The sequence below is a fragment of the Carassius auratus genome, unplaced genomic scaffold, assembly GCF_003368295.1.
Source record: "Carassius auratus strain Wakin unplaced genomic scaffold, ASM336829v1 scaf_tig00016351, whole genome shotgun sequence".
NCBI lineage: Eukaryota > Metazoa > Chordata > Actinopteri > Cypriniformes > Cyprinidae > Carassius > Carassius auratus.
This window is the reverse complement of record NW_020524667.1, coordinates 38,885-180,000: the sequence shown is the minus strand read 5'-3', so window position 1 is coordinate 180,000 and position 141,116 is coordinate 38,885. Positions and strand designations below refer to the sequence as shown.

The 141,116-nt window shown below is 35.9% G+C and overlaps 9 protein-coding genes, 1 long non-coding RNA gene and 1 pseudogene across 14 annotated transcripts in view; 5 read left to right on the top strand and 6 right to left on the bottom strand.

Moving 5' to 3' along the window:
- Positions 1 to 7,933, top strand: part of LOC113075064 (DNA (cytosine-5)-methyltransferase 3A-like) — a 39,155-nt gene extending 31,222 nt beyond the window's left edge. Inside the window, exons 11-18 of one of the 3 annotated variants that reach the window (XM_026247784.1) lie at positions 739 to 823; positions 2,001 to 2,146; positions 2,235 to 2,325; positions 2,426 to 2,574; positions 3,721 to 3,806; positions 3,941 to 4,010; positions 4,140 to 4,258; positions 5,055 to 7,933. In XM_026247784.1, the coding sequence (XP_026103569.1) occupies positions 739 to 823; positions 2,001 to 2,146; positions 2,235 to 2,325; positions 2,426 to 2,574; positions 3,721 to 3,806; positions 3,941 to 4,010; positions 4,140 to 4,258; positions 5,055 to 5,196 (888 nt within the window). In that variant the 3' untranslated portion in view covers positions 5,197 to 7,933. The remainder of the gene's footprint in view (positions 1 to 738; positions 824 to 2,000; positions 2,147 to 2,234; positions 2,326 to 2,425; positions 2,575 to 3,720; positions 3,807 to 3,940; positions 4,011 to 4,139; positions 4,259 to 5,054) is intronic. The other 2 variants (XM_026247783.1, XM_026247781.1) reach the window with 2 other exon arrangements.
- A 12,641-nt stretch (positions 7,934 to 20,574) lies between these two features.
- Positions 20,575 to 30,222, bottom strand: LOC113075063 (dihydroxyacetone phosphate acyltransferase-like). 2 transcript variants are annotated; one of them, XM_026247779.1, is made up of 16 exons: positions 30,099 to 30,222; positions 28,342 to 28,533; positions 28,084 to 28,260; positions 27,880 to 28,009; positions 27,517 to 27,644; positions 26,661 to 26,736; positions 26,433 to 26,584; positions 26,207 to 26,337; positions 24,139 to 24,362; positions 23,357 to 23,605; positions 22,528 to 22,607; positions 22,319 to 22,459; positions 21,385 to 21,484; positions 21,183 to 21,276; positions 21,023 to 21,084; positions 20,575 to 20,909 (listed from the first exon to the last, which is right to left on the bottom strand). In XM_026247779.1, exons 1-16 carry the CDS (start codon positions 30,108 to 30,110, stop codon positions 20,866 to 20,868), a joined length of 1,992 nt encoding a protein of 663 aa, XP_026103564.1. In that variant the 5' UTR covers positions 30,111 to 30,222; the 3' UTR covers positions 20,575 to 20,865. The 2 variants fall into 2 exon arrangements, with proteins under 2 accessions (XP_026103564.1, XP_026103565.1); XM_026247780.1 differs by lacking the exons at positions 28,342 to 28,533; positions 30,099 to 30,222 and having other exon boundaries at positions 20,576 to 20,909; positions 27,876 to 28,009; positions 28,084 to 28,232.
- Positions 30,223 to 31,038: 816 nt separating this feature from the next.
- Positions 31,039 to 44,691, bottom strand: LOC113075062 (phosphatidate phosphatase LPIN1-like). Its single transcript, XM_026247778.1, has 20 exons — positions 44,585 to 44,691; positions 42,546 to 42,746; positions 42,347 to 42,442; positions 41,275 to 41,489; positions 40,874 to 40,960; positions 40,571 to 40,685; positions 40,170 to 40,437; positions 39,990 to 40,083; positions 38,574 to 38,734; positions 38,341 to 38,434; positions 38,182 to 38,251; positions 36,796 to 36,888; positions 36,645 to 36,700; positions 36,428 to 36,563; positions 34,653 to 34,801; positions 34,488 to 34,574; positions 34,253 to 34,405; positions 33,426 to 33,540; positions 33,197 to 33,300; positions 31,039 to 31,649 (listed from the first exon to the last, which is right to left on the bottom strand). Exons 2-20 carry the CDS (start codon positions 42,735 to 42,737, stop codon positions 31,493 to 31,495), a joined length of 2,442 nt encoding a protein of 813 aa, XP_026103563.1. The 5' UTR covers positions 42,738 to 42,746; positions 44,585 to 44,691; the 3' UTR covers positions 31,039 to 31,492.
- Positions 44,692 to 45,584: 893 nt separating this feature from the next.
- LOC113075061 (G patch domain-containing protein 2-like) lies at positions 45,585 to 55,271 on the top strand. 2 transcript variants are annotated; one of them, XM_026247777.1, is made up of 10 exons: positions 45,585 to 45,619; positions 47,132 to 47,851; positions 48,651 to 48,715; positions 48,801 to 48,974; positions 50,209 to 50,255; positions 50,344 to 50,399; positions 50,728 to 50,761; positions 50,856 to 50,920; positions 51,862 to 51,950; positions 53,238 to 55,271. In XM_026247777.1, the coding sequence occupies exons 2-10, from the start codon at positions 47,148 to 47,150 to the stop codon at positions 53,405 to 53,407; spliced, it is 1,404 nt and encodes a 467-aa protein (XP_026103562.1). In that variant the 5' UTR covers positions 45,585 to 45,619; positions 47,132 to 47,147; the 3' UTR covers positions 53,408 to 55,271. The 2 variants fall into 2 exon arrangements, with proteins under 2 accessions (XP_026103562.1, XP_026103561.1); XM_026247776.1 differs by having other exon boundaries at positions 47,132 to 47,854.
- Positions 55,272 to 58,687: 3,416 nt separating this feature from the next.
- Positions 58,688 to 73,620, top strand: LOC113075060 (estrogen-related receptor gamma-like). The gene is made up of 7 exons (XM_026247775.1): positions 58,688 to 58,842; positions 60,978 to 61,357; positions 62,367 to 62,483; positions 63,054 to 63,158; positions 64,945 to 65,127; positions 70,902 to 71,171; positions 71,715 to 73,620. The coding sequence occupies exons 1-7, from the start codon at positions 58,784 to 58,786 to the stop codon at positions 71,957 to 71,959; spliced, it is 1,359 nt and encodes a 452-aa protein (XP_026103560.1). The 5' UTR covers positions 58,688 to 58,783; the 3' UTR covers positions 71,960 to 73,620.
- Positions 73,621 to 81,429: 7,809 nt separating this feature from the next.
- LOC113075059 (usherin-like) lies at positions 81,430 to 83,155 on the top strand. Its single transcript, XM_026247773.1, has 3 exons — positions 81,430 to 81,545; positions 82,441 to 82,614; positions 82,702 to 83,155. Exons 1-3 carry the CDS (start codon positions 81,534 to 81,536, stop codon positions 82,786 to 82,788), a joined length of 273 nt encoding a protein of 90 aa, XP_026103558.1. The 5' UTR covers positions 81,430 to 81,533; the 3' UTR covers positions 82,789 to 83,155.
- Positions 83,156 to 83,788: 633 nt separating this feature from the next.
- Positions 83,789 to 91,491, bottom strand: LOC113075058 (fasciculation and elongation protein zeta-2-like). The gene is made up of 8 exons (XM_026247772.1): positions 91,216 to 91,491; positions 90,251 to 90,359; positions 90,050 to 90,166; positions 89,752 to 89,893; positions 88,136 to 88,401; positions 87,772 to 87,847; positions 86,102 to 86,167; positions 83,789 to 85,456 (listed from the first exon to the last, which is right to left on the bottom strand). The coding sequence occupies exons 1-8, from the start codon at positions 91,431 to 91,433 to the stop codon at positions 85,440 to 85,442; spliced, it is 1,011 nt and encodes a 336-aa protein (XP_026103557.1). The 5' UTR covers positions 91,434 to 91,491; the 3' UTR covers positions 83,789 to 85,439.
- Positions 91,492 to 92,130: 639 nt separating this feature from the next.
- LOC113075057 (WD repeat-containing protein 26-like) lies at positions 92,131 to 107,587 on the bottom strand. The gene is made up of 14 exons (XM_026247771.1): positions 107,036 to 107,587; positions 105,707 to 105,806; positions 101,774 to 101,830; positions 100,346 to 100,482; positions 100,031 to 100,128; positions 99,007 to 99,163; positions 98,782 to 98,920; positions 98,465 to 98,605; positions 97,109 to 97,228; positions 96,876 to 97,021; positions 96,710 to 96,788; positions 96,072 to 96,201; positions 95,799 to 95,993; positions 92,131 to 94,365 (listed from the first exon to the last, which is right to left on the bottom strand). Exons 1-14 carry the CDS (start codon positions 107,239 to 107,241, stop codon positions 94,340 to 94,342), a joined length of 1,731 nt encoding a protein of 576 aa, XP_026103556.1. The 5' UTR covers positions 107,242 to 107,587; the 3' UTR covers positions 92,131 to 94,339.
- A 393-nt stretch (positions 107,588 to 107,980) lies between these two features.
- LOC113075056 (adenylate cyclase type 3-like) lies at positions 107,981 to 121,588 on the bottom strand (annotated as a pseudogene).
- A 6,081-nt stretch (positions 121,589 to 127,669) lies between these two features.
- Positions 127,670 to 138,171, bottom strand: LOC113075054 (basic leucine zipper transcriptional factor ATF-like). The gene is made up of 3 exons (XM_026247770.1): positions 137,709 to 138,171; positions 135,498 to 135,602; positions 127,670 to 128,594 (listed from the first exon to the last, which is right to left on the bottom strand). The coding sequence occupies exons 1-3, from the start codon at positions 137,772 to 137,774 to the stop codon at positions 128,391 to 128,393; spliced, it is 375 nt and encodes a 124-aa protein (XP_026103555.1). The 5' UTR covers positions 137,775 to 138,171; the 3' UTR covers positions 127,670 to 128,390.
- LOC113075055 (uncharacterized) lies at positions 128,419 to 130,143 on the top strand. The gene is made up of 3 exons (XR_003280881.1): positions 128,419 to 128,535; positions 129,187 to 129,255; positions 129,695 to 130,143. It is a non-coding gene; the product is annotated as an uncharacterized LOC113075055 (long non-coding RNA).
- Positions 138,172 to 141,116: the final 2,945 nt, after the last annotated feature.

Genomic DNA, 141,116 nt, shown 5'->3' with positions numbered 1-141,116 from the left:
TTCGGTTGTAACACAGTGGCTGTTTGTGGTATAATGCCATAAATACAATCTCACATACCACTGTTTTTTTTTTTTTTTTTAATATCAACTTCAAATTTGGAACTTGACATAAGGCTTTAATTTTATAGCAATTTTAGAGTCCAACCTGTTATGAAAAATATTTAATTTACATAAAATAAAATAAAAGTTTTTAAACTTTAAAAGTAATTTAAACTTATATAATTTTTTGATACTTTCATATTTTAAAATGATTTCCACTTCTACAATTAAATGCTGATTGTCTTATTTAAAAAGAGTCCAACCTTAAGTCTGTATTCCAAAGCGTGACACTTAAGGGGTTAAAGTTTTGTCTTTAAATATTCGTCGGTTCCCGCCTCCTTTTTCCAGATCTATGAACATTCTTGTGTTTCATTCTAATATGTCTAATATTTTTGTTTATTATATTGCTGTTTTTCTTTACTTTCTACTATCTTTACTGTAAAGTGTCCTTGAGCACTGGAAATGCACAATATAAATAAAACATATTATTATTATTATTATTATAACAGTCTTACAGCAGACACACCCCTTCTTATAGAGCATCCAAATCAAAGGCTGAATTCATGGTAGAAGTAAATTATGACTTCCATTAAAAAACATACAAGCATTATAAGTGAACCTCAGGAAACAAAATATAATTTAAAAAAATGCATTTCATGACCACTGTAAAAATAAAAATCTGTCCTTTCTCTTCCTCAGGAACCGCTGAAGCTGTATTCACCAGTAGCAGCAGAGAAGAGGCAGCCAATCAGAGTCCTCTCTTTATTTGACGGCATCGCTACAGGTGAGATCACACCTGTTTTATTTTAATATCACTGAGATACTGATATAGTTTTTGTTAATACTTTGAGTTAGATATTTTCTGTATTCTTTTTCATTTTAGCTAAAAGTTTGAGTCATTCTGTTGTGTTTTTTGTCATTTTATTTTTGTATGTCTTCATAGTTTTTTTTAAAATGAATTATTATTAGTTTTAGTTATTTTAGTACGTCTGAAATAAAAAATTTTGAAGGAGTAAATAAATAATCACATAAAGTGAATTGATAAAAAACTATTTTAAAAGTTTTATTAGTAGAAATTAGATATAATAATAGACAAGAACCTATAAATAATTTAGATAGATAGATAGATAGATAGATAGATAGATAGATAGATAGATAGATAGATAGATAGATAGATAGATAGATAGATAGATAGATAGATAGATAGATAGATAGATAGATAGATAGAAATTTAAAGTAAATTGATAGAAAAAAGATAGTAAATAAAAAAAACAATAACTAATAGTTTTTTAGTCACAATCATCTGAAGTGAATTAATGATGACAGTTTGACAGTTTATTTTACTTGTTCCTAAATTGAAGTAAAATAAATACTACTTTAAAACTACAGAAAGCTAAAACTAACTGACAAATAAATAAATAATGATTATGGAGTCATGTGTCTCAATAAAAGTATTGAATTGATAGTGAATTGATGAAAACAAATGTTTTGAAAACATCTAATTGAAATATACTATATATTAAAGTTGATGAAAAATAAGACTACAAGAAACATGCTAACTAATATAAATAAGTAAATAATTCAGTCAGTATTTAGTCATTTTTTTATTGCATGATTATGGAGTAATTTGAGCAAATAAAACAGAAATTTGCAGTAATTCTGAAAATAGTATTAAATGTATAGTTCACCCAAAAATGAAAATTTACTCACCCTCAAACCATCCTAGGTCTATATGACTATATGATTTCATTTTTGGGTGAACTATCCCTTTAAAATAAAAACAACAAATGGAAAATATATATAAATGTATTAATAAAAGATTAATTAAATTGTGATAAACCTTTTTTTTATTTTTTTTTATTTTTTTTTATTTTTAGTGAACTACCGCTTTAATTGAACACACATGGCAGTGTAAATAAGACAGGTGTGTGTGTGTGTGTGTGTATGTGTTTTGCTGTCAGGGCTGCTGGTGCTGAAGGATTTGGGCATTCAGGTGGGGCGGTACGTGGCGTCAGAAGTGTGCGAGGACTCCATCACGGTGGGGATGGTGCGACACGAGGGAATGATCAGTTATGTGGGAGATGTCAGAAACGTCACACGCAAGAACGTGAGTCTGTGTCTTTCTCTGTCCGTCAGTGTCTCTTCTCTTGGACACACTTCTGACGTCTCTCTTTCTGCGTCACGTTTCCCTGCAGATTGAGGATTGGGGGCCGTTTGATCTCGTGATCGGTGGAAGCCCCTGTAACGATCTGTCCATCGTCAACCCTGCCAGGAAAGGCCTGTACGGTACGACGCTCACTCTCCAGCAGCAACAACCATACATTATGTGTGTATTCTGATGCATTAGTTTGTTGTTATAAGTGTTTTTGTGTGTGTGTGTGTGTAGAGGGCACCGGGCGTCTGTTCTTTGAGTTCTACCGGCTGCTTCACGAAACGCTACCCAAAGAAGGAGAGGAACGGCCGTTTTTCTGGCTGTTTGAAAATGTTGTCGCCATGGGAGTCAGTGACAAGAGAGACATCTCACGCTTTCTGGAGGTGTGAACACACACAAGACAAACACACACTCTCATGCACAGAGTGAATCATGCGTGCTGTTATCAGTGCTGCCCTCTTGTGGTTCTACGTGTAACATGTATATTGTATTTCGATACTAAAAAAATTTCTAAATTCGACTCAAATCTGACAAACACAAAGTTATTTTCTTCATCATCAACACAATTATCAATCTATTGTTTTATCATTTAAAACCAGGCTTTTTTGTGAAATGTTTTGCTTTCTGTAGCATAAATGATATTAATGCAACTTATATTGATATTTAATTTATTAGGTGTATTTTAACTTTTCATCAACTCACTTACATTTTTGTATTTATTATATTTATTTAGAATATAATAAATATTTAATGATTATACCGTATGAAAATTATTTTGTCAGACAACAAAAAGGTTTAAAAAAATGTTTTTATGTTAGTATTTATTATTTTGTTAGTTTTGTCTAATGCAGTGACATTCAGGCACTGGCTAAATACAGTTTAGAGTCTCTGCACACTGCATATATATATATATATATATATATATATATATATATATATATATATATATATATATATATATATATACATACACACACACACACACACACACACACACATTTTAAAGGTTAGAGATCACTTTTATTCAGCAACAATGCATCAATTGATCAAAGGTGAAAGTAAAGACATTTTTAATGTTACACTAAATTTCAATTTCAAATAAATGCTGTTCCTTTGAATTTTCTATTCATCAAAGAATCCTGAAAAAATGTATCACGGTTTCTACAAAAATATCATTCAAATATTATAACTGTTTATTAACAGTGATAAAAATTATAAATATATAATAGATGTTTCTTGTTCATCAAATCAACATATCAGAATGATTTCTGAAGGATCATGTGACCCTGAGGACTGGAGAAATGATACTGAAAATACATCTGCGCATCACAGGAATTAATTACATCTTAAAATATTTTCATATAGAAAACAGTTCTTCTAACTTATAATCATATTTCACAATATTTACTGTATTTTTATTAAATAAATGCAGCCTTGATGACTTCTTTCAAAAACATTACAAAATCTTGTCTAATCTTGACTTTGTTCTGCAGTATAATGCTGTATATAATGGTTCTGTCTGTGTTCAGTGTAATCCAGTAATGATCGACGCTAAGGAGGTGTCCGCCGCACACAGAGCTCGATACTTCTGGGGAAACTTACCTGGAATGAACCGGTATGACTGCTTGGAAATCTGCTATTTGAGTGAGATTAGATGTTATAGTTTGAGTTACACTTGAAACAGGCCTGAAGAGTGAACATCAGATTTGAAAAACAAGGGAGCATACTCTCTCTCTGTCTTTCTCTCAGGCCGCTGACTGCCATGGTAAATGATAAACTCGAGCTGCAAGAGTGTCTGGAACATGGACGCACAGCTAAGGTGTGTGGGATCATTTTGGAGGTTTTGTTGTGCATGGAAACGATTTGGGAAAGCTTGTCCTGATGTTTTGTTTCAAAGTTGTTGTTGACTACATCCAGGCTTCAATTCACATGCATCTTTATTTTTCAGTTCTATAAAGTGCGAACCATCACAACTCGCTCAAACTCAATAAAACAGGGCAAAGACCAGCACTTTCCTGTCTACATGAACAATAAAGAGGATATCCTGTGGTGCACGGAGATGGAGAGGTGAGGGCCTGCGAATATTATTTCATGCCAAATTCAGAAGGGAAAAAAATATTTTGCAGAAAATAAAGCATATAATTTTTGGGAGATTTTCAGAGAATGACAAATAATTTTCTTTAAACTTATGCACATTTCTCCTGAATTCTCAATACCATAAAGAAATTTTGAATTCTATAATATTTATAAACAAATAATAAAATGCTTAGCAATTAAACAAACAAATTAAAACCTACTACATGAATTAAAAAAATATATATATTTTTGTATTTTAATAATTTTTTTAATCGCTCTGTTCATTAAAGAATCCTGTAAAAATTATTTAAATATGTGCAATTTTAGTATGGTTGTAGCTTGTTGGACTTGTAAAATGTGCATTTTACAATAATCCAGTAAAAGAAAAAAATACTGTATTACACTTATCATTGAGCATAATGGGAAATATAAAATGTCAATTTAAATGTCAATGTCAATAATTTTAGTAAGTTAAATAATTGAAAAATGTGTAGTTTAATAATAAAATGAATAAAAAGATATCATAATAGTAGTAATAAAAAACTTTAGTTATAAAAAAATTAATCCAGATTTTTTTAAAGAAAATATGCTTTATGTATTTTAATATAATATATAATAATAATAATATAATTAATAATCATAAACATGTAACAATGCAATAAAAATAAAAATGGTAATAGTCCTGAAAATAGGCTTTATTTTATTAGGTTGTTGTGGCTTTCTTTTGAATTCATGAGATACAGCTGTATGTGTTTATATGTAAAATCCACTGCTGTGTGTGTTACAGAGTTTTCGGCTTCCCCGTCCATTACACAGACGTGTCCAACATGAGTCGTCTCGCCAGGCAAAGGCTTCTGGGAAGGTCGTGGAGTGTTCCTGTGATTCGTCACCTCTTCGCTCCGCTGAAGGAATACTTTGCCTGTTACTGAAGCTCCGCCCACCACACAACGTGATGACGTCGTTACTAGGGTTGGGCCGATAGACGATGTCATCATCCATCACCGATGACTGACAGACCTCACAATGTTGAGCCAGAATCGTGATTCACCCCCCACCCACCTTCCCCTCTGCGTGCAGTCCATTTTTTGGGACCACGAAGACGGTCCGTGTATAACAGCGCAGGCACGAGGTGAATGTTGAGACAGAGCGAGTCAAGTAGGTGACACTGCTCATCCGTCCTCGCTCATCAGCAGCTGAGCATACTATAAGAGCTGCGTGGACAGAACAGAACGTGGAAAGTGAAGTATACCTGAGCCTTTAGTGGTCAGCTGCTGCAGAGCATGCCAAAATTTGTGTGCCACCCCACCGAAGTCATCGTCCATCGCAATGTTTCACTGTAGACATCATCTGATGCCAATTTGGTAGACATCGCCCAACCCTAATCGTGACGTCCCTCCTCTTCCTTTCCTGATTAACCCAATAAGCTCCACCTTCTTGAGTTCTTCATTTTTGCTCATGGCCTGTGAACGGCTGGTGCTATCCTAATATTATTATTCAACCCACTAGACAGCCACACTTCAGATATTTATTTTAAAACCTAACTGGCTCCAGATTTTTTGGGGATTTCAGAATTGTTTTTGTCATGTTCCAACTGTGACAACTCTTTCTCTCTCACAGAACTGACTTAGACTAAATGTGTGTGTGTGCAATTCCTCACTTTGCAAGTGTATGTTTGTCCGAGCATGAAAATATAGAGCACAAAGCGCTGGATGACAGGTGTGAAACAGAAGCAGATGCTCTCTGAGTACTCAAAGCAGGCGAATCCCATCCCTTGAACCTAAAACGTGTTACGCCATGAACTAACCAGGTATGATATGGAAACAAGTCATTTTTCTGGTCTCAGTGAACCTGAAATGCTGTGGTGAAGAGCTAAACTCATGAAATCATAGTTCATGTACAAAGAATCTCAAAGAAAATATGTCTAGGTCATATTTTACTCTGATATAAAAGTGAAAAACAAATTATATAAAAGTGTAAAAAAAAGATAAAGATCCTAAAATGGGGAAAAAGGAAATTTATTCTTTGGATGAAATTTGGTTAAGAGTGTATTTTCATGAGACTGATTAAGCAGTGCTACCCATTATTTCTACTATTACACAAATAGAAGTCAGGTTGGGATAAAGTGTCAGATTTACATGGCAGAAATGCAGTTCATCACTTATTGCTTTGTCATGTTGTGCCTGGTTAGTATACGTGTCTGTAACATCTACACAAACATCATTTTCACACATAAACACATATTTCCAGTGAGAGAGAAGATGTGCTTGAAGAATCAACAATACACTGTTTACAGCTTGTGCTCTTAATATGGTACTACTAAACTACTACAACTACTCACTCTCAACTAACTCCACTGTGGTGGTCTCTCAGTCTCCCTGTCTCTCTCTCAGCAATACACACACAGCACACAGTCCCATATGATGCCTTTCTGCTGGAGCCTATCGGGCACATATGAGAGAGCTGAGAGCTGTGTAACACACTCATACACCTGAAGAGGACAGTTCACCCAAAAATTACAATTCTGTCATCATTTACTTACCCTCATGGCATTCCTAACCTGACTTTCCAGCTGCAGTTAATTTTGGTTGTCAGTTCACATTTTAATGCTTAATCCTGTTCTCTACATACACAGTTAAGTCATTAACAACCAAATTAAGTCCTGAAAAATTCAGCCGAATTTACAAAAATTCTATGTAGGGTTGCCAGGTCTTGTAAAACAAAGCCAGCCTGGTCCATTTTTTTCAGCGGGTTTCCTTGCATTGTTGGCAACACTGCTACAGAACCAAACTCAACAACTAGTTGTTCATCAAGTATTTAAACCTGTGTATTTTCTTTATGTGTAATGCAAGAAATCACAGTGAACAAGGTACAATTGGAATCATTAATTTTGCCAGATCTTCCTAGAAAAAACAGCAAATAACAACATAATGAGCTTACATACAAATGCTTGTAAATGCTTGAGTTTAATTCAAATAGACAAACTATTACTTTGTAGTATTACTTTGATGAGGGGGAATAAGTGATGACGTAGGTTTCATTTTTGGGTGGACTACTTACTTATTTGTGAAAGAAGTTTATTTTCTTAATAAGATCATGTTGTTTGCTGTCAACTCTGATGCAACACACACCGATCTTCAGCATGTAGAAATAGAATTACTTGCATCCGATTCTGACAGATTTTTGCTCAACACTTCAGTCCAGCTCCACCACTCTTACTGTATTTTGGGTTTGTGTGTGTTCAGTCTGGTATCAGGGATGTTGTGTTGTTTTTATCCCCTGCATGTGTTTCTACTGTTGGTGCAGAAATTCAATGGTGCCGCATTTACTCCATGGTGCAGCTTCATGGTGCTTGGTTCTCTCTCTCACTCTCTCCTGGCTTGTGTTCTGCTTCCGGTTCAGCTCGGCTACGTTCACACCGCAGTTGCGTGATTATTGGTCCAGATCTGTTTTTTAATGATTTTGATGAAGCGTCATGTTATCATCTTCCATTTGAGGCACTATCATATGAAGTGAATCACGGAAACATGCAGTGGTTCATCCAGTTGTTAACATCACTACTGATCAAACATTTGGGATCAATACAATTTTTTTTTTTTTTTAAGATTAATATGTTCAATCAACAAGAATTAATTAAATTGATTAAATGTGACAACAAAGACATTTATAACGTTACATACGATTTAAACAGTATTTCAAGTAAATGCTGGTCTTAATAAATAATGCAACTTTTTATTCATCAAAAAATCATCACATGAAGCAGCACAACTGTTTTCAACACTGATAACAGTAAGAAATGTTTCTTGGAGGATCATGTGACACTGAAGATTGGAGTAATGCTGGAAATTCAGCTGTGCATCACAGAAATAAATAAAGTTTATTCAAATAGAAAACAGCAATTTAACAATATTTCACATTATTGCTGTTTTTACTGTATTTTTGATAAAGTAAATGCAGCATTAGTAAGCATAAGAGACTTTTAAAATGATTGAAAAATTTGCCCGAACACAAACTTTTAATTGCAATGATTGATTTAACCTTGGTGTAAATTTGAATAATTTTTCAGTTCTATTCTAGACTATGAGGAGATTGTAATTTTTACCTAAAATATGTAGATAAATGAAATATATTCAAATGTCTTTATAGAAAAACTGCTGTCCTAAAGTCAGGGGCCCCACTGAAAATCTGGAATTCAAAGTGTATTTTGAAAATAAGCAGATTTATTTTTAGGATTTTGAAAAAAATTTTTTTTACAAAATTAATTGAAAAATATTTCTGATTCTGGATCAGGCTCTTGCGATGTGAACATGGCCTTTCTCTCTCATGCTGAACAGCGTACGAATCAGCCTACATGCTAATATACAGGCTGACTGATATTGTGTTTCTGCCATTCTGGTTTTTGACAGTCTTGACATATTGAGTGCTCCTCCGCTCAGGATTCTGGGAAAGTGGCCCATCTGTGTGATGTCATAAAACTGGTCACATGGTGCTCCCAGAATCCAGAGTCCTCTTGTGGTGCAAGTGGAGAGTTCACACTTGGGTTACGTGCAAACTGGATTACTGTAAAACTCTACTGTGTGTGCTGTTTTCTAATCCTGTTTTGCATCTGAAATAAACAGGACTCTGGTGCTCACAGAGATGTGCTTCGAAAATCGAGGATTTTTGTACGAATTTGCTAATTCAGTTGGCCCTCGCTGGAGGGAAGAGATTATACAGATCAAATTTCAACCGTGAAAGAAAACTTTTCTGGTTTCTCTCTAACCAAACTAGCACATTTGACTACTTCTTATTTGGGGGTTGCACATTTCTTCGAACTTTTGACTGATGTGTTGAAAGCTGGTCAACCAACTCATTACCTGAATAATGGTTTTATTTGCAGTTTAGATTCAGATCTAAATTGTTATATCACAGTCTATGTTGAAATATGCTTATGGCCCACAGTTTATAACAAACTTCTGCTAAGAAACTGAACTTAAAAGGAAACATCCTGCTATTTAGTCATTTGATTGGAATGTTGTTTGATAGTAATTCACTTTGGGCAAACATGATGCATTATACATTATCGTATTTCAGCCGTTTTTTTATCTAATTTCAGAATACAGTAAGTTTTGAGATCTCTCAGATCCATTTAACAAGTTTAAATGCAAAAAAAAAGGTCAGCGTATTATGTCTAGAAATTACTTTTTTGGTCAAAAATGAAAACACTCTCCAGAAACCTCTCAGACAAACATGCACTTCCAGGACCAGCATGATGTCTTTTTGAGTTTTTTAGACAAATCTACCCTAAACTCAATATTCTTTTAATGCTAACCCAATTATATCAGATATTTCATTTCGCTCCAGTATCATTTAGAGGCAGAACATTCGGCTGATGTTTAAAAGGAACATCTAAAATGCAGGATGTTCTCCTTTTAAGGTTGGCTTGGTAGAATCCGACTCCTTTAGCAGGATCTTCATGGCACTGTGCTGGGTCGAACCGCTCGTAGCCTTAGAGTCTGTTTGTGTTTGTTTGGTGAAGGCTGGTGAATCTCGTAATGCAGCGTGAGGTTTGATTGTTTTTAGTCGAGACTTCAGTGGTAAATTAATTGTACATTGATAAGTTTTTCCTCTTTTTTTAGAAATTTATTGCGTTTTGTGTGCTGGGTGTTTTTAAAATTCATTTAAAGTAATTCTGACGTGATTATTGGCTAGTGTATGATTATATGCATGGCTGTTATAATAAAGGGGATGGGTTGAAGGCGGGGCTGTGAGCTAGTGATGGGCGTGGCCAATTAATGCAATTACCAGAGAATTCTTTTCTATTTATTGGAGAAGATGATTGATTTGTGATCCGCTCAAGAGCCGACCAGTAACCTGTTGTCAGCTTTAAAGGAGGTGGGGTCTTGCGTGAGGTTATTTTATGAATAATATTGGGAATAAGAGAAGGTTGTTTCAAAAAGGTGCTATACAATTTATTCTTAAATGATAAACTAGAAAAGAATGAAATGAAAATATATCATTGAGAAGTGATTTGGTCTAGACAATGACTGTTTTTATGTTGTGTAGTCTTGAAAAAGCATATTATTCTACTCTTTTATGAATATATTAACAGAAGACATTTTAACTTTGTACTTGATGAAAATGTCGAAGTAAAAAAGACAAATACAAATGTACAGATTCATGTGTTTTAGCTTAGACATTACTGTAGTGGGTGCCTCTCAGTAAGAAATATTCATTCATACTGTATTCGCATGTTGCCTTCAGGTCCAACGGAACGATTATAGTTACGAGTCGAGCACTAACCATTGAGAAACTCTGGGTTTTCTTTCATTTTTGGGTTTTGTGTCAGTTTGCCGCTCTAATCGGTCATAATTTGGTTTTCATTGCAATAGCTGACCGGCCGCATAATTTAGTTTGGTGTGAAAGCTAGCGAATCTGAAAATACTAAAGTCACCAGTTAATGGGGGGTGGGACTACATTTCCCATCAATCACTGCAGTAGTGTCAAAAAATTCACCTAATGCACCTCTTCTGCTCTTGATTTTCTGCTGAAACGCTTCTTGTGTTTGTCAGGAAGAGAAATATGAAATACATTTTATTCCAACCACTTTGCATCGACTTTCAAATTCATAAGTAGGAGCTTCCTCAGAGGACTTGAAGGCAGCATTACTGTACACTGTTACGTAACTGCTTGGAAGTGATGGCAAAACTACATTACCCAACATTCCTTTCCACAGACTCCCTCCATGTATTCTTGCTAAGATCAGACTGTAATGTTTTTTTTATGATTGTCGTTGCCTCAATATTTATTGCCCTACAGCCTTGTCCATCTGATCAGTCCACAGGTCTCTCTCTTATACTTTTTCTTCATCCACTGTAACACATTTATCCTCACCCTCTCTCTCTCTCTCGGTGTGGCTGTAGTTCTGTTGTGTTTCGACGGTCTTTGGAGTGTTATAGTAGCAGTTCATCCTTCCGTAATTCTCTCTGTACGCAGTGAAAGGAAAGATGGCCGAACACTGCGGCTACTTTCCTGTGCACTTGTGCTGGGGAACACTTGAATTAAATGTACTGTTTTTTGTGCTAAAATCACTCTTGTCGTGTCTCTCTTTTAAGGTGCGAGTGAAGATCATTAACATCAACTCAATTTTGATTGAATTTGGTCAGGGCTGTAACATTTACCTATTTTGGGTAGACAATGATTTGAAATGCTTTTCGTTAAGTTGATGATAAAATGGGATGTTCCCTTAATGTTCACATAACCAAGGATAAAAAAACAAATCTAAAATATATTAAAGACTTTTTTGAAGATTCAAAGAATCTTCAGGAATATCGCTCTTATAAATGAAGATAAAACGTAGTTATACCAGAATAAACTGGATTGAAACTGGATTAAACATAATTAAAACAAGCCTTATAAACTACACCAAAGTCAACAAAACCTTAAACACTAACAATGTAAAGAGACACATTTTTAAAAGGACTTCACACACTCCGGCCATTGAGACGATGACCTCATCATCACACTGCTCTTTATGTAAGAGATAATGTACTGTGGCGATGTGGTTAAGGTGTGTGTTAAGTTCCACATTCATGTTTGTCTGAGAATGTCAACTTTCAAAATGTGAATTCTGCATTGTGATCATACATTTTTTTGTGGATGGTAAGTATTTTAGAATTTTTTTTTTTTACTTCAGATGGATTTTGAAAGAGCAATAGAATCTATTCAGCAGAGTAAAAAGTTATATATCTTTTTACATTTACTTATATATCCCACAATTGTGACTATTATTTATTTTTACTATCTCATAATTATTTTTATTGTTTACCAGGCAGAGGCGAGGCATCAATAAAAACATAAGGACAAAGATACCTACAGTATTTGTCTGTTTTTGACTTCTTTTCTCTGATTAACAGGAAAAAACTATCAGCAGTGCGCCTGTGTCATGCGGCTCAACACTTGAATCATTTAATTTAAATATGTTTTGACGCTTTTGATACAGCTATCAAATCAATATATTCACGTCACGTCACGTCAATACATTGTACTAATCAAGAGTGCACCAGGTATCTTTTTTGGTGTTTTATAAAAGCCTCTGTTCATTTGCTGGAAGGAGTGTGTTTGCTCTGGGAGTCTCTTTCTCTGATTCTGTCGACTCTGTGTCGCTGTCAGACACGTCCTGCAGGCGGCGCTGTTTCTCATTGTCTCCAAAATAAAATGCTTTCTTAAAGGATTTGGTTGAATGGGAGAAAAAACAGAAGAGAGAGAGAAAGGAATTACAGGAACAAAGAAGACAGGTGGACGAATAAATACTGTTGATCACTTCAGAGGAAAAATAAGGCCTACTACATCCTCTGAAAACATAGTTGACAATTCCTTAAAGGGATATTTTATTCAAAAAATCTCTTTTTGTTATAATTTACCCTCATGACCGCTGTAGATTTAATATCTTATATATTTACTGAAGCTTTCAGAGTAGTCTCTACTTCCAGTGAGCTTTGCCGTTGTGAACCAGTGAATCATTGAGTTGAACTTGAAAATCTGAATCGTAAAGAAATAATTTTTACACTTTGATGAACTGGAACAAGTGATTCTTTGGGGAGGGGGTTGCTTAAGTTCTTGCTGTGTTGGGATATTACTATTTAGTGCGTTGGCAGAATTTCTTTGTTGTTAGTAAGTGCTGTTACCTGTTTTCTATCCTCAAGACTAGCGTTGCGTCTAGAATCGCATAGTACCGAGACATGTCACTTGTATAGTTTTGAAAGGGGAAAAATCCAATGCTCAATATGGTTGCTCTATCGAACGTTAAAGTCAGCATGTCATTGAAGCTGCCATTGCTATTGAGAGTGAGGAGTCACGTTCCAATTTGGGTTGATTTGGGAGGGGTCTGAGCATAGACAGTAAAAGAAATGGACACAGCGACCCCATTGGATTCAACGGAGAAAAATGAAGTCGATTAGAAGCACGCCCTTCTTGGGGGTCGAGCGTACTGCACAGACTCAAACTGAGCTTGATGATGTAGAGGTCACGTGAGCAACCTGTCTGACAATTGTAAGTCTTCTAATCGCTCTTCCAAGAGAAATCTGAATCTTGCAGAGATGGCGAGCGTGAACAGGAGCAAATTTTGGTAAGTATTCTGATTAATTATCTCTCTTGACTTTATTCCTCCACGTCCCCCCGATTGCCTCATAGACAGTAAAAGATTGCCTGCGAGCTCCTCCTCCTGTCCATACTGTAATTTCTCTACTGTGCAACAGAAGCCCCTTTCACACTGCACGTCGGACCCGCAATATTTCTGTAACATTGCCGGGTCGCCTTCTGTGTGAAAGCAACCAAGTCCCGGGATTGATTACCGCATTGAACCCGGGTCGGGGACCTAGTAACATTGTGGGGTTCGACCCGGGACGAGCGCTGTGTGAACAAAAGCCAGATCTAATTCCGTGTCGAAGTGATGACGCACGTTATCACGCGACTCTTTTATCGGCTGTTTTGAATGAAGATCAACGTTCGCGACGAAAACATATGTGCAAACTGTAATGAAGCAGAGATCAATTAGTTCCTCACTTTCCGCGCTGACGCCGAGATCGTTTGCTTGCTTCAGTGAAAGTATAACGTGCCTAGCATTGTCGACTCGTACATTACACGTCACGCGCTGATGTCACGTGTCTTTACGGGATCTTCAAGGGTTGTGTGTGAAAGCACGCACATACTGTATACCAGGTCATCACTGGCAGTGTGAAAGTGCAAAATCTAGCGACCCATGAACAATTGCAGGAACACTTTACCTGTGTATTTGCCGGAATTGCAGTGTGAAAGGGGCTAAAGAGTCGCCGGTTATGACGCAATCATTAGCCTATTTTGACAAAAACTGCTTCTACGGGGCCATAACGTAAGATACAAGGTAATGGAGACTTTTACATTTTCGTGTTTCTTTAGAAATAATTAATGGACAAATGGAGTCTTTAAACGCCTCAGATGTAAAGTTATTCGCTGTCAAAGTGACGCCAAAATGAATAGACAATGGCGGCGCCCAGGGGTGCTTAAAAAAAATATGAAACCCTGCCCCCCTGGGAAAAATGCAATGCTCAATATGGTCGTTCTATCGAACGGAGCCCCGTCTTCTGAGAAAATGAGCCAATCTTTAAAGTCAGCATGTCACTGAAGCTGCTATTGCTATTGAGAGTGAGGAGTCACGTGCCAATTTGGGTTGATTTGGGAGGGGTCTGAGCCGGTCTGCCATGACGGTAGGAGACGCTATCGGTTTCCAGGTGCAACGCCTTCAGAACTTCACAGAGGCGCGACTTAACATTTCAAAGCTCTTTAATTTTGGCGTATTTATTATTTTGGCGGGACAGAGACGGATCTACGAATACAAGAAAGAAAAAGATTAAAGTAAAGCAATGCAAAAAGATAAGGCAGAAGAAAAGGGACCTTACAGGAACAAGCTCACATCAAGTGCAAAACAGCTGTATTTTTTTATATTGGGAAGGTCTGCGAATTTTCATGGCAACATTCCGACCTCTGCCTTTTGCTGAGTGTTGAACGTTGTTTTCTGTACTAAATAATTCACTTTAAAACACACAGTACTACCAAAACACATTGTACCTGTATTACCATAGTAACACTAAGGCCTGGTTCACACGGGACGATTTTAAAATTGTCGGCCGATTTTCCAAACCTGAGAGACCCCACACACGGCGATAAAAAATCACGAGTCTAACAGTTTTGGTCGTTCCGTGTGTGGTGTGCAGCCACATGGCAATATCAACACATCACACACGAACCGATTTGACTCCCGAGCATTCCCAGGTCAGACGCGAAATCTCGCAAAATCCCTCGAGATCAAACGTGACTTCAGAGTAAACAATCATGGCGGACGAAGAGGATGCAGTGGCCATAGTTTGTGCTTTGTTTTTAACGGAAAAAAAACCCTAAGAAAAACAAAAAAAGGCGATGGTCAAAGAGGTGGAGACAACGCGAGCATGGACTATACTTGCTATATCATAATATGGAGATAAGTTGTTGTTTTATCTCATAGAAATGTTGTTACGTACTACACAGTGAAGTGAAGTGAAGTGAAGTGACATTCAGCCAAGTATGGTGACCCATACTCAGAATTTGTGCTCTGCATTTAACCCATCCGAAATGCACACACACAGAGCAGTAAACACACACACACACTGTGAGCACACACCCGGAGCAGTGGGCAGCCATTTATGCTGCGGCGCCCGGGGAGCAGTTGGGGGTTCGATGCCTTGCTCAAGGGCACCTAAGTCGTGGTATTGAAGGTGGAGAGAGAGAACTGTACATGCACTCCCCCCACCCACAATTCCGTCCGGCCCGAGACTAGAACCCACAACCCTTCGATTGGGAGTCCAACCCTCTAACCATTAGGCCACGACTTCCCTAAAATCGGGGATATCCAACATATCCAGATTAATAACCGTTGAAATAAGCGTTCATATATTCGTTTCCATGTACTCTGGTGGACTGCAGTTGTGGATGTATGCCCATCGACTTTATTTGTATTTGTTATATTTGTTATATTATATACGCCGGCTGTTTTGATTTTGTTTCCCGGTACTTCGTCACCACCTCGTCACCTCGCTTTCTGATTGGCTACACGCCACAGTCCACAGGCTGCGTGATTGTTTGTCCTCGAGGGACACCACACACGAGAAGAAATCGGGCCAAATAAATCCAACATGTTGGATATCCCCGATTTGAGATCGGAGCGGTCCCGACATTCTTCCGAGCAGAGGAGAGCAGTCTTAACACACCACACACGGCAGGAATATTTGATCAGATTATTTTACAATAATCGGAGCATCCTAAGATTGTCGGAAGGGGTGAATCGGGCTGAAATCGGCCTAATTATCCTGCCGTGTGAACAGGGGCGATTCTAGGATTTTTTCAACTGGGGGGCACAAGAGGGGCCACGATTAATACAGAGGGGCCAATCTTGTGTTGTTTGAACTGTATATCCAAATCATTTCAAGAGTTCAGTAACCTTTAAAATCAGTAATAAACAGTGTTACCATATTATTAGTTATTCACTGCTCTAAATCAAAACAATCAAATACAATTTGTATTAACTTTTCACTTTACAAAAGTGAAAGAAAAACTGTAATAAATAAATGAATCCAATGTATGAATAGTGTACAACTCACAAATAATAATAATAATATAATATATATAATAGCCTTATTTATATAAATGCAGAATAGCATTAATAATTCATAGAAATAAATACACAATTAATTAATTAATATAACTAATATAAATTTAATATAACAAATTGTTTTTGTTTATTATCCACATCCCATTCAATTTGCATAGCAGCAGTTGCAGTAAATTTGCATTGATGAATAAACAACATCTACTTATGTTAAGGCTAATTAATCTTGAGCATATTGATTTAAAAATATCATATATCCATACTTTGTTAGATAGCTACTTGTTCAAAAAGGTAGCTTTAGTTTAAGTAAAATATGTGGATCCTATAGAAATAATTTAGAATAGCTTGATTAGTCCAGTGTTATTTTAGTATTAGTTATTTATTTTGCTATTTAATCATGCAATAAATATTTATGTATGATTTTTTTTTTCATTTGAGAATGTTTCTGGGTGTCATCAAATGACGTTTTGTCAATAACTTCTGTGAAGGGAGGGGGAGAGAGCTTTCCAGGGTGCAGACAGCAATCGCGGAGCACCATGGTGATTTAGAACACCAACTGAATTTATGAGAAATCTACAGACGCAACTAGACTAAAGGTGTAGAAAAATAAAGACCTATTTGTGTATTTTGGACTTTTTTCACCACAAGTCTGAAAGAAGACATGTTATTGAAGACAAACAGCCCCAAATCTCAAAATTGACCAGTAAAAAAACGATGTTTTTGCATGTGTCTCACCCATAGACTGGAAAAAAGTCTCAAGTGTGCAGCGTTTTTTTTTTTTTCTCAAGTGTGGAGCGTTAGATAAACATCATACGATTTGTTTCGTAACCTCACTTAAGTGAAAAAAAGTCGCTAATCGACTGCATGATTCAATAATGACTTTATTAGAATTGCAATTATACTTTTTTTAAACCATTGCTTTAAATTGCGTTGTTGCCTATATCGGCGCGTTGGGCCGAAAAATAAGTAAATCGTAACGCAGTAAACCCCTTTTACATTCAGCATCAGAGGAGCATAGTAAATATAATGATTAGCATCTTGGTCATCTCGCTAATCGAAAAACATATGCTATATAAAATAGATCAACTTATCGTGTGCTTTTTTTCGTTGGAAAACAGCAGCTCGCTATTCTTGGTCCTCGTTGAGAAGCATCGCGACGCAATCATGAGTTATTTACTAAACTGAGAGATTATGATTTGAATTTGTGAGTGACAGACAAGTAGAAGGGTGGGGGCACACTGGGGGGCCAATCAGTTTTCAGGAGGGGCCAGTGCCCCCATGGCCCCTCCCCTGGCTACGCCACTGCGTGTGAACCAGCCTTAACACACATTGCTTTACTTAATGATGACATCATAACCTTGGCCAGGTGCCACAGCAGATTCCGCCATAATTGCTGCTTGAGTTGCATATGTATGTGTGGGGCGCACCAGACTGTGTAAACATTCGGGGCTTAGCCCAAACCTAGGGGGTCCCGTGGCATACTCCCCAGGGAGATTTTTTTCCCATTTACGTCAGCTAAATACACTATTTTTCAGGATGTTTGAGATAATAGAATGCCTTAAAATGTGTACACTATCTGGGAAAATTATGATAGTTACTCATAAAAAAAAAAAAAAATTCACCCATAGAGCTCACAACCTATTTGGCATTTAATTGTTCTCCAGCTGTAGTGAATCCGAATCTCTCTCCGGCCGGTGAGGTTTACTGTTAGTGTTCCTTTGAAAAATTTTGTTATATCCATAATGTTAAATTTAGCCGGTTAGCCAGGGAGCTCGCTATGACACCAGTGAAATAAAAAAGCCCGCCAGCTCCTGATGACAATGACGAAGAAGAAGATTTATATTCTTCTTCGTTAGTTTTTATTGGCAGTTGGCAAACAAGCTGAGTGATGTTCGATACATTACCGTCCGCCACCACGCACGGTAATGGAGCTTTTTTTGCCGCTCCAGTCTGAAAGAAGTTTGAAGTTATTTAAAAAAAAAAAACTAAACGATTCGGGGCTTTTGACAAAACATAAAAAATATTTTACCTTAATAAAAAAAAATCGGTTTTCATTTTGGATTTTGGTGGTGAGTTGCCCCAGAGCCATATATAGATATAGTATAGTTGCCCTAAAGAAGAAACCGACCTTGCATGCACGAGTGCGGATTTCGGACACCGATACAGTGTGAAAACCAAAAATGCCTATCATAACAATGTTATTATAACATACTATCTCACAACTGCCTCAAAATAATTCGCAGGCCTACTGTGGGAGGATAAACCGCGGAAATGTGGCGTGTCTTGAGTTTCGTTTCTCACGAACTCATTCCATAAACTGTCTCTGTTCCATATTCACGTCTGTCCGAGGATCACAGCCATCGTCAGGATGTGGATTCTGCTGCTTATTTTGATTATTTTTTTCGCAGATGGTAAATATGAAACTTTATATCGTAGTATGGGCTACTGAAAATGGATTTGAAATATCCCTTCATATATTTACACGGCGCTGTCTAGGAAGTAAAAATGTAGGGTTAGAGGTATTTCTCACAAATTAAAAACTATTTCTGATTATTGTCATTTTTAGTTACTTTATTTCACAATTGTGGCTTTTTTTCAAAGCTCTGATCGCAATCAATTAGTTTTCTTTTTTATTTTGTATACTCTTTGGAAACGAGAGAGCAGTAACGTTAGGCTATGTGTACATTTTTAAACATTAACATATGCGTGTTTCATATGCGATTCTTTCTCATTCGCAGGAAAATCTGTTGGCGAGTGTCGTTTGGTTCTTCATGTGTTGACCACAGCCGTGTGTCAGCTGAATCTGGTGCTGTTACACCTGCGTCGTGCTGGTCAACACTTGGCTACAGCTTGGCGTATTCATTTGACCAGTGATTGCATGAATGAAAATTTGTTATGGCATAGTTCTCAGCCCGAGTATATTTCTAAGAGTAGTAGAAAAGCCATTGTTTATTTCCTGGAAGGAGTGTGTTTGCTCTGGGAGTCTCTCTCTCTGTTTCTGGCGGTCGTGTCGACTCTGTGTGTCGCTGTCAGACACGTCCTGCAGGCGGCGCTGTTTCTCATTGCGTCCACGGTGCGCTGGCCGCAGAAGATGCTGCTTTCTAAAGAGGATTTGGATGAATGGGAGAAAGAACAGAAGAAAGACAGAAAGGAATTACAGGAACAAAGAAAACAGGTGGAAGAATACATAAACGCTGTTGAGATCATCCCTTCACTTCACAAGACAAAAAGTGGTTGATTATTACTACCTCTGAAAACAGAACAGTTGACAATTCCTTAAAGGAACAGTTCACCACAAAAAGTAGCTTCTGAAACCACGTGAGCTCTATGAGGAACACACACCTAGTTGAACTTGAGAAAATCATTCTGTTTTGTGAATTAATCAAATAGTTTTGTAATCTAGATCAACCAAATAATTGGGGAAAAAATCTTTATTTTTGGGAACTAATACTTGAAAAGTGCTATATATGATTTAACCATTCTGCTAATAATTTCCTTGCATGTGAATTAGTCACTGCATTAGACCACACTCTTTCTGAAACTGCACTTTTAGATGAACACAAAAAGTACTCTGCTGGTACTTATACCATGGCACTTTTTATTTTTTGTGTTAATGTGTTTATAAGAATTATGGTTGAAGGCTTTCTGTTCTCATCTTGTAAAACTGTTATTTTCATGTTTCTTTACATACAGCAGTAATCAACATATTACAATATCATACAAAAATATATATTTTTGTTAACATTTATGCAATTATAAAATTATTTAAATAATCAGTTATCAAAATTGAAAACCTGATTTTAAACATGCATTTTTACATTAATATATAAAAGATAAGCACACCTTAATATCTTTGTGATTTTTGCTGTTACCAGTAACATTAAAGGGTTAGTTCACCCAAAAATGAAAATTATTTCATTAATGACTCACCCTCATGTCGTTCCAAACCTGTAAGACCTCTGTTCATAAAATCATAGTTTTTGTTATTTTTGGGCCAAAATGTATTTTGCTTCAACAAAAAAAAAAAAAACCTTCTGATGTCACATGGACTACTTTGACAATGTTTTATTACCTTTCTGGACATGGACAGTATACCGTACACACAGCTTCAGGGACTGAGAGCTCTCAGACTAAATCTTAAATATCTTAAACTGTGTTCTGAAGATAAACGGAGGTCTCACGGGTTTGGAACGACATGAGGGTGAGTTATTAATGACTTAATTTTTGGGTGAACTAACCCTTTAATATCTGTATGATTTTCACATAATCTATGAAATTAAATCATCTATACTGCAATAACAGTTGAAAATAAATTATGTTCTACATGTAGAGCAGCTACTGCAGGTTTTTTCTGTGTTTGACACTAAAAACTCATACAGTACTTATACATATTAGCAATTCTACAATAAAAGAATCAAGAGTTGCTGTTGTCCGATTCTTCTCATCACAGTCTGGCGTCTACACTGATCTGACGGGTCCATCCATTACCTGTAATGAAGAAGAATATGTACAGCACATTACTCTACACAATGGAGCATGAATACCCTTTAATTTGCAATAGAAAGCAGTAGATGAGAACAAAAAACAATTGATAATCTTACTCAGCATGTCCCATATTTTCTTCACTGCAGATTTATTGACTCTAAACTCATTCTGGTCATCACTGAAAAACAAAGACGTTATAATTATCTTAATTTCTGTGCTCGTAAATCCATTCCAGTTTCAAATGTAATATCTTAAATGTGTGTTGAAGCTGTTTACACTTTAGTTTTGGCCACAGCATCCATCCTGAGCAAAGCTGAGAGAACATTCTTCTGTAGGTCAGACGATAAACACTCATACGACTGAACTTCACCTGAAAGAGAGACATACTGACAATGATAATCTGTTTTTAACTGATTACATTAACCAGTTACATAATTCACAAGATTATTTCACAGATATTGCTGGAAATGACCCAGACCTGAAATAAGGAGCTTCATGATGAAACTGCGGCTGTTGGTTGAAAACGTCTTCTCTCTCAGTGTCTGTGAACTCTCTTCACACAGGTACCTAAACACCACCTAAACACACACAGCTTCATTTATATTAAAGGAGTAGTTTAGCCAAAAATGAACATTTCGAAAAATGTCAGGCCATCCAAGCTGTATGCAAATGTGTTTCTTCATGGGAACAGATTTGGAGAAATGCAGCATTACATCACTTGCTCACCAATGGATCTTGTGCAGTGAATGGGTGCCGTCAGAATGAGAGTCTAAACAGCTGATGAAAACATCATAATAATCCACAAGCAACCCACACCACTCCAGTCCATCAGTTAATGTCTTAAAAAAGAAGAGTCCACTACCCATAACATTGTTTTCTCCAGTGAAAAAAGTCGTCTTGTCTGAATCAGGAGTGAAATATGGACATGTCAAGCAATGTTTACGAGTGAAAACAAATCTGAACGAAAAGTGTTGGTGGATTTTGATGTGGGAGAACAACAGGGTATGTACATTTTCACTGGAGAACACATTAATATGGATTATGCAATCATATTTAGCTAAAAGCAAAGATTTTAAGTCAAAAATGCTTTAATAATAGATTTTTTTTTATAAACATTACTGATGGACTGGAGTGATTGTGGATTATTATGATGTTTTCATCAGCTTGGACTCTCTTTCTGACGGCACCAATTCATTGCAGAAGATCCACTGGTGAACAAGTGATGCTGCATTTCTCCAAATCCGATAAAGAAGCAAAATCATCTACATCTTGGATGGCCTGAGGGTGAGAACATTTTCAGCAACTTCCATTATTGTGTGAACTATTCCTTTAATTCTGGTGCATTCAAACATCCACACTTGCCACTGAAGATGGTGAACTGCCTGAACAATTGTGTAAACACCAACAATCACCTGGTAGCTCTCAATGAAGGGCTGCAGAATGGCTCTGAGGAAGATGATGGTTTCTTGGCCATTGTCTCTCACATGGATCTCTTCATCAGAGCGGCCGATTACACCAGACTCCTGTAGCAATGAACAGCCCTCCTCAAAGTCCTGAGGGAGAATGGATGTTTAGATGGATGTCATATGTTTAACAGCTTTATTTAAACAGTGTGACTCACCTGAACAGCTTGACCAGGAATTACAACAAACTCATTGGAAAAGAGCTCCAGCAGGAACGCAAAATTATGAAAGATATCATCTAGAAAGCAAATAACAGAGTTACACTGGTTCAAATGTTTGACAATAATAATTAATTCACTTCTTTCTTCTGCAAGAACAAAACTTAAGCACACTCTTTTTACATTTAAAGTGAATGGGGACTGAGGCTGTTGAGTGACACAAAAATGACACAAAAGTACCAAAAGAACAATAGCAAATATTATTTATATGCTTTATCCTAACTGCTCTTGAGTCGAACAACCGCTTTGTGTAAGGATCAAACAGACATTTAAGTAATTTATTCACTGAAAATCTTCTGTTTCAAGTTTGAATATGCATATGCAACATGATTATTGTGCTTTAAAATCAATAAGACTTTCCATGTATGAAAAATAACTTCTTTGAAATTCCTCAAAATATCCCACAAAATAAAAAAATCTGCATCTGGGATATATTTTGGGCCATATGAAACCCATTTAATTTTATTTCCCCAAATTAAATATATTTTATTATATAGATCCATTTTATTATATTCCCCAAATTTTATTTCAGCTTTCTGGATTATGTTTTAATAGTTTATATACATTTTCATTATAAAAAAGAATGTTTAATTGAATTTACAGAACAGTTTGAATCTTTATGGTTTGTTTTTTTAATGATTTAATACAACTGTATTATAAAATTTGCATTATACGATAAATTCAATTTTTGTCTCTGGATTCCAGTATTCTGTCCACATTGCAGATATTATAGGGCCCTATGTAGTTGACTTCCTGTTATACCACTCACCTGTCCTATGGCTTGCAGCTGTTGTCATAGCCACTGCCACCATAGCTGGTCTTGTGAATACATGTACTGCTTGATTCCTGTAGGAGGCGCACATGAGCACAGCAGCAGCTTGTCTGAACACGCCCTCCTCTTGAGTGACAGGCCCCGGCCCTTCCTCCTCCATTAAATAGACACGCCCCCTCTCACAGCGTATGACTGAGTGATGCAGGCTCAAGCTCGATGACATCGCCTCAGAATCTGAAACATTCTCTTCAAATAAAAAAAAAAACACTTTAAAAGTAGAGTTTTTTAAATTTTCTAATGAAAATATGAGTGGTGTCCCATGGAAAGTTCATGAATATTCTGGGGGGGGGGGGGGTAATATTGGGAAAATAGAGAACTAGTTTATTGATCAAGTTTTTTGTTCTTTCTCTGGTATTTAAGTGCGTCAATCAGAAATAACTGCATTTACATGGTCCAAACACACCGTATAAATGCAAATGTGAGATATAATTTGGATTTTAATCATACTAATCCCATGCATTTTTTTTATGATCTTCAGTTTTGGCTAGTATTTTAACGTCTTGCCTTATAAAGGTCTATTGTAAGTACATCAGTACAAATAGGATTTTTAATATTCAAACGGACAAATATAAAACAAATACTTCCTATGCCAGCTGACAGCAAGCAAAAAAAGCAGTCTATATAAAACACTGAACCCACAAGCTGATTGTATTTTTATAGTACTGTGTAATGCGATCCCACTTTTACTTATAGAGCATCATCTCTCCACACGTCTTTACCGGGCCATCTGAGGTGAGCTCCACACCGCAGGGCAAGTCTCCTCAGCCACAGGGTTTTATGGGTCAGCAGGTCCAAATCAATGCCCTGGAGGTTCTGAAGGAGAACCACGGCCATCAGGTTCCACGCACTCAGGACCACATTTCTCTCCTGCAAACGGACGATCATGTGGGCTAGACCAGATACAAACTCCTGCATCTCCTTACTGGGCTTCATAGGCAGGTCTCTGTCAAAGAGACAGAAGCAAAAAGAGTGTGCATACCATTACTTCAGCAGTATGGAGTATGTATACTTTGTGTTTGCATGGAATACCAAAATGCAAAAAAAAAAAAAACAAGATTTTTTTGCATCATGGTTTTTAACTTTCCCCACCACTGATGATATTTTCTATCATTTATTGCACAACACTTCTCCACTATTGACGAGTTATTCTGCCAATCCTTGTTTTCAAAAATCTAATTTTATCTGGCTATACAATATTTCATACAACAGAATAATGTGTCATGAAAGATTTGTGAATATGATCAAAAATGCTATTTAAAATAACAAACATGAAAAGAGTAAAAATCTATTTTGACTCATTATTTGATCAGGCTGGCAAAATCTTTGGAAAACAACATAAACATAAAGCATAATAAAGCTTCAAAAACACTTACAAATTAAACAAATTTATAAGTTAAAATTTTGTTGTTTTTATTTAGTAATATTTAAATACATAAATACTTATAAATACTTATATTGAACTATCTGATTCATAATTAATACCCTAGCTTTACTGCAATTTCACCTAGTATTTTATTTTTAAATAGACAAGTGTGTGAGTGTTATTTTAATATCACAGAGATACTATTATAATTTGTATTCATATTTTCAATTAGTTTTAGTTTTCATTTTTATGTTTTCTGTTTTCATAGTTGTTTTTAAAGGGGACCTATTATGCAAAAATCACTTTCATTAGGTGTTAAAAAAAACAGTTGTATGGCCACAGAGTGTGCAAACAACCAGCCTATAAAGGTAAAAATCCACCCACTCATTCTTTTAGAATCCCAATAAATCATAAAGGTTCCAGATTTCCCCCCTTATTGACATCCATAGACCACTGAGGACACGGCAGTTAAATTTAATTTTCGAAGGAAATGTCCCAGAAAATAAACCCTGAAAAGTCCTATATGTTTTTGCCTATGATTTTACACCTGCCTCACAAACTAGGGTCAATTCAGCGCTTGGGTTGTGTAAAGCTTGCATCTGAAAGAGGGATCGACACCGATGCTTTGTGCACAAACGTCCAGACAAAGTAAGCATCATGCCTCATATTTTGTTTTCCAAAAGAGCTTCTTGGCAATCTGTAAGGCTAATGTTGCTAAAAGCTACCACTGTTTCTGCTTGTTTTAATTGATGCTGCCTTCACGTGCTACCAGAATGATCGTAAATAGGAATGTGGTGGTTAAAAATTGCATTTGGAAGCATATGTGAAGGCGACTTCTTAAATTTGTTGACCTCATAATGTGATAGCACGCGACAGCACCATTAGTCCAGCTATGTCATTATTTTTATCACGGCATGCTTTCCGTCGGTGTAATTCATAAACGTGCATTTATTGCACAGTACAGTCAGATTGTGATATTGTCCTGTTTTGGCAGAGCATGAGCTCTTGAATCTCCGCCCTCTTCTGAAAAGGGAGGTAGGAGCACCAGCTCATTTGCATTTAAAGTGACAAACACAAAAAACTGCACGTTTTTGCTCATACCCTAAAAGTGACAATTTCAACAAGCTATTAAAAATTATTTACCTTGTAAAAAGGGGCATAATAGGTCACCTTTAATGTAGTTTGTTTTGTCATTTTTATTACTTTTTTAATGTTTATTTAGATTGTATTAAGTTTTAGCAATTTTATTACATCCAGTTAAATTTCATAAAAATGAGAAGTGTTGTCTAGGCAAGTAGTTGAAATAAAATATGCTAAAGTTTGTATATTTTATTTCAATTAAAATGTATTTTATTTCAAGTAATGAAAGTAATTTTTATGTTTTTAGGTTTAGTTTAGTTTAGTAACCCTAGAGTGTTTATTACCTGGGCACCAGATTATACTGTCCGAGGTTTATTTTTCCCTTCACCAGGTCTCTGACTGACACAGGGTTGCCAAAGAACACATGCATGCAGCCATAATTCTCCTTTAGCACAGTCCTGGCCTTCAGCAAAGCCTGCAGATGCACAGCAAGAGCTCAGAACCAAGTTCATTCCTATATTTTGAAATGCATTATACTTTGACTCTCTTTGTGTTTTTCACAGACTGTACCCCTGTGGTCTCTTTTGGCTTAGGCACACCCAGCAGCTCATGAGCGAGGAGCGACTCCTCCAACACGCGCTCGTAACTGATGCTGATGGGCACCAGACTGATGTCAAACACCTCTCCTTTAAAAAAAGGCTCTAGGACCATATGCAGCATTCCTGTGAAGATCCAAACACAGCTTGAGAACATGTAGAACCCCGCATTTCCAGATCACCCTCTTAAACACAAGCTTACCTAGTTTTGGTGTGAGAGATTTCAGCGTTCTGCTCCGTAATCCTTCAATATAAAACTCTAATGGAGCATAACCTGTCTGTGGAAAAACAACTACTGTGAATGTCAACATTAATTATATTCTGGGGTCTAAAACATTTGCAGTACAATATACAACAGCTATTTCCAAATACGTATTCAGGAGTATTTACATAATGTGCACTGATTAATTGTACAAATCAGGACTAGGATCATGCAATATTGTTGATGCACCACTACAACTGAAATTAATATTCCACAAGTGTATTTATAATATAAAGTATGAAAATTGATATTAATTTTGAGACTTGTTAAAAATTACATTCAACAGTGTAAAGTTTTAAGTTATAAAATATATAATATTAAATATATTCAATTAATAATGTATTTTTATGTTTAAAAGTGATACTAAATGCATTTCTAATTTTACTAAAAAAGTCTATTGCAAATACATGCTGAACTTTATATTCATCAAAGAATCTTGAAAACAATGTTTCAAGGTTTTCATAAAAATATGAAGCAGCACAACTGTTTTCAACATTGATAATAAGAATAAATCAGAATATTAGATTGATTTCTGAAGGATCATGTGACACTGAAGACTGCAGTAATGATGCTGAAAATGTAACTTTGATCACAGCAATAAGTTACATTTCAAATATAGTCAAATATTGCATTTTAAATTGTAATAATATTGCACAATATTAGTGTTTATCCTGTATTTGTTAACAAAAAATGCAGCCTTTGTAAGCATACCAGACATCTTTTAGTATACAGTGGTAGTGTACAGTAATTTCTAGAATAATAATTTCTAATAATAAAGTATAGACTATTTTCTCACCCGCACAATGGTTCTGACGTACTCAGACAGCACCGCCCAGTACAGCTTGTCTGAGCCAATGGCACGACGGATAAAGAACGCTCCTGACCGCCGAAAGACCTCACCGAACAGCTTCATCCCCATCAGAGCTGTTAGAGAAATAAACATGGACAGATTCGGGAAGTTGTGATGAGAGAAATCATTTACTCCCACAGCTGGAATAAAGTTATTAAATCCACCTTTAATTATATGTTTGTGATTTAGTGGCTTTTCAAATATTTGTCGAATTGCCGCTCAATACTTGGTGCATCCTTAAAACTAAAAAGTACATTCAGAATATGACCTGACCACCTACAATTACATTCAAAATCAGTAGATACTTGCGAATTCCAGCTGCAATGACGGGGATAGAGAGGTCATAAGTGAACATGATGTAAGACAGAACAAGGAAGTCCATGTAGCTCCTGTGATTGGGCAACAGGATGACAGGATACTCCTGAATGGCTTGCTGGAGCTGAATGATGACAGAATTCAGTCAACCATTCCTTTTAAAAGAGAATACATTTTTAAAAGGACAGAAACTCTAACCCGTGTGAGTCCATCCTCATTGATGCGTATAGAGCTGAAGACGCTCTGAAAAACTTTGTTCATTGCGAAGCCCAGCAGACGAATGAATCCCAACTGAAGGTTTTGACTCATCTCATCCAGCAGGGCAGAGGCTTCCTGTAAAAGCGCTTCACGTGGTTCGTCACTCTCAAGCGTGATCTGTGTGTGAGCGAGAAGCGGTGAGAAAAACCTTTTCTGTATGACATCTTCCTTTAATAACCATGGCTCTCTGTCTCTCACCTCCTGTATGATGTAGCTCAGGTTCTGTGATTCAAGCACCATCCTCTTGAGAGTGCTAGCTGAAATGGGCGTGGCTCCATGGTACGGCTGAGGGTTGAAGCTCCGGAGGGCGTAACCTAAGTCACTGCTCCGCCTCCTCTCCTCCAGCATGTCAAAGAAGCCATCGGCTTCAGCACCCAGCGAATCAGTGCTCTAATACACATGTTCAGTAAAGCCAAAATCTAGTAGTCCATGCATAAAAAGTCTCAAACCAGCAAGCACAAAACATATTTTGATTGCTTTTAGGTTTACATACCTGAACAGCCAAAAATGCATATTAATAATTATATCTTAATTTTATACAACCAAAATAAAACATTGTGAAATTATGTAAATAAGTAGATTCAAAGCGACAGTATAACACTTTAATACATACGGGGTAACAATGGAACATAAAGGTCAAAGTTATGTTCCAGTAATGTTAATAGAACATTAATTTATGTTATCTGGTCTTTATTACACAGCGCTGTGGAACACTAGATTCTGATTGGTCAGTCGCAAACATTTCTCGATTACAACAGGTAAAAGCTGATAACACAAGCTCATCCGCAGTGGTGGACGAAGTACATAAATCAAGTAATTGAGTAAAGGTACAGATCCGTATAATAAAATATTACTCCACTAAAAGTAGTCAGTACTTACAAAGATTTTTTATGTACTTATGTAAAAAGTACAGATATTTTAATGTTTATGTTGCACTTTTATGTAGGCTATTTTTTTATCATTTAATTTTATATTAGCATAATAATAATAATAATAATAATAATAATAATCCTACTATAATCCTACCCCCCCCCCAAAAAAAAAAAACAATAAATAATGAATATTATAAGGAAAATATAATTCGATTTTCATAATGATTTTTTTCTTCTCAAACCTTGTCTGATGCCCCCAGAGGCCATCACTTCCCACTTTGATAATAAGTGTAGTTACCATTTTCTTATGTAATATATCTAGGTGGTTGAATAAAAATATTTGGATTTTATTTAAAATAATAATAATAATTAAGTACTTCAATTTAGCACCAGCAAGCTCGTAAGCTAGACAGTTAGCATCAGCTAACAATATTGACTTATTTTCAGCATGCATGAATAAACATTTATATGGCTAACGTAGTTGTTCCAGATACACAGTAACTGTGCTGACAAACAATATAAAAACAGACGTCACATATTATGTCAGCCTTCATGGTTTAAAACAGAAATATTTCCAATATTGCAATATAACAAACCCCGGAGGGAGGCCTAAGACTTGCAAATTATATTTGTATTTGTCAATTTCTCAAACACAAAAAGAACTGATTTTTCTTGTTTCTAATTATAATAAAAATAAAATTATATAATAAATTCAGAAAGGTGAATTATTATGAAAAAACTCATAACTAGTTTCTAAAGGCTAACAGTTAACGTCACTGTTTATTTAACGTAACGGCTTTTTCAATAAAGGAACAAAAAGTGGTACAAAAGCGAAACAAAACCGCTTTTCTCAGCGTGTTCATACTGCCAAGGTACTTTAAATTAGTTACCTATTATAAACACCAAAGCTGTGTAACGTTACACTTCAAAGCATTCTTCGTTTATTATAACAAATGTGTTTACAATGTATAAAAAAAGTTCTGGCGCGTCGCGTTGTGTCGCTCTACTCTTCATTATAATGAGCATACATAACAAAAAATAATAAAAAAAGACAACTAAACAACAGACAGATCATGTTCATACCAGTCGCTCCATGTCCCACACAGAAGCAGCAGGTGTTTTCTCCTGCTCTGAGGTGACTGACTGCGAACCTGCCGACACTCGGACCGATGCTCGTGCACCAATGAGCGCGCGCACCGCGGGAACGCCTCCCGTCGAGTGACCTGTTACCCCCAATGATCTCCAACTTTAACAATGTGTCAAAGATTATCACATTTAACAGAGTTTAATAAAATGTTTTGTACCATTGGTGAGCTTTAAAACTATTTCTTTTGGCAGAGCATAGATTGTGTTTTAAGTCATTCTCAAATTATGGTGAAGAATTTTAGCACCTGTATCGACTGAAAAGTGATAAACATTTTCCACTATGTATAAATTAAATAACTGAAGCGTTAAATGAGAATGACAGTATATTTAATGTTATGTTTTATTGAAGAGCAAAACTGATACATTTCCAACTAAGATTCTGATCTACTGCTCTTTCACTGAAAGAATATTAAAAAAAATCAGAAACCTCCATCAATACAATCATATCATTCTTTAAAACTACTGACTGAAAATCAAAAAAAGGCACACACACACAAAAAAACAACACTAGTTATATCATGGCATTATATCATAAATCATTAAAACCCACTGAAACCCTATTTAGGAATAAATGGAATAAATCCAAATAGGGAAATGATTATTAGTTCATAAGAAAATATGGCCGCATGTATTTCTTCAGTAACGTAAAGTGCAGGAATATCAGAATAAGGCAGTGATATGATAGAAGTAATATTACTTAGTACTCCAACAAAAATGTCCTTGAGAATGAATGAGTAGGCTACATCTCTGAAAAATATATTTTTTGGTAATATTTTGCATAAAGAAAATGAATTGTATTTATGGAAATTTAAACTTAATTTATAATAAATTGTAAAACCTAATTGTAATAAAAATAACAAATAAACGTGTTTGATGGTCAGAAAATTGTAAAATATTGATTCTGTGGTGAAATATGGCCTGGGCATTTTAAATTATGTGAAACATTCAGTTTCAGGACTCTTGATAATTTGTGGAAATCTATATCAACAAACTCACTGTCCTGATATGATGGATTGTTCTTGCAGTAAATGAATATATTAACAGATGCTTTTCACAACAAAAGCTTGTGATCGCCACAAGCAAAACTGAAAACTAAAAAATATATCCAAGATCTGAGCTAATTTTTACAAATCAACTAACAATATACTCTAAATCACAAGTGACATGTGAAGACTTCTTTGAAAGAAAGTGCAATTTTTTTCTGAATTCCAGATGCACACATGTATATTATGTGTGATTTTCATATAATCGCACAGATTTAATTCTGTGTTCAGTTTATGCAAGCATCCGTCCTTCCACACGTGATGTTGTGTGTGGATCAGCGCAGCTGTTCAGTGACTGGTGTTCACTATCTGTCCATCCAAGAGGGGGAGCTGTTCTCTCCAGAAGGTGAACTGGCTGAAGGTGTCACTGCAGGGGAAATCACAAGAACCTCTGCGCTTCAGGAGCGGGAAAACATGATCCACCACCTCACCTAGACGCACGTACCTGCACAGGTAAAGCACAGCTGACACACTCATTCATATCAAGTGTTTACGAACACACAATCAGTAGCAGTGGTAACTGCAAGAGTAACTAACTTAAAGTAGCAACACAACAGACTTGACTACATTTATCAGTAGCATGACGACAGTTCAGCTCTTTTCTAAACAATATAATCTTTTCAGGAATGCTAGTGGTTCAGTGAATGCTACTTATGATATAAAGCATAAGAACAGACTAGATAGATAGATAGATGTTAGGCTGTGTTTACACTTGTAGTATGGCACTTCCAAATATAGCTCTTGAGCGTACCGCCATCTCTCCGTGCGCCCAGAACATGTTTTTAGCGTACCAGTACTTTCATTTGGACATCTGCTTTAATAAAGGTGTTAATCCTTTGCCTGCGCTGCCGATTTTCAGAGCGCCCTTCACACAATGCACGCTTCCTAATTCTTCCTAGTTCGGAGCGGGTTCGCGAATCATTTGAGTCAGTTTGGGGATCGCAAATATATCGCTGTATATAAAACCCCTTCAATATAGTTGTTGTTACCTCAGGGGATGAGGGGAGTCATCAAAAAAAAAAAAAAACAGAAAATATATATATATATTTTGGCTATAATAGAGTACTGGCACCTCTTTTGGGCCACCTAAAGCACTGGAACTTACTAAACATCAAAATCATGTGTGTGCATTCTGGGATAAATGCATTCGCTGTATGTATGGTCATATGGTGGTATTTTTATTTAACAAATTTTATTTACAAAGAAAATGCACCAGAGTTTGATCTAATAGAACCAAATCTGTCAAATGTAAACAGGCTCCTAGTGAGAATTTTATTCTGGAAACTTCATTTAAATGAACCATTTAAAAAACCGTGCCCCTGATTCATTTCCTGTCTTCAGATTTTCTGGCAATGCAATTTGTGCTAGATTCTCTTTATTTACAATCAGACAGAAATCAGAATTGGATTAGTATTTCTCCAAAATAAAAGTTTGAGGGTTTAAAATGTTAAAAGGAATTAAAATGAAGAATCATTAGTACTATAACTTAATGCTATAATTTTCAAATATTATTTTTTTTCTTTTATATTTTAAGTATTATATTTATGTCTTCATTTTTATAGTTATAGTATATACTAATGATAATAATTTCAAAATAAACTAAATATTTTGAAAATAAAAACAAAGAAGAATAGAAAAAACAAACATGTTTTCTTGCATGTCATACAAATATCACAAGAGAACCGTGAATTTGTGATTCAGTGTCATTAAATTATTTAAACATTAGCTTATATCTCAGGGTATTTCAAGTAAATATTTTATTTCTAAGGGGTTTGACTGAAAAATAAACATTTTGAGAGCCCCAATGCTTAGTATATAGTATATATTAAAAGCTTACTAACAAAATTAACAGCTAACAATTTTAATTCTTCTTTTTTTCAGAAAGGTAGCTTGTGTGTAGTTGAACTAGACATTATGAGTAGCTTGTAGCTGGACAAACTACAGTTTCAGAGGCGCTTCCCCAACACTGGTCACTCAGTAGTTCATACTCACGATGAGATGTTGGTCTTTGCATGTTCCTGGATCAGTTCTCCTTTAGGATTGACAGTGAAGATTCTGTTTAAGGGAACACCAACTTCCTTATAGGAAAACACATCCTACAGACGCAACAAACAGGGTGATTACAAAGCTACACATCGCACAGATCACCTCCAGGCATCTTTATTAGGCCAATATTCTACAGCATTTCTTGCAATCTCATCGTCTCTCTGGGTTCACTCACAGTGTTTCTGTTCCCAAACGCTGCGTAGAAGGGTTCAGTGTTTGGGAAGAACAGATTCTTAATGTCTGTCAAACACGCCACCTTAAACTTCTCCGGCCTCTTCTCGATTACCTCCCTGAAAAACAGAAAGAGATGGCGTGTATCTACTTGTTTTACTATATTTACACTTTATAACGTCAGTCAAAGTTGTTATGCATTAAATCCTTTATTTGGGTCCAAATACTAGGGTAACTTTAGAGTTTTTAACATAAAGAATAAAATCAATTCTGTATATCCATGCAGAACATATCTATAGAATCTCAAAAATAAATCATGTAACTCAAATTCTTTTAAATCAGTTTGTGCTATTTTATTTTGAATTGATTACATGAAAATGGAATCTGGGTTAATATAAAATCAATAGAAGGCCACAAGATGCCTTCAGATAAGTAGTGCTGTCAAACGATTAATGGCATCCAAAATAAAAAATGTATTTACATAATTTATTTGTGTGTACTGTGTATATTTATTATGTGTATATATAAATAAAAAACACATGCATTTAAATATTTAAGTAAAATGTTATGTTTAATTGATTAATCATTTGACTGCACTAATAGTTAATTAAATCTGTGTGTGTGAGTGCGCACTGCAAGTAGTAAATAAACATTTTACAAGAAACTACTATTTCAGTCTTCCTGCTTGAAAAATTCACATTTAATTCAATGTGTCACTTGATATTTTCTTGTGATTATTTGTGAAATTTATTTGTAATTTATTTAGTATCAAAGAAAATCCTACAGCTACAATCCTTTTTTTTCTCAGCGTGTTTGTGTGAGAGTAATCACCTGTGCAGTGCTGATAGCAGGCTGCTGGGACTCAGTAAAACGGGTCCCTGGGGTAACATGGTTCCTCTCTCATTTACCCAGTGCAGGTAACCCCGCGTCATGTCAGCCATACCGATCGCCCTCGCCGAGCAATACAGAAACTTATAACCATTCCTATGAAACATACACAGGTGCATTTCACTCCTCATCCTACTGACCTATCAGAGAATCAGAGAAAGCGTGTGTGGCCTCTTACTGGCTGATGCTGTGATACAGACTTGCGATGCCCTGATGGGTCCAGTCTTTACCCAGCGTGGGCAGAATGTGCCCCAGCTTATCTGACCTGTGAAAGAAGATCAACAACGTTAAACGAAAAGATAAATTATTGCTTAAGGTTACGATTATGTTTGCGATGATGTACCTGGTGATTGTGCCGTCGATGTCTGATATAATGATTTTATCATCCCAGTTCCACAGGTAGATGATTCCCTCACAGCGACACGTGCCCTGATACTGAGTCGTCACACTAAACACCACATCATTAGGACCGTCCTTTAGCTGCAGACTGACCTACAGCAGACAAACAATCAGAGACACTTCTCTCACAGGTAGTTTTGGAAACTGAATCATTCTAGTGAACTGGTGGACTACAAGCATCTTTTGCAGCTATATACACTGCCATTCAAAATTCTCTAATGTTTACCAAAGTTGCATTTATTTGATCAAAAATACAGTAATATTCAGAAATATTATTACCATTTCAAATAACTATTTTCTATTTGAATATATTTTAAAAAGTAATTTATTCCTGTGATGCAATGCTGAATTTTCAGCATCATTACTCCAGTCTTCAGTGTCACATAATCCTTCAGAAATCATTCTAATATACTGAATATTTGCTGTTCAAGAAACTATCTTAGTACTATCTTACTGTGACTGTTGAAAACAGTTGTGCTGCTTAGTATTTTTGTACACACAAATTCAGGATTGATGAATATAAAATTCAAAAGACCAGAATTTATTTAAAATAGAAATCTTTAGTAATATTATAAATGTCTTTACTGTCACCAGTGCTTTAAGTGGCCCAAAAGAGGTGCCGGTACTCTATTATAGCCAAAAAAAAAAAAAATTCTGTTTTTTTTTTTTTGATGACTCCCCTCATCCCCTGAGGTAACAACAACTATATTGAAGGGTTTTATATACAGCAGTCAACAAGCGACCTTAATTATAAATCCTTTTATTAGTTTGTGGATTTGCTTGAGCTAGAAAGAACTACTGAACATAAATAAAATGTGCAAAAGGATTTTGAAAAAATACTGTTAGAAAGCGCTACTGCATTCAAACTGACTCAAATGATTTGCGAACCCGCTCCTAACTCCCGAACTGATTTAAATGATTCGCGATCCCCAAACTGACTCACATGATTCGCGAACCCGCTACGAACTCCCGAACTGATTCAAATGATTCGCGATCCCGCTCCGAACTCCCGAACTGATTCAAATGATTCGCGATCCCCAAACTGACTCAAATGATTCGCGAACCCGCTCCAAACTCCCGAACTGACTCAAATGATTCGCGATCCCGCTCCGAACTCCCAAACTGACTCAAATGATTCGCGAACCCGCTCCGAACTGCCGAACTGGTTCAAATGATTCACGCTCCATACTCCGAACTAGGAAGAATTAGGAAGCGTGCATTGTGAAGGCCGTTCTGAAAAGCAGCAGCACAGGCAAATGATTAAAACCTCTATTAAGGCAGATGTCCAAATGAACGTACCGGTACGCTAAAAGCAAGTTCTGGGCACTCGGAGAGGTGGGCTGTACGCTCAAGAGCTATATTTGGAAGTGCCGGTATTTTTACAGTCTATGGTACCAGTGCGTACCGGCCCACTTAAAGCGCTGACTGTCACTTCTGATTTTGACTTTAATGCATCCTTGCCTCTTCTCGTATGTATTTTTGTACAATCTGAATCATTCTAGTGAGCTGGTTCATTTGAATGAGTCACTGATTCAAGTTCTGTATGGGATTCCAGAGCATTTGTTTTATAATTAAATATTTAGCTAAATATTACTTTTTGGTGTTTTAATTAAATTAGGTTTTACTAGTATGCAGTCTGGCATCAAACCTGTTCCAGGTTTATCTAATAAATTTAAATTAAGATTGTAAATGTTTCTTAATTAAATTCAATATTCTTACCAGTTGTTCTGAAGAGAGGCGAAGTGTTTTCTGATAGGACACGCCCCCTCCTGCAGGGGCGGGGTCTGTGTGAACAGGGACAGGGCTTTGTTTTGCAGTTAAGTCTTCATCGCTGGAGGAGGATTCGTCTTTCCGCCTGTAAACACATTTTTGATCAGGCATATGAATGATTACAGACTGCAATAATTCAGATGATATTATTCTGTCAGATATGAACCTGTTCTTGATGGTCTCATCTCCTGCAGGACATGATGAACCGCCTGAGACTAAATCCTGCAAACACAAAGAACTCACACTTAAGGACTTCACATAAAGTCACAAACCCTTGAAATAAAGCCCTTGGTGATGAGGTGTACATGTTTGAGTACCGGTTTAGAGCTGTTTGTTCTTCCTCGCCATGAAAACCACCATCTTCCTTGATTTCTGGGCATTTTCTCCTTCATAAGTCTCTCTATGGTGGCCTGTGAGGGACATGCGCACAGGCGTAATGCTCAACAACTGAAAAACTCTCAGACACCGAAGCCACTAAGAATCAAACAAATGCTGGGCTCTCATGCAGGGAAAAGGATTGATAGAAACTAGTGCAACGAACTGAAGAAGTAAAGAAACGAGGTACGTGACAGAAGACAAACTCCAGCATAGAACACACATGACTGAGCCTTGCAAACTAAAACACACACACACACACACACACAGGGAGGTGATACACAGGACAAGAAAACACATGGGAAAACTTTATCCCAGAGTCATCTTACATATGTGAAGATGTCAAACTACAAACGTCTTGTGTTTGTTTGCCAAGGTTACATTTATTTGATCAAAAACACAATATGAACAGTAAAATTATGAAATACTACAGTTTGTGTTTCCTATTTGAATATATTTTAAAGTGTAATTTATTCCTGTAATCAAAGTTGAATTTTCAGCATCATTACTACAGTCTTCAGTGTCACATGATTTTTTAGAAATCATTCTAATATGCTGATTTAGTGCTCAAGAAACATTTATTATTATTATCAATGTTGAGAACAGTTGTGCTACTTCATATATTTGAGTAAACCTTGAATTTTTTTTTTAGATTATTCGATGAATAGAAAGTTAAAACAAAAGAGCATTTATTTGTAAATAGAAATCTTTTGTAACATTATTATAAATATCTTTACTGTGACTTTTGATCATTTTAAAGGGATACTCCACCGTGTTTTCATATTAAACTATGTTTTTCCCTTACCTAAGACGAGTTGATACATACCTCTCTCGTCTCAGTGCGGTGACACTTTGAAAGCACTTAGCTTAGTCCATTCATTCAATATGGGCCAAGCAGAGAAGCTACCAAACACCTCCACGTTTTCCCTATTTAAATACAGTTACTCGCGTAGTGTAACTCGACCTAGGACGGTAACACAAAACAAAACGTTGCGCTTTTCTAAGCGTGTAAAATGGATAACTATATTGTATGGCGGAATACCATGGCAAGTGCTTGTAAGCACTTCGTCTTGGCGCAGTAATATCTTCACTCGTGAAAAATCCTCTCACCGTCCCACGCTCCCTCTAGTGAAGATATTACTGCGCCAGTTTTGTATAGTTAAATATGAAAACACGGTGGAGTATCCCTTTAATGCATCTTACCAAAATAAAAGTATTTGCTTTAAAAAAAAGAAATCTTACCGACCCCCAAAATGTGAGTGATTCGAATCAGTGAAATAAAATGAAAATGAAAGCACTGATGTGTAAGTGTGTGTGTGTGTGTGTACCTTAGACAATGGTTTCTGGAAGGCTTGCATAGCCAACATAATAGGAGCAGCGGTGCTCCAGTTATAATACCTGCACAGATAAAAGGAAACAAATATAGCAGCTGTTATTTTAGTCCAAGACAAATGAGATGAGAATCGATAACCGTAACATGAACTCACTTAGAGCCGATCTTCACCACCAGATTAGGGTCATCAATGATGGATGGATTATCAGCAAACTGCTGAAATGACACAGATTTCTGATGGAAATGTTCTGAATGATAAATAGAGGGACAGTAAATCAATAATGATGCATAAACAGTGAATGTAACAGACACAAATGCTTAACGAATGCATTTCAAGCATGTAGTCTTGTACATAATTAATGAGCAGAGCTGATTGGGTCTGTGCACCTTTAGTGATCTCCCTCTCTTCTGTTAGTCCTCCACACAGAGAGATGGCCATAGAGGGAATGTCTTCACTGTCCACCCCGCTGTCGGCTCCCGAGCTACACATGGACTGAGGAGACACAGTCTCACAGCGGACGCTTTTCTCATCACAACACTCTGAACCACTGAGAAAACACAAAATATCCTCTTTAAATGTTGCTGATCTAAGCCATTCTAGGATGTTCAACCCTATAAAGCCTGCTGTATCATATTCGATATGCAAACTTCTAAGCCCTCTAAATGATCAATGTGATCAAAACTTTACTGCCTTCTGTTATCTGATTGATAGTTTATACTTTTTAGCAAGTAAACATCCCGCTTAAGGTCATGGTACACATTTTTGCTCTAAATTCTTTACTGATGTACGAATAACTCTTATATATTTAGCAATATTTCAAAATATTCACTTATTGGACTGAAGCAAAATCTTACTGATTTACATTACATACTATAAAAATGTAATCTTAATATTTGATCATGTAAGTATCAGCAACTGCACCAAGCAAATTTTTCCTCAGTGGTGCTCAGAATATAGCCTAATTTATTTAATTTACTCCTCAAGTATGAGCTTCATATTCTTACGATATCATACTATGTAATCCATGAAAGCTTGATGTATCAAATATGATATTTCTACAAATATTTTGTCAGAAGGTTCAAGATACTCAAATAAACATTCCTCAAAAGCCTGATATATAAAATTTGATAACTGCATTTTACTATGATTTTTCTAAAAAATGATTTATGTATATTCAAGTTAACCTAAGTTGCTTCAGTAAGAGTTCGTCTTGAAATTCAATTCAATTTTCAATTCAAGTTTATTTGCATAGCGCTTTTTACAATACAAATCGATACAAAATCAAAGAGGACCTAGGACAGATCCTCATGGCACACCATATTTTACTGATAATAAATTAGATGACTCCCAATTTAAATAAACAAAATGGTAGCGATTGGACAGGTAGGATCTAAACCATCTTAGAGCCTGCCCTTGAATACATGTATAGTTTTGTAATCGATCTATGAGTATGTCATGATTTATGGCGTCGAATGCAGCACTAAGATCAATTAAAACTAGAAGCACTAAGATCAATTAAAACTAGAAGCACTAAGATCAATTAAAACTAGAAATGAGATGCAGCCTTGATCTGATGCAAGAAGCAAGTCATTTGTAATTTTAACAAATGCAGTTTCTGTGCTATGGTGGGGCCTGAAACCTGACTGAAATTCTTCATACAGACCAAATATTAATGTTGATCTTAGATTTACCTCATAAAATAATTCAATTCTGAAAATGAGATTTTTCATACTATTATTTCCTTGTTCATGCTTTACAGAGTTAGGGCAGCTTTAAAGAGAGGTGACATTATGATAACACACCTTTTAGGGAAGTAAAGTGCCGCCACTTCTGGCTCCAGATCTTTTATATCATCCAAGTACACGCCATCAGAACCCAGATGGTGGCTTTTCTTATCTGCAAGAGAACACATACATCACTATGAATTACATAATGCACAAAAACAAGCTGAATTTTTAACCCAAAAAACAATGCACAATAACCTTTTCTTTTAGAAGGGGAATCAGTCTTGTTTTGTGGGCGGGGTCCAGCCTTTGCTCCGCCCTCCTCAACCTCTGACATCACCCAAGCCGCTGGTGTCACATCCTGCTCTTTGGCTCTGTTTGATTGGCCATCAGAATCTAATGTCCGGTTTCTGTGGTGGCCACGGGTGGCCATCTCAGGGATGACTCTGAAATGTGTGTTGTCAGAGACCGGGATTGACAGTGGACACGCAGGCATGACATCTGGTTTCGTTGACAGAAACGATGGCTGTAAATACATAATTTTGTTATGGAGTAAGTATGAGTTTAATATATGAGGGGTATTTCGAATCACATGGATGTTATAGTTGCTGTTAGATGGATTAATGTGTCAGTGAGTTGTTTTTTAGGATAACTCTGACCGTGGCAGCTTGCGGTAACTCCCCCCAGGACCACAACATTGCCGAATCCTCCAGCTGATCTTTACTAAGAAGCTCAGAGTCACTTTTAGGTGTGCACGGACGAGACACATTAGGACTGGAGAGAAAAAACAGGTTCCTTTATTGCACAAACTAGATATTTATATGGAAAACTCATTAATACTGTGCTAATAAAGATAAAAAAAATTTCAGGGAGAGCACTGACAGAAATTTTTTGGCAATATTTTAGCAGAAAAAGTGTTGAATAGTGGTGCGTGTGAGCAAGTCTGTGTATTTGTACACCACCTGTGAACAGGACTCCACTCTCCATCTGAACGAGCATGAATTGTGTTTTGTGTGTTTTCAGTGGATGAACCTCCATTCATCAGGTCTCTACACACATAGATACATAAGAAGATACCTATGTTGAGCAATATAGTTCAAAAATGTTTTTAAAAGAAGTCTTTTGTGCTCACCTAGGCTGCATTTATTTGATCAAAATACAATTTTAAATAACTGTTTTCTATATGAATATATTTTAAAATGTAATTTATGTGATCAAAGCTGAATTTTTAAGCATCATAACTCCAGTCGTCAGTGTCACATGATCTTTCAGAAATAATATTAGAGTCATTTATGACAAAACACTATCAGCTATTTTGATATGTATGTATTTTCTCTGAAATGGCTTAAACAGATCAGCTGACCTGTTCTGATCGGGCTCGTCGCTGTCATTGATGTCGATGTTGAACAGTTCTTCCTCTGAGAACTCCACACTCTTCTCCACCTTCACATCCTCCACTCTGCACTTCCTTCTCCTCTTCCTCCTCTTCTTCATCGCTGCATTCTCGCGGCTGGAGCCCATCAGTAGCCCCCCGTCAGACGGAATGGGAGAAGTGGCCAGGTAAGATGGAATCACTTCCTGTAAGGAATCACAAAGGGAAAGTCAAAAAAGAAAAGTGAACATGAGACTTACAGTTTGTGCTGTAAACGCAGTGTGCTATCATCAGACATTAGTACGACGTTTGTTTAGGCTCTACATGAGGTCAGGTAATTTTATTGAGTAAATATAAAATGTGGTGTAGTAAGCTGCAGTGTTAAATTACAACAAAACTGAGGAAAATAAGACTGGGAATAAAAAGAGGATGTTCATTCACTCAACTGATCTTAGAACCACAAAGTCTGATTCTTATAAACAAAACATCATCTTTCTTTCTTTTCTTTTCTCAAAGAATGTCAGATTCACAGAGGCCTCAATTTACTTCCTGTATTCCTTTCAATATGATCCCATTCAGAAAACGAATCTGTTTAAGTATACTATTCTGTTCCAAAATGCTGTTCTATGTTCTAAAATCACTGTGCTGTTCTAGAATATGGCACTGTTCTTTTTAGAATTTAAGAGCTTAGAATACTTTGAAAACATTCTAAATTCTAAAAGTATTACATTGTGTTCCAGAATCACTGCTCTGATCTGAAAACTGGATCAGGATCACAGCAGGATCAGAGTAGGCTTTGAGCATTTGAAAATACTTCAGACTTCCATGCAGCTTTACATTTATGTAATCGAGATCTGTTATGTTTAGATCCTTTACAGTTCAAATATCTTTGCGCTATGTCAATTCACAGGTCAGAGGTCACCAAACTTGAGCTTGCGTTCTCTGGTCTCCAGTGCTTAATATGAATAGAAGTGAATGGAGCACATGTTTAGTGTGACCAAACTTTTGGAAAGGAAACTAGCATGAATATTGGTCATAATATGAGGGATTGCATGTTCTGCACCTGATCGGCTTCTGTCTCCTTGACAAAGAAAGCTTCTCCGTTCTCGCCCAGTTTCATGTGCAAATCCACAGGTTCCCCATTGATCTCAATGTCTACCTGATCGACAGAGAGAGAGAGAGAGAGAAGAGAAGTCAATACATTCTAGATCAACCAGATGTCATAGAGAGCTCAGAAGTCATATCAGAAGTGTATCACTCACCACTTTCTCTCGTGATCTCAGGACACCCATTTTTCCGAAGCGTACGTGAAATGGAGAGCAGATTAGAGCTCCATCTGGCTGCCGGACAACAATGACATCTATGCAGCCGGACAGAGTGGCAGGATTCAGACCTCTGTAGAGCTCCTTCACCTGCACAAACACCTGCCCCGCCAGCTGACCCACGTAATTCATGGTCTGAGTCTAAATGGAGAACAGATGAGAGACGTCATTTATGGAGTATGGTCAGTATGAACTCTATGGAACATTTTTGGAGTAATTTAGCAGTCCATCACTTGCTCACCAATGTGAATGGGTGCCGTCAGAATGACACTTGTATTTTGGCAATGGTTTGAACTTTTGACGTTTCTTAACGATGGATTTTTTCATTTCAAACACTCAGCTTTTCACTTTTTGAGACATTAACTGATGGACTGGAGCGGTGTGGATTGGTTGTGGATTACTGTGATGTTTTCATCAGCTGTTTGGACTCTCATTCTGACGGCACCCATTCACTGCAGAGCATCCATTGGTAAGAAAATTATGTAATGCTAAATTTCTCCAAATCTTTTCCTATGAAGAAACAAACTCATCTATGTGCATCTCGGATGGCCTGAGGGTGAGGAAATTGTCATTTTGGGGTGATCTATTGCTTTCAGAGAGAACAGCATATCATAGAAACTAGAAAGTGAATGTTTTTGACAAGAAAAAGCACACAACCAACCAAAACGTCCTAGCAGCCACATCCTAGCAACAAAACTCTAAAAGGCACTCGCTACACTTCAGCTTTGTGGTTGCAACTTTTGTATGGGCATCACTTACAATTCCTACAGAAAATCTCGCTATTTTTTCAATTACATTTGGTAAATTTGCCAATAGTGGTGCAGAAATTACACACTTTGCTTTGAAATAATCGAGTATATTTAGCATTGTATAATGAAGGACATTAAATTCTAATTCATAACAAAGGCAAATTAATTATTGATTTTCTGTCATAATCTCTAGTGAAGGTCATGACAGTATATCAGACTACAAGCAGGAATTCTGTCACGTAACTTCTACACTTGATCAAACAGACATGATGCTTTTATCAAATACTGTCTGGGCAATATGAAACATTCAGTCCTCAGCTGAAGGTTAATGATCTGACCATAACATACATGTTTATAGACTCTATTTAAGACCACCCGTCTGTCAAACACCTCAGGATCAGATTTCAGAATCTGTCCTGTACTTACATACACAATGTCAATGTGCTCATGTGATATTATCACTGCTGTACACCTCCTAGTGTCATATTCCTCCATAAGTTAATAATGTCAGCCCCAGACATGCTAACTGAGTTAAGAGAACAGATGAATCCAGAAATATCCAGAGAGGAGGGCTACGAAGCCATCGGTTTCTTATTGAAGCATTAAGCTTTAAGTGGAGTCAATGCAAAAATGACAGAGAAAGAGACAATCTGTCAGAATATATTTGAGTTATTTGTATTCAGTAATTAAAATGTAATCGTTAACAACATAAAATTATATTATAACTATATTATTTTAAAATTAGCATAATAATATTAAGCGTACATAATAATATAAAATTATAATATAATATGCATTAATTAATAATTATAATATATAATCTGATATATAAAAGTATAATTTATAATATTTTTTATTATTTATTTATATTAATGTCTTATTTAATATTAATAAATAAATTATAAAATGTTATATTGTAGCATACTAATTTTTTTTTCGACTCAGATATTAAATAATCTGATACTTAGAAAAAGACTAAAAGATTAAGGACAGATATGAACACTTATGATATGAACAGGACAAAATATCAGCTTTGAAAGTGACTCATCAACAGCTGTCATTATATGAGTTATGCAATCAGAATAAATACGAAAACATTTTTTACACATGTCATTTAAGAATATCAACAACACAATTTCATTTCACATCCCAAACCATCATCAATAGCTTGCTGTAGTGGTTTATACTAACGTTAGGTAGATGTATGTTCGTAAATAAAGTCTCTCTCACCTCTAGCTTCGCTCAGCTAATGGTGTTGAGGAGTGAAGGACAAACAGAAATATTCATACATTCATACTCTCGCTGTCATATTTTGCGTCTCGTCAGCGGACGATGTGACGTCACGTACACCAAAAAAAAAAAAACATCAAAGAAATTAGCCGCTCTTGCATGTACCCGCTGCTGAGTGAAAGCTGTGAATTGATTCTGTTGTCCAATCAGCGCACAGCTTTCATGACACATAGTTGCGGCTGTGAGACGACTGTGCTGACCAATCAGCGCGCAGTTCTCATCGTCCCGAGTGGCTCTAGTAAGGTGATCCTCTTGTCCAATCAGTGAGCCGCTTTCACTGACGTTCAGTGTCTGCTGTTTTTAACATTTTACATGTAGAAAGATTAAATGCATAGGCAAGTTGAAATACATTAATATTATAAGCTTCATAAAATGAAAAGTGATGGGAAACATAAGGGCAGTTAATAAAATGACTTTCAAATCAACAAAAAGACACTGATAATATAAACAATAAACCAAATAAATAAAAACCTACAATATTAAGTTTTTTTTTTTTGTCTTACATTTTAATTATGCAGTTAAATAAAATAAGAAAAAATACTGAATGAAAAAGTCATTGGAAAATAAGTAGGTTTTTGTTTATAAAATATTTTTATTTAGATTCTGAAATTTGAAATTGTTTGTTTAAAACTTTATTTCGGATATTAAGCTTAAGCATATTGTAAAAGATGATGAAGAAGTGATGGGAAAGTGATGGGCCAGATAAAAGGCTTTCAGACAACAAAAAGATGGATAATATTGGTAATGTAAAAAATAAACCTAATACATAAAAACAATAAAAATATATAATAAACCTAACTGATGGAGATAAATAGATAGCTAAGTGGATTAATGAAGAAGGTGTTTGTTTATTTATTTATTATCGGCTTTTAATTTGAAAGCAAACTGTATTTTCGTCGCCGGATGCGTGTCTTTTATTTCTCTTAGTCCGTTTCCGGCCGAGATCAAGAGCTTCGGTAAAGCGGGAACCGGCTGGTATGTGTCTCATGTGTTATCCCGTCTGTTTATTCAGAGCTGCTTATTATTTGATGTGTGGATATCCGACCCGATCATACTCGCGATAAACTAACGTTACCGTTGTATTATCATGTAGATTTTAATATTTTACTATGGTTTTTTTTAAAACCAAATAGCACAATACATGATTATGATAATAAAACGTTACCACAACTAACGTTTTCATGGCAATACCATCACTGGACCTTTACTTTTATTTACTCCGGTGTATTATTCAAAGACAGCGCTTGAAACCATCGATCAACTGATTATCCAGATTAATTATTAAACCAATAAATACTATTATTAACGTTACCAAGATTATGTATGGACACTGCCATTGAGAAGGTCAAATCATGGTAATATCATCTGATATCATCACCACAATCTGTGGGGACCTTAAATCCTGAGAATTGCATTTGTATATCGAGTTTATAAATTCCCTGTTATGTACAACTCGTAAATAACAGAGAAAACTGTTATTTCTGGGCATTTAATTTAATTGTATTAATTTAAAAATGTACTTTAAATATTGGAATAGCAGTAGTGTAACAATTAACTAAATATGAAATAATAGAAAAGACTTTTATCTATTATTGTAGAATAATATAAAAAAAATATAGAAATTAACAAACCAAATAATTTTTTCAAATCATGATTTTTATAAGCAAAATTTATATTTTCTTTAGCTCTAAAAATATTTCATTTACAGGAAATGACCCTATTGGTACAATCTCTATAAAATTATATTTAATAATCCTACTCATAAATAAATGTATGTATGTTTTCTCATTCGCTCTAATTTCGAATTTCATTAATTCTGATCAGACATTTTCGGGTGGATCTTGGACAAGCTGGTCAATGACCTGATGTTGGTCCTTAAAATTAATAAAGTAAATTAATTAATAATAACAGAACAATTCTGCAAATCAAAGTATTAAATTAAATAAAATTGAAATGATAGAAATCAGTAAACCATTATGTGACATGGCAATTAATTAGAAAAAATCATGGATATTTTTTTAAGCAGATATACGATATGTTTCTGTTTATATGTTTAGTTCTAAAATGTTTAATTGACTAGTAATTGCCCTGTTAGTACAACCTCTATTAAATTATATTATAAAATTCTATATTCAGTCATTATGAACAAATTCTTTTTTTTTTTTTTTTAACCTTATCTCACTCATTCTTATCTGTCCCGTTAATGATGCATAAATTAATATAAATTATTGCATAACTGATACAAAAAATCTTAAAAATAAATAATAGATAAATCATTAAATTTAACAAAAATTAATAATAGATAATTAATAAATCATTATGTGGCAATTGTTACATGGCAATTTTTGGCTTTTTTTTTTTGTCTTGATTGTACATGACTAGAATTTGCTCTGATAGTACAATCTCTATACATTTATAAGCAAAACATTTTCTTTCTCATTTGCTCTTTCATTTTCTTTTTCACCTAATTTCTCTCATTCTGATCAGGCACTTTCGGCGGACGATGGACGAGCTGGTCCATGACCTGGTGTCGGCTCTGGAGGAGAGTTCAGAACAAGCCCGTGGAGGGTTTGGAGACGGTGGAGATCATGCCCTGGCCGTCGGGTGCCTGCTGAAGCGCCAGGCCCGCAAGCGTCGTGGCCGTAAACGCCGATCTGATAACCCTCACCCGCCGTGGGACACCTGCCACCTGAGTGAAGGCTCTGAGTCCAGCGTAGAGGAGCAGAAAGACTACCGTTCATCCACGGCAGCAGGGGGCGCTAACACACGCGACAACAACAGTGACTCGGATGAACAGCTGGGTGCGAAGCGGCGTACACCACTCACTGCTGACTCCGGCAGGGGGAAGAGACCGCTGTGGCTGGACGACTTGAGCGGAGCGGATGTTTTGGGAACGCGCAGTTTGCGAAGGCGTCGGAAAGTCAAGCGCATGGCTGTGGACCCGCCACTAGATGTCGCCACCATGCTGGCTCCGCCTTCCAGAGCGACAACGGTGGGCGGCAGCAGGGAGACAGGGTTTAGTCCGGAGGCCAAAGGGAGTGACGCAAACAAAAACAGGGTGAAGAAAAGGAAGTTTATGGTGCAGAGACTCACACAGGACACGGCAGACGAAGGAGTGGTGGTGGAGAGCGAAGAGGCAGGACAAGCGACCAAAGAGAAGATGGATTTTGAGGAGCAGAAAGGCTCAGATGAGGAGATGAGTGACAGGTGGTTAGTGTTCTTCTCTCCTGTCTAGCCCCTCCTTCTCCCATTACTCTCTCCTTCAGAACAAGATATTTCAAAATGCAATAAAAATTCTGTTTTGTATTTAATAACTTTTTTATGGCGATGTTCTTTTCATGACAGTTGTTTTACACCCAACCTATTTATCTAATTACCGTAATGCACAAAATTGCATAATGCCAAAATAAAACACAAATAGCACAATGGCAAATTATTAATAACATTTATTTAAATGGTCATGTAATTTAAATTATATTATGGTCATGTTTTAATCCCTTAAATTATGCTGATTTTAATTAAAAAAACTAATATAAAAAATACTAAATTTTTCTATAATACTTGAAATGAGTGAAATATAACAATACTAATAATATTTTTAAAGTATTGTAATAAATGTAAATATAAATAAAAGTAATATTCTTGAAAATTAAAATCAGTACTACAGTAAAATATTAGTTACAATTTATTTTCATAATTTTTTACATTTATTTTTAGTATTTTAATTAATTAGAATCACCAATGAGAGATTTACAACAAAAAAAAAGTATTTAGATGCATTACAATGATAAAATTTTGAGGGAAAATGTGCTGAAGTGTTATGAAAAGAGTGATAATGTTAAAAGTCTTAATATTCCTAAAAGAAGAGCATTTTGTTTGTTCAAAAATGTTTGTTTTTTTCTTTTGTGACCTGGACATGTTTTGTGAAATTCCTTTTTAGCTCCCACTAATTCACTTTTATTTCACACTGAAGGCTTAAAACGCTGTGTAATGTGTGTTGTTACAGCGAGACGAGCAGCGTGAGTAACAGCAGTGATGGGGGTCTGTACACAAACGACGAGGGAAGACAAGGTGTGTGTACTCCTATATTTCAGTATCAGTATATATGATGTATGGAATGAGCAGCTGGTGTTTGAGAGTTGTGTGTGTGTTTCAGGTGACGATGAGCAGAGTGATTGGTTCTATGAGGGCGAGCCGGGCGGAGCTTGTGGAATCGCGGGTGTGGTGCCGTGGTGGGAGAGAGACTCTACTGAACTGGACCTCAATGACCCCGTGTTCAACAGCATCCTGACCGGAGCGTTCCCGTTAATGTCACAGGGAGCTCAAAGAGGTGAGCGTTCACACACGACCTCCACCAGAGGACAGAGCTCTACAAACCACTATGAAGGAAACAAAGACCACCATAAACCTTCATCTCACTCTCTAAAAAAAAAATTAAGTTTGATAGTTTAACATTTAGAAATTATGAAATTAAGACCGTATTATTAGTAATGTAATTTTACTTAATTTTTCAGAGTTTTTATTATTTTTCTTTAAAAAAAATGTTTACGATAATATTTTTTCTCATTTGGTTTCTATTTAGTAACATGCATATTTTTATTTATAATTATTATTATTATTATTATTATTAATTAAAAAAATATGTTACAGAATGATTCTTAAATAATCTAATATTTTTTTAACAGAAACTACAGTATACAGTACAGTATTTCTTATTTTTTAATTAGTAACTTTTATTTTTTATTATTCAACTATTAATGATTGTTATTATTATTATAAAATACAAATATAAACGTTACAAAATTTTCCTTTAATACTAAATTGTTCTGTTTTAGTGAAATATCACAATAGTAAATGTCTTATTTTGCTTTTAAGTAACTTTTATATTTTTTATATTTACTTCTATTATTACTACTACAAATAGTAATAATTATTATCATCATCATTATTATGAAATAGAAATATGAAAGTTACTTTAATGTTGATTTTTATATTTATTTTATAGTGAAATAGTATTGATTCTTATATTGCTTTTCTTAAGTAACATTTGTTTTTATTTAATTATTATAAAAATGTACTTATATAGAATAAGTAAATTTAAGTCTTTAATCCTTAATTGTTTATTTTACAGTGAAATATAATAATATTATAATATATTTATTTATATTTGTTATTCAGTAATACTGCTAATAATAATAATTATCATTATAGTGCTATTATCATGATTATTATTATTATTATTATTAATATTATTATTATTGCTGAATAAAAGTATAAAAGTTGGCACATTTTTCTTTTTTATTTACAGTGAAATGTTACAATAGTATCTCTTAATTTGTTCTTACTTGCTAAATTCTATATATTTATTTAGTAAAAATTTTAAAAATCACTTTGCATTCACAGTTTTTATTAGGAACAAAATTGAAATGCAATTTTTTTTTTCCTGGTAAAGGTCTCCATGTACTAAGGAGGTTTATTACACCTGGAGAAATGTATTCCTGTTCGTTTGGATCATGTGTGTTAATAGTTAGTGGATGGTTTTTGACAAACTCCTGTTTTTTCAGGGTTTCAAGTGCGGCTCGCGAGACAGGCCTGTCTTCAGCAATCACAGGTAGGAGCACTTTTCTAAAATATGAACTCATTGTTTTATATATATATGTTTATGTGATTTTTTTTTTTATAATTCTCTTTCCCAACAGGGAACCTCTCAAGGAATTTCTGATAGATTGCCCAGATTATCCCAGGATCCTCATGAGTAAGTCCTGATTGGTGCAGATCAACATAGCGATTGGCTCTGTGAGCAATAGTTTTACGTTTTTGATATCTGACTTATTCATTTGTTGTGAAGTATATGATTTTTTTTATGCATTCAATCTTTATATATATATATATATATATATATATATATATATATATATATATATATATATATATATATATATATATATATATATATATATATATAAATAATTATAAAAGTTTCAAATCTATAAAGTACTAAATTTGCTGTTTTATCTAAATAAAATAGATATCACCACATAACTTAACATCATGCTTATTTTGAGTTTGTTTGTCCTTGGCAGGTCGTGGTTCAGCTCTGGGACCAGAAGAGACCAAGTGAGATGCCTATGCTTTATTTATGGCGTGTTTCAGGCCTGTATGCGTGTATTAAATCATCACGTATGTGTCTAACATGTTTGTGTATGTGCAGTTGATTTGGGATGCTCGCAGCGACAGAAGCCACAGGAAAAGCTGCTCTTTAAAGACTGCCAGCAGGTAATAATATATAAGAATCAGATAAGAACATTTATGACATTCAGAACAGAAAGAACTAGTGCTGGGATAAACGATTATTTTTTAAACGATTAATCTAGCGATTATTTTTTCGATGCATCGATTAATCTAACGATTAATTTTTTCAGACCGATTCGATTTCGATTATCTCCCCAATAATTGACTACTAACAATTTATACATGTTGATTTACATATCTGAATGAAAAAAACATTAATTCCTTAACATTGCAATATATGTTTATTGCTCTTAAAATTACACAATAAAAGACTGACTAAGAATGCATTACTTTGCACTTGTATAGAGATAGCATTCAATAAAACCTTGAAGCCTTGAAAACACATGAAACAAGCTTACTGAACACATAGGGCCTAGCTTACTGAAAAAAAGTTCTTCTTTCAGATGGTCACCCAAAATACTTGTTTAGAGCAATTGAAAGAGTACAGTAACCAATGTAAACTTGAGGTCTTTAAGCTAATACAGAGAGTGCTTTTCCAAAAAATAAATAAATAATAATAAACAGTGGGAGCCAGCAGCCTGTCATGGAGAAAAAAAAAATCTCAGAATGCTCCACGTGAAACTTTGACGTTCCGCCCTTTTTCTATCGTGTCTAATGATTTTGGTTAATATGCACGAGGGGGAGAGAGAGAGAGAGAGCAAGACAGCGCTCATGTAGTTTGAAGACTGAGTGTGCGAGCGCGTGTGAAACTTTGGTGTTTCGCCCTTTTTCTATCGTGTTTAATGATTTTGATTAATATGCACAAGGGAGAGAGAGAGAGCAAGAAGCGCTCGTGTTGTTTGAAGACTGTGAGTGTGCGAGCAGCCGGCGCTCTCTCTCGTACTGTGTGTAATTGAAAAAAATACGTAATTTTAGCATATTTACCCAAGTAGTAACTATCCTGAACTCTTGCTTTCTCTCTGTAGACAAACAAGTGGTCATCTAGGCTCCTTGTGTACTGGAGATATAAAGAGACGACGGAAAGCTGCGCCTGTGGCAGCCCCATCATCCTCAGGTAACACACACTCATTTACCATCACAGCTGTTGGGTGATCTGAAATGTTTCTGGATAGTAAATGTAAATGATTCCCTCTTCATTCGAACTCAAACTCTTCATGGAAACATGTGACCCGTGTGTCATCAGGAAGAGGCAGAAGCTTGTTGGTGGTTATGTGATGAGATTGGCGACTGAGCGGGCAGATCAGTGTTGATCTCATTTCCTCATTAAAGAACATCATTTCCTGCCGTGATCTCTGTGACGCAGAACACACTGCTGCAGCCCTCAGGGGTCAGAGGTCACAGAGCTGAGATTACCAATTTCTCAGAAACTCTTTAGAGTTTGTGAGGAGCAGGAACTGTGACATGTAACATCAGGATTATTTGAAACACATCTGAGGAAAGCGCTCTCCACTTAAGTTATGAGATTTCCAATGCAACCAAGCCCAGAAACACTGATTTAAATGCTAACACTTTAAAGTACGGTTAAATTGTGAAAAAATGGATAACGTTTTGGTTACACCTTATTTTACAGTGTTCATTATGTATTTACATAAATGGTTGTTGTGCCATTCTGGTTAACTACATAATGCTTTGTGTTGTTATTTTAAAGATAATGAAAATTACAAATAGGTCTTGTTATTGGTCTAGGTGTTAATTATTGTAACATGTTATATATGTAACATAAACACTGTAAAATCAACTGTCACCCCCCTGAAAAAAAATTAGTGTGGAAACAAAGTATACTCAGAAATTAATAGTAAATTTCACAAATATTTATAAAGAATCAGCAAGGAACACATTTCATTTATTGTGAAACTGTGTTTGTGTGTGTATAATTTACTCCAATAAACTTCTAAAAATCATTCCAGGGCATTTTAGTTGTTAAATATGTTTGTTCTTAACATATTAACACATGTTAATTTAAACAGCCTGAAATGCTAAAATTTAAACATTAACATTAACCAAGATTAATAAGTCTTGTATTGTTAATTATGAGTGCTTTTTAGTTATTGCATTAACTTACATTAATGTATAGAACCTTATTGTAAAGTGTAACAGTTTGCATTAATTCAACAACAATATAAAGTAAAAAATGTTTTGAATTAACAAAAAAAAAAAAAGAAGTAAAGCTTCCACTATGGAAAACAATATATTTAAGATGTAGATGTGCGAAATTGTAATAGAAAGTCACATTACAAAAAAAGAGTTTAAAGATCTTATGTAAGGACTCTTTCAACACATTAAGTGCATTAGAGATCAGTGAGCTTTACCGTTTAATGCAGATGATCTCTCTCTCTCTCAGGTGTGGTGGGTGAGGGCGCTGCTCCTCTCCCGGAGTCAAACTTGGGGAACCGTATGCTGCAGAGTATGGGTTGGACCCCGGGGTCGGGCCTGGGCCCTGACGGCAGAGGCATCACGGAGCCCGTTCGTGCGTCTCAGAGGCCAAAGGGAGCCGGACTGGGCTTCAACTGAGCTCGAGCTGAGAACAGAGAGAGGAACTTGCGCAAAGACGGTGCCCTGGGCCCTTTCTCTCTGTTAACCACAGCCAGCCAGCAGAGGACAGCACTGAGGTGACATAGATATGGGGAAAGATGATGGACAGAATGAAACGAAATGGGACACCTGGACTGGCCCAGATGAGGACTGACTGTAGAGCTGCCTCACTGCCCACATACACACACACACACACCGATTCACTTCAACACAACCATTAAAGCAAACAAACTAACTTGCATAAAAAAAAAAACATTCACCAAAAATTTATCATTACAGTCAAGAATTTCCCTTTTGTAATTATTTATTTTTTCTGACTGTACAATAAGAATTTCATGGGAAAATATTTAACTTCAAGATTCATAGGGGAAAAAATAATTAATTATATTTTGCATAACGAAACTGAAGCCTGTTTGTAAGACCATTAAGATTTTATGACATCATTTTCATGTTAATTAAGCACACTTCCCTCAACATTCGTGTTACTGTAATGCAAAACTTTCGATTTTTGTTACAAAGAGAATAAATTCTATTCAGTACAATAGTGGCCATCTTTATTTTTTCACATTGCAACAACAGTAATTAAAAAAAAATAAATGCACTTAATTATAAAAAAAAAATTATACAAAAAACAGGCTTTATTTTCTTTATGCAAAATATGATTTATTTTATTATTTTGATGTAGATTTTTCACTCAGTAATTCAACACACTGCAGAAATATTTCGGTGAGCCTGTTGGTGGTTATCAGTGATGTTAATTACAATCCAACACTCAGTGAATACCAGCAGAAATTAGCTAAATATTTGTAGTAGTATTCTCATTTTTTTCAAAATAATTAGAAAATATTTTCACCTCAAAAAACAATGTGTTTAAAGCAGATTAGATCAGTCCAAATGATCATCTGTCTCGTGTATTTCTTTTTTTATACTTGTATATCTTATGTCGCTGATAATATTTTAGTCTTTTTTTTTTTTGGTAATTGGAATTTTAATTTTTCAATTAACTTAAACATTTTTTTTTAGTTTCTGGATCCTGTTTTTTGACGTTTGTGCAAATATCATGCACTAATACGGATTGTCAATACCTGAGCCAATCACACACTCATCAATAACTGCATGTATGAAATGCTGAAAAGATGTAGACTGGAGCAAGCGACCGCTGCTCTTTTATGTGAGTCTACTCACGCGTGTTTTAATGATGAAATATGAGGGTTTGGGGTCCATTCTGTGTATTTCCAGCATGCATGATTCGAAATTCAATGAAATGCACGTGTATCTCAGAGTTTGAGTAATGAATAGGATTAATTGACTGAATTGGCTTAGCTGAGATTGAATTAACTGTTCAAGGCGGCGACACACTTACTTCTGACGACTGTCATTTCTGGTTGTCACGAGGTGAAGATTACGCCATTGTTGGGTAAACGCTTGAATCCTAGATGATTGGAGATGCTATTATCTCGGCAGAACGTTTAGGAATCCGGTCGATGAGACAGGAAGAGTCTTTGAGCCGAATGTGACATCACTTCCTATCTGGTGTTTGAGCAGAGCTGTACTTCCCTTTCAGGAACACATTGTATTTTACCATGTTTGCACTCAGAATGAACAGTTTTCAAGTGGTTATTGACATGAATGTGGAGCATGTCAGGTTTGTCTCTTCCTGCGATTTGAACAACATGCCAAACTCACAAACATGCCACATTTGTTTACTTCTGTTTTTTTGTCGTTCTTGCCATTTTACATATTAGTAACGGGGATGATCTGGTCTCGACTTGTGTCTTCTGAAGTCAAAGTGATGTCTTGTTCATATACTGTAGATCAGTATTAAAGCGTTCTCTGCACAAGGCTCAATCTTTGAATTTTTCCCATGATCCTCCATCAGATTACATTACATAGCACAGTTCTTATAGTTGACTAAAAACATACCGTGAACTGAAATATTTTTTTTTATTTCAGCTAGTTACCAGGGAAACATCTCTCATTTTTCATTTAGTTTAACTTGATGTACTAAAATAACTAAAGTTAAAATAAAATGAATAAAACAATATAGACAAATAAAACAGGCAAAACACCATATAAGTTACTAATACTAAAGTGGCAACAGAAAATATAAGAATTATATGCATAAGATTATATGCATAATTATAAGTCTTCGTTCCATTGTTAGTTAGTTCCCTCCAAAATTCCTGTCATTATTTTAATAGAAAGAGCAGCTCAGACAGTCTGTTAAAAATGTCTTCGTTGTCAGTCCTGTGGGTTGGAGAAAACTCAATTATCATGTTGATTGTTTTCTGGTAATTATTTCATATTCCGTGTGTGTTTGTTGTGATGACGGATCAATACTCATATACTCTCATCAGTCCGGCTGATCTCCAGAGTAATTATAACTGTGCAATCTAGCAGAAAATGATACCAGCAGACTCGACGGCTTTCTGTTCTGCTTAACAGCTGAGATTTATTCAAAGCATCCAGAGTCGGTGTGAACAACGGAATCCTGATCAGTTCTGAAATAGAATGCAGTCAGTGCTACATCTTGAAAAATAATAGAAAAAAAAACTTAGAACATAGAAGTGGCATAATTTACTGCAGAAAGTGTCCAAAAGACCAAAACCCTTCATGGGTGTCCATTTTTTTAATTTATTAATAGTTTTGTATAGTATTGTATACACTTAATAATTTGAACTGTTGAATAGAAATGAGAATGACATGTTTAAAAATACCTGCTTTTATCTGATGTTAATTTTTAAGGTACAGTAGTTCTAATAGTTCCGTCTCAAAAAAAACATTATAGTTGTTATAAAAATCTTTTCCCTAATTTCATGTTCCCGGTCAAAAAGTTTCAGAAATTGCTCATAAATCTCTTACTATTACTATATTATAACCAAATCTTGGTTTGTCTTGACTTTTTGTCAACTTGTTTTCTATCAATAAGTACAGGTTTTATGGATCATATTGTAACATATTTTTACTCAAAAACTGAATTGCATAAACTGATCATCATTAAGGCTTATGATCAAAGAATTGAATCAATCACAACTCATTTTAAAAAAACACTCAATCCAGTATTTGGTAATAATGGAGCATAATAATATTTTTTGTAAGCCGGTCATTATCACAATAAAAAAACAAAACAAAGCAATATTAACTTTAATCCAGTGTGATAACATTGAATAGCATTTTCAGGAAAACGAAAGTCTTCTCCAGATCAAACTGTGACCAGAACTCAACACGAGGGTTAAACAGCCATGTCTACACCTGTCTCTGTCTCACAGACGTGCGTGAGACAAGCGAGATGAGAATGGTCACAGTCACAGGAAATCCAGCATGTAATCCTGCTCGGCTCATCACTTTGAGACCTGAGTTACGTAAGGCTCAGTTCACAGGTGATGGCTGTCATTGATACTCACATATCCACACAAATTCATTATAACAATTGTGGTAGAACAGGAATATGAGAGGACTGAATTGTGACCTAAAATACAGTACATTTACTAACCACATGATGACTGTCACACAAAACCAGAAAGCACTTCTTGATCTCTTGCATTGTAGTCTGATTTTATACAGAGTGAGTAAAGTCGGACGGGTGATTTCAAGTTGATCTTAAACCAGGTAAAAAGCTTTTGAAGAAGACCAAATCACAGGATTTGCCAGGTTAGTGGCATCGAATTTATGAAAGATACTCTGTTTAGTTTGAGGCACTTCTTCATAGCAGTTAGTAGCAGAATTGTATCTTATTCAGAATCATACACATTTTCTACTAATTATATGTAAGTAAAGCTTTATTTACACTTCTTTTGTTCTCACAAACACGCAGCTTTTCGGTTCACAAGATATTAACTGATGGACTGGAGTGGTGTGGGTTGCTTGTGGATTATTGTGATGTTTTTATCAGCTGTTCGGACGCTCATTCTGACGGCACCCATTCAGATCCATTGGTGATGCAATGCTAAATTTCTCCAAATCTGTTCCAATGAAGAAACAGACTCATCTACACCGTTGATGGCCTGAAGGTGAGTCGATTTTCAGCAAAAACATATTTTTGGGTGAACTGTTCCTTTAAGACGCATGATTTGGATACCTAACCGATGTTGCTCTAAATAAACTGTTGTGCTCTAATGCAACATATATTCAATATAAAATGATTTAAAAGACACCAGCAGTGAGATATTTGCTCTTTGTGAAATATTTCACCCGATGTTATGAACTGATATGTGTAATGCAGCGGTCAGACCTGTCTGTCTGATCTGGGTGTAGTTGAGATCAGGAGGGATGAGGAGGATGTTTAATGAGGAGCGTTTCCTGCTGTGAAGACTGCAGTGACAATGATGATGGTGAGAGAGTTGCAGGATCGAGCAAATGCCAGACTTAGACACTGAAAGCGTTGAGATCTCCCTTTGTTTTTCAGCTCAGTATATGTTTGCTCTTGGCACATGAGTGCACAGAGGCTTTTCTGGCTAATACCACTGAAAACACTGTCTGTTTACCTCCTGCATAATGGAGGCTTTCTCATTTCAAACACAAAGTTGCACTTGATCTCACATAAACACCTTATTGTTTCTTGAAAGTTTGGTGAGCATTAATTGCATGTGCAGGAGATGATCAGAAATTTCTTGCTTTAAATGCAATTTTGAAGACAAGAATTGCAATAATGTTTATAGTGGAAATCTTTATGTACCCTTCATTACTGTGTGTTTACACTTTTATGGAAGTTATATCACAGTAGTGCCATGGTTTTAATGAAAGAGCAATGTAAGTACAATGTAAATACCATGTTATATTAATATAAAAGATGCGTAGTGCTTATCAAAGTACCATGGTATTAGCATCTAATACCGTCATTGTACTGTTTCTAAGCCTGTATAACGGGTTTGGAAGCTGGTTAGAAAATAATACACTGTCTACACTGAGAGACGCGTTACAATTTCAGTACTGCCGTTAAAATGCATGCACTATAACCAGTTTTATTAAAGACATGGTTTTATTTTTGTCGTGCTCCTTGCGTTTAGAAATACTCTTTGTCAGTTGTTTTCGCGTTTTTTCTCATTTCATTCTCAAACTGGAGCGCCATCATCTTCTGTCAGACTCACCTGCGCGAGGTTTATGAATATTCAGTAGAGCGCGCTCCCATTGGTCGATTTTCTGCTGACCTCTTCATTAAGGCGGGGCCAATGCGAAACGTCTATTTAATATTCATAAGCAGCGCTGCTGGGGTTTTAGCGGTCGTGCTGCAGTAGCAGAAACGCAGTGAAGAGAAACAGAAGAGCGTTATTACAATAAAACATTAAAGACGAAAGAGAGTGAGAAGTTTTGTGTGAGAGAGTTTCCTCAGGTTTTGGTTTCATTCTCAGCTGTCTAATGGATCTAGTGCAGTTTTATCATCCGGAATCTTTTTCCTTCCCTTCTGAACAGAACAAGTAAGTAACTTTGTTGATTTATATGAGCATAATTAGGCTTTTACTGTTGTATTGTACTTTATTTGGTTTGCTGGAACTTTGTTATATACTGTGTGTGTGTGTGTGTATATATATATATATATATATATATATATATTTACAGGATCAAATAGGAAAAAAATATCAAAAAGGCTATAATGTTCTTATAATGACATGTGACTTATACTGTTCATGAGTGAATTATACATGATATTTGATTTATTCTATTGGGATAATCAGAGGATGTGATCGAGAGTAAAACCGTATGTACATGTGCTTATGAAAGTACATTTTTAAAAGTTTTTTTTTAATTGATCCCTAGATAGATAGATGTTCAGTTAGAATTTGACTATAAAAAATAAAATAGTAAACATATTTTTCTATAAATCAGCAAATTGTTATCAATAATAAATATTTTAGATGCACATTCCACTAGCAAACTGTCCATCATCAGACTAAGATCACTAAGATTAAAGTTTCCAGTCAGAGCTAAAATAATACAAGTGAACCTGTTAAACTCCCACAAAGAGTTTTTACACTTCAGCATACGAGTTCTTTAAAGCACCATAACAGTCCTCAAGATTTCATGCTTTAAAGGACCAGAAACCAATATGTTGATCAAAAGAACATGTACTGTACCATCAACTATTGACCAACCTTTGTTCTGAACAGATAAAATGATTACTGTGGACTTTAAGGAAGAATTCTAGTGATTTCTAGTGAAATTATAGAAGTGAGGCAGAGTTATTTTAATTAGTACAATTTCATGCAGCATTCACCGAACATTTCACAGCAATAGGATTTGAGATGTGTGATGGAGTCACAGGTAATTCCTCTGGATCCCAGACAAAAACCCTGATGGGCTTTAGGATCACATGACTGGCCGCTGTGTGTGTGTGTGTGTGTGTGAGAGAGAGATGGAGTGATAAAACAGGTGTGTTCAGGTGCTGTGTGTGCTGTAAACATTTTGTCTGACCTGGTGGGAATTATAGTTGTGCTGATAAAAAGAAAACCACTAATTTGCTGTTCTGTCAGATTGGAGATCGTTTCAGGGTTTCATGCACTGTAAAACAAATCCTGGTAAATTTACAGTAAAAATAGTCTTTCTGTGAACCGTGGCTAATGAAAAAATACAAACATTATAAACATAAACAACCATGTGTAAAGCATGACCAGCACAAGGACAATCACCATCGGGGTGACACACGTGATGTTAAAATAATACTTTTATTGCTATTAGTTTTAACATTAAACAAACCTACAGTACTGTTCAGAAGCTTGGGGTTGGTAGGATTTTTTTATGATTTTCTCTTCTGCTCACCACGGCTGTATTTATTTGTTCAAAAGTTACAATGTGAAATATAAGAATTTAACTGTTTTCTGTTTTATATATATTTTAAAAAGTAATTTATTCCTGTGATCAAAGCTGTATTTTCAGCATCATTACTCCAGTATTCAGTGTCACATGATCCTTCAGAAATCATTATAATATGATGATTTGCATTGCATATTAATATCAATGATGAAAACAGTTGCGCTGCTTCATATTTTTGTGGAAACCCTTGATGAATAGAAAGTTTAAAAGAACAGCATGTATTTGAAATAAAACGCTTTTGTTTCATTTTAAAATCAGTTTAATGTGAAAAAAATCGAACCCCTCTTTTGAACGGTAAAGACATAAAATGTACATATAAATAAAATGACTTATTACTATATATATATATATATATATATATATATATATATATATAATGTACTAATTGTGACATAATAATGTAAACAATGTAAAAATATTTTTTGTTCGAAATAAAATAATTTTCTATAAAATTTGTATTTTTCTTTCATATGGATTTGACTATAAATTAATGCACTTGGTACGGTAAAATTACATGTATTGTTTTTTAACCTGTTTTTATCATTTATACAGCTAGAAATGTAAAGTTTTTATATTTTTATCATTTTTATTTCCTTAGTTAACATGCTTTTAATGTAGCATTTAACCTCTTTCTTTTAAACTATCTAACATTTACAGTCTGTATAATCAAATTTTAATGTAAAATTAAGATAATGCAGGCATGCATTTGTCTTAATTCTCATTATTCTCTTCATTTGCAAAGCTTTCTGGAAATGATGTCAATCGACGGTCACTGTCCTGCCAACATCAAGACCGAACCTTCGAGCCCTTCTTCCCTGTCGGACAGTCTGACCCAGCACAGTCCCGGAGCGTCGTCGGAGACTGGGAGCAGCTACAGTTCAGTGACTAAAGGATACCCGACAGGTCTGGACTCTCCTGCTTCATACCCCACGGCTGAGGTGGATCTGAGGCCTCCCTGCGCACCCTGCAGGCTCCTGGAGGAAACACAGGTGAAGGGTGGATATGGGCTGAGCTCGGGCCCCAAACGCTTGTGTCTGGTGTGTGGAGACGTTGCGTCTGGTTTTCACTATGGAGTGGCTTCATGCGAGGCCTGCAAAGCGTTCTTCAAACGCACCATTCAAGGTCAGAATGTCATCCTGATGTCTGTTTAGTAGCATTGATACACTTGTTTTTGCTAATATTTTGAATTAGAGTCTACATTTTTATTTTTGGTTAAAGTTTTTTTGTTTTTCTTGTGGTTAAAGTTATTTTGTGTGTGTGTTTTTGTCATTTTTATTATTATTTTGTGTGTGTGTGTGTGTGTTTAGTTTTTAGTTTATTTAGTTTTAGTTAAGTACCTCAAGTTAAACTAATAAAAAAATGCTTCCTTGTCATCTAGCTGAAATAAAATCAGTTTGTATTCTTTTAGATTTTGTTTTATTTCAATTAATGATTATTTTAATTTCATGTAATGAACATGTTTTATGGCTTTAGTTTTAGTGAATGATGAAAACGCTGTATTAAATATATTTAATACATAGTAAGTGAAACTCTCTTCTGGTTCATTTCCATCTTGATCATTTCCATCTTGAGCACGTGAACACATTGCTCAGTATCCAGTGTGATGTCCTTTGTTTATATTCGACACATTTTGACAAATATAGTGGGTGATTCGGGTGTTTAAAATTCAATTTCATTTAATTAAATTGATCAAAAGTCACAATAAAGACTTATTTTTCAAATAAATGCTGTTCTTTTTAACTTTATAGACATCAGAGAACCCTGAAAAATGCATCATGGTTTCCACAAAAATATGAATAATATGAAGCAACACAACTAAAATATTCAAAAGGTGTTCACAACATTGATAATAATCATAAATGTTTCTTGAGCAGCAAATCTGCATATTAGAATGATTTCTGAAGATCATGTGACACTGAAGACTCAATAACATTTTACGGGAATCAATTACATTTGGAAATATATTGTAATAATATTTCACAATATTACTGTTTTTACTGTATTTTTTCTGAAATAAATGCAGCTCGTCTAGTTAGTTGCACGGAGGGAAAGTGTGTCTGTGCGTGTTTAGTACACAGTTGTTGCTAGATGAATATTTTGATGATGATGGTGGTGTATATGTCTCTGTCAGGTAATATCGAGTACAGTTGTTCGGTCAGCAGAGACTGTGAGATCACGAAGAGGAGGAGAAAGTCCTGTCAGGCCTGCCGCTTCACTAAGTGTCTGTCTGTGGGAATGCTGCGTGAAGGTGAGAGCGTGTGTTAATGAATCTCTTAAAAACAGTCATATTTCACTACAGAATCCAGAGAAAATGAAGCCTGTTTTACTTGATTGTTTTTATAATGTTGTTTATATGTTTAAAGTGCTAATGTAATGAGTGTAATTGTCATATAAATTTTTTTGCATTTTGTTTTTGCTGTGTTCTTGACAGTTTTTGTGAGATTCGCTACATGCAGTGCAATAAGTAACATGAATGGCACTCTATGCAGGTTCTTTTGATTTGTTTTGCTATGAAAGTGTCTGAGATTAAACACACACATACATATCATGGGCTTCTGGAATATGCAGGTGTACTCAAGTGCTTTCATAAACACAACCATAAAAATAATAATTATATGCAGTCAGCAAATTGGCAAAGGGTGTTATACTAGCGCAGGTGTGGAGTCGCATTATTGCTGGCCTGATTTTATTTCAGTGCACCTGCTTTTTTAAAACACTGCCAAAAATGTAGAAAATACTGTTTTCTGTTTTCATGCAGCTTTTCATTTCAGTCATCATCCCAGAATCTATGTGATGTTTTTTATTGTGTGTGACTTAGGTGTGCGTTTGGACCGGGTTCGAGGAGGACGGCAGAAATATAAGAGGAGAATCGACTCTGATTCCAGCATCTACTTCAGTGTCCAGGAACCTCACAGAAAACAAGGTAAGAACCACACTGCATCTCAGCTGTACACATCTGCATCGCAGTGCACGTGTTTACCATATGTCCTCTTTTTTTCCATCAGCATTTCTAAACTGCCTAAAATGTCTGGGTTTTGTCTTGGTTTTACTATAGAGTGCAAGAGTCGGGATTCCAGAAGTTTACATGCAATTCCTTTTCTCTTAGAAATAACTTCTAAACCTTTAAAGACAGACCTGCTACTTGAACTCAGAGCTTGTTAATCGATGATAAATGCTTTTGTTGAAGCCATCAAGCCATCTTTTTGCATTGTTTCAACTTACAGTATTTATTAAGTAATTTAGTTTAACAGCAGAATCCCTGGTGAAAAACTACATTACCCATAATGCTGTAGAGAAAATTGCAGCTCCGCCCACTCCCATGATGCACTGGAAATGACATAATCGAATACAAATTTTGCAATAAGCTTAAGATATTGTTTTTATACATACAAACAGCAACTTTAAACATTTTGGGCCCTATTTTAACGATCTGAAACGCAAGTGTCAAAGCGCGAAGCGCAAGTAACTTTGTGGGCGGGTCTCGGCGCTGTTGCTATTTTCCCGGCGGGATAAATGGCTCTTGCGCCCGGCGCAAATCTAAAATGGGTTGGTCTGAAGTAGCTTCATTATTCATAGGTGTGGTTTGGGCGTAACGTGAAATAAACCAATCAGAGCGTCATCCAACATTCCCTTTAAAAGCAGGTGCGCAAGTTCCATTATGGATTGCTATTATTATGGCGTATTTACCAGGCGCACGCCAGGAGCGGTTCACAGCCGAGGAGACTGATGTTCTTGTAAGAGCAGTGAAAGACAGAGAAGTTGTGTTGTATGGGGATGGGAGAATAATTAGCCTGAATAATTTGTAAGCTAGATTTATGCCTATTTTTTCACATCTTCGTGGCACACCACAATCATTTCCGTCATCTCATGTGTTAATATTTTTTAGTGTAACAATTTATGATTTGCAAAAATAACTGTTGCATCTGTGTAGATTACATGAGCAAATTGTATGCGCGTTGTGCACGCTATACATTATGGTCAAGCATGTGCCCTTAAAATAGCATAATGAACAACGCGCAACGCGCCACTGACTTTAGACTAGGTTTTTTCTGGTCAGTGGCGCAATTGTTTAATGGAACAGCAAAATAGCACCAGGGATTGTTTGCGCCGGAACACGCCTCCTTTTTTGCGCTGAACCGCCCAGCGTTCATTCACTAGTTTAGCGACGTGCTTCTGTGGAGGGAAAAGCGCGCTTTGCACGGGTACAAAATAGGAATGACACATGCGTCGGTGTACAAAGTCAATTGCGCTGGGTGCAAGATAGGGCCCATAGTTTTAATTTCTACATAATTTTTAATTCAATTTTGTCATTTGTAATGGCTTATGGGATTGTAGTTCTTTCCCTTATTAAACCGGTTAAGCACAGTCTTGAACCTTCGCCTTTTTGTCCAATTTTCAAATGCTTTTTTGCTTCAAATAAAAGTTTGTAAAAAAAAAAAAAAAAAAAAAAGCGGCCGGGCATCAGTGTACTCTCTTCATTCTTGCTGAAGGTAATGACTGAAAAATAGTAAGTGCCTAGGCAGTGTTCATAATCAACCAATTAGGCAGGATCAAGTAATAAAACTAGATAATGTATGCAATGTCATGCATGTCATCAGGAAAGCAAAGCCATTAACTGGATATTTTAGGCAATTTAGAAATCCCATAGGGGGAAAAGAGGATATATGATCACCATATCAGTGCTAATATTCTGTGTTTCTTTCCGTTAGCATCCTGCAGCGCTCAGGAGGAGAATAAGGTGGTGACCCTGCTGTTGGGGGCGGAGCCAGAGAAGGTATGTGCCATGCCTGACCCCGCCCTCCCCGACAGTGACATCAAAGCCCTGACGACCCTGTGTGACCTCGCCGACAGAGAGCTTGTGCTGAACATCAGCTGGGCCAAACACATACCAGGTACTAACAGACCAAAGAGACTTTAACCACACACACACACATGTATTATCTACCTTTTGTTTTGGATACACAGAGATAAAGTGCTGTTAATTCGGATGTGCTTCTGTGTATCCTAACAACACACACATTCTGTGACACACTGGAAAGTCAAATGCATTAGATGCTTTCGGAGGAATTCAGTCATCAGCCCTTTCAGCAGCTCTAAACACATTCACACACACATTTATGTTATCTTTGAGTCTTTTGTTGGTATTAAAGCTAGTATGTAAATATATATTCTACAGACCAATTTTAACATTTGCCTTATTTATTAATCATTTATCCAAGGATGTCTTCTGTCCTCATTCTTGGAGGTTTTGTCAGATTTCGCTCACTTTTACAACTATATCTCAGTATCTTGGTACACACACACACACACACACATATACACAGACAACTGGCCAAAACCTGTTTTTGTGTTGATACTGACCTCTATAGTAATGCTTACAAAACAAACCACAAAACCAGGTGTGTGTGTCTCTTTAACACGTGACTGTTTGTATGCCATAGTTTTGTGCTCTGGATTACAGTATTTGCTAAATAAATTCACATTTGAGTGAATAAGTACGAGGTCATACAACACACTTCTATTGTTTCTTAATAAAAGTTTAATAATACTGGCTACACAAATAATGATATGAAATGCAAATATCAATTTTTTAATCCGTATTTTTGTTTCATTTTCAAGTAAATATATCTAGACATTCTTAAAGATTTTCTCTTTAAGATTTTAAGATAAAGAATTACAGTTGTTAGATTCAATAATTTGATATCTGTATATATTTGAACATTTTTTATTTTATATTAATCTTTTTTTTTTACTGAACAACAAAACATTTTATTTAAAAAAACATACATCTACATATATATACACACACATACAGTACAGACCAAAAGTTTGGACTTACCTTCTCATTCAAAGAGTTTTCTTTATTTTCATGACTATGACAATTGTAGATTCACACTGAAGGCATCAAAACTATGAATTAACACATGTGGAATTATATATGGAATTATATACATGACAAAAAAGTGTGAAACAACTGAAAATATGTCATATTGTAGGTTCTTCAAAGTAGCCATCTTTTGCTTTGATTACTGCTTTGCACACTCTTGGCTTTCTCTTGATGAGCTTCAAGAGGTAGTCACCTGAAATGGTCTTCCAACAGTCTTGAAGGAGTTCCCCGAGAGATGTTTAGCACTTGTTGACCCTTTTGCCTTCTGTCTGCGGTCCAGCTCACCCCTAAACCATCTGGATTGGGTTCAGGTTCGGTGACTGTGGAGGCCAGGTCATCTGGAGCACCCCATCACTCTCCTTCTTGCTCAAATAGCCTTGATGCCTTCAGTGTGACATAGTCATGAAAATAAAGAAAACTCTTTGAATGAGAAGGTGTGTCCAAACTTTTGGTCTGTACTGTATATATACACACAGTATACGGAAAGTATTCGGTATTTTTCACTCTGTTAAACTGCACCCATTTGCTAAAATCATTTAAGTTCATTTTTTTTCTCATTAATGTTTACACCGCACCCCATATTGACAGAAAAACACAGAATTGTTGACATTTTTGGCCCAGTCTGAGGTCCTGAGCACTCTGGAGAAGGTTTTTGTCCAGGATATCCCTATACTTGGATGCATTCATCTTTCCCTCGATTGCAGCCAGTCGTCCTGTCCCTGCGTCTGAAAAACACCCCCACAGCAAGATGCTTCACTGTTGGGACTGTATTGGACAGGTGGTGAGCAGTGCCTGCTTTTCTCCACACATACCGATTAGTATTAAGGCCAAAAAGTTATATCTTGGTCTCATCAGAGCAGAGAATCCTTCAGGTGTTTTTTAACAAACTCCATGTGGGCTTTCGTGTGTCTTGCACTGAGGAGAGGCTTCCATCTAAGGATTTAAGGATTATGGACCATTTAGGACCATTTAAGGATTATGGAGGCCACTGTGCTCTCAGGAACCTTAAGTGCAGCAGAATTTATTTTGTAACCTTGGCCAGATCTGTGCCTTGCCACAGTTCTGTCTCTGAGCTCTTCAGGCAGTTCTTTGACCTCATGATTCTCATTTGCTCTGATGTGCACTATATAAGCTGTAAGGTCTTCTATAGACTGGTGTGTGGCTTTCCTAATCAAGTCCAATCAGTATAATCGAACACAGCTGGACTCAAATGAAGGTGTAGAACCATCTCAAGGATGAGCAGAACAAATGGGCTGCATCGGAGTTAAATAAATGAGTGTCACAGCAAAGGGTCTGAATATTTAGGACCATGTAATATTTCAGTTTTTCTTTTTTAATAAATCTCCAAAAATGTCAACAATTCTGTGTTTTTCTGTCAATATGGGGTGCTTTGTGTACATTAATGAGGAAAGAAAATTATATGATTTTAGCGAATGGCTGCAATATATCAGTGAAAAATTTAAGGTGGTCTGAATACTTTCCGTACCCACTGTATATATATATATATATATATATATATATATATATATACAGTATTGTTCAAAATAATAGCAGTACAATGTGACTAACCAGAATAATCAAGGTTTTTAGTATATTTTTTATTGTTACGTGGCAAACAAGTTACCAGTAGGTTCAGTAGATTGTCAGAAAACAAACAAGACCCAGCATTCATGATATGCACGCTCTTAAGGCTGTGCAATTGGGCAATTAGTTGAAAGGGGTGTGTTCAAAAAAATAGCAGTGTGGCATTCAATCACTGAGGTCATCAATTTTGTGAAGAAACGGGTGTGAATCAGGTGGCCCCTATTTAAGGATGAAGCCAACACTTGTTGAACATGCATTTGAAAGCTGAGGAAAATGGGTCGTTCAAGACATTGTTCAGAAGAACAGCGTACTTTGATTAAAAAGTTGATTAGAGAAGGGAAAACCTATAAAGAGGTGCAAAAAATGATAGGCTGTTCAGCTAAAATGATCTCCAATGCCTTAAAATGGAGAGCAAAACCAGAGAGACGTGGAAGAAAACGGAAGACAACCATCAAAATGGATAGAAGAATAACCAGAATGGCAAAGGCTCAGCCAATGATCACCTCCAGGATGATCAAAGACAGTCTGGAGTTACCTGTAAGTACTGTGACAGTTAGAAGACGTCTGTGTGAAGCTAATCTATTTTCAAGAATCCCCCGCAAAGTCCCTCTGTTAAAAAAAAGGCATGTGCAGAAGAGGTTACAATTTGCCAAATAACACATCAACTGGCCTAAAGAGAAATGGAGGAACATTTTGTGGACTGATGAGAGTAAAATTGTTCTTTTTGGGTCCAAGGGCCACAGGCAGTTTGTGAGACGACCCCCAAACTCTGAATTCAAGCCACAGTACACAGTGAAGACAGTGAAGCATGGAGGTGCAAGCATCATGATATGGGCATGTCTCTCCTACTATGGTGTTGGGCCTATTTATCGCATACCAGGGATCATGGATCAGTTTGCATATGTTAAAATACTTGAAGAGGACATGCCCTTGAAATGGTTGTTTCAACAAGACAATGACCCAAAACACACTTGTAAACGGGCAAAGTCTTGGTTCCAAACCAACAAAATTAAGGTTATGGAGTGGCCAGCTCAATCTCCAGACCTTAATCCAATTGAGAACTTGTGGGGTGATATCAAAAATGCTGTTTCTGAAGCAAAACCAAGAAATGTGAATGAATTGTGGAATGTTGTTAAAGAATCATGGAGTGGAATAACAGCTGAGAGGTGCCACAAGTTGGTTGACTCCATGCCACACAGATGTCAAGCAGTTTTAAAAAACTGTGGTCATACAACTAAATATTAGTTTAGTGATTCACAGGATTGCTAAATCCCAGAAAAAAAAATGTTTGTACAAAATAGTTTTGAGTTTGTACAGTCAAAGGTAGACACTGCTATTTTTTTGAACACACCCCTTCCAACTAATTGCCCAATTGCACAGCCTTAAGAGCGTGCATATCATGAATGCTGGGTCTTGTTTGTTTTCTGACAATCTACTGAACCTACTGGTAACTTGTTTGCCACGTAGCAATAAAAAATATACTAAAAACCTTGATTATTCTGGTTAGTCACATTGTACTGCTATTATTTTGAACAAGACTGTATATATATCAGCAATGTCCTCTTCTATTATACGTCCTGCTTCAGACGCCGAGGAAAAGACAATGCTGCTGTCACACACTTCTGACATGAACATAACCAACTGCTCCTGTGTATGTAAAACTGTGTATGGGAGGGGGGGGGGGGGGGGGGGGGGGGGGTTAGCTCACTTCTGTGAACAGTTTTGTCCTCTAAGTTTAACTAAAGTGCATGTGTATGTGTCTAGATCAACCATATGTCATGATGACCAAATGTGAGAAACAATGGGAAAAAATCCTGAATTTTTTGACATTTTGGGGATTTTTTTAATCCCTTTGAGGAAAACATCTTTGACTATACAGTTTATACAGTATAAAAATCATTATGTCTATGGAAAGTCCCCGCAAATCATAAAAACCCAACATGCGTGTGTTTGTGTATGTGTGTTTTACATACACAGGAGCAGTTGGTTATGTTCATGTCAGAAGTGTGTGACAGCAGCATTGTCTTTTCCTCGGCGTCTGAAGCAGGACGTATAATAGAAGAGGACATTGCTGATTTAAATGGCTCTGGGGTTGCTTTATTTGTGTTGTTTGAGTGTCACGAGGGCCCTTTGATTCCGTTAACACATTTCACAGACGTCGATACGGCCGCGTCCCCGGAGCTCGGCATGAACGGCAGCGCTGTCTCATTCAGCCCGCGATCGATCAGCGCTGAGATCCAATCAGCTAATGAACGTCTCTCAGGAGGAGAGCGAGCGAGAGATACAAGTCATTACAGCCCCTGATAAACATCAGTGATGGGTGAAATCAAATCAAAGCTCCTCTCCTCCTTCACCACACCAAACTAATCACTGGCATTTTAATTAAGTGTGAGAGAACGTGAATGAGAGAGATTCGTCCGTCATTGACGCTGTTCTTCAGGAACAAGCCTCTGTCACACACACACACACACACACACACAGAAACTGTCTTTCCTAACAGAGGTCACAGTCCAGTGTGAAATTAGCTTTAAAATTAGGTGGGTTTTATCTGTCAGATTCAAGGGTCATTTCCATTTGTCTATTTCAATATCTCAGAGGGAGTTTTTAAGCTGATCAGTTGAATTTATTTAGACATTTGAGTGATTTTTTTTTTTTACAAATATAGTTAAGTGATTACTTAGATTATTTTTACTTTAGCTGGTTAGTATTTAAATTACTTGGTTATTTGGCTGAGTTACTGCTCTGACAGCTTGCTTTAATTATATTATGTACAGTATTAGTTTAGTATATTTATATATTTAGGTAATTTTTATTTATTTAACTATTATCTGATTATTTATTTAGGTGTTTTGTATTGCTCGTTTAGCTCATTATTTGATTATTTAATAAAGTGATTAGTTATTTAGCTGATTATTTACTTACATGATGATTTGTTTATTTAGTTGTTTGGGGAAACAGTTGTTTATTTACTTGTTTAGTAGATTAATTACTTATTTAGGTGATTGGTTGTTTTAGTTCTTTTGCTGAATATTTACTTAGGTGGAGATTATTGATGATTTATTTCTCCGACTTGTTTAGATATTTAGGCGCTTTTATTATTTCTTGACCCAGTTATTTAGAAAAGTAGCTTATTTAGTTATGTGTTGTTTTTTGAAACACACAGTTCTCTGATCAGTCACTCCGTCACTCTTGCAGGTTTCTCCAGCCTCGGTCTGTCCGATCAGATGAGTCTCCTGCAGAGCGCGTGGATGGAGATCCTAATCCTGCGTGTTGCTTTCCGCTCGCTGCTCTGTGAAGACAAGCTGGTGTTTGCAGAGGATTACATCATGGATGCTGAACAGGCCGAATCAGCAGGTCTTCTGGAGCTCCACAAAGCCATATTACAGCTGGTGCGCAGGTACAGATCCATGAGGCTGGAGAGAGAAGAGTTCGTCACTCTGAAAGCCATCGCTCTCGCCAACTCAGGTAAAGATACAGGTACTTCCATAAAACATTTCTGCAAGGATTATTTAAAGAAATAGCTCACTTAAAAAGGAAACTTTGCTTAAAATCCACTCACCCCCAGGCTACCCAACATGTACATAAGTTTGTATCCTTATAGAAATGTAGCATTCCATCACTTGTTCACCGATGGATCCTCTGCAGTGAATGGGTGCCGTCAGAATGAGAGTCCAAACAGCTGATTAAAACATCACAATAATCCACACAACTCCAGTCCATCAATTAATGTCTTATAAAGTGAAAAGCTTCCAGTTTGTAAGAAGCAAATCCACCACTGGACTCTCATTCTGACGGCACCCATTCACTGCAGAGGATCCATCGGTGAGCAAGTGATGCAATGCTAAATTTCTCGTAATCTGTTCCAATGAAGAAACAAACTCTTGGATGGCCTGAGGGTGAGGAAATTTTTCTTTTTGGGTGCAAAAATGGCTAATATCAACCTTAACACATTACTCACAGTCAATATTTTTGACCTGAATGACCAGATGTTTTGATTCCCTCTCTCAGACTCGATGCATATAGAGGATGTGGAGGCGGTTCAGGGTCTGCAGGACTCTCTCCATGAAGCTCTTCTTGATTACGAGTGTGTCCATCACAGCGAAGACCCTCGACGGACGGGCAAACTCATCATGACTCTTCCACTCCTCCGCCAGACCTCCACCAAAGCAGTACGGCACTTCTGCAGCATCAAGCAGGACGGACGCGTCCCCATGCACAAACTCTTCCTGGAACTTCTGGACGCCAATGTCTGATCCTTAACCTGATTGGACCGTCAAACAGAGGTGACGCCCCTCGTGCACACGATTGGATGAAAGATTATTCACAAATCCAGGGGAAACAACAGGCGCTTGCCAGGACATATAACAATAATACAGCATATACTCGGACAAATACAGTTTCATATAGTTGAGGATGATAAAATAACTAAAAATGAAGAGTCAAATATACACTGCCGTTTAAAGGTTTGGGTTTTTAATGAAATGAATGAGTCTATTCATCAAGGATGGATTAAATCGATCAAAACTGCAAGTAAAGATATTTATAATGCTGAGATTTCAATTTCAAATGAATGCAGGTCTTTTAAACTTTCTATTCATCAAAGAATCCACAACACATGTGATCGTTTCCACAAAAATATTGCCTGTTTTCAACATCCTTGAGCAGCAAAATCACTATATTAGAATGATTTTTGAAGGGTCATGTGACACTGAAGACTGGAGTAATGATGCTAAAAATTCAGCTTTGATCACAGGAATAAATTTCACTTTAACATATATTCAAATAGAACACCGTTATTCTAAATTGTAATAATATTTCACAATATTACTGATTTTACTGTATTTTTTGTAAAATAAATGCAGCCTTGGTGAGCATTAACGTGTTTTCTCCAAACAAATAGTACCAAGCCCAAACGTTTAAACGGCGGTGTATCAGTGAGTGCTGGATGTGAATATCATTCAGTTATTGGAGAAACGACATCTCAAATTGAAGGCATTCCTTGTTTGCATTTTTACTTATTTAAGTTATTCAAGTTATTATTTTTATTCAGTTTTAAAATAGCTTTATCATATTAGGGAGCATCATCCTTGCCAAATAATCGTAGTCAGTAATTGCTCTCCTTACACAGATATGAAGTAAAAAGCTGTTAAACAACATCTACTACAGAACTGAAGCTAAATGGCTCAGAGATGCAGTCTAGACAGAAATATAAAGTATAAATGAACAGCATTTAAGTGTCTAAACATCAAATAGAGATGTACCAAAGCACTTTTACTGAGTGACTTGATAGTATAGCATAATAGATACTGTACAAATACTCATCAATAGATCTGTACACAGCTGCACAACCAAAGCTGATTGCAGCCTTTATTTATTCCTTTTTTACAATGTTTTACTATGAACATTTCAGCACGCAAAATTGGAAGGTTCTTGCTCAGTCCGTATCAGAAAGGAAAAGCCATAGCAATATCTGTTTTTTTTTTTAGCCAGTCACAGAGATCTTCTGAAGCAATAACACAATGTTTCTGAGCTGCTGAAACACGGTTTTACTGAATTTGTCTTTGAATTGAATCCAACTCAAAGAAAACGTTCACCCAGAAAGAGAAATTCAGTCATTCTCTCATTCAATACTGAGGCATTTGATACATGTTGTGATGATCAAATACAAATATGTTTACCATGATAACACTGCAAGATACGAGTGTTTAAATGAGTTAGTAGAGCTACAGAGAAACGTGTCTGTAAATATGAATAACGGAGCAGACTGATCTCTTCTGTGTGTGATAGACACATTCTCTGGTGACGTTCCTTCAGTCTCTGAGGAATTCTGTTATTCGCGGTTCTGTGTTTTTCTGCTTGTAAAGGTTTGTGGATGTTGTACAACGCTCTCAATTTTGTCTCATTATCTGTTTGATCATATGCAATAACTTTTTTAAATAAATGTCATTACATTGTGACATCTGTGTTTTTCATCTGTGATTTTTTTTCTGCAGGAATTAAAACACTTTTCTGTTTGGAGAGCAAACACCGGTCAGGGTTATATTCACAAAACTGATTATTCTGGTTATGAGCTGCATGCTTCACATTAATTTGTGTTCAAACACAAAAATATCAGATTATTTATTTCTGGATTATGGCAGTCTGATTGTTTACTTGTAAAAAAAAAAAAAAAAAACAGCATGAAAAATAAAAATGAAGTGTACATTTGACTTCAAACACTGAGATTAGTAAATACTTATGTATTACAGTTTTTGTTCGATTGCTAAACGACAGTGAGCACAACTGGAGCTACATGTGCAAAACTCTAACTACAATCTGCACTAGCAACAGTCACCTGAGCTAAACAGTTCACATCACCTGCAAAACTCCTTCCAAGCAACACAACTCTTAACACATGGCTCAAAACAGGCTCAGTGCAGCCAAACACTACACACAACCCTCACTGAGATAACACACACTGTCACTCAGAACACACTGAGAGGAAAAACACTAGCAGCAAACACCAATACAGAAAATAGTCACTTTTCATCTTTACAGTTTGAACTATTTCAGTGACTTCATACAAAGTCATATTTTCTTCAAAGAAAGGAGTGACATTCTTTCACATGATTTATTTACATTTTTAGAACATAACAATTCTTTAAGGTAAATGAAAATTAGCAGTTTGCTTCAATAGTCATTTACGGAATTACAGTAATGAGAAAAAAAGGTAGAAACTAAAAGTACATACTGTAATTGGAACAAATAGTTTTCAGGGCAAATCCTGAAATTGCAATCAGCAGTGTTTGAAATCTCTTCTGTTTTGAATGTGTGCTTCACAGTTTTGACATCAGTGTGTTAGCATTTGAACAAAGTGCTGTAAATCCACAGTGTTGTGCAGGTTGAGGTTAAAGTCGTGGGATACGTGTGTAGAGTTTTGAAAACCGTGTTCAAGCAATGAAAAACGAACTAGAGTTTGGTCCACATGAACTGCTTCAGTGCAGACTGTAGTTAGAGTTTTGCACATGTGACTCCAGTTGTGCTCACTGTCGTTTAGCAATCGAACAAAAACTGTATTAGTGACAGTGATTTTGCTATAGGGTGTGAATTAGGTGGATGCTGGAGTCTGTAGAGCCCTCTCAAGTTCCTCTTTCAATGTTTGTCTCTGAGAAAGAGAGATCATTGGTATGGCTATGAATAATCAAGCTAATCGATGCAGATAAATTAGCAGGCTGTCAGACGCTCCACCTGCATCATTTCACAGGCCGTCAGGAGCCATCAACACATTAGTGTCTCTGCATTGAGAGATGCCACATGAGTCATTAATGAGGCAAGGATAAAAGTTGCTGATGTTGGAAGAACCCTGTACGGCTCTGCTAACAGAATTAAAATCTGAAAAAACTCAAGTGTGTGTGTGTTTTGAGCTTGCAGAACAGATCCCGCTCTCAGTTTCTGTGACTATCTTTAGTTGGGAAGTACCATATTTTATAATTTTGATCTTAAGAAGATTTGTGCTTGTCTGTCCAAAACTCTAGGGACCCTGTTGTATTGATTGTTAAATTTTTAGCCTTGCTTATAATAACAAATGTAACACAGTTTCCTTCTATTTTTCTTTTTTTGTTGTTGTTGCATGGAGAAAAACAAATACGATTGCTTGTTAGGAAATTCACACAAGCAACTTTCTTTACATTTAGCCCATGTTTGCCATATTCTCCAATGCATTGATTGAAACCCTGTCTGCTCAGTTAATAGCCAATCAGTGCAATAATAAAAGTGCTCTAGCGTAATTCGTCAAACTTTCCTCCCCTCGCTGGATAAAAATCACCTTCAACATGAATGTGTGTGATGCTTTAATCCAAGCGATGATAGTAGTAACAGAAGAGTGGGATGAAGGTACATTTTTTTATTTTTACAACGTCTTTGTAGTGTATTAATTATCACAAACTGTAATAATAATAATAAAAAAGTAGACTTATACTAATAGTATGCATTCATGCCTTAAAAAGTCTTAAATGGTACAGGAAAATTAGGCTAATTATGATTTCAAGAGGTCTAAAATTTGGGGATGGAAAGAACAGAATTGTTGTGGCTTAGTGTGATGATTAAACTTCAAAAGGCTATTGATTTCATTCAATAAAAACGAGCGCTGCACTTTTCAAAGTCAAGAGAATGAATGTGCATTTCCACTGATCCCGTCTGCTGTTTTTGTTCAGACCAACGCTAAAAATCGATGTTATTTATTAATATATTTAATTGACTGATAATAATTGTTTAAGTTAATATAATAATTGATACTTTTGACTCATCCATTTTCTTACAAGTGATTTAAAGGCTGAAATTTTTTTTTAGCACGTTTATCACTTGACCCTGTTTTTGCAAAAACCTGTATCTGAACTGTAAATCAAGTTATTCACAGTCATTTTACAGTTTTACAGTTTATATGTTATCATAGACACACCGTACCCTGCTGATGTGGTTTTATTTGTGCAGGTCTTAAAAAGTCTTAAATTTAGGCTTGCAGACAGTACCCTGGTTTAATGTGTTGCAGGCTCATTTTTGGTAAGAAATAATTGATAAATAATATTGATGATAATAAATAGTTAAATAATAGGCCTACTAGGCTTTTATTTATTTATTAAGCTTAGGTTGCTTATTTGTCTCGCGAGAGTTGGCAACAGTGTAAGACAAAACGTTCACATTTCTACAAGTAGCCTATAACAAGAGACCAAAAAAAAAAAAAAAAAAAACACCGTGTTGTCCCAAATTGGACTATTCTTAATTTTTTTTGTAATATTTCAGTGTTCATTATAAATGATTTATGCGTGCACATCATTATTTTCATCGCTATTTAGCAGAAAGCAGCTCTGTAGGAGATGAGCTCATAGAGCTGCTTTCTTTCAGGCTGTAAGTGAGTTAGTGTGATTAATTACATCTGCAGATGATTTTATCCCGGAGTGCATTAATTCACTAATAAAGCCTCGATGTCTCAAACGCGACCAGGCGAAACATGAATGCTGAGCAGGGAATTAATGGATTAGCATTTCAGCGTCATCATAAATTAAATCCGCTCGGTTTGATATAGAGAGCATTTTACATCAGGAACTGACTCATCCAATGTGGCCTCCTATATCTGATTATATTTCAGCAGATTGATTATGTGTCATGAATATTTCGGTTTAATACTTGTTGAAGTTACTAGTAAACGTGATTTGTAAATGTTGTCAACATTGTAAATAGTAGTAGTAGTAGTAATACGTTAAATCGACGATTATTTCCGTATTTTGGCGAACTGACGAAGTTTCTACTGAATTAAACTATCAGAACTGTTCTGCGCGTGCGTCTGCAGTGGCCTCTAGTGGTCAATATGCGACATTACAATAAACCGCAATATCCACACCTTGGAACGAGAGTAAATGAATAAATAACCCTGCTGTGCACACTGTAAATCACATAGCTAGCATAACCCTGAATTACTTTGAATCTCTATAACATGTTAGATAAAAAATATAATAAATACTGGCCTCAAAGTAGCCTATTGTTTTATATACTTATCTTTATATACTTAAAAAAAAACAGTTTTTATTAATATTTTGATTTTATATATATATATATATATATATATATATATATATATATATATATATATATATATATATATATATATATATATATATATATATATATATAATGTTATCATTTAAAGTTGGCTGATTTAGTAAATTTTGCTTTTTTATTTTATATCTATATTGTTTTAGCATATTATACATTTTATTATTATACTTTTGGTTAATATTTTTAATTATAATTAATTTTTACTTTACATTTTTTTGCATTTTACTTTTGCTTGAAGTTTCAATTCAAGTCTGTTGACACCAGTTCAAATCAAATCTCAAATTTCTTGTGGTAATAGATTTCTGTGCTCGACTTGGTTTTATAACCTTTTTCAAATAAATCAGTTTCATATTTCATATTTTAAGTTCATTTATTTGAGACCTAACTGCTACATAACTTCAGTTAGTTTAGAATCACAAGCCGAATTCTACTCTTGATGAATGTGATTAAAAGATGTCAGCTCAATAAAAAATATATTCTCCACACATTAATCCTTGATATTCTGAAATGTCATAATGTCAGTAGGGTTAAACTCGAGGTCCCATCTGGGGATGAAAAGAGTGAGTGAGACTGAAAGTGTGTAGCAGGTAAAAAGAGTTTGTGTTCACTGGGTCATAATGATGTGGTAACTGATCTCTCTGTCACCTCCTGTTACCATAGAGCCCTGGAGTACAATTACAGCTGCAGAGACACCTTACACACACACACACACACACACACACACACACACACACACACACACACACACACACACACACACACACACAGAGAGAGACACAGTTTCTGTCCCTTTCACACTCACCTTGAAGCAACTACACAGACTGAATAGTTTCACTGAAGTGTTTTCCTAATGTACAGCTATAAAATGTTTGAGGTCAGTGCTCTTGGTTGATGTTCGAGGGCCGTGTCTCATGTCACACACGGTTCTGGGGTCTCTGAATCCTCATGAGAGGAACCACGGACACAGACACCGGTGAGTAAAACTCCTCCTGTCTCTCTGTGACGTTTATCCTGCCATCATTTTTGTTTTATGGTGTTCATTTGACCTCTGAGAGATGAGATGCATGCAGCTTTGTCGTATGCTTGATGTTTCTGTTTGCATCAGTGAATAAACCATGTGCATTGCGTCATTTGGGCTAAAATGAAGAGAAGTAAACATCAGTCCATCACATTAATATTTCATTTGTTCACTGCTTAAATATCGAAACTTATTTGTGCGGGGGAATTAAAAAATAAAAATTTCTGCAACTTTATATCCCAAAATTCAGACTTTTCAGAGTACAATCCTGACTTTTTCACTTGCAATACTGAATATCACACAAAACAGTTTGTATATCTCGCTATTTTATTCTGAGTTTATATCTCAGATCTTATATCTTGCAATTCTCTCTTTTCCCCTTGCAATTCTTTATATATCTTAATTATGACTATTTCCCTCAAAATTGTGTTTATATCTCACAACTATATTTTTCTTGCAATTCCCAATTTATAACTTACAATTCTGAGTTTATATCTCACCTTTTTTTGTTAGAATTCCGAGTTTATATATTTGCAATTCTGAGTTTGTATCTCTTAATTCTGATATTAAATCTCACAATTAAGATTTTTTGTAATATGAGATATAAACTGGCAATTGTTTAAAAATAATAATAATTGTGAGATAAAAAGTAGCAATTATCTGTATTTATTTATTTTTATTCCATGGTGAAAATAGGCTTTCATATTTAAATGCTAAAGAGCAGTATGACGGACAACTATCTAACATCCTCACCTGGCAGAGAGAGATAAGAGAGCAAACGTGTCTCATTACAGAGATCTCTGGTTATGTGAGTACTGCTAAGAAAGATCTGAACAGATCCTCAGTGAGACTGGAGAATGTGACATTCAGCCTCTTATCAACACTGAATAATAGCGTTGCATACTGCGCATATGAACACACTATACTTGTATTTAGTGCGTTTAAGTCCTGGGAAGTTGTAATTAGGACATCAGTTCATGTCATTGGTCAGAACAAGATTGTGATGTACCATTTCTACAAAACAAAACAATCTCTCTCTCCCTCTTTCTCTCTCTCTCTCTATATATATATATAGTTTTTGTTGTTTTTACTTCTAGATAATGGTGAATAAAGAATGTGAGATTAATTTAGGGACAGATAAAGAGCAGACACAAGGTTGATCATCTGTATTGTGCATGTGTCGTAAGGCTCAGTGTTCGGTTACGCATGCGCTAAGCCTGATAACTGAAAGGGTTAGTTCCCCCCAAAATTTTAATTAGCACATAAATTACTCACTCTCAAGTCATCATAGGTGCATATGACTTTCTTCTTTCAGACGAATCCAGTCGGAGTTATATAAAAAATTGTCTTTGATTTTTCATGCTGGTTAATGGCGCTCAGCGGCTGTTTGCAGTGCATCGGTCCAAAAGAAGCGAAATAAAAAGCGCCCATCCATTAAAGAAAAGCCTCTCACACAGCTCCGTGGGTGGACAAAGTCCTCCTGTAGTGAATTGATGCATTTGTATAAGAAAGATATTAACATTTAACACGTAATAATCAATTAAACCTAGCTTGTGCTCACTGTTGTAAAAAGAAGCAGTTGTTGGCGTTGCCCCGCTCAGAAGTAACGAACGCAGAAGTGCATGGAGAGATCAAAACAAAACAACAGTCAATAATTACAAGTACAAAACAATGTTAGGAAACTTTAAAAAGTTAGGAAACTTTTAAAGCAAGGAAACATTGTTTCCTTTGCTCCTGTTAACAAACGTTTATTTTCACAAGACTCACCGGCGCGGGTGCAAAGTAGACCTCATACGTCATCAGTACAGAGCTGCTTCCATGTATAACTTTTGGTGCAAGCTACATTAAAGTGATTATTATGTTTTGAATATGGATATTTTTCTTACAAAAGCGCATCAATTTAGCCCCCGGAGCTGTTTTTTATTATGGATGTGCGCTTTTTATTTCATTTCTTTTGGACTGATGCACTGCAACACCTGCTGAGTAAAATTAAACAGCTTGGAAGATCTAAGACAATTTTTTATATAACCCAGACTTGATTAGTCTGAAAGAAGAAAGTCATATGGACCTAGGATGACTTGAGGGTGATTTATTTTATAGTCAAATTGTCAATTTTGGGTGAACTAATTCTTGAAGTAAAACTTCGGTCTTTCGAATTGAATCTAACCCAGACAGTGTTGTGTTTTGTCTCTCAGGTGTCGAGGGTCCCACTCCTGCCGGCGGTCGGCTCGGTGCAGGTGCGGGGGGTTCGCCGTTCTACCGTGAGCTGTGGTTCATTGTGCTGATGGCTGGAGTTGCGCTATTGCTGTTGGCTCTCATACTTGCTATAGTTTTACACAAGGCCCTCAATAAACCACCGTTCACCCGGGAACGGCCGCCCCTCGTACCGCTGCCCCTCCAGCGCCGCAGCCCGAGGGCCGTTTACCCGCCCAGCAACTCCTACCTGGTGAGGCCACAACGTCCTCATTTTACATTTTGCAAGTTTTAATAGGCATGAAGACAGCATGTATATACGAACAGGAATAAACGAACAGGAAACATTCAAACTATGGTGAAAGTCTGACAAATGGGGAGCATTCACAAATAAAAAGATTTTGTATTCCATTTATTTTTTTTATGTAAACATGTGGCTGAGGGAGAATTGTGCATGTTTCAGCCAGGCTAACTAAATAAGAAGGTTCTAAGAATGTTTTGCTAACATTCCAATTCAAAGCTTTTTCGTTTTAGATATTTTGCCTTACTAGATTTACATTTTTAATGTAAAAGTTTTACAATTTTTTTTACAGAAAACATTAAGGGAATGTTTTATTATCCATCATTTTGCAAACATTTTGAATGTTTTCCTCAACGTTCTGAAACAAGTTATAAGTAATAACATTAACATATGCATTAGATGAGATGAATGTCCTTTACAATGTATAAACAACGTTTTGAGAACTTGATAACTTTGAACGATGTTTTATAAATGTTACGCTACTGGAAGAATGTTTGTTCATCACATTGAAAGAACGTTGTCCTAGTTCTGAGAACGTTCTCCATTGTTTTTCTATTTAAACATGATTTTGATTAAATTTTGTCCTAAACCGATGAGGCTGTAAGTCACCTGTGATCCTGCTGAGGGTGAGGGGTTTATCTAATGACAGGTTTGTTCCTCACAGTTCGACACGATTCCAGAAACCGTGGGCTCTCCGAACAGCGTCACACTGAAAGCCTTCACCATGCACATGGAGGTCAGACATTTATTTTATTTAAATGCACGTGTTGCAAAAATAGTCATATTAGTTAGCTTTAACAATAAAATTGTGCAAATGTTATTTTTATATTCATAAAAAAATCTGCACCACTAGCGACACCAAGTGGAATAAATAATGACTGCGTAAACCGTAATATGGGAACAGGAGGTGCAATTTTGATACAAAAAGAAAAGAAATACACACTTGACCTTTTGTTAATGTTTTATTAGATTTTATTTTTATATTTTCCGTTTTCTTTTTAGTTTTAAAGTTTTCATAATTTTGTTGTGCTTTTTGTATTTCTTTTTCAAATATTTCTATAGTTTTTCTAAATGTTAATTATTTCCAGTTATTTAAACCATTTTTTAAATGGTTTTAGTTTGTCAACAATAGCTCTGTACCTCAACATAAATATAGATCTAAATTAATGTCTATCTAAAATCTAGGCCTAAGCTTTTTCAGATTTTTTGTTAAAAAAAAATGAAATAGTTTAATATATCATTAAATTATACATTTGAATTACCACTTTTTTAAAAGAGAGAATGAAATGATTTAAGTTTATTTTATTTTAGGTAATGGAAAAATATTTTTATGAATTTAATTTTAGTTAATGATATAGAATTTCTAAAATAAATACTAGATCTAAATTGACAGAAATCTAAAACTTATCTCATTGAGACTTTATTTTAATTTTTAAAAAATATTTATATATTTGTAAATGCATAATATGATACATTTAAAATTCCACTTTTTAAAGGCAAAAATGAAATAAAATTAAAATGCTTTAATGCTTTAAAATTATTTATTTTACTAGCTCCATTTTAGTGTGTTCAGAAGCTGTTGCTCTAAAAGTCATTTGAAGGATTGCTGAAGCCTCTTCTCACGTGTGCAGGAGGTGATTGAGAGTAAAGTGATGGAGGACCCTTCTGCTGAAGGTGAAGATGGTTTGGTGACAGTCTCAGGTCTGTACACACAAAACCCTTTACAGCGCAGCGTCAGTCAGCTCATTGACAAGAAAGACGAGGAATCATGGGAGCCACACTTCAGACGCCTCGACAGCGGCCTGGTGAGAACATCACTTACTGCTGTTGGACAACATTTTTTTCTTTTTTTCCTGAAATATGATATTGATGATGTGTTGTATGTTTGTCAGTTTGAAGGTGAGGAGTTTGTGGACACCATCAAAGGCTTCAGCACAGTCAGGAAGGAACACACCATGTTCACCGACACCAACCTTTGACCTTCATCATCAGCACTGTCTCCAAACATCATCTCAGAACGGAGCGGAAAATGAACTGAACTGATCTGGTGCATTCAGAACTGCTCTGGGACTTTATGGACTCGTGATACCAACAGGAGGAAACATGATTATACAGCGACATTAATATGAAACCAGTATGAACCGATGAATGTATTTTACAGGTTTCATTGAAAGAGAATGATGTGCGTCAAATCAGTCGCTGTAGAGATCAAATACTTTAATGGTTGTGGGTGAAATAACTCAACAGGAGAGCCAACGCAAATACAATTACAAATAGAAATTTCACATGTTGCTTAAGTGGAAATGATAAGCACAGAACGGTAACAAAACTCTTGAGACATTTACAGTCACACACAGGTGTAATGGTGTGCAAACTACATGGTGATGCTTAGTTAACTGTAAAAGAATTAAGACAATATTTGTTTTATTATATTATATGTGCTGTACAGGTTTGCCCCAAATATTTTTTAGAGGGAACATTGCAAGAGCCTACTTCATAATAAAGATATTAAATATACAACTTTTGCATTGATTTTCGTATTTAAATAAAGATCCAAAATGCCCTCTGTAAAAGCCTTTAATGTGTCAACAAAATCAAACCAGAGTTTTCAGCTGAATTATCCAATATTCAGATTTCTCATCTGGAAAGTATGTAAATGAGTGCATTTTTAAATTAGACAGACATTTTTTAAATAGTGCCTAATTTGTATATGTACTTTAATCAACTGGGGAAATATGGTGATATCCATTCGTTGCAAATTTTTTTTTTATGGTTTTGCCTTAAAGACAATTCATAAGAAAATGATCAGAAAAATGCATCGAGTTATCAGTGCAAAGCTAAATTTGTATTTGATGCATCGCCATGATAAGGATTTTATACATAAACATTTAAAATATCCACATTTTTAAGAATATAGAATATTTTATTAAAGAGTAACACATATATATACATATTAATTCAAGACAAATGCACAGCGGGTTTAATGAACAGATGTTTTTATTTAAAAACTGCTCTGCTACATACAATGCATTGCTTATAAATTTCTAATTCAAAAGGACCATTCATGTAAAAAATTTGGTCAGAATTAAAAATAAGGTCATTTTAACATACAAAATTTAATGCATTCGACAAGGCAGCATTTCATTATTGCTTGTAAAAAATATATAATAATCTCTAGTTGTTATGTGTACCCTGATTTATCGTGCACTCCTAATATTCCTCTGAATCAGGCCACGAGCATCCGACGATGAAGATCTGTAGTTCAACGCTTCACGCAAATGTCATGCTCTACAAAACTGTTCCCTTTTAGACCAACTGAAAGTGCATGCAGCAACTTCTACTTTTCTGAATGCTTTACAAACATAAAAACAATGACTTCCCTTCAACCCACAGAACAGAGACATGCAAGATGTTTTAGTCCTCACATGCAGAAATGGCAGTTTAAAGTAGTAGTTAACTCAGAAATTTAATTAATGGTCCATGATTTTATTTCATGGAACACAAAAACATTAAATTAAATATAAAAGCGACTGAATGCCTTCAAGATGATTTTAAATATGGCACATGATCTGTATGGACTTCTATGCGCAAAAGTAATTAAAACAGTTTTTTAGGGTGAAATAATCCTTTAAACGGAGAAATTGGCTGAAAACTGTCACCCTACATACATCAACTATTTCTTTAAGGTTGTGCATCTGCAGGAATCAACACAACGTAATTTCAATCTCTCCATCGAAAAACAACAATCAGATTTTACAGTCACACATACAAAAATATCACCTCCAATCATTCAACAAAAAACTAATACACTAGAGACAATCTTACAGGACCGTAGTGAGAACAGACAGATGTGTTTATCTCTTTATATGTGCGTTTTAGCTCTTCATACCTTCAAACAGAAATCCAGTCCAGAGATCTGGTCCTTTCTTCACCACTGAGATCTCACAGATTCCACAACAACTGGTAGAAAATACTCGTACTGTTCACGCCGCATCAACTCAGTATTAATACTGTTATAGAGAGAAGTTAGAAAACTGATCGAATAGAACAAAAACTGAGTATGACGATCTATTAACTGGCAATTAAATGCATTTAATGAATATCAGGTTGTTTTTAAGTACCACTAATTCTGTTCAGCATGACTGAACTATTTCATTCTAATATGATAAACCTTTCGATTTTACAGCTACCCACACAAATATTTGTACCAGCCTTTGCTGGAGAGATTGCTTTTAAATCATTGAAATCCATTAATTTCTATGATTTTTAGCCATTAGACTTCCTGAAATCTAATTTAATTTGATGGAAATATCGAAAGAGGGAAACTTGCATCTAGATCTGCGCTAAAACAAACCAAATACGATGCAAACGTGCATGAGTTACGGCAGCTGCACTGGGATAATAGAGTGGAATCTGACAGTAAGTGAAATGTGAATTGCATTAAGAAATAAACTAAATACTGCACTCATGCTCAAACACACAATTACATCTACACATAACAAAACTGAGAAATAAATGCCACTGGCGGGTCAGTTCTGTGCAAGATCAGAGAAGAACATCATCTGGAGAGATGCAGATGATCGGACATCCGGTGAACCGATGAGATTTGCTCGTTTCAGCTCCAGAAACACTACGTGGGACACAACACTGAAACAACAGACAAAGGATAGATCAGTAAAAGCCAAAAAAATAAAAATAAAGGTCAAAATTTTGGGGTCAGTGCGGGGTCAGGAATAAGTATGCATTAAACTGATCAAAAGTGCCAGTAAAGAGATTTCAAATAGATGCTGCTTTTTGATTCTTCAAAGAAGCCTGTTTTAAAAAACAATTTCACAATAATACTGGTTTTACTGTATTTTTGATCAAATAAATGCAGCCTTTGTGAGCATAAGAGACTTTCAGAAGAACTGTAGTTGTTCTGATGCGTGTTATTTCCACCGCATCTTCTTTCTCATGTGACAAATAATGTTTCCTAGCATACATCACAGAGAAGACAACAAATACTACACACAACAAAAATCTATTTCACACTCACTTGTGTGTCTTATGGGCTTATTTAGCTATGGTCTGAAGACAAAATGATCCCAGACGTAAGGTAAAAAAAATCCCTTTAGGAACATCTTCATTTGAAATAACAAAGACACATTTTAAACATGTTGTCATTTTAGGCTGTAGTCAATTATAATTAGCAATATGTATAAAAGCACCTGTTCTCTCACACCAGCGCTAGAGGTCAAATGCAGCGAGAGCAAAAATCAAACATAAGACATCGAAGATCAATGAGGCTCATACCTTTGAGGATGTAGCTGGTCAGAAGAGCAGGAACTGTGTCACTGTCCTCTCGCATGGCATGAAGAACTAGAGAAACACAGACACAATTATTCATGTGCAACATTTTACTGATTTATAGAGCATACACAATTAATTTAGATTCTTTAATTAAATTACTATTACTATTAGATTACTATTAATTAATTTATAGAATTCAAAATATGCACTTCCACGATGATTGTGAAGGAAATTACTGTTAAGAGAATGTACTACTGCAAAATATTCTATTTGAATGTATATTAAAATGAAGTTTATTCCGGGGATCAAAGCTGAATTTTCAGCATCATTACTCCAATCTTCAGAAATCATTCTAATATGCTGATTTGCTGCTTTTATTCAAGATTCTTTTAATAAATAAATAGAACTCTTTTAGAGTTAAAAAGAACAGCATTTATTAAAAAACTGAGTTCTTTTTAAACATTATAAATGTCTTTGCTGCAACATTTGATACATTTAATGTATACATTTCTTCTTCAAAACTCCAAATAGCTGGTTACATTATATAACTTAAATAATATTTAAATTATAATTGAATATTTTAATGACAATCAACTATACTAATCCAAGATACAGTTTAAAAGATCATGTTAAAGGGATACTCCACCCTAAAATGAAAATGTTGTCATTAATCACTTACCCCCATGTCGTTCCAAACCCATCAGTTTGTCTTTGCAACACAATTTAAGATATTTTGGATGAAAACCTGGAGGCTTGAGACTGTCCCATAGTAGGGCTGTGCAATTAATCGCATTCAATTGTCATGCGCATTTCGTCATTAAAGCCGGTTCTGTGATTAGTAGTAAATTACCATCACCTGCTTTCAGATTGAGCGGCTTTCACTACACAGAGCCGTAGTTCTCTGACAAGGTAGGCAATATCGCGTTTGAAATCTAATTAGATTCATCTGTGATTATGAGGGCGATTTTGCCCTAATTGTCTGAGAACTACGGCTCTGTGTAGTGAAAGCCGCTCAATCTGAAAGCAGGTGATGGTGATTTACTACTAATCACAGAACCGGCTTTACTGATGAAGAAATAACAGTGTCAAGGTCCAAAGAAAATATATGAAAAGTTGTCAGAATACTTCATCTGCCATTAGACGTGCAATCTGAGTTATATGAAGCGACGGGAAAACGTTTTGTAAGCGAAAAAAACCTGTGTCCTCTGCACCACAAGGATGCGCATCACGCATAAAACCGCATCCTTGTGGTGCGGAGGACACAGAAGAGCATATGGTGATATGGAGTGACACAGAGGAGACCGTTGACAAAGGAATTATTGAATAAAGTCATTATTTTGGTTTTCATCGCTTAAAAAAAAAAGTGTTCCAGTCGCTTCATATAACTCCGATCGAAAGTCTGATGGCAAATGAAGTATTCTGACTACAACTTTCACACCTTTTATGGACACTGTTATATACGAGGCAGTCTATGAGACAATCTCAAGCCTCAAGGTTTTCATCCAAAAGTTATGAGTGATTAATGACTAAATTGTAATTTTGTGGTGGAGTACCCCTTTAAGCACATATATCGGAAGTTCACAGAAATGGCCTGTCCAAAGTATCATTTTTGTACATTCATAATTGGGTCCCCCTGAAGAGATGTTAATAAACAGACACACACGTTGACTCACTCTTGGTCAGGATCTGCAGGTCTTCTACAGACGGTGCTCCGCTGCTCTTGTCATACGGGATCACCGTCGTCAAATACTGGAAAATAGACAAAGACAATCAAAAACATGCCATTTTTATAAAGTTTTTTTTTTTTTTTTTTAATGACAGAACATGAACAAAAAATATATCATAATTCTCCGAGAACAGATTTTCCCTGAATGTATTTAAACATGGCAAGCTAAATTAGTATTGATATTTGAAAGCATTATGAATTTAGCCAAATTGTTTGGTAATTGAACAGACGAGGGTTTTGCGCAGAGCTTTGGAGATTTCTGCGGCTGGGATTTTTGTGTGTTTTTGATAATGAGTGATTAGCATCCTTACGGTTCCTGGCACATGTGAGCGGTTGGATATCTGATTGCCGCCTGTGGCCTTTATCTTCCTCTTTTTCTTCAGCAGCTCTCGATGTTCTTTCTGTCTGTTCTGCACGTCGATGAGCGCCGAGATGAACGTGTTCTTCACCTCCTTCTCATAGTCCAGCTCCTCCCTCACCGCCAGCTGATCGATCAGCTCCTCGGAGAAACCACGGATCTGTCGCTCCACCTCCTCCAGACGCTCCAGCAGCTCAGACACGCACAGACCACGCAACCCTGAGACAGAAACGATTGACTAAAACGTCTGCAGTCATTCAAAAACACAAGCTTATCTTCATTTCTACAGCACTGTTATTTCATAACACACTCGTTTCAACACTACTCTCTGACAGAGATCTGTGTGAACTTCCAATATAACATCCCTCAAAAGTACTTTTTAGTAAAATACACTATAAAAACGTGCCAGTGCATGGGTTCTTATTCTTTTTTTTATCAACCAAACCCCTCAAGACATAGAATACGTGAGAATTAAAGTTACTATTTTAATTCCTAAATGACACATTTGCATTTTCTCTGATGTTGGTCAATGGTCAGATGGCATGCAAGTAAACAGATAAAACATCAGAGTTTTATTTTGATCATTTTCCTACAATCTACAATGTATTGTGACTGCGATTTGAACTGCAATATGACATTTAATCTCATATAAAAACTATATATCTAAAACTATATTTATAAATTATATAACAATTTTATATAAGATTTAAATTACCTGGGCATCCTCTTAATATAAATAACGAAAAGTAATATAATATAAATTAAAGCCATTTGGGAAATCAATTTAACACATCCTTGCTGAATAAAAGTATTGATTTTATTTTATTTTTAAAAGAAAGAAAAAAAATTACTCACCCCAAATTACTGACCAGTAGTGTATATTGTTATTACAAAATAATTATATTATATAATTATAGCTTCTTTTTTTTTCATTTTTTTTTTCCATCAAAGTATCCTAAAAAAGTATCACATGTTCCGAAAAAATATTAAGCAGCAGAACTGTTTCCAACTTTGATAATGAATCATCATATTAGAATTATTTCTAAAGGATCATGTGAAAATTCAGCTTTGCATCACAGAAATAAATGATAATTTAAAGTATAATAAATATAAAAACAATTATTGTAAATTATAATAATATATCACAATATTGTTTTTTTTCTGTATTTTTGATCAAATAAATGAGCAGAAGAAAACTTCTTTCAAAAACATTAAAAATAGTAATGTTTCCAAACTTTTGGCCTGCACTGTATATAGTTAGATATGTATGTATATGAATGAATAAATAATGTAAAAACATAAAAAATATAATTTAATAAAAATACAAAAATATGAGACATTAATTATAAAATTAAAATAAATGATTTACAAATAAAAACAAATTAAAATAAAACAACAAAAAGATGAAATATTTTATTTGTATACCTGGATGCCACATGACCATTAACTAAAATCAGAGAACCATGCAAAAATGTAGTTAAATTATTGAAATATTAACTTGAAATATTTTAGGTCAAAAGGGGTTCAGCTGACACTAAAAAGCCATGAATACACACATGCAGTACTTACGCTCCTCGCAGCTGCTTCTGGATGTGGATTGTGTGAGCACATGTAACTCATGCGACATCAAGGAGAGGTCAAACTGAGACGGACTCTCATATTCCTCGTCGTCTGGAGACTGCTGCATGATCTCTTCAATCTCTTCTATGACCTGAGTAACACACAGGTTATGAGGTTATAAAACACCCAAATCATGTTCGGCATTAAATCAACTGCTGTTAACAGGTTTCTATGATCGAGGAAAGTTATTATTGCATCTATAACTGGCCCTCACTAATTTAGTCTCAAAGGTATGAAGTGTATAAACCTGTTCTGCAGTGAACAGCGGCTCCTCGTTCACACATGAGATGATGATGGTGTGCATGTCCATCTGATCTCTGAGCTCCTCGTCATCAGACACATCAAGATTATTGACCTCCCCCGTCTGAAATACACACACGTACAGTAAGAGCTCTGTCTGTACTGATTGAAAGAGAGAGGCATGAATGGATGGACACATGAATCTCACCTCCTGAGGTCTGATGTTCAGCGTGGGCAGGTGAAGTGAACGAGTGTGAGATGTTTTCCAGTCCACTGGCATCACATTGCCGTAGTTCTCCGTCAAAGTGTTCCATATCCTTTGAAACAACAAGAAAACAGAAGAATTAATTAGAAAGTCAGTATCTACCAGATTTCATAAGGTTCATAAATGCAGGTTATGGCTTCATACACTCAACCCTGTGGAACATATGATTTTTTTTTTTTTTTCAAATAGAATAGTTTATTGTACAATTAGACAAAATCCGGAAAAAAGTTTGCATGTACGTTTTTGTCTGTAATCAGGCTTCTGATTTGGAAAAATATGCAATTTGATGCAGTTGCTGATATTTATATGGCCAAAAGTAATTTCAGATTTTGTTCGCTTGTAATGTAAATCAATAAGATTTAGATAAAAGAAATATACATAAATATCAGCTGTAACTCGATTTCTCTCAGTAATGTCTTAGTATGATGAGATTAATATTTAGTTAAAAAATACGATCATCATTATAATTATACATGCTATTACTATTTAAATACTTCTACTATTACCCATTTGTCATTTCTGCTTATTTTTCAGAAATATTGCTGTTTTATTGTTGTTTTTGTGTTTTGTTGTTGTGTTTTGTGTTCACCCTATGTGTTTTTTGCACTCCTAATTAAAAAAACAAAAATATTTAGTTTTATGCTAATATAACATATGCAAAATACCCTTACAATAAAGGTATTTCCCAGAATACCAGGGTACTAGCACAGTAAATCATGGTACTTTTGTAGTGTAAATAAACAGCAAAAAATATGAAACCTAACCACTATTTATCTTCTCATTTCAGTAACGTTAATTAAAACTGGAGCGAGTATATTTACACAAACATATTTACGGTTTAAAACATGAAATACTCCATGCCATATTTCACGTTGTTATAATATTTGGAGTATGTTTTTGTTACTCACTCGTCGTCGCGCAGCAGCTCGGACTCACTCACTGAGACGTTCGTGCACGCGCTGAGAGAGGAAGGGAAGCTCGCGCTCAGCGTCTCGTCGAAAGATATGGAACATAGGATCTGCGGTGAATTCTCCGGTGCCGCGGTCCAGCTGGTGTGCGACTCGGCTACTTTGAATTCGTTAAAATCCGCCCAGTCTTCATCGAGAGGAGCGACCGGAGCCGCCATGACTGTAGCGGACGACAGGACGCAGCGTGCGCGCGCGCGATAGAGGACGTAGGGGGCGGGGCGAAGCTGCCACGCAAACACCACTAAGTCGCTTTCACAAACTTACTCCTTTTAAAAAGATATTAGGATCTGTTTTATTAATAACTATGTCTACCTCTTTTACCTGTAACAACTGTTATTATTTTTTAAATAATAATATTTATTTAATTTAATTTGTAATGTTGTGGTTTGTTTATTTGGTTTTATCTTTGGTTTATGAATAAATAAATGTATTGTGGTTTGCAGTAAGATGTTATTTATTAAATTTTTATTTAAAAATAGCATTTGTTATTTTTACTGTTATTTCTATTTGGATCATAACTGTCATTACAGGTTTTATATACGCATTTTTTATTTTATTTCGTGTAAATAATGAATATTTGTATATTGATTTTAATTGTAATTATATCTTTAGTTTAAAAAAAGTAGTATTTAAATGCTATGAAAAAATTCATATGGTGTCTTTATAGCAATATTAAAGTAATATTCTTTGTAGTTGTCCTAATTTTATGTGATAATGATTGTACATCTCTCACTATTACTATTCTGCCTTATTGTAGCAGGGTTATTTTTGTCACCAAATAACCAAAAGTACCCAAATATTCTGTGAAGGTAAAGGGGCACAGTTTAACCCATGCAGACCAGTTGGAATGCTTCATTGTGTTTCAAAACCCTGAATGCTTTATTGAAAATATGCATACATAACACATCCCCTACACAACAATACAAAACAGTACAATCACTTTTGAAATAACACATTTAATGCAAACGGATGCCCTTTGTACAGGAGCAGTTATCATGAGGAAAACTTCTCACACGTCTGATTCAGTCAAACATGAGAGTTAGCTGGAAAAGAAAGACACTCTTGCATATGGTTCGTAAAGTACACAAACCCCACAGTACAAGAGTAACAATACTACCCCATCATCATACTCATTACTAACATGTCCACTGCTGTAACCAGCAGGCTTGTATTTAGTTCTTTAAAACAATGTGGAGAAGTAAAAGCCAAAGAAACTGCTCTCATATCAGCTAAATGAACAGCAAAGATGTGTCACAGTGCACAAGCATCAGCCTGGTCCGAGTAGCGGCCAATTATTGTTTAGATTTTATTCCATTTTTAAGCTTATGGCACAAAATGGTCCTCAAGTAAACAGGCAAAATTCAATTAAAACTAAAAAGGGACCTATTCAAAGCCATTCGATATCAAAATCCATTTACAAACCTTTAGTAACTGGAAAATCATCCAGGAATTGTTCTCAAATAATTGCTTCTAATTATTTCCACAAGCTGTCAGGTTGGCAAGGATAAACCCCTAAAAATGTCTCTGTATTAAAGTGACGTAACTTTAGAAAAAAATTCTGGACAATTTGGATTTCCGAATGAACTTTCACCTGTGAGGCAAAGGCCGGGGAGTTTAGCACCATCTTATGACTGTGGAAAGCATATGTGGATGTTACTAAAATTATGGTTAATGTAACTATTTATAAAAAAAGAAAAGAAAAAAAAGCTAAGAATTCTTAAAAGTAAAAAAAAAAAAAAAAAAAAGAGGAGACAATTTATCTGATTATAGTTTAATATAATGATACAGAGATAAAGTCGACAATAACAAAAAAATATTGTAAACCAAAAAAAGTAACAAAAACTTCCATAAAAACAGGCAGAAAAGCATTTCTTTTCAAACATTTAATATCAGTCCATAGCAAATATTTCTCTCCAAAAGGGGACTCAGAAGCTGGATATTTGGTGTAAACAGCTCAGATCAGGGAACGTGACAGTGTGGATGTAACTGAACTAGCGTACAGGCAGAGCTTTCGCGTGGATCAAATCATCGTGGATTTGTAGTGCGCTTGAAGACGGTTTATTTTAATGCTGGTATGGCTGCTGTGAGAAACTTTATATGGGGGCTCTCAGCTCAAACGTTTCTGCATAGGTCATTTATACACCACAAACTCCTCATCAGGAGCCGAATATCTGATGGACATTTTGAGTGTCACAGTATCTCTGTTTAAAGCTGTGCGTTTCACCATCAAAGTCAATTTATTTTTGTACTAACATTACAGTCTCTCTTTCAAATCCCATCTCTAAGGTAAGTGGTGAATACAAGGAACTTCGCTATTAGCTTTCTTAAAAAAAAAAAAAAAATGGTTCTCAAGTTTTTGTTCCACAGATAAAGGTCTCTGTGCTTCGATCAGATTCTGTTAAAATGATTTGTACGGCTAAACAAAAGACACACTCACGCTGGTGTGAGAACAGTGCCACATGCGAACGTACACCAACTTTAGGCACATTTGAACACACACACACACACTCAAACACATACACACAGCTCTGCTACAGGAGGGAGGCTGAAGCAGAATTCTCTTTTAGAGAACGAAACGGCGACCTCTGACCCCTGCTGATGCATGACGTGGGAGACGGTTGAAACCAATGCTTTTTTTTTATGTTCTGAGAGATAAAAAAAAAAAACAGAAAAACTACAGCACTCCATCATCAACACTAAAGCCCAAGCTGATCGACTGCTAAAGGAACGAAAGAGAGAATTGCTAGGACTAGTATTTCTTTTAAAAAAAAGTGTTTCGTCTTCTGCCGCTGGAGGATTGAGAGCGAGAGAGAGAAAAAGGTTGAGTGTGAGTTTCTACAGCCGCCCGGGCGCTCCAGCTCTTGTCTTCGGGGCTTATGAAAGGGTAATAATGTGGGAATCCCGTGGAGGGAAAGAGATCAGATCCGTAGAATCAGCCTCCGCACACCTGAAAACAAGGCTCTCAATCTCTTTCGCATTTGGACTCGTGTGTCGTTGTGGAGGAGGACAATGCTGTAATTGTGTTTTTCTCTGTTGCGACAAGTCATCTGTTCCAGGGCTGCCATCAACTGTCCATACTGCTGCAACTCTCTGAGAAAATGAGAGAAAAACACATTTTATTCAGCAAAAGTGACAGTGCAGACATTTATAATGTTACATAAGATTTGTTGCAAATAATGCTGTTCTTTTGAAATTTTTTACTCATCCAAGAAGTTCCCACAAAAATATCAAACAGCACAACAGCTTTTTAACATGGATAATAATCAGAAATGTTTCTTGAGCAGCAAAAAAAGCATATTAGAAGGATTTCTGAAGGATCATGTGACTCTGGAGACTGGAGTAATGGTGCTGAGAATTCAGCTTTGATCACAGAAATAAATTACATTTTATTTTCATTTTAATATTTAGCAGTTTAAATTTTTTTTTTTTGCTCAAATAAATGCATCCTTGGTGAGGAGAAAACAACTGCAAAATTTTCAACAAGAGTGTGTAAAATAAGAGTGATCTAGACTCCAAAAAACAAATAAATAAATGACAAACAAATAAAGCAAAGGTTATTTTAATTTTCTTCAGTTTTTTTTAGAAGAGTGTTGTATTAAAAAGTCTACCCTCCTGTTAAATAGCGACTACAGCAGTCAACATTTAAAGTGGATCAAAACCTTTCATCAAAGTTGTCCTAAAACCTAAAATGTCTTGTCTTAGATTCACGTTTTTGATCCACATCAAATGTTGACTACTGTAATCAGAGCAAATATTCCTTGGTGCAAAAACGTCAACACAGTGAAATCAACTGGGCTTTTGTAAGTCTCATTCTCTAGAAATATTGCTAAGTGACAAAATAGTCTCTGTTCCTTATAGAGAAAAAGCTAGTTTATGCATTCATGACAAAACTACAAATAATGCACGACTGGCTGAATGTCTGACAGCCTCAAAAAAGATTAAGCTGTAGCAAAGTAGTTATATAGTTTCGCAGTAATGCTTAAATTCTCCAAAGGAATTTGACAAAACCCATTTTAATTCTGTAACAAAGCATTTCAATATGAAACAGGGCATTCAATTAGATATGACAAAAAACGAGTGGGATTTTCTGCAATAAAATAAATAACTCAATACTTTCCAAAAAACTGTTTTAATAAACAATGAATTTTTTTTCTTCAACTTTTTACATTTTTATAAAAAAAATGTTTATTTTATTTTATGGCAGGCAGTTGGAAGTTGGAAGTATATATAAATATAAAAAAAAAATTTAATTCATAACATTATATATATTACATTGCATTATTATAATATTATTACTGTATAATTATCTACATTTTGTGACTAATACACTCACGTTATGAACAGGAATGTGTATTAAATCATGCTCATTTTAAAAACATTTTTTAAACTCAATAATGATTTCAACTTTGATTCCATCTCTCTGTCTGTATTTAGTATTATCAATGAATCTGAAGAATAGAAGCTCTGACTCTCAGTGCATTTACACTTCCTGTATTTTCTGTGATTGGAGAGTATGTCTGTACCATTGAGGCCGTCCTGCTCTTGTGCGTCCAGGAAGGGTGCAGGTCCCCAGATACGGACCGTGCCGTCGTCAGAAGCGCTGGCCATAAGATTGGGAATACAGGGGTTCCAGCTGACACAGTTCACTGTGCGTGTGTGTCCCGTCAACTCCATGATCGGCAGCTCGCTGCGCTTGTGCCAAATATATACTTTATGATCTGAGAGACACAGCAAGATTGAGTGAGATTCACTCGAAATGCACCTGAAGAAAGAAGCTGAGGAATAAACAAAAGTACCTTCACTGCCGCTGGCGATGAAATCCTCATTGTGTCCACCGAAGCAGGAGTGAATAGTGTAGAAGCCCTGTGTCACACCCTGATACTTCCTGACCAACACACGGTCCTGTAGGTCCCAGAGATGAACACCCTGCATAATCAACAAACAACAGAACAACACAATTTAATAGAAAGATGCTAAATGATAAGAATAACATTGCTGCAATGCAATTTCATGCAATAATCTCAAAATTAACTGAAAATGAATTAAAAAATAACTGTAGGAATTATTAATAATATTTATTATTATTTAATAAAACATCACTTTTTTTTTAATAAAAATAAAAAAATCTAAACAATTATTGAAAATAAATGCATAAAAAAAAAATATATATATATATATATATATATATATATATATAAATATATAAAAGTTTAATTATCAAAACTACACAATTTAATTCAAAGGTAGTAAATGTATAAAAAAGCAATATAGCTACAATAAAAATCATGTGAAAATGTATAAAAAAAAAGAAATATATGAAAATATTGATTATTATGATAAAAAAAATATTCTAAAAACATGAATTAGAAAAAGTAAACATTTTGGATATTGTTTGATATTATATGTAACGTATGTTTGAGACACATGGGCTTACCTGAGTTGCTACATTTAACAAAGCTAATCTTCCATTCTTGGAAACAGTGAAAGACATTATAGGATGATCCTCCTGAACTCTACAGTACAGACAGAGAGAGAAGAAGAAGGTCAGAGACAGATTTCAACTCAGAAGCGACTGAAAGTCAAATCAAACAGCTGCTTACATGTTTCTGTCTGTTAGGTCCTCGAAACTGTATCCACGGATCCTCTGGTGCGTATCAGAGGCGAGAACATTGCGGCCGTCGGCCATACACCAGAGGCACTGCACACGCACGCCTTCCCACGACTCCAACAGGTTTCCGTCAAGATCCTGTCCAATCACAACCAACAACTCATTACTAAAGAGAAGCCTGGCGAATCCCACAATCAAACCTATTTAAGTGCGTTCTGAACTTACACACTGGTAAAACTGCCCTCTCTGTCCTCCTGTGACGAAGCGCTTGCCGTCAGGGTTCCAGGCCACGCTGGTCAGGCTGTCCTCATGAGACTGACTCATCTTTGTCCGCAGTTCTCCTGTCTGACCGCCAGGTGGAAGAAGAGAGTCAGAGGTCAGAGCTGAGCTACAGATGAAGGCTACATCTAAAACACTGTGGCAATTATTGAGATTTATTACACCATTTCAAAATAAATAGAAAAATAAATAACATACTAACACACAGATATAAAAAAAAAAATTCGAAAGTAATAAATAGATATTTAAATAATTTTGAATTTGGAAAAAGATTCTGAAATTAATACATTTTAAAATATAAATTAATTTTAATAATTTATTAATGAATAATACAATACAATTTAACAAGATTTTCTGACATAAAAAATAACTTCTACACAATTTTATTTTCATTAATCTGAATTTCTTTATTAATTATTTATTAATACCATTTAGAAAGTGTTAATCATTAAAATGATTTAAAGCCAGTAAATGGAAAGATTACATTGTTGGAATAAATTATAAAAAAATGTTTTCAAATTTTTTTTATTTTTAAATATATATGTAATCATTTTTAATAGCTTTTAAGCTTTATTAATCATCATGTTATTTTAACCCTCTCAGGCTCAAATTAAGTTTTAGTAACAAGTTTTTAGTACTCCAGATACATAAAATATGTATCTGGAGTAATAAGGTAATTAGTTTTTAACTGTTGCAAATCAGCAATGCCTGCCTTGAGAGGGTTAATACACATTTAAATTATTATTAATACATTTTCTTAATAAATATTCTTTCATAATTGAAAACGTGATCCTACTTGAGATTGTGGATGTTTTAATAATGATGATGTAAGTTAAATATGTTTTACATAAGTGTCATGCATCAAACTGAAGAGCAAAGGTAGTGTTTTAAACAATGAATGTTTTATCTAAAAATGTTTTTTTTTATTATTATCCTTTTTGATGAGCCACAAAGAATGATGGAAAATGTCATATAAGCCGTCAGCCTCAAATGTGGCTGAATGAGTGAGGTTTTAAACTTCCCATCATGCTTAAAACCGATTCTGCATCAAGCAATCTACAGAAACTAAATTATAGCACACATCCACCATTACAATTTATAATACAATAAAAAACCAATTTTCTTCTGCCATGAGTACTATTGACTAAATCTTTGGTTTCTAGCAAATTTTCAGCTAGGTTCATGTGCACTCATCGTCTTTGACTTGAACGCAACTTTACATTGGGAAAATCTCATGCTAAAATCCAGAAAATGCATATTAATGGGAAAAACTTACAAAAAAGAGATGTGCGCTGTGTTTACCTGAACATTCCACAGCCAGAGCTCAGAGCAATCGTCTGGGCCGCAGGCGATCAGGTAAACATCATCAGGACTCCAGGCGAGATACGACACACCGTACGCATGACCCTCCAGAGTCCGTATGAGCTTTAACTGATGCGAATCCTGTGTGTGAGAGAGCACATTCATACCTAACCATCGAGTCTCTTTAAATCAAGTTATTCAAGATTAGGTTCATTTAAAAAAAAAAAAAAAAAGGGTCACCGTCACTTTAAAATCACCAACTTTCTTTAAACAAACAGAGCAATGTTTTGTTGCATGTGACAGACATCCTCACTCACCGGCTCCACCTGCCAGATGATCACAGTCGTGTCTTTCGAGCCGGTGGCGAGTTTAGTGCCGTCGTTGGAGAACTTGCAGAACCAGACTTCACTGCAGTGCTCTGTGAGGATCTGCTGCGTGTAACAGGGAAACTGCTTCCTGCAAACACAAGAACAGCCGCTCCTGTGAAATCTCTGAGGACGGAGTCACGGAGGGGTGCGTTAGAAAGAGTTAACGTGGCACACCTGCTGCAGACGTGATCCAGCAGTAAGGACACAGAGTCCAGACTGGAGTCCAGTTTGGTGTTGTGGTAAAGGCAGCGATCTCTCTGCATCTCCACGGCCTGTCTGAGCAGCGTCTGCAGCCGGCGAGGAGGCAACATTACAGACGGGGGCAGGTACGCTAAATAACAAACACAAACACACAATTATACATCTAGATACATGATCTGAAAATAATAGAGAACAGTGTGAATAACGAAAGACTGTGTCTATAAACTTGAAGAACAAAAATCTGCCACCACACAGTTTGAGCGAAATTGGACAAATTCTCCTTTCTGAGATGTCCTTAACCTGTTAACTGTCACTCACATTTTTGAACACAGACGTTAAAGTGCATGATCCAAACCTAAATTTGTATAATTCATGACTGAAAACATTTTGTAACATGACTTTGATCTACCATTTTCATGGTAACGCAATGTTTGATTTTGAAATAGGTTGAGATTTTAAGTTTTCAAGTGATTTATCAAGTGATTATCTGATGATATCTAAAGTGTGATAGAGAAAAAGGCAACAAAGAAGACTTTTTTTTTTTTTTGGGACAAAGGTCAGAACTTCTGTTATGATGGAGCTTTTTGAGGTGCACTCTTGCCATAAATTAATCTATTACTTTCCCTACATAATTTTTAACAAAAAAGATTGGTAAAATATCTATTTAGGAGTCTTAGACCTTTCCAATGGTATATAGTTTGTCATGATTAGATTAGGATTTAATTGTAATATAGTGAAGTAAACGGGGTGACAGTTAATAACAATCCATTCAAAAAATGCAAAACGGTTTTCTTATATTTCTTATAACAAATTATATTAATTTTATAAATATTGTACAAATAATGGCAGTGGAAAAACTCAATAAAACAGCATATTGGCTCGTAACCAAAATTGGGGTGATATATTATACATCCCTAATAAAAATGCATTGAGTCTATGGTGTGTCCTCACTTATATAGCTCTGAAAATATATATGCGTTTGTGGTTGTGCACTCACTCTGGAGTTTGTCCAATAATCTACATCGTGACCCAGCACCTTTTCCCTCCCATTCAGCCTTTGCCTTCAGATCCTCAGCGTGACTGCACATCAGATACCTTAAAACACACAGCCAATCAGAGTGAGCCATCGACAGACGTCACAGCCATTACAGACAATCACAAAATGACTCTCACTTTCTTCAGAGCACAATAGTAGGAAATTGGAAATAAAAATGACATTCTAAGTCTATACAGCAAAATTTAATTTTAGCAATACCAAGTAAACCTTACAAGTGGAGTATGTTAATGTGCATGTGTGTGTGGTGTTTAGTACCCGCTGAGCACGTGGATTCGATCGGTGTTGTATTTGAGCGGAGTCAACTCTCCTCTCAACACCTGAAGAGCTTCCAGAACTTTTCCGTCCTCCAAATACTCCAGATACTTCTGCTGTAATAACAGAAACTTCATCCGCTAGAAGAGAGATCGAAGAAAGATTCACTTTCAGTGGCACTTCAGTGACATTTCTCAAATATACGGCTCAATAATCCACTTAACATTCACACAACAGTCACAACTAAAAACATGGTTACAAGTAAAATGGCACAAAATCTGAGCCCCCTTTTAAGGACACAGACAGTGTGAATGCAAAGACAACTGGGTTCTTTTAAAGATGTTTCACTTAAATCTTATTTTTTTAAGGAAAGACTGGCCTTTACTCACAGAACTACACTAAAAACTACTAGTGGTCACTCCATCTGTACATAAAGGGGCACTACGTTAAAAATAATATGCCAAATTTTTCTGTCGCACCATGGAAATGATTCTATCCATAAATTAAATATTTCTGGAAGAATTTCAGATGAAATAAAACAGCAGATAGTGAATCACATCAAAAAGCTAATTTCTTCACCTACTTTAGAAATATATGATGTTGACATTTACACTCATCTACATTTTAAATTAACAGAATATTATGTGAATAAACGGCTCTTCAAAATAAACCTGATCTAAACAGCGTTCGATTTCTCGATGTGCATGTCAAATAAAGTCAACTCAAGTTTTTATTTACATCAACTTCAAATAGTTTCTGATTGTTGTTCCCATATAAAATACTTAATTACACTATTTCATGATAAAGTATCAAACTTACTTTTACAGAAAATGATGTGAGACAAATTAAGTTAGAATCAACCTTAACACGAGAAGCAACAACTTCTGTTCTCTAATTTGAAGGCTGATATTTGATCATCAGGGGTAAATGTCATATTATGTGATTATGCATTACTTTACATAGCGCTTACAACTCACTAGTCATGTTCTGCCTTAAAGGAACAGTTCAGGCCAAAATGAATATTTACTGAATGTTTTCACTCTAGGAAGCTTTAGTATGGATTATGAACTTCTGAACCAGAAGCGATGGTTTACAGTTTAAATGTCTTAAAGATGGATTTGTTTCTTACAAACACACAGCTTTTCTCTTCACAAGATGTTAACTGATGGACTGGAGCAGTATGGATCATTTGTGGATTATGGTGATGGTTTAATCAGCTGTTTGGACTCTCATGCTGACGGCACCCATTCACTGCTGATGGTGATCCATTGGTAAGGAAGTGATGTAATGCTAAATTACTCCATATCTAAAGTTTGGCTGAACTACTTAAGATCACGTGGTGTAACCAAATCAAGCACAAGAGTTAGTTACAAACTAGCGAAGTAATAAGCCTTTCTACAACACTACAGAAGCTCAGTCCGGTGCTCTTACCACAATAGCGCTGGGTGAATGCATCAATGCTTTCAGCTCGTTGAGGTCATTTTCTGCCTGTGTCCCACAAAGAAACAAAAGCATTAGTTCAGTATTTTCATCCAGCATTTTGGGAGGAAAAATATCACCATCAACCATATAGGGTTTACTTTTAAAAAAAGTCAAGCTCAGACAAAATAAGTCATGTTAACCTAAAAAACTAAATTAATTTGAATTCAATATAATAGCCCCTGGACACTTCAGTACCTCTTCAAATGTCTAAATATCTTAGATAGCAAAACACCAAAAGTGTTGTGAATTTTAAAGAAATATTAAATAAGCAAAACACAGATTTAAATTCTAAAACAATAGATATATTGTTCAAAATGAGGATGAGACAAAAGAAAATGAGTATATTATGAATTTGTTTATTTGATTGTACTATTGCTTCGAAATTGATCAGCTTTTTCTGCACAAAAAGAAAAAAAAGCAGTATATACCTCTCTAAATAGATGGAAAACTAGAAATGAATAAGGTGGAAAATAGGATTCAGCTTTGCCACTGTTAGTTCAGAGAGCCAGAAGACAAGGAAAATAAACCTTCTGCTTCAGCGGTCCAAACAGTTCCTCAAGCCAGAAGCACGATCAACTAAATGTGCAAATCATTTCTAGGGTTTATCTTACTCCACCATGAGCTCTGAAAAGCATTTCCCTAAAGGTTGAACATGATTGTTGTTTCTGCCCCAGAGCTTGGTTTCAATAGTCCAAACTCTCCTCTCTCAAATAAACCTGCTTCTTCCTGGATGAAATACAACATAACTGGATTGTTTTTATTTCCACCCATTTAAACTGCACTGCAGTCAAAAATGAGAGTCCACTTTTCAAACAGCTTTAGACTCTTTTCTTTCAGTTTACTCATGAAGTGTACAGAAAGGGAAAGACATGCATTCACGGTCTAATTCATTTTTATTTTATTTTTTTTAAATCACACTTACAACTGCTGCATTAAAGAATCAAAATGTTAAAGTCTTGGCAAAGATAGAGAAGAACAAATCTACATGCACACAAAATCAGAATGAATTAAGCTTTTTTTTATGACCTTTCACCGTCCCCACATACACATTTACATGACCTTCGACCTACAGTTCACCCATCAGTCTGCATGCTCATCCTTAATAAACATGACACAGCATTCACAATTTAAAAAACCCTATGCTTTCCACGACTATTGTTTTTTATTACTATTAAAACTGCATTTAAATAAGATATTTTAATTAAAAAAGTAAATCTCTGTTGGGTAGCACTTTGTTTGCCACAATGGAATGGAATTGTTGAAATTAAAAATTTATTTTAAAGGATTATTTATAAATTGTTCAAGTTGTATACATTTCCATTTTCCATAAAAAAATTATTTTATCATTAAAAAAACCCTGAAAAATGTAAACAGACAACACTGAAGTTATGAAAAAATAAAACATGATATGGAACTACAAGTGTTAAAATATAATAAATTATTTAATCGATAAAATGTTATGATCCTTTTTTATTATTCAAATTATTTAAACCATTAAATGTAAACAGAAACTGGAAAAAAAAAAAGAATTTGATCCCTGCATTAGTTGCCCACTTGCAAAGAAATGAAGGGTCTGTAATTTTTATGGTAGGCTTATTTTAATGTATAGAGACAGAATATTAACCAAAACAAATCCAGAAAAAACACATTATATAAAAGTTTAGAAACTGATTTGCATTTCAGTGAAATGAGTATTTGATCCCCTACCAACCAGCAAGAATTCTGGCTCCCACAGACTGGTTACGTGTCCATGAGGAACACAGATTAGTCCTGCAACTTTAAGTTCCTCCTAGGGGCTGTTTACACCTGGTCACTTCATGCATTTTTTCTGATCTGATTGCTATCTGATCGTGAAAAGACCAGGTGTAAATGCCATCCGAAACACATTCGAGACAGATAATAATCCGATCACTCAAACCACTTCAGGAAGTGTCTGGGATGCATTCCAGATTAAACTGGACAAGTGTAAATGCATCTGGTTGCTGAAACCACATATGTAAATTTTACTCCTCTCAAAACATTCAAAATAATAAGCGTGTTATAGGCTACATGACACTATAGTCAGATATGACAGTGATAATGTACCGAAGTTTGAAGTGCATTTCTTCAGCAAGCAGATGTGCAAACTTTCCAGTGATGATGGCGCGCTCTATTATTGTGGGTTTTGATATTTAAATGAGCTGGTAACTAATAAAATACAGTGCTCATCTTTTGTTTTTGTTGACTCCATTAAAATTGAAATGTAGTGCGGGAATTGAAGATTAGATTTACATCCGTTCTTAAATGACACATCTATGTGGCCAAGTGTAATTGGAAATGTTTCAACAAACGTTGATAAATCAGATAGATATCCCTTCAGCGAAAACACATGAAATGTCTAGGTGTAAACAGGTCACTAATGTCAGTTTGTTAGGTGTATAAGGCCCCATCCACACAATCTGTATCTTCCATTCCAACCTCTCCCACCACCACAGACGAGACCAAAGATCTGTCCGAGGATTCAGAGACGAGGCTTGAATGGGCAACAAGACCGTCAGCAAGAAGCTTGGTGAGGAGGAGACAACTGTGATACAAAATACAAAACAGCCATGAACCGGCCTCAGTCAGGAGCTCTGTGCAAGATCTCACCTCATGAGGCAAAGATGATGATGAGAAAGGTGAGGGATCAGCCCAGAACTACACGGGAGGAGCTTGTTAATGATCTTAATAACCCCAACAACACCATCCCTACCGTCAAGCACTAAGATGGAAACACTGTGCTTTAGGACTGTTTTTCTGCTAAGGGTACAGGACGACTTCACTGCATTTAGAGGCAAATGGACTGAGAACCTCCTTCCCTCAGCCAGAACACTGAAGAAGGATCATGGATGGGTCTTCCAGCAGGACAATGACCCGAAATATACCCCCAAGACAACAGAGGAGTGGCTCAAGAAGAAGCACATTAAGATCATGGAGTGGCCTTGCCAAGTCTCCAGACCTCAGTCCTACAGAAAATCTGTGGAGGAAGCCGAAACTGTGAGTTTCCAACAACAGACAAGAAACCTTAAGGATTTAGAGAGGATCAGTAAAGAGGAGGGGAGTAAAACTTCTCCTGAGATGAGTGCAAACCTGGTGACCAACTTCAAAAAACGTCTTACCTCTGTGCTTGCCAACAAGGGCTTCTGCAAGTACTAAGTCATGATTTGCTTGGGGGTCAAATACTTCCTTCACTCACTGAAATGAAAATCTATTTCTGAACTTTATATAATGTGTTTTTTTTCTGGATTTTTTGGCTGGTATTCTGTTTCTATCCATAAAAATAATTCTACCATAAAAATTAGACCCTTCATTTTTTTTGTAAGTGGGCTAACTTACAAAATCAGCAGTGGATCAAATAAATATTTTCCCCACTGTAAGAGATTTAATGAGGAAAAGTAGCCACTTTATCCGCTAGGAAATTACTGGAAAAAACTGTTTGTTTATTATCGTTATATTTAAAGCCATCCCAGCTACCAGAGCTATATTCACGGTTAGAGACAAGTGAAAAATAGAAAAATTAAATTGTTAACAACAAATAATAATAAAAACAAATTACAAAAGTAAAAAAAAATATATGTCTATCTATGATTAAATATATTTAAAATTAAATCTGGCCTAACTTCAAACTTTAAAAAAATGAAAAGACTTTTCATAAGAATTGGAACAAGGTTAAAATTCTGCCAAAAAATACAGACTCTTATTTTGATGAAAGGTTATGAGGACAAACATTTTCTTTACTATGCACTGATGCATCACATATGGCATGAAAATATTGTCAACTTTGACCGATTCAGGATAAAGGTGACTATCCCTCCCAATAACTTCTGACTCAAAATCATGATATGATGCTTGGCATAAGCTCACCTTGTCCCATTCGCCTTCCATGATGTGGTTCCGGAACTTTGTGGCTGATGGATGCTCCAGTCTACAGCCAGATTCCTGCATTAACAAATCCACCGTCTGACTGGAAAGAGACAGAGAGACCTCACAAACATGCGCAATGCATCACAGTGCATTCAACCCTTCTCATTTATTTGACCTTTAGTGAAAACAATAACTAAATCTTGATTGTTTCTAATTGCTATATCTCGGAGTAAAACAACAGCTGGCATCTCAAGTACTGTTTGCATCCTATCTGACATGAATAATAAAGTTAAAAGGCCATCTATTAACTTGTGTGTTCCTAACATATGCATTACCTGTTTCATTAAAGCATTAACACACTAATGCCTTGCTAAATAATGAAAATAATCATCGCTGAAGGGGTTCAAGGGGAATTTATATGTAATTACCTGCATTACTCTGCCACATCGTAACTCTTACGTGTGTCATATAGATTTATTATGGCATGTGGGTGGTCCTATATTCAGAATTGAACATTTCTGAAAATATATTTTTAGGTTATTAAAGACTGAAAAACAAGCTCAAACATGCTGATGAAAATGATGGTGGTGACTGGGATGCTACAGACAGGTGAAGGTTTCTAGAAAGTGTTTTGAATGCAGGGTCTGACAGAATGACGTCATGCTATGATTGCAAAAGAGAGAGAGTGTGTGTGTGTTTGTGTAAGGGGGGAGGGGATGGATGTTTTTTCAGTTTTTACTGACGTTTTCAGCTCATCTTGCAGTCCAGATCTTGGACGTGAGTTTTCAAGTACGCTGATATGCATTGCGATCGTTTTTGGTGTTTGAATCTGAGTGACAGCTGATGGCTTCAGCAGATCTCACTAAAATTAGATTCGAGCTTCTTTCTAATGTAAACCAGCTGCTACACACACACACACACACACACATTCCACAGCCGCCATTAAAGCAAACACACAATGTCAAAATCAATTGATAATGCGTAAAAACACATATGTGATACATCGCCAGAGGGATGTTGATATGTACTGAATTTATCTGTACGTTACTTTTGACACTATTAAAGCTCAAATATGTTTTCGGGGCCCGACAAATATTTGACAGGCGTGCTGTCATCTGTGATCGCAAGTCTCTTTGTGTCTAGCGTTAACTGATTACGTTGTGGATATCTGTATGTCATTTTATCAGACTATAAAGGTTTTGACTGTCATAAAACACGATGTTTCGTCGAGAGTTCGCTTCGTTGATCACATATCGGCTACAAAATCTGCGATCTGTCAAAACAGAACCGACTCGGTCCGGTGGTACTCTTCATTACCGCGACACTTACTTCAGCCCTAACCCGTTCAGATGCTGTCCGATGAGGCGGATCACGTCCTCCTCCGCCTGAGACAGACGCTTCTTCTTCTTCAGGGAACCCGAACCTGTCCCGGAGGCCCCCGAAGCCGAGCCTGCGTTGCTCTGGAGGCCGTTGGCATCTCCGTTCTGCGCGCTGGCCGGGTGGTTCTGTTCCTGTCCCGTCCCGTTCGACTGCATGTTGGTGCCGGTTCGGCTGAGGTGGGTCGCTGACGTAAGGCCTGCTGAAGCACCGGGCTCTCCTACTCCCTCCGCCGACGAGGCTCGGCGCTTCTTCCGCGGGGGCGGCGACGCTCCGCCGGTGTCCGAGTCGGAGGAGGAGGAAGCGGAGGCCAGAGTTTCCTCACCGAGAGCGGCCGTGGTTAGAAGCCGGTGAAGCCCGGGGGAGGGGAAAGAGGCGTCGGGCTCCCGCGGTCCAGAGCGCGTTCCGTACAAGGGTCTTTCGTCTTGTTGTTGTTGCTCTCCAAACAGCTGCAGATCTAATGGCGTCCAGACGTGCTGACGTCACCGGACATTCCCCTGTTGCCTCACTTCCGGACGGAGCCCGGCCAAAAGGGGGCGCACGAAGAAACTTACCACAGACTATTAATTCATCAATAATTATGATCTTATATATACATGGTTTAACAGATTATCAGATCAGTGAATCTATAAAAATATATGGAACCTGTTTTTTTCTTCTTGTTGATAATAGTCCTTTTTATTTTTCATGTGGCTCAGTGGTAGAGTATTGGATTAGCAGCGCAAAAGGTTGTGGGTTCGATTCCCATGGAACACATGTTAGGTAAAAAATGTTAGCCTGAATGCACTGGAAGTCGCATTGGATAAAAGTGTCCGCTAAATGCATAAAATTTTATTTATTTTCTATCTATCTATCTATCTATCTATCTATCTATCTATCTATCTATCTATCTATCTATCTATCTATCGATGAAGTCAGCAATAATCTACTAAAGTTTGGCTGCTTAATGTACATTTTTAAGACTCTTTAAATCATATTTCTTATTCTGTCAATCTGAGCTTCTAAATCCACAATCTACAAAAAATTAAAATAAATTATATATATATATTATCAGTAATAATCTGATCTACAACCATGAGTTTCACAGAGTGTACATGAAACAAACCGAATGTTATTGTATAAAAAAGCATTAAAACATCAGACTGCCTGCTGGCATTGAGATACAGACCAGATGTTTAAGTATTAAAATGCCATTCGTTAAAAAACTTTCTGACTACACGTCAATAAGAATATGGTATCTGTGATATTCTTGGTTAAAGCTATACATGAAATACAAATATAGAATAAAATTCTCCCTTCTGTTGATGCTTTCATTATAGAATTAAAATAATGAATGATATACAAAATCTTTCATGTTCTGTTGAAGAGATGCATGTGCCTTTGATCTGACTACTTAACCCCTTACTGGCTAGTATTTTGAGTTTTTAGCTCCTGATCGTGTTTTTTGTTAACAATTAACAGAATTTCCATCATTGTCTATTTTATACTTTTTTTGTGCTTTACTTTTCATGTGTTTTATGTGCTAACATTTTCAATAATTACAAATAACAATTCAGTTTTCTGTAACCTGATCCTTATATGGATGCATATGTTCTTTATCAGCATTTTTACTAAATGAAAGTGTATAAAGCATGAAAAACTCAACAGACCAGATTGATCTGTCTCAATGATGGAACGTGCTTTTAAAATACAACAAACAATAGATGTTTTTCTGGTAATACAAACTTTTGGCTGTTGTTTTTAATGGGTAATTTTTTAGCGTTATTGTCTATGTGCTGCAGACAATGTTGAGCTTCAGTGTTCATTAGGGAGACTCTGTCCCCTTTCTATTGTTTCTCTCTTCTCAGGGTTTGTCTGGTATTTGATGTGGGAGAGAGACTGCGGTCGTCTTTGCGACAGGCTTGTCTTTGGCCTTCATGAAGAAAGTGAGCAGTTCTCCTTTTCCTTTTACATAGATGGGTCCTCTTCTGACGAAACGGAAACCGTACTCCTTCAGGATGTTACAGCAGTCCTCCACCACCTGTGGAGCACCAGCACCAGAAGAACACAGATATATCTGTATCACTCACAAAAACAATTGCAAGCTATGACTTCAGAATTGTGATATATAAACTTGAAATTTTAAGAAGAAAAGTCTGAAGTGTTAGATATAAACTGGCAATTGCAGAAAAAGTCAGAACTGTGAGATAAAAGGTCGCAGTTAGTTGTTAATTTTTTTTTCTGTGACAAACTAAAATGTCACAATTGCATAATGCAAACTCAGAATTCAGATAAAAAATGTAAGAAATGTGAGATGTAAACTTAGAATTATGAGAAAAAAAGTAAAAACCGTGAGATATGTGGAAAACATGTAAATGTTTGTCAAAAGGCTTAATATTGAACATTTAAATGACTGATATTAAAAATATAATTTTTATTTTATTTTATGCCATATTGGCCAGTTATTTTTTAAATAACTTTTAAGAAAACGTCTAATAAAATGAAGCATTTATCACCTGTATGTTACCCATAACCCCAGTGGACTCCATACGACTGGCCACATTTACAGTGTTTCCCCAAATATCGAAATGAGGTTTGCGAGCGCCAATCACTCCAGCTAACACACCCCCTTATTCATACCTGACAATAATACACACACAAACAGCATGGTCACAGTACCATAAATTTAACACATCCTCAACTCTATTATTATAGAAGTAGAAGTAATATGTGTCTGTAGTTCAGTCAGATGCTTTCCAGTGTTTAAGTGGGCCGGTACGCACCAGTACTAAGTACCGGCACTTCCAAATATAGCTCTTGAGCGTACTGCCACCTCTCCATGCACCCAGAACTTTTAGCGTACTGGTACATTCATTTGGAAATCTGCTTTAATAGAGGTTTTAATCCTTTGCCTGCGCTGCCGCTTTTCACAACGCCCTACACAATGCATGCTTCCTAATTCTTCCTAGTTCGGAGTATGGAGCGTGAATCATTTGAGTCAGATCGGGAGTTCGGAGCGGTTTCGCGAATCATTTGAGTCAGTTCGGGAGTTCGTAGCGGGTTCGCGAATCATTTGAGTCAGTTTGGGGATCGCGAATCATTTGAGTCAGTTTGGGAGTTCGGAGCGGAATCGCGAATCATTTGAGTCAGTTCGGGAGATCGGAGCGGGTTCGCGAATCATTGAGTCAATTTGGGGATCGCAAATAATTTGAATCAGTTCGCGAGTTCGGAGCGGCTTCGCGGATCCTTGAGTCAGTTTGGGGATCGCGAATCATTTGAATCAATTCGGGAGATCGGAGCGGGTTCGCGAATCATTGAGTCAGTTTGGGGATCGCGAATCATTTGAATCAGTTCGGGAGTTTGAATGCAGTAGCTCTTTCTAAGGGTATTTTTTCAAAATCCTTTTGCACATTTTATTTATGTTCAGTAGTTCTTTCTAGCTCAAGCAAATCCACAAACTAATAAAAGGATTTATTCTTAAGGTCGCCTGTTGACTGCTGTATATAAAACCCCTTCAATATAGTTGTTGTTACCTCAGGGGATGAGGGGAGTCATCCAAAAAAAAAAAAAACAGAAAATAATTTTTTTTTGGGCTATAATAGAGCACCGGCACTCTTTTGGGCCACTTAAAGCACTGTTTCTGACCTATGCGCAGCATGAAGTTATTGAATGACTGTTTGTTTAGGTTTCCAAGTGTGACTTTCATAGCCAGTGCAAAGTCTGCCAAATCAGCAAAGTGTTGCCAGCGCTCCAACATGGACTGATCCTCTATCTGTATAACACACAAATCATCATCATCACCATCATCATCAGTAACACAGTATTTATTAGTGTAATATGAGCTCTAGTTTGTGTTGTGGAGCTGACCTTGCGCTCGGTGTATCTGTTGGTGTTGCTCTCCGGCGTCACGCCTGATGCAGCCATGTATGTGCTACCAATGGTCTTGATCTTCGTAATATAGCGAAAGTCTGTGCGATCCAGAAGCTACTCAGAATCAAAAAAGGCATTGTATGATATTAAAGAAAACTTCTGCTGAACAAATAATGACATATATGAAGAAATAAAGGACAAGAGGCACTCACACTGTCAAAGTCAGAGATGATCTCATTCAGGATCCGGAGGCATTCTATCCCTCCATTGTTTATACTCTCCTCCGTATAAAAGTCAGAGAAGTTAGGAATTGAGGCGAACATCACGCCGATCTCATCATAAGACTGACTGTAAAGTTCCTGAAATAGACAAATAGAAATCAATGTGCACTTTTATTAATGACTAAACTAATAAAAACTCTATACTCGGAAAGGAATATAGAGAAATGGTAATTAGAACTTTTTATCTTATAATTCAGCTTTTTTTTTTTTTTTACTCGCAATTCTGAAAAGCCTGTTATAAGCCAGTTCTGAGTTATAAAAGATTATATAAAGATATCTATTATATAATTTTATATGATAAAATTACATACAGATATAAAATCTCAACTGCAAGAAAAAGTGAGATAAAAAGTTGCAATGACCTTTTTAATTTATTATACCATGGCCTAAACAGAAAAGGCTGAATTGCAAGAAAAAAAAATCCAAAATTGCGAGATGTAAACTCTGAATTAAGTGAAAAATCAGAAGTATGGGATATAAGATAAGTTATAAACCGACATAAACTAGCAAAAAATAAATAAAAATAAAAATACAATATTTAAACTTAGAATTCAGAGAAAAAAAGCCAAAATTCCAAGATGGAACTTTTGATTTAAGAGAAAAAATTAAAAAATGTGAGATGTACACAAAAGTCAAAAGTATGGGGTATAAGAAAATGTATAAACTGATATAAACCTGCAATAAAAACATTAAGTATATATATATATATATATATATATATATATATATATATATATATATACTTAGTCTAGATAATTATAGATATTTAAACTATTATTATGATAAGTAAACTTAGAATTCAGAGAAAAGAAGCCAAAAAAAAGGTAGAATTAAGAGATTTAAGAAAAGTAGGATTAAGGAAATAAGGTTAAAATTGTTATTCCGTGGCATAAACAAGCTTCTGTACATACCTCATCTCTCTTCTTGGAGCCCAGGAAGTGTTTGGCCACGTGTTCAGGAAGCATGTTAGTGACCAGCGCCTCGTTGTATGTTCTCATTTCATACACTTTCTCCTTCTGATCATGAACCTCAATCTTCCACAGAAACAGTTTACGTGACTGTTTTTCCACCTGAATACAGAAATAACATGCTAATATTTGTGAAAAATGGAGGAAAGGAAATAAACTTCAGTTTTTAAGCTTTTGTTGGACATACTTGACGTGCAAAATAGTAGAAACTCATCATCATGATGATAATCATCATGGTCAGCAGATATCTGGTGGGAACCACTGAATAACTGAAAATAATGAAAAACTATTCAGGTGTCAGACAATTTCCAAGAGTGGTTTAAAGCGCAATTTAACCTTGCATTTGATTTATTAAACACACAATCCAATTTAACTGGGTGTAAAATGATATAAATAAGTTAATGTCATGTAAAAATAAATGTAATATATATATATATATATATATATATATATATATATATATATATATATATATATATATATATATTAATCAACAACACTGATCATAAACAGAAATGTTTCTGTTGAATATTATTATGATTTCTGAAGGATCATGTGACACTGAAGACTGGAGTAATGATTCAAATACACAACAGTTATTTTAAATTGAAATAATATTTTACATTATGATTCTACTGTATTTTGATCACTTTTCAAACAGATCGTCTGGACCCAAACTCAAGCTTGTCTCACCTGTAGTCAAGGTACCGAATTAAATCATAGATGTCGTAAATGTACATCCAGCTGTGGAGGTTTACAGCACCTGTTGCTATTGTAACCAACAGCATGAGCGCCAGCTTGACCACATGGCTGAGCTGCACCAGCATGACAGTGGCCACAAGTGACAGCACTGATATGTATCCGTAGTATTTGGGGTTCTCGGCACATCCGCCGTCACCCAGGGACTCGAGGGTCATGCCGGATGTGGTGTTCAGAAGCACGAAAGGAGGCTGAACACAGCTCAGCTGAAGAAAAAGGACAAGAAAAAGACTTCTGTTTGCGAGATTCATTGCGCTGAATCTTTAATAGTCTGATTTTACAAAATTATACTTGAAAAATGCAATAGGCAAGCTGCATGACATCATACAAAGATGCCAGAAGAAAGAATGATTTACACACTCAGTAATAATAATTTGGAAAGAGGTGAAATGTGTCTTTTCTCACCATATCGGCCACCTCAGCCATGGTCAGAACAAATATGGCAGCCATGGCCCATGTGTTACGAGCCCAACGTGTGCGGTCGATCCACTGCGAGAATGACACCAGCTTCCGGGGGAAGACCTGATACACACACATCCCAGTGTTACACAGACGCTCTGCACTCGCTCTCATAGCATTGTAATTGTTAACTAAAATTAAAATTATTAGAAATAGTTTTCATTAATTGTAGCACTTTATTTTGTACTAGCAATAACAATAACTGGGTAATAACAAGGTGCTAACCCTGTACATACCCCTACACCTAAGTTTAACCTGTGTTACCCGACTTATACTACCTGGTACTTTCTTGGTTAAGTACACTGTAAGTAAAATGACTGTAAAATAAAGTGTAGCCGCTAAAATACTATAAAAGTATAAAATATACTAATTCTAAATAATAATAAATACTATAAATGTATATAAATAAAATAGAATAAAATACTAAACATATAAAATACTAAAGTATACAAAGAAATACACAAAATATATGAAAATCTTTAAAATACTAAAATAACATTGCTCTCTCATGACAATAAAAATTAGGTGAATCACGTGACAAACTTTCAAGGGCAATTCTGGCTAATACTTAACTCCAAAATAAAAAGGAAAATAATTATAATTTATATTTAATATAAATAATAATAAATAAATTATATGTTTAAATTAGAACGTTAATTAATAAGCCACATTACTGTAATTTGAAGAAACAATCTTTCAAAATTTATTTTTTTAATAATTTGGGGTATTTAAAAATTATTATTTATTGTACAGCCTTTAATGTATGATTTATTCTCACAGTAGTCCAGTAAAGGGTAAAAAAATCTAATGAGAAGCATCACTTATGACAATAATAATAATTTTAAATGATGGTGTGGGTCATGATTTTAAAATGCTTTAAACTAGGCTAACTAATATAATTTATTTTCTTTTTCTTCCTTTTTTTTGGATTGAAGTGAACAATGAACAAACTATGTTGTCATGAGATTTATTTAATCATGTACTGCTGAGATGTTGGACTCACCTGAGGAAAGATGGCTGCTAGTGAACACAGAGTCAGAATCAGCAGTAACAGCTCACCAACAGCCAAGGTCACATAATTAACAATTAGCCTGTCAGAAATCAAGCAGATACATTACAACATTACACAAGAGATATGTCAATATCAATACAGTGTTACATGAATAACTCATTCATCATGTTGTATTAGTGACAAGTTATTTATGATATTCACTTACTGTGGATCGATGAGAATTTCCATGACTGAGGTGAAGATCAGAACAACACAACAACAGCTGAAAGCAACGCCTGTCCGTCTCTCCTTCTCTGCTGAATAACGAGACTCCAGATCAGAGTCCTCAAACCTCAGAGACAGAGTTGAGGTCTTCTTCTTTTCCAGACTGAGAAAGAGACAGTGATTTAGGACAGAGTTAAAAAGACAAAACCACTGGGTTCAAATAAGTATAAATTGTAATTACGTCTCCTCTGTCTCTCTCTCCAGCAAAGATTTATTCAGCAAGTAATTTAGATGCTCGTCCTCCATCAGTTCATCGGTCATAATAGCCAACTGTAACTGCTGAGAAATCACACACACAGGTCAAAGGTCAAGATGGATAGACAGATGGACAGACAGACAGATGGATAGACAGAATGATAAATAGACAGACAGACAGTCAGACAGACAGTCAGACAGACAGAAAGACAGACAGTCAGACAGAAAGACAGACAGACAGACAGACAGTCAGACAGACAGTCAGACAGACGGACAGACAGACAGACAGACAGACAGTCAGGCAGACAGACAGGCAGGCAGACAGTCAGACAGACAGACAGGCAGACAGACAGATAGACAGACAGGCAGGCAGACAGACAGACAGACAGGTAGACAGACAGACATTCAGACAGTCAGGTAGACAGACAGACAGACAGACAGACAGACAGGTAGGTAGGTAGGCAGACAGACAGACAGGTAGGTAGGTAGGCAGACAGACAGACAGGTAGACAGACAGACAGACAGACAGACAGACAGACAGGCAGGCAGACAGGCAGACAGACAGACAGACAGTCAGACAGGCAGATAGGTAGGCAGACAGACAGACAGACAGACAGACAGGTAGGCAGGCAGACAGATAGACAGGTAGACAGACAGACAGGCAGACAGACAGACAGGTAGGTAGGCAGGCAGACAGACAGACAGGTAGACAGACAGACAGACAGACAGGTAGGTAGGCAGACAGACAGACAGACAGACAGGTAGACAGACAGACAGACAGACAGGCAGACAGACAGGTAGGCAGACAGACAGACAGACAGACAGACAGACAGACAGACAGGCAGGCAGGCAGACAGACAGGTAGGTAGGCAGGCAGACAGACAGACAGGTAGACAGACAGACAGACAGGTAGACAGACAGACAGGTAGGTAGGCAGACAGACAGACAGGTAGACAGACAGGCAGACAGACAGGTAGGCAGACAGACAGACAGACAGTCAGGCAGGCAGACAGACAGGTAGGCAGACAGACATTCAGACAGACAGATAGACAGACAGGCAGACAGGCAGACAGACAGACAGGTAGGCAGACAGACATTCAGACAGACAGATAGACAGACAGGCAGACAGACAGACAGGTAGGCAGACAGACATTCAGACAGACAGATAGACAGACAGACAGTCAGACAGGCAGACAGACAGACAGGTAGGCAGACAGACATTCAGACAGACAGATAGACAGACAGACAGGTAGGTAGGCAGACAGACAGACAGGTAGGCAGACAGACATTCAGACAGACAGATAGATAGACAGACAGACAGTCAGACAGGCAGATAGGTAGGCAGACAGACAGACAGACAGGTAGGTAGGCAGGCAGACAGACAGACAGACAGACAGACAGATAGACAGACAGACAGACAGTAAGACAGACAATCAGACAGACAGACAGACAGTCAGACAGACAGACAGACAGTCAGACAGACAGACAGACAGACAGACAGACAGACAGACAGATAGACAGATAGATAGATAGACAGACAGATAGATAGACAGATAGACAGATCTCACCTGTGTTTCTGACTCCTCAGGTATGTTCTTTACTGACGTGTAGCTGCCGCTGGGATTTGTGGTGTGAATCATCTGAAGAAAGTTTCAGATAAGTTACAGATGAGAACAGCAGATCAGAGTTTAAGAATGACAGTGATGATACGCACTGTGCCATTGGTTACTCCGTTTGTTTTGGGAGTGTCTTTAGACACCAGCACCAGGTACGTGTCGATGCCTTTCTCCAGAAGATACTCGCAACGCTCTCCTCCATTGCCCTCCTCCAGCTCAAATTCACCATGCAAACAGTCCTTCGTGCTCTGGGAGATGTGCACACGCCTGCATACACAGCAGAATGAGAGTCACCTGCTCTGTAATTCACAAACACATCTACCCTGGAAGAAAAGAATGGTTTAAATTCAGATTGTAGTTGATCACACCCCGGGATTCCTCCTGACTCCATCTTATTTGCCACGGTTACATCAGTGGACCAGACATCAAACTGCCAGCGCTTCTGTCCCAGGACTCCACCGAGGACAGTACCCGTGTGCACACCTACACGCATGTCCACTTCCGTCTGAGTTTTTTCACGAACATATCTGAGCAGAAGTGAGAAGAACATGAGCCATTTGGACTTTCTGCTTTATAATTGTTTATTAATTTTATTTAATTACAATATGTACATTAATATTATATAATAAATATAATATACATTTTCATTATATACATTATATACATTTTCATTATTATATAATTATGTTAATTTACAACCAGATCCTTCGAAGCATAAAGAAAAGAGCTCAAAACCTCTACACTTTCAGAGATTATTGTGAAAGTACAGCACTGAACTCATGAAGTGCCCTCTTATTATTCATAGTTCAACAAATTTATCATAAGTGTTTCTGTAGATAAAGATTCTTTTAGTCCCCATTTACTGTAGACAATGCCTCTCCCACTTTGAAAAGCCCCACCCAGTGGATGTGTGCTTAAGATAGAGTTATTAATGATTAAACCCCTCCCATATGGCATGTCCTGTAGATAGAGTAGAGAAAGCTCCACCCAGAGATTGGGTACTGCAGGTAAAGCCCCTCCCAGTGGGCGTGTACTTACAAGATGGCCTCCACCATAGACAGGCCCATCATAATAGAGCAGACCGCGTGATCTTCACGGTAATCTGGCAAACCACAGATACAGTAATAACAGTCTCCCAGAATCTTGATCCTCAGCTGGTGGTGTTGCTGTTAAAGCATACAGCCAGATAAGAGTGGAAATTTTATTCTTATTAAAGGTGATTATATGCATATTTGTACCATGCAAATTCTCTATAACATATGAATTTGTACTATTTATGGCCATTTCTTTACAAGGTGGACGTAAAAACTGTAAATATTTAAAATGTGTGCGTTGGCTGTTTTTACTCACTGCTGCTAGTTTGTCAAAGCGAGCAAAGAGCTCGTTGAGTAATTTCACAAGTTCTTTCGGGGTCACGGCAGACGACAGTTGTGTAAAACCTACGATGTCTGCGAAAAGGATACTGCAGAGAGAGTAGAGATGTTAGATCAATACTTCCATCTGTTTGAAGGGTTTGAAGCCTTGTTTAAAGACAACTTGAAATGAAAACCTGTAATGTGAATGACACATGAAAAATGCTAAGGTTTATTAGACACTCACTTTTTGCCATCTACTGGTGTAATGATGTAAATACAGGAAGGTTTACACTAATAATCATAATTTATGTATTTGATTTGCATATAAACTGTCCATCTATTTAGATTACACAGTTTTAACATAAAGAAATGCAAATAATGTGAGGCATATTTTTAAGTCATGCATAAACAGTGGTAAGAAAGGAAAAAGGTAAGATTTCGGCATAAAAAAAAGAAATCAAGTAATTTTATTATTAACAATTTGCATGCATTTTGTATGTATGTAATTTGTATGTATATTATTTTAAATCATCTCATTTTCAAAATGCATTTATTAAAATTTCTAAGAATCAGCACAAATCCGTTTATTGTGAAAACAATTAAATGTATTCAGTTAACAAGTGAGAACATGGTTAAAATATGGCTATAGGAACAAGTTAGTAAAAATCAGGTTTACTAAAGCTAAAATCATAAACAAAATTTGATACTTGAAGCAAAATAAAATACCAAAAAAAAAAAAAAGGCCAAGGCTACATGTATCATTTTCCATTTTCTTTTAGTTTTTCTTGATGAACTAAAACAACTAAAACGGAATTAAAAAATATATAGCTAATTAATTCCTTTTTTTTTTTTTTTTTACTAAAATGTAAAAAAAAATAAAAACATTAATCAAAAGTATGATAATATCTCAATGATACTAACCCTGGAAAAATGTATGAGATTGAAAGAAATTGGTTTTATTGATTATACATATATGCATACATACAAACACTTTACATTTATTTATGCCTAACAAATATGCAGATATATCCTGAATGAGTCAATGGACAAATATGAGTGAATCTTTTGGTTAAACAGATTCAAAAGAATCACTGGGGTGAATCAGAATTAAGATCCACTTAATAATAAATGAAGACAGGATAACGATAATGGAGTGACTATGAGTGGAGGACAGTTAGAGGGTTTTACCTGACGTTTTCGTGCCGGTACATGTACATGGTGTTGAACTGCTGAGCATCTGATTTCTGATTGGCTCCTTTCTTCATGCCCTGAAGCATCTCATCTGCTATGTGCTTCGGTAAGATGGACAACAGCAACTCCTCCTATACATACACAAAAACAAATATATATCAAAATACTAGGTATACAAGGTTGTGATTGATTATGCACTTTTATCATCAATATGATAATAAAAAATAAATACTTGCAATGTCTTAGTTCATGATTATTAATTAGATAGAGCAGACTTTGCTAGATTCAAATGTATAAGTCTAGTTCATGAACAGAAGAGTGATGTGGGATTTTGGGAGTTTGATTGCAGGGCGCATTTGTCTCTTGCTGCCGTTGCCATAGTGAGTTAAACCTGTCAGCTGCGCTCTGATTGGTTGGATGCACTCAACTCCCAGAAGCCCCCACAGTTGCTCTAGCATTCTGGGATTGATAGGGTCTCTGAAGACCACGTGAGAACATGAGCAGGAAGGACAGAAAGAGATGCTGGCAGTAAATTAACACAAGATAGCAAAAACTTTTAGTATCTAATATGGCACATGTTGTCAAGATAAATGGAGTAAGATATATATATATATATGTATATATATATATATATATATATATATATATATATATATATATATATATATATAAATAAATAAATAAATAGTTTAATAAATATATATGTCTTTATTTAGCTCTTAAATGATTCAGTAAATATATATAAGTAAATAAGCAAGCCTTTATGCAGCTGTTAAATATATAATTTTATAAATATATAATTTTAATGCAGCTATATAATAAACAACTTAATATATACATCTTATGCAGCTGTTAAATAAATCATTTATAATATAAGTCTTTATGCAGCTCTTAAAATAATGAATTAATATATTTTCTTCATGTAGCACTGAAATTCATTTAGCAACTGTTCAGTCATTTAATAAATATATGTCTCAATACAGCTGTAAAATAATTGAATAAATGTAAGTTTTTATGAAACTGTAAAATACATAAAATCATAATAACATAAACATAACATAAAATAATGTGTGATGCAAATTTGGACTCTTGGGTCTTTAGTGTTGCTGCTGTCACAATAATAGCAGCCCGGGGACTGACTTCATTACTGCAATAAGAGTGACAACAGAACACAACCTGCTCTGTGTGTGTGTGTGTGTGTGTGTGTGTGTGTGTGTGTGAAGTGTGTCATTATCTCTAGTTCTGCTCAGATGTGGCAATAACAGGTAACAGGACACAAGGGCCCCAGAGCAGAGCTCCACCACTGAGCCCAATTAGAGCATCTCGGTATGTTCATTACTCACACGCTCTAACATGGCACAAAATCCTTACAAAAAGAATCTGGTGCACTTAAAAACCTTCTTCATTAAAGAGAAAATTAGTATTTGGGAATGCATTTGTGTGTGTACCTGCTGTTGGCTCTGTTCTTTCAGCGTAAGACTGACTTCCAGAGATTGTTTAGCCTCTAGGAACGCTGTGCGGTACATACGGTCGGCCATGAAATATGACATCACGCCCACCAACATGGCAGAAAAATAGAGCATCAGATTCGCCACCAGCTATGAGAAACAACACACTCATGTCACTTTTGCTTGAATACACTCCAGCAACTGCTTTTATATTTCCACATGGAAAATAGATGTCTGAGTGATGATTTTGAGTTGTGGTTGAGTTTGTCTCATGACGTCAATGTAAAATCATTATATCAGATTCTTCTGTAAGCTCCGCCTCCATGTGGATGACATGAAACATGTGACCCTCTCTCTGTCATGCATTACAGTTTTAGAGATGGTTAAATATAAACACTTAATTAGCACTACTTTAGATCAAGGGTTTGGGGGTCAGTAGGATTTTTTAATGTTTGAAAGAAGTCACTAAGACTACATTTATTTGATTAAAATCCCGCGAAGTTCAAACTGAAGTAACAGAGCACGTGGACCGTGATGAGCAGCCAGAGCGCGTACGGCACGAGGCTCCGGGACACGGACTCCGGCAGCAAACGCATCCGGCACAAAATGTAGAGCAGAATATCCGACGCCAGCCCGCCTGCCGCCACGGCGAGCGTCTTCAGTTTATCCTGAGAGTAAACCACCGCGCACATGATGATGACATAACCGTTAAAGAGAGCCGCGAACACGATCAGCACCAGCAACGTCTCCTGCCGCTGCCGCAGAAAATACGTCTGATAAACTTTCTCCAGAGATTCCGGTGTAAACTTAAGACGCACGAAACGCGGCAGAGACGGACCTGTCCCACGCGCCGTCATCTCGTGCGCTCCTCCGCCCGTGCGCGTCTCCGCCAAGGTAACCGGACCGTCCTGAATCCCGTTCACCGACATACTGAAGCGTTAGTGAAGTTGGACATGTAATACTGCTATCTGTAGACGATCCGTCACGGTTGTCCGAGTTTATTCCTCTCGGGTTTGAGTAGAAACGCACCGGAGAGATTCAGTCTGTCATTCCTTAATGATCCCCGGCTCCGTCTCCATGACAAACACATCTCGAACTGCTCTTCCACATCCTTAAAATGCAACAATAACAAAGAAAAACAAAGAAAATTTAAGTTACTTTTTTTTAAATGTCGTTCATAGCCTAAATTATCCAAAAATAATTAATAAAAGCACATACAACAATAAAAATTAGGTTACAAGTTCATTTCTCAATGCACTATTTTCTGACACAAAGTGCGCGATAAAAAGTTTAGTTTTATACTAAGACTTTTATTGCATTGTAAAACGACCATTTTAAGTCATATGTGCATGTCAATAGAAGCATTTGAATGAAGACTATATATATATATGTATATCTACCAGGGTGGCATAGGGTGGCAAATGCTACCCTAAAAGAAAGCCTTGCCACCCCAGTTGGCAGCAACAAATTAAAGGTTATGGCCAATTTGAAAATTTACAAGCGCGAATCTTTCTCGCGATTCGTGATCCCGCTCCGAACTCTCGAATTGAGTCAAATGATTCGCGATCCCGCTCCGAACTCCCAAACTGACTCAAATGATTCGCGATTCCCATAACTGACTCAAATGATTCGCGATCCCGCTACGAACTCCCGAACTGATTCAAATGATTCGCGATCCCCAAACTGACTCAAATGATTAGCGAACCCGCTTTGAACTCCCGAACTGATTCAAATGGTTTGCGATCCCCAAACTGACTCAGGTTATTCGCGAACCCGCGTTGAACTCCCGAACTGACTCAAATGATTCGGGATCCAGCTACGAACTCCCGAACTGACTCAAATGATTCGGGATCCAGCTACGAACTCCCGAACTGACTCAAATGATTCGCGAACCCCAAACTCTAATAATTTACCAAGTATTAATATATGTAATATTTTTGTTGCTGTTGTTGTTGTTATAAAAACAGACCTAAGCCATCAATAGCCTTTAAAATTGCTTAAAATGCATTTTATAAAAAAAATACTGAGGCAATAATGATTGGTTAATAATAACACTGTTAAAATACATAATGTAGGCAAACACAAAATAAACTATTTATGTACATGTTATTACAAATGCCATGTGATTGCTGCTGTTACACTTACAGGACAATCAAATCCTTGTTTAGGCTACTGACCAAACATTTCATTCAAATATTCACTTAATCTTTCATTTTTGGCCACCTTTTTGCTATAGATGACACAGGCTTTATAATTTCTTCAACTAAAAACGTGCATATCACAACCCTTACAAAAATAAACCATGGTTTTATCATAGTAAATCTGCTTAGTTTCCTTGTCAATGATTTCTGAATGCTTGAGACTATAAAATAAATTAGAGTCATAATAAAGTTATAGCCACAGGTAAATGTCGAGAGCTACAATTGTGATTTGTTAATAATACAATTTATTCATTTAGTTTTTTATTTGATTAAAGTTATTTTTTCACCCCTATAGTAGTTTTATTTCCATCATCATATTTGAGGAAGGGGGGCACAACAATAAATCCTGCTTATGGGAACCCTTAAGGTGTTGTTATACACGTCTCTGGGAATGTGTGCTCTACTACACACACACACACACACACACTGAAGCACGCGTGTTGTTTTCAGCTCTTCACTATATTGATGCATGATGAATGCTACACATGTGCACGTCAGTGCGCTATGAGAGGATTTCACCATTTCATTTGATAAAACTATCGTCATTCATTTGTATCGTATACACAGACTGACAGAAACGGCAATGTCTTTACGACAACCTGTCAAAATTAAATTTCGGTATAACTTGAAGAAATTCAAACAGAAATATAGTACTATTGCACAGTAGAGTATGCTATACTTCAAGTATTAGCATACTTGATATGCTATATTTCCTATTAGCTAATAATAATAGTTAATTAAAAAACACAGAAACTCTGGTTACAACCCACCAAAATAAAAGTTTGGTCTAACTCAAAGAAATTATGTAAGAAATTGCTTAGTAAAATATACTTAAAAAAAAAGATATACTAAAACAAGTTTTCATAGAAGTTTTAATTTAAGCTTGCCAAAACAATAACACCATATTTTTCAAAAACAATTTCTAAAAGTACATTTGTATTTGTGCCTATAATGTTTATTTATTTATTATTATTGTCAGCTTCAGAGACCATATTCATATAACATCTAAGGCTAAATGACTCTTGACTGGTTGAGTTAGATGATGATTAACACTAAACAGTGGAAAATCAGTTGAGTCTCCCCAGCTGGAATTGTCACTGGCTGTTCAATTCTTGTGTTTCTTATAATAAATTGACATATTGATAACACTGAACCTTTTATAATGCTCTTAATTACATGTTGATGCATACTGAATGCATTAGTGAGTGTGGTGGTGCTTATGGAGTATAGTCACTTATTCTTTATATAAACTGTTTCAAATGCAAGACATTGATTGCATGAGATTAAGTTTGTAAATGGCAGCCTGTGCCTTTTGTAGTGTGCACATATATTTATCATCAAACTGTGATAACAGTGACTAAATTCAGTGTATATACGTCTGCCATATGTTGCCACCCCTCAAAAATTCCTGCCCCCTCCTCGCCAACCCATCAATATTTTTCTAGATCCGCCCCTGTATATATATATATATATATATATATATATATATATATATATATATATATATATAATAAAACGTATACTACAAATAATATTACTTTTATCACACTCAATATCAAGATATTAATATACAATTATTATTATTAAATTCAGCTAACTAGACTTTCACTAGACCAACACAAATATATAAACAGAATTGATTTAAAGGGATAGTCCATAAAAACCTGTCATTATTTATTTTTACCCACGTGATGTTATTGTTTTTTTTTTCATGGAACAGGAAAATATAATTGTTTGAAGAATCTTTTTTTTGCCATGCAACAGAACTACAGCTGTCAAACTTCAAAACAGACAGTTAATAACAGAAAGTATCACATAAGTAGTCTACATGACTCTTTATTTTTGGTTGAACTCACTCAATGTTATATTTGACGATTAAAGAACTGAAGAAACAAAATTGTGTCTTACCTGATTCAGGTGGAAACTTGATTTGTTAGGTGACCGCTTTTATTGTGGTAAAAGACTAACATTTCCTGTTAATATAAGCGAAAAATAGCTTTTAAATTAAAACAAATAATTAATTCACAATTATTCCTTCCATTAAAGTCAGATACTCCATCTTGTAGGTTTGGTAAACAATCCATGTCACTGAAGGCTTTCTAATAATCTCTCTCTCTCTCTCCGTCAGTGTTGCTGTAACCAAACCCAACTATTTCCAGGTTGCTACACTGTGTTCTCTTGAGAATACAAACCTCATACCTGAGGGAACTACAGAAATGTGTTGTCACCCTAAGTTCTCCATTCTATAATATGTTGTAATGATTAAAGCAACTGTTTACGTTCATTTAATATGTGTTCATTCCTGTTTGTTTTACAGTGTTTTCTTAAAGAATCAATATTCAAGAACATTCGTGTTCCAAAAGCAGCAGTAGTATTATAAAGGTATATTTTTCATAGTATTTTATGCCTATTCCTCAATGTATTGGTCACTTCCATGCTTGTGGTCTACTGGTTGCCTTTGTATCATTGCAGGACTGCACATACTTTACAGGTCTTGAGCAGATCACTGGAGCTGTGCAAGGTCCCTCCACCATCATCCCCATCCCAAAGAAACCCAATCACAGGTCTCAATGACTACAGATATAAAACATAGTGAGAATTGGTAAATTCACATCCATCAGCACTGGTGCTCCTCAGGGATGTGGAGTATTGTATTGTTTATTATTTTTATGGCACATTTAAAAGCAACTCATGCTGGCCAAAGGGCTTTCAAATAAAACAACATATAACCAAAACTAAAACAGCAAGAATATCAAATAGCATGACTTAAACAAACAAGAGCATCAGATATACACCATCTATCTCACATCAAATGCCCTGGCAAGTAAGTGCCTTCTTAAAAGTGTTTTAAAATGACCTAATGATGTACAACATCTAATTTCCAGTGGCAGGTCATTCCAGAGGCAAATGTGCTGCAGTTAAAAAGACATCTCCTTTTGACTTTAAGCGGGATTTTGGGACCTTTAACAAACATTTTTGAGATGACCTCAATGGCGGTGTCGGAGAATAAAACTGGATCATGTCTGAAATATATTTAGGTGCTAGATCATGCAAGGCTTTAAAAACAAAGTAAAACCTTAAATTGAACTCTAAAATTAACTGGCAGCCAATGCAATGAAGCTAGCACTGGGTTAAACACTGACCTGTTCCTTGGTCCCAGTCAGCGATCTGATTTTTGTAATACCTGAAGACGATTCAACAGAACAGTGGGAGTCCCCAAATACAGCGAATTACAGTAATCCAAACTTGACATAATAAAAGATTTATAACACGCTTTAAATCATCAAACGACAGAAATGTTTTTATTTTTGCAATATTTCTTAACTGAAAATATCCCATCTTTACCAAAGACCACTCCCAAGTTTCTTACTTGCTTATGCAGATTTGTGACTAAGACCTAGACCGGTTAACACATGTGAAGACGGTATAATAGGGCCAAATATTAGGAATTCTGTTATAGCCTCATTTAATTGTAAAAAGTTCTGTGCCATCCATAACCTAATCTCATAAATCATCACAGTCACCAGCCTTCAGTGGAAGATAGAGTTGTGCATCATCTGCATAAAAGTAGGATACATTAGACCCTCTAACATTAGTCTTAGTCTTAATTTAGTCTTAAATTACTTTCAGTTTATTAATAAAATCTGGAAAAGGGAATGGGAAGAGGACAAGAAAATACAGGTTTAGTTTGCCGTATTTTCCAGACTATAAGTCTGTTTTTCAGAGTTTGGTTGGTCCTGCGACTTATAGTCAGGTGTGACTTATTTATCAAAATTAATTTGACATGAACCAAGAGAAAACATTACCATCTACAGCCGTCAGAGGGCGCTCTATGTTCTCAGTGTATACTACAGGAGCACTGAGCAGTATAGAGCGCCCTCTCGCGGCTGTAGACGGTAATGTTTTCTCTTGGTTCTTGGTTCTAAATAAATGCGACTTAGGCTACGTTCACACTGCAGGCTGAAATTACCCAATTCCGATTTTTTTGCCCCTATGCGACCTGTATCTGATCTTTTCATGACAGTCTGAATGACACAGATCCGATCTTTTCAAATGTGACCCAGGCCACTTGGGTATGTGGTCCTGAATCCGAAACATATCCGATCTTTTGAAATGCGACCTCCGTCTGAACGGCCAGTCCACATATATCTGACCCGTACGTCATTGATACGCTACAAACGTTATAATTCTGCATTGAAGTAGGCGGGAACGAGAAGAGCCACTCACATCAGTATCCCACCACTCCTGGCTGCGAGTCGACTCCACACCCACACGTTTCTCTGCACCGACGTTGCTAACACTGCTCCACAAAACGCCATGGCCAAAAACCTTGCTATCCTCCTTCTTTTTAATTTTCTTCTTAAAACGAGAAGATTGTAATTGTGCTGGCTCCGTTGGGAAAATAACTTTAATATTGCAAAAAGAGCTCCGCTGTTGACTACACTGTTGTTGACATCCATGTTTAACGTTAGCTACTTCCGCAAACAACGAGTGACGTCGTTCACCGTTGAGTACTCTTCTGCGCACGCGGGTCACTTCTGGGTCATTCCACGTTCACACAGGAGATCACAAAAGGTCACATTAAATTGGAAATGTTAACGGCCTTGCAAAAAAATTGAATTAAAAAAATCGGAATTGAGCATTAAGCCCTGTAGTGTGAACGTAGCCTTAGTCCAGTGCGACTTATATGTTTTTTTCCTCATCATGACGTATTTTTGGACTGATGTGACTTATACTCAGGTGCGACTTAAAGTCCGAAAAATACGGTAATATAGATACTGGATAATAGCCTAATTTCTAATCATAATAATGATTTATGATAACAATGAGACTGAAGTGATTTTTTTGCAATTTTAGTACCTGTATAATATTAAACAGATACATTTATTAGGAGGACCAAACATCTTGTGCTTTCTGAAAATGAAATAGTTCATGCATTATAATTGTACAACATTTTTCATGATAAATGAAACAGAGAGGACAATAGGTTCAAATTCATTAAACGTGTCTGTATATTTTACGTTTTTATTTATTTTATCACAGGTGATCGCAGAAGATCACACATACAAATGTCCCTTCCTCCATTTTTGAGATATAGGATAACTTAGCAGTTTGTCCAACTTTAGAATATCCCAAAGGGTTTAGAATAAAAATAACCTGCTAGAATTGTGTATAAAGTACATTCAGAATGTTTGCTCAATTCAACATCTTAAATGAGTCATAATAGAAAAACATTCACACATAATATCTGTGAACAGGATAAACAATCATCACTTTTTCTTAGAATCAAGTCCCATATGTCGTCTCATAAACATTTCACAGAAATAGAATAAAGTAAATGATCATATGAATCAGTAGAGTGGCTTCTAATGAAATCTAAATTGAAAACATTCATTGTGTCATTGCCATGCACCTTTGCAAGTAGCCAACGTTTAACTCTACAGATGCTTGCATTTTACAGACATGAGGTTTTGTTCGAGGAGCTGGGATTATTTTACTTCAGACAAAAAAAAAAAATTAAAATGATATTAAGATATCATTGTCACAGAAATCGTTACATCTGGAGGCTTTTGTTTTTATTTTTCTGATTTTCAGTAGATGATTTTAAGATCTCTTCGATGCCCGCTGATGAATCTGTTTTGTGGTTAATGACTCAAACCAAAGTTCATTGACTGTCGCCCACAGGCGGATTCCAGCGGCCTCTGCCGGTCAGAGCGGGTAGTGCGGCATGCTAATATGCTGGTGGAACGCGCCGTGGTGCGCGCCGTACAGAATCTCCGTGGACGCGCCGCTCAAGCCCGTGCACAGCGGCTCATGGTTGCTCAGGACCGTGGACAGATATTTGGCCTCCTCCGTGAGTCTTTTCACCTCTTTTCTGAGCGCTGCGTTTTCCTTCTCCAAACTTTCACTTTCCTGAGGAACAACAGAAAATCAAATACATTTAATAAGCTCCTGAAGTCAGATTTAATGTGATACTGTACTTTTTCTGAAAAACATGCAAGTATATTATACATTCTGCAGGACATGAATTTTGAGTTTTGTCCTCTAGATGTCCTTATAGTTACAAAGTACACAATAATCATGGCTTGCATCAATGTCGACCGCACTTGTGGGCTTTGCATAATCCTGGGGTAGTATTTAATCTTGTGTATTGAGTATTTGTTACCGTTCACATATTTATGAGGTCAGTGATTGGTGGAACAGCCAAGCAGCTTAGTTTTATAACTACTTATCCAATTTTGAAAATATTTGATATTTTCATTTCACGTTCAGACTGTGAAATATTTTGTGACTGTACAGAGCATATGAATAATTAATGAGTTGAGAACTGTTTGGTTTATGATTGGTTGATGATCTGTACATTTGTAAATCCGTTGAATTCTTTACATATTTGTCAAGTCAATAACGACAAATGGTCAAAAAGGCACGCAACCTATTTTAATACTAACTGCTTATCCAATTGTGAAAATGTTTGCCATAGGATTTAATTCTTTATTTCAGACAGACGTTGAAGCAAAACAAAGCATGTGAAATCTTTTTGTGACAAGTGCAGAGCATATGAATTATTCATGAGGTAAGCGCTGTTTTGGTTCATGATTGGTTGCCTGTACTTTTGTAAATATGTTACTGTTTTTATTTACATATTTATGAGGTCAATACATTTTGTTGTTGAACAAGCACAGTGTTAAAAAAATTATTTCAGAAGCTGAAACATAATAAGGCCTGTCACTGTATGGTTACGGTCAAAGCTTATGAATAATTAATGAGGTGGCTTGCTACTGATTGGTTGTCTGTTTCTAAACCTCTCAAATGTTAATCTAAGGTTCATGTAAAATATTTATAAACTGCTAATTTTTATTTGTATTGTACTTAACATGAAATAATACTTCACAAACCACAATATCAGCATAAATGTCCACAGGTAAAATTTTAAGAAGCCACATGTCAATTAATAACAGGTTAGAAATAGATATGCTTATATAATGCATATGCTTACTGGCCATTATTTTTAGGTACTCTATGGGGTCATGATGGTTCCCGCTCAGCGATGTCATCAACCTGTAGTTCGACTAGCCGCTCCGCTGCCTTCCAGTCACACTAGGGTAAAACCCCTCTGACAAGCGTCATTCAATTTTATCTGCCCACGGCCCGTAGCGACACCTTACCAGAAATGACAGCTGAACACTCCCCCCGACGGCCCACGTTTCTCAGGCAGGCCTCAACCAAAAAACATGGCATGAGTAGACACTACAGGAAACGTGTAATACAGAGGGAAATTTCAGCTTCCTGTTTATCAAGTATAGCGGCGAAGAGCGAAACCACATACTACCTTAGTCTACCTTACCCAGAATGAGTACATGAGTTTCCTCTATATAATTTTCAACTTTGGACTTGTGTTTTTGTTTGTCAGGAGCAGATTATGAATGTGCTAGTATATCATATCATTGAATTATTATAATTCGTTTTAAATTATATTGAAATTATCTGTAATATGGATAATAACGCTGAGTGCATTTACTTGAGCACTATTTACACTTAGAAATTGCTTAGTAAATATGTTTTTTTAAGTCCTGTACTCCAAAAATATTTATTTATTTTTAAATTAACTTTTACAAATATTTATTAAATAAATAAATAAATAAAGTGTGTAACTTATAATTGATGCTCATTTTGAAAAAAAAAAAAAAAACCTGTAAAGTGTATAAAAACAAAACAGATTAAGATTATTTTTTGTTAATTGGAATAAAGATGAAATAAAATAAAACATTTATATTAGATTACATATTGTTTTTGTCTTAGGCATTTAAATAAATACATAAACCCAATATAAATATTAATTACATAAATTAAATTATATTAATAATATATATTAATACAAAATAATAATTCAAATAAAAATCAATAAACAGAATAAAATTAAAATAAAAACTGAAAGTCTAAAAATAAAGGCTAATTCAAAATATTAATAAATACTATAATAATACCTGATGCACCCATTACCTTAGCTATGACCTTTACTTGAGATCTACACATCTGGATATTAAAGGATATTAAGCATTATCAGTGTAAACACTCTCTATATTATATATGTGCTGATGAGTGACCTATATGTGGATTTCTCAAAAATTGTGCAACCTCAGAATCGAAATGATATGCGGTTCCTGGTAAGTGGTATGTGCCTGTCGGGACATCATCTCCCACTCTGCGTTTAACCGGTTGAGTTCAGGGGAACTCGCATGAGGTCAGTGTGTGTGTGTGTGTGTGTGTGTGTGTGTGTGTGTGTGCTATCAGATCACTGATGCTGAGAACTGTAGCGGGGGCTGTCAGTACTGAGTCTGACACCAGGTCAAGCTTATCAAACCTCTCTCTTCCTGAAATAAAACGACTTATCAGTTTCCTTTGACATCTGAGTGTTTTCTGTGAATCAGACCAGATCTCATTCTCAAGCAGAATCCATTCAGTAGATTCACTTTAATCACTAGTATACACTCTTAGAAAAAAGGTAGCCTACATAGCTGTCAGCGGGGCAGTACACTTAGGTACAAAAGCTGAAAGGTACCTTATTTACCCCTAATTGGTACATATTTACGGGAGTGCTAAAAGGACATGGATTATGATTATTTTTCCTTATTTTTTTCTCATGATCACAACTTAATTTTCTTGTGATCTCGACATAACAAAAGTCGTTTTCTGAATTTCTTGAATTGATTTTGTTGTGATCTTGTCATAACAAAAGTTGTTTTCTAATTTTCGTGACTTAATTTTCTTGTGATCTTGTCGTAACAAAAGTTGTTTTCTCATTTTCGTGACTTAATTTTTTGTTTTCGCAACTTAATTTTCTAATGATCTCGACATAAAAAAATTTGTTTTCTAATTTTCAGGACTTAAATTTTCCTGTTTTTGCAACTTACTATTCTCGTGATCTTGACATAACAAAAGTTGTTTTCTCATTTTCATTACTTAAAGGGGTAATATGATGCTTTTTAAAATATCATTATTTTGCGTATTTGGTGTAACAGAATATGTCGACATGCTTTAATGTTCAAAAAACATTATTTTTCAAGTACTGTAAATTATTGTTGATCTTCTATGACCCACCTCTCTCAAACGTGTCGTTTTCTACAAAGCCCGTCCTTCCTAAAGCGCAGTCTGTTCTGATTGGCCAACTGACCCAGTGCATTGTCATTGGCTGATCACCACAAGCACTTGTCGGAAATGTAACGCCACTTTCCATAATCGCGAGCTTCTTCTTTCAAAATAAATTTAAAGACAGTTAATAATGTCCTTAGATTTACCACCAGTTCAAGTTCGAAAGAGGAACAGAGTTACGTGACAGACACAGTGATGAAGCTCGTATGTGTTTACAGTACACAAGCCACGGTTAAGACAGCTGACTCCACTGTGTGACTGTTTCTCTCTCTCTCTCTCTCTCTCTCTCTCTCTCTCTCTCTCGCATACACACACGACGTGCAAAAATAAGAACATTCAATAGCAAATATTTAAACTAATAACAAAAAATTCTTCCAGTAGCTGATTCAGAAGCGCTAGATTATCGTAGCAAGTCAGAATGACCTCCTCTCCTAGTTTCACAAAACGTTCGTCCATAAAATGCGTTGCTGTTCTGTTGTAAGTAATCCTAAAGATTCCTGAATGCATCTTCTTTTGGAAGGCCAAATAAAGTGCTTTTGCCTTTACCTAGATACACACAGCATCTCCCTGACACGGCTATGTTAACATTAACTGCGTTTACTTTAACCATGCCTTCTTTCTTTGCATGAATATTTGGGCAACATTACACAAATATGTCCACATAGTGATGTAGACATGTGGGGGCATGGCAGAGTCTTTACTTTGATAAAGAATATCTCTTTGAATTTGAGACTTTAGTTGTCGCAACTTTAGAGATCTTAGAGATTAGAGATCTCCAAGAGCTTGTAACACTTCAAAAAGAAAGGAAAAATGTAAACCGCATCATATTACCCCTTTAATTTTTCTCATTTTCACAACTTAATTTTCTCATGATCTTTTTTCTTGTTTTCACGTATTAATTTTATTGTGATCTTGATATAAAGTTGTTTTCTCATTATCATGATTACATTTTTTCTCATGATCTCAAAATAACAAATTTTGTTTTCTCGTTTTCACGACTTAACTCTTTCCCTACCAAACAGAATTTTCCACGCTCACACTATGAAATGGCAGGGGGCGCTATTACGTATCTTCTGAATAAATCTAGAATGTGCCAATCAAAAATAAAAGCAAGGAAGACGCATAAGCAAGCAGATGCATGTGAAAAACAATGCTATCATCGCAATAAACAGCATATAAATGAAAACTGCCTAATGCTACCAAGTCAAATGTTGATCCAGGATGTGGCAAAGGACTGTGCAAGCTTTTAGGGTGTTGATGGAAGCGATCTACTGCATCTTTGCTTTGATTATTACTAATTATGGATTAAAGGATTTAATTAAAGTATAATTCCACTTTTAGCTCATGCGCACAGTCAAACGTGCAGCCTTTCAAAATCTACTCCATGTAATATCTTGAGATATTCATGCAATTTCATGAAAGGAGCCCTCAACACATGTGCACTAGAAAGATTCACCTTTGTTCAGCATCTGCGCTTTTTCTCTCCATAGGTTATGAGCGATAAAAATACCTGCACTTGTTTAAACTAGAGTTGCAGGTATCTTTTAATCTCCTCAAATAAGCACTTGTCAACACGGACGTCTACTGTTATTGTCACCTTCAGCAGTTTGTTGATGCTCTTGTTCTGTCTTCTACATTTTATTTTCCAACTGTAAACAAAGGCTCGGGCCAGTATGTTGCCACCTTGTGGGCAAATTAATTAGAACAAAAAAATTCTAAGCTCATGTGCGAGCTGTGCGTATATTGTATTAAAATAGGGCTGTATGTGTACTGTATGTACGGAAGGCCGACTGGGGCAAAAGTGTTTAAACAAAACACTGTTTGTTAACATGCCAATTTTGAATGCGTTTGTTTTGTTTGTGTAGACATGGACATTCTGACTGTGATAAAGTGTAAGTTTTCAACTTGCAATGCACAGTTGTACTGTGTTTTTTTATCAAAGTGTACATATTAATACCTTTTGAAATTGTACCACCTCAGTTTTGTACTTTTGTCTGTGAGCGTAGAAACCTGTTGTATTTAAAGGTGTAGTTTACTCAAATCATTTAATTCACCCTCAATTTGTTTAAAATCAGTTTGATTTATCAGTGCAACACAAAAGGAGAAATTTTGAAGAATCACATGCAATGGCCATCATGTTCGAAACCTATAGACCTTAGTCAGGGAATGCCATATTTAATTTTTGACAGGAATGAAAACAAGGCTTTGGGGGATAGGAGTACTGTGTGTTTTATGGATTGTACTGTTGTTTAACGATACTCCGTCTGTTCAGCTGATGAATTTTTTTTTTCGAAAAAAAAAATTTCAGTTGACAAAAACTCCTTGAAAGTTTATGAACTTCTGAATTATGAAAATGACATGTTCTTGAATCTTTATACAGTGCATGCCATTGTAAAGTCTAAGTCTATCTTTCACAGCCACATTTCATCCATGTTAAATTCAATATGCTGTCTAACCTGACTATCTATAAGTCTTCTGAAGCCATCAACTGAAGCCCTCATTCAAAGATTATCTCCTCTCAGCCACAGCTTTCAATTCTCATGTTTTCATCTAGTCATTTTCCAACCGTGTTTGATGTCTCACAGGCCTCATCACTGAACGTGACATGCAAATTTTGAATTTGTGGATACATGAAAGAATATATCTTGTTTTTGTGTTACAGACAGTCACGCAGGATTGGAAAGACATAGAACTTATATTTTTTGGTTGAACTATCCCTTTAAATAAATCTTACACTCTCAAAAATAAAGGTACTTGATTGGCATTGATGGTTCCATTAAGAAACTTTAACATCCATGGAACCAAACACACAAAAGGTTCTTTAAAGTCCAAAAAGTTCTTCAGATTATAAAAATATTCTTCACACTAAGAAACAAATAGTTCTTTGGGGAATCAAAAATGGTTATTTTATATGGCATCGCTGTGCAAACCCCCTTTTTGAACCTTTGTTTTTAATAATGTAGGATCTATTCTTCTAGCTGATGTAAAGCTGAGCACTAGATCTGTTCTGTTAAGAGTCCCTGAAACAGCATGTGCAAGGTGAAAGGACATGAGTAATACCAGAGGGAAACACCCATATAACACAAATACTGAATGAAATTGATAGAGGGTTTTGGCTTTGACTAAGAGCCAAATGCTATCCAAACGGTTTGACGACTGTTAGACAGGCGTGTGCTCGAGTTCAGAGCGCAGGAATCGAATTTAATAATGCAGGCATCGCATTTCAGTAAGAACAGTCATGCAGATTTGAGGACTGTTGTTGTTTTCTTGAAAAATTACAGAGAATTTACTAGGTGCATGGCCAATCGTTTCAGCTGAGCGTTTCACCCACGCGATGTAATTAATGCCAGAATCTGAAGCAAACAAGACCAGAGCCACAACAAGTGTGAAGCACGACAGAAGCCATGACGCATCCCCACATGGTCAGTAAAGCCTCATGTAAATACAGTCAAGAGTCAATCAGCATCACGCCTGTAACACAGCTGGATGCATCAATACATCAATATTACAAATTAGGGTCTGTCTGTACCTTCTGATTGTTTCTAAGTCACAGTTTGCAGCACTAAGCAATGCAAGTTCATGAAGTGTTTGTTTTGTTGCAGGTTAATTAGAACTTCACTTTGTGTCAGGTGTGTTATGGATGATGTTTCTGGATGATGTTCTCACCAGGTGCAGACTGTCGGCTTTCTGCGTTTGTCTCATTCGGCTCTTTTGCGCCGCGATGCGGTTCTTCTCTCTCCTCATCACCTTCCTTACGTCATCCGTTGAACCCTGAAGATGAAGAGTACACCAGCTCAAAACCTTGACATGCATTTGCAACACATTTTACTAGATGTTCTCTCAGAGCAAGTCTTTTTGTCAGACTGGAATACTTTGAGGAGGTTTTCTGACCAGGATGTAGAGGTTGAAGCTCAAATTCATTCTCCAGAGCATATCCACTTGTCCCAAGGGTAATGTTCTTTTAATTTCCAACCGTATTATTATTAATTATTTTTTTACTGCAACTTTTCTTATATTTATGTCTACTGATATTAAATTACTGACAAGATTTTAGCTATGACTACTGCTTAACATTATATTTAATGTCTGCATGATCTTGGTGACATCAGCTTTTTCTTATATTTAAATGAAAGATTTTAAAGATAAAATTTTAAAGATAAAATTTTTTTTTATCTGAAATAACATCCACACACACACACACACATATATATATATATATATATTATTATTATTATTTTTGTGTTATTTTTAGTTAAGGATAAGAATTTTCTCCTTTAAACAATTCTGTAGCAGAGATGTTTTTTCATTATTCTAGTAGTTTTATATATTTAGCAGATGCTTTTATGCAAAGTGACTTAGAGTGCATTCAGGTTATAAATTATATATATATATATTTTAACCTAACCTGTTCCCTGGGAATCAAACCCACAACCTTTTGCACTTCTAATGCAATGCTTTACCACTGAGCCACAGGAACTACAGATTGAAGGACAAGACTCCATGACTGCATGTTTTTCACATGTTGTGGCAGACAGGTGTGACATTTTCAAAGACAGAGAGCAATCTTTTCCCACAGCAGCCCCTGAGCTGTGACGTCCTTTACTGAACCCACAAGACTCATTGTCACTGACTTTTTCCAAATGACAAAATCCCCACAAAAAGAGACCCTCCAGAGGTGTGTTCATGTTTATAACTAGCTCAGTTTGAGGTGACTTCAGGGGAACATCTGCTGTCAGACACAGACGTATAGAGCTGAGCTGCTTCATGATAAAACCAGCTTCATCTGGCTGCAGTTTAGAGCCATTATACACTTCACTAGTATTTTCCAACTGGTATTTTGGTTATCTTTGGCAGATGTATGAATTCGATTCTCCTGAACTTCACACATGTGCTATAAACATCACAGATAACAAGTGTCAAAGTACTTCATTTGGAATCTATATATCAAACTGCATGAAAAGTATCTTTCTTCAAAATAAATGGTGCTTGTTTCTATATTTTCCTAATGCATCGACATTCATGTGTGACTTAAGTGTTCAGAAGCCATTGCTTGTGGATGCATGATGCATGTAAAGAAACTAAAGGGGGATTTGCACAGTTGCTATGTCTGAATCATGTTCTCTCAGTGATAAACATCTCTCTCGTCCGGTGAGGTTGGAGAGGATGTAGTAGCCGTTGAATTCAGATCACCTTCAGCTCGTAAAGCCTCGTGCCATCTTAACGGCAGTTTCACAATCACTAACGTTTGTCAGACTCTCTCACAGCACGATGCTGTGTGCAGCTCTATAGTTAGAGTCAGTTACTCAACACTAAAGCTGCTACCTTCAGAAATACTGAAATAGCATGTGAACGGTTCAGAATGAAGGTTAAAATCACCTCTAGCCTCATGACTTCCTCTCAGCAGAATCATAATCATTCATACACACATGTGCAAATCTACAGTCACATGCACACATACTCATTCACAGACAGTGTTGGAAATGCATGTGAAATCTACAGTAAAATAAGTGGGATTTAGGTGTCGAGATGCCATTCATAATGTCATATTTAACTTAATATTCATTTTGTATGTTATATTCAATCTGGTTGGATGCATGTTGCACCATGTGTTTCAACATCGATTTCATTGAATTAAATTCAGTTTAATGTAAACAAAGAAGCAGGTATGAAGAAGCAAAATAAAGCATTTGATCAGATAATTTATTTTGTATTAAAATTATGTTTTTATCACTTATTTATATAATTATCTAAATATTATATTCTGATTTTATATATATATATATATATATATATATATATATATATATATATATATATATATATATATATATATATATTGTGTGTGTGTTTGCATGGTGCTGGTTGAGTCTCTCTTACCTGTTTATTGCCCGGTGAGGGGGATTTGGTGTAGCTGGTGTCGCTATTGTCAGAGCCCTGAGCCATGCCACTTCAGTCCCCGTGAAACCTTTGACCTCCTTCAGCGTCTGTCTTTCTCTCAGCCTGTTTATCTGTCTCTGTCTGTCTCAGGCTATATGAGACTGCATGTGTTCAGAAGAGAGATGTGAACTGATCACGGTCCACTGAAGAATGAGTAAGAAAGACTGCAACACTCGCACTCTTTCTTTTTTGCTCTGTTTCACTCCCTCCCTCTCTCTCTCTCTCTCTCTCTCTCTCTCTCTCTCTCTCGCCCTGCCTAATTAGCGAAGTGTGATGTGGTTGTAGTTAGAAACCTCTACTGCACTAGACTGGAAGTCACATGCTTCCTGGAAACTTTGCATAAAGCATCTTATTCACAGCAGAGCTGATGAACCTTCACAAACAGGACAGACAGACAGATGGAAGATCACATCTTCTCCACATGCACTGTGGACAGAAAAGTGTTCATAACCTTAAGCAACACTTGAAAATATCAGAATCTCATTGCATTTGATAAGAAAATATGAAATAGTTTCATTAACTTTACACAAAGCATACTTTTCAAACAAAGACAGTTCACAAAGTTGGTTGGATGATAATACTAGATATACTGCTGAAAATGAAGATTAAACATATTGTTTGTCTTTATGTTGGTGAGATATATATATATATATATATATTATTTCTAGTTATTTTATAAACATTTAGAATTTTAATGAGTGATATATATTTAATAAAAAACAACTATAAATTCAAATACAAAACAATACTACAAATAAAGTCATTCAGCAAAAATTATGTTTAGAGTCCAAATATTTTTTGGCCCACTATAATATCTATTTAGCCCTTGAAGTTAAATTGAACTCTATCTGAATTAAATTGAACTCTATCTGAATTAAATTGAACTCTATGTGAATTAAATTGAGATCTATCTGAATTAAATTGAGCTCTATACGAGTTGAATTAACACTGCCAAGTTTACTGTGTAGCAGTCTTGGCAGACAGCATCCTGGGCGCCTGTGTGTGTTTGAGTGTGACATTGTGATAAAGAGAGAGACTCATTAGTGCTGTTTACTGAGTGAAGTGTCATTATTGCTCATGATCTGAACAAACCCATAACAGAAGTGTTAAACTTGATTGCATAACTCGTGTGCTGTTTGTGCTACAGACATAAATGATTTCTCATAAACATGTGGCTTGTTGACGAGATGTCTTTTCATAGCAACAACTCAGATCACACTATCAAGAACATAGCAACATGCTAAAAACACTTCAAACATATTAGCAACCGCACAGCCATAGCATTGCAGCGGCGGGTTTTAAGGGGAAGCACTACTCAAGTTTTCTTTAGAAAATGTATGGAGATATTTAATTTCAAATATTTACATTATTTTATTTTTTACATTTAGTTATTTCATTATTTTAAATACATTTTATTTGTTTAATATTTTAATATTTAAAAATCTCATATAAAATGTATTGGACAAATATTATTTTTTTATAAATTTTCAACTAATTTTATTTTATTTGTTTAATAATACTTTTGTAGAAACAAGCGACATTTTCAATAATAAAATAAAACAAGGACCACTCAAGGTTATTTTATTTAAAAGTTTTATTTTATTTTATAATTTTTATTTTATCTGTTTAATAATACTATAGTGAAAACCCAGAACTCCATAGGAACCACACATCAACATTTCAAATCAAAAGAAGAAAAAAACTCTTCTCAGCTAATGTGTAGAAATATTTTATTTTATTTTATTTTATTTTATGGAATGTAAGCACTAAAGCCTCAGAAAATATGAAAATATTTTATTTAAAATATATATTTTTCATTTACATTTTTTGTTTTTATTTCCTTTTCTTTTATTAATTCATTGTTTTACACTACTTTTTTAATTCTACTTAGATTTTTTTTATAATACTTTGAAATCTTTTATTAACACTTTTGCTATTATTACTTTTATTTAACTTATTTGACTTAAATTGAATGAAACTGAATTTGAAATGGAACTGACAACACAGAGAGAGCAAGAGAGGGTGAGTGAGAGAATGAGAGAGAGAGAGAGAGAGAGGTGCTTCCCCTTCTGCTATGGAGTATTTCAGCAGGTGCGCTGATGCACTTAAGCTCAAAAAATTCCACCTGACTTTACCCTCCACATTAACATAAGATCAACACCAGCAGAATTTTTTTAAGCAGCAGATTTTCATAAACACTGTCAATGACAGATCTCCCACCAGAAGTCCGCTGACGATCCAGTGGCGCCAAAAACAGTACCGTTCCTGTCAGTGATGCAAATGACGCCCAGTGCCAAGCAGTGAAAGCAGAGCTCTACACGTACAGAGCCTTCCCCAACATGACACATAAATTTAAACAAAACTGGCCTCAGTATTTCTCGCTTTCCTCAGCAAGAGAAACTGTGTAACTGCTGGGAATTCTGAGCTGGAGAGTGCTTTGAATGTGATGATGGAGGATGCAAGATAACCTTATTAGCTGTGTTTGCTAAGGCAAGCATCAACATTAATATTGTTCATACAGAACAAACCGCTAGGGGACATGCGTTCCAGTAACTTTCTAAGCAATAACACTGAGAAAACAGCTAAGAAACTCCCACAATATATTATAAAAACTACTCAAGAGTAATTGGATTCAGTAAGAAATTTATCAGACCAGGTGCAACATCATGATGCTGGGTTTCCACAAGCTAGAAACGTTAAAATCTAGTTTATATTTAACACATTTAGATTTATATTTATTCATCTGGCACACATTTTTTATCCAAGTGACTTTTTAGTGAAGTGTCAGGGCAGACGGTTTCAAGGCAACAATATAAACAAACATTACTGCGCATGCGCGCTTTTGTGGCCCTAACACAAAATAACAACAGCCAAGTCCCAGAGTAGATATATTTTTTTGATAACAAACAAAATATGTTAGCTGCGTAAACCAGGTGGACTTAATGAAAATGCAAATTAATTATTTCCGAACAGGAGATGCATAAAGCGCGAGAAATAGAGGTTTCTAACAGCTGTAAACAAATCAGGGCTATGCTCACAAACGCTGCGTTATCAGGCATATAAGCCGGGTGCAGCAGCGGAGATACGCCCTCAGCTTTTAAGTGTAAGAATTCAAATGTTTAACCCTAATTAAAGTTATATTTTATTTCGTTACACACATTGCACATGAACGTCAGAACCAGCCGCCTCACAAACGACCTGCGTTTGGTTCTACGACGACGCAGCCCTGCTTCTTCACTCCTCAACTTGGTAGAAGAACACATTGTAAAATGTATTGTGAAAAAAAACGATGAGAAAAAAAGATGGGAATAGTAAATAAAATTTTATTGGACATAAAGAATGAATGAA

What these genes read in the sequence shown, in the direction of transcription:
- LOC113075063 (XM_026247779.1), bottom strand. An exon ending in CGTCATTGCAGCTGGAATTC is followed by an intron (nt 27,645 to 27,879) that starts GCAAGTATCTAC and finishes TTTCTCTAACAG; the next exon opens with CTCTGATGGGGATGAAGCTG. An exon ending in CATGAAGCTCCTTATTTCAG is followed by an intron (nt 21,277 to 21,384) that starts GTCTGGGTCATT and finishes TCTCTCTTTCAG; the next exon opens with GTGAAGTTCAGTCGTATGAG.
- LOC113075062 (XM_026247778.1), bottom strand. Translation starts at nt 42,737, where the DNA reads ATGAATTACGTGGGTCAGCTGGCGGGGCAGGTGTTTGTGCAGGTGAAG. An exon ending in AGGAGACAGAAGCCGATCAG is followed by an intron (nt 41,490 to 42,346) that starts GTGCAGAACATG and finishes GATTCCTTACAG; the next exon opens with GAAGTGATTCCATCTTACCT. An exon ending in TCCAGAAACCATTGTCTAAG is followed by an intron (nt 36,889 to 38,181) that starts GTACACACACAC and finishes TGTCCCTCACAG; the next exon opens with GCCACCATAGAGAGACTTAT.
- LOC113075061 (XM_026247776.1), top strand. Translation starts at nt 47,148, where the DNA reads ATGGACGAGCTGGTCCATGACCTGGTGTCGGCTCTGGAGGAGAGTTCA. An exon ending in GTCACAGGGAGCTCAAAGAG is followed by an intron (nt 48,975 to 50,208) that starts GTGAGCGTTCAC and finishes CTGTTTTTTCAG; the next exon opens with GGTTTCAAGTGCGGCTCGCG. An exon ending in TTATCCCAGGATCCTCATGA is followed by an intron (nt 50,400 to 50,727) that starts GTAAGTCCTGAT and finishes TGTCCTTGGCAG; the next exon opens with GTCGTGGTTCAGCTCTGGGA.
- LOC113075060 (XM_026247775.1), top strand. Translation starts at nt 58,784, where the DNA reads ATGGATCTAGTGCAGTTTTATCATCCGGAATCTTTTTCCTTCCCTTCT. An exon ending in TGTGGGAATGCTGCGTGAAG is followed by an intron (nt 62,484 to 63,053) that starts GTGAGAGCGTGT and finishes TGTGTGACTTAG; the next exon opens with GTGTGCGTTTGGACCGGGTT. An exon ending in CTGGGCCAAACACATACCAG is followed by an intron (nt 65,128 to 70,901) that starts GTACTAACAGAC and finishes TCACTCTTGCAG; the next exon opens with GTTTCTCCAGCCTCGGTCTG.
- LOC113075059 (XM_026247773.1), top strand. An exon ending in GACGCCTCGACAGCGGCCTG is followed by an intron (nt 82,615 to 82,701) that starts GTGAGAACATCA and finishes TATGTTTGTCAG; the next exon opens with TTTGAAGGTGAGGAGTTTGT.
- LOC113075058 (XM_026247772.1), bottom strand. Translation starts at nt 91,433, where the DNA reads ATGGCGGCTCCGGTCGCTCCTCTCGATGAAGACTGGGCGGATTTTAAC. An exon ending in CGCTGTTCACTGCAGAACAG is followed by an intron (nt 89,894 to 90,049) that starts GTTTATACACTT and finishes TGTGTTACTCAG; the next exon opens with GTCATAGAAGAGATTGAAGA. An exon ending in GCTCACATGTGCCAGGAACC is followed by an intron (nt 87,848 to 88,135) that starts GTAAGGATGCTA and finishes TCTATTTTCCAG; the next exon opens with TATTTGACGACGGTGATCCC.
- LOC113075057 (XM_026247771.1), bottom strand. Translation starts at nt 107,241, where the DNA reads ATGCAGTCGAACGGGACGGGACAGGAACAGAACCACCCGGCCAGCGCG. An exon ending in TCATCTGGCAGGTGGAGCCG is followed by an intron (nt 98,606 to 98,781) that starts GTGAGTGAGGAT and finishes TCTCACACACAG; the next exon opens with GATTCGCATCAGTTAAAGCT. An exon ending in TCTGGCTGTGGAATGTTCAG is followed by an intron (nt 97,229 to 98,464) that starts GTAAACACAGCG and finishes CCTGGCGGTCAG; the next exon opens with ACAGGAGAACTGCGGACAAA.
- LOC113075054 (XM_026247770.1), bottom strand. Translation starts at nt 137,774, where the DNA reads ATGGCTCAGGGCTCTGACAATAGCGACACCAGCTACACCAAATCCCCC. An exon ending in CCTCACCGGGCAATAAACAG is followed by an intron (nt 135,603 to 137,708) that starts GTAAGAGAGACT and finishes CTTCATCTTCAG; the next exon opens with GGTTCAACGGATGACGTAAG. An exon ending in AAGCCGACAGTCTGCACCTG is followed by an intron (nt 128,595 to 135,497) that starts GTGAGAACATCA and finishes GTTGTTCCTCAG; the next exon opens with GAAAGTGAAAGTTTGGAGAA.